This window comes from Microtus oregoni, unplaced genomic scaffold, assembly GCF_018167655.1.
Source record: "Microtus oregoni isolate MIOR12 unplaced genomic scaffold, Mior012 000043F_ref0000047, whole genome shotgun sequence".
Taxonomy (NCBI): domain Eukaryota; kingdom Metazoa; phylum Chordata; class Mammalia; order Rodentia; family Cricetidae; genus Microtus; species Microtus oregoni.
In genome coordinates this window covers 9,839,007-9,969,929 of record NW_024543210.1, presented here as the reverse complement: position 1 = coordinate 9,969,929, position 130,923 = coordinate 9,839,007, and the positions used below count along the sequence as shown (strand labels likewise).

General features: G+C 49.1%; 1 protein-coding gene across 3 annotated transcripts; it reads right to left on the bottom strand.

Moving 5' to 3' along the window:
* Positions 1–9,415: 9,415 nt before the first annotated feature.
* Prima1 (proline rich membrane anchor 1) lies at positions 9,416–69,633 on the bottom strand. 3 transcript variants are annotated; one of them, XR_005972425.1, is made up of 6 exons: positions 69,000–69,072; positions 68,267–68,390; positions 62,496–62,631; positions 20,340–20,469; positions 14,954–15,110; positions 12,162–12,279 (listed from the first exon to the last, which is right to left on the bottom strand). XR_005972425.1 is itself a non-coding variant. In XM_041633280.1 (5 exons), exons 2-5 carry the CDS (start codon positions 68,357–68,359, stop codon positions 12,177–12,179), a joined length of 462 nt encoding a protein of 153 aa, XP_041489214.1. In that variant the 5' UTR covers positions 68,360–68,390; positions 69,155–69,633; the 3' UTR covers positions 9,416–12,176. The 3 variants fall into 3 exon arrangements, 2 of the variants coding, with proteins under 2 accessions (XP_041489214.1, XP_041489213.1); XM_041633280.1 differs by lacking the exons at positions 14,954–15,110; positions 69,000–69,072 and adding an exon at positions 69,155–69,633 and having other exon boundaries at positions 9,416–12,279; XM_041633279.1 differs by lacking the exon at positions 14,954–15,110 and having other exon boundaries at positions 9,416–12,279.
* Between the last annotated feature and the right edge of the window lie 61,290 nt (positions 69,634–130,923).

Below are 130,923 nucleotides of genomic sequence, written 5' to 3'. Positions count from 1 at the left end.
CATGGAGGAAAAGCTGTCCGTGTAGGTCAAGGACCAGCAAACTAAAGTTACAGTCTAGATGCCATCTACAGGACATATGCTACCCACAGGCTAGATGTAAGTTGTAGTTCACAGACTAGCTACTGTCCACAGGAAGGTACTGTCCATAGGCCAGATGCTCTCCATGGCCGGTTTGAATGTGATTGGACAAAACATAGCTACACTCTCATGTGGACTGTGGCTACTCTTGTGTTAGCATTGCAGAGCTGGGTTGCAACGGGTACTGTAGGCCAGAAAGCTTCTTAGTGCAGCCACCATGTGGCCCTTCAGAATGTATGCTGACCCTTGTCCCTGGCAAAGGCCACCAAAGAGTACTGGGCTGGAAGCCCATTACCTCAGGAGGCTTGGGATTTCATTATTAGTGTTTCCTCATCTGTTAAATGGGGACAATGGCACATTCTACCTCACAGGGTTCTTAATACAAAAAAAAAAATGATAAAAGGATACAAATTTTAATGAAGCTTAGGGAACTCAGGAAATGATTAGCTTTATTCCTGCTAAAGCTTAGAGAGGCAAAGACGCTCACCCAAGGTCACATCTCCCACGGTAACTTAGGCTACAGGTATCCCACACCAAGTCCAGATGGCAGCCGTGAAAGCAAGGGCAAAATGCCACCTGACCCAGGTGTGGCAAGCACTAGCGGCTTGGAGAAGGATGACACTGGCTTCATTGTCATCAGGTCACCCTGAGATGCCCAAGAGTGTCATGGGCCCAATCCTTCCTGTACAAAGACTGTTCTCAATGATTTGTCACAGCACGTGTGCCTCTTACTAGTTGGTTGACCTTGGATGAATTATTGTGTCTGGACCTCTGTTTTCTCTCTCTGTAAAATGGGTCTTTCCATCAATCCTGGGGTGATGGACAATCCAGCGGGCAGAGGACTGTGATGCTACTGGGAGCACAGGAATCCAGGGACCCCTGGAGGATGGTTGCTACCCTCCAAAGACACAGAAGAGGACGGCTCACAGCTGCAGGCTTCTTTGGTTTTCCCTTGAACCAGTGCAGCTGAGTCAAGATCTGTAAGACCATTTGTCGGCAGTTCCCAGACTCCGCTGTTTGTCCTTCCCTTGTAAGCCATCGTTCTGCCACACACTGAGACTTCCAGCCATCTCTTCCTTAAGAGCTTCCTCTAAGGTCAAGTGGTTACAACAGCTTCATCTCCACTGTCAAGTGACAACAGGACAGAGAAGGCTGGATCGGTCAGAGAAGATGGGTTGTCCACCAGGACTCTGATGAGCTCTGACTGGAGGCCTCTGCACTCACGGGACAGTGTGGACACTGTACTATTTTTCTCTAATGGGAACAGTTTGCAAATATGTGTACTGGACATTGACCCGTTTTGACAGTAATGGTTCTTGTGCAGAATGGACTGGATGGAACTCATTGCATGGTATAAAACCAGGGTTTTGTGAAGGGTGACCCATGATCACAGCTGGGGTGTGAAAGAAAGGTTGGCCAGCTCCTTCCACAGCTAAGGAGCAAGCAGTGAACCTATAAGGAGGACCTTCAAGGGAAGTCATGGAAGCCACTGCCTGTTGAGTGTCTACAAGGTCCCAAGTTCCTTCTAGACTTTACCCTGACTCTCCTGCCTGCAGCCAGTGTTGAGATGCTTCCCATTTCTGCAGTTGGGATACCGGTGGCCCCTGAGTTAAGTGTGTGCCCTGGGCCACACAGCTGGCAGTGGCTCACCCTGAAGGCTGTAAGTCCCCACGGCAGAGCTCCACTAGAAATCGCTTGTTTGCTCCTTGGCTGAGCCGTGTCAGAGCATGGGCTAGAGAAGTCTGGGTACAACGCGTTCCTGAGCTATTTCCGTTTACTGTCTGTTTTCTGTTTTCTATTCCCCCAAAAGAGCAACCTCATCTGACAAAGGTGTTTTCCCTCTGTCTTTGGGAATCATTTCTGTTTAAAAAAAATTATAGATCACAACTTGATTCTCATTTAGTTTGCCAATTACTATATTTTATATTATATATATACATACATACAAACATATAATGAATTTGTCTACAAGGGAGATTGAGGCAGGAGATTCACAAGTTCAAAGCTAGCCTGAGTAACTTAGGTCCTGTCTCTAAATAAAAATCAAAAGGACTTGTGTAGGTTAATGGTAAAATGCCTGTCTAGTATATGCAAAGTCCTGGGTTCCATCCCTCATGCCACAAAATTACTAAGAAGAAAAAGAGTAAACTTGTACGACCTGAAGATTGCGGTGATGAGCTCTTCAGTTTGGAATCCTACTGAGTGGGATTCACTTCACTCTGAAAAGACCTGCCCCTAATTCATTGTAGCCACAGATAGTGTCAACAAAGGCTAACTACATGTCTTGTGCTTTTAATGTAATGATGTCATTTAACCTTAGCAACGGTTAAATTAGGATAGGCACTCCTAATCCCTTACCTATGAGCCTTCCATAAGAGATGAGGAGGAGGAGGCTTGGGATGTGTCTTCCTCCCGCAACCTCAGTTGCTACACTACAGAGACTAGCAGCTAAACACTAGGAAGGCGCTTTCCTACTCCTCTGACACACAAGACAATTAGAACTATTCAGATCCAAAGGCACCAGCGGGCAGCCTGCTGCTGACCTTGCTGTAGTGTCCCTTGTGTGATGAGTTTGCTGTTTTATTTCCTCTTTTGATTTGTGTACCTGTGATTGAAAACCATGTGTTCCCCAGCATGGTCTAGCTCCCACCACTGATCTGGCCTCACATGGTCTAGCTCCCACCACTAAACTGGCCTCACATGGTCTAGCTCCCACCACTAAATTGGCCTCACATGGTCTAGCTCCTACCACTGATCTGGCCTCCATGTCAGAACCAACACCACGACCTCTGAACAGAAATCCTGTGGTCTCTGAGCTGGTCCCTGCCTGGCAGCCTTCCCTTGTCTATCTGCTTACCCTGGAGGGTCTGGGTTTACTGCCCTCAGCTTAGACTGAGCTCTAGCTTATAGGTCCCAAGAGTCCCTTAGCCAGCAGGGCCAAAGGACAAAGCAAGGCTTGAGACCATGCTCTTTGTTCCCCATTGGCCCCCATGTTCCTCGTTGGCATCATTCCTCTGCTGCTGCTGGGGGCTGCCAAGAACCCTATCTCTCAGTGTGGCTGACAGCAACAGCCCAGCACCTTGCTGAATTCTTCCGTTGAGAAGCTGAGGTAAGGTAGGTATGCCAAGGTGAGCCCATGGTGCCAGCTGCCCTCTGCAAGGCGCACAGGTGACTTGAGGCTTTGGTTATTTCAGGAACAAATCACTTTTTAATTACACAGCCTAGACAGGTCCTTGTGGGCCAGTGGAGAAGGGTACCTCCTGGGGCTGTCTGGCTGTCACCTTGATTTCCACCCCTTCAAGAGGCCACTTAGAAAAGAGGGGAATCGTGGGTAATGAAGCTGAAGCACGGTTGCACTTTTCAGGTAAGGACAGTCACACTGCCCAGGGGAGGGGGCACTGCAGAGCTGGAGACAGATGGGGTGCGAGCACGAGGCAGGCAGCAGAGTATTGGGGGTCTTCAGTGTGTGTAGGTGGGCAGAAGCTGGACTCCATCCAGTGGGTATTGGAGGGGGTTGTGCAGACATGGGCCTTGCAGCTGGGTTGGGTTTAGGACCTGCATGTTCTCCTGCCGCATGGTGAGATGCCTAAGCTCAGGTTTCATTAGCTTCAGGATGGAGGGGACAGTTCCCCACCCTATACAAAGTGCACAGAGATGCTGTCCGTCTTCGGCACTGAGAGAGACTGCTAGCAAGACAGGGATGAGCTCTTCCGGGACCTGCCCCATCCCGGGTCTGTATATCACCACTTACTCTTCAGACTCTAATGCTGGTGACAGCTGCTGTTTTGCTGAAGAGAAATCACAGCTTGCAATGGGTGCTTGGCTCCAGCTCCTCCATGTGCTGTTCCCACGCTGCCGAGCTCCGTGCGCTGACTCAAGGCTCCCCACGATTCCAAGTCTGAATGAGCAACTGGGGAATCCTCCTCCACACGGCACGTTCTGCAGCATTTGGAGTCACATGGCGTGAGCACAGCACAGTGTTTGTAATGGGGATAATATTTTGAAAATAATAGCTGCATATGTTTTTTTTTTATTATTCCTCTCCAGGAAACAGCACGCCTCAGACTGTTCTGTGGATGGTGGGGGCAGGAGGAGGCCAGTATGTGGGGAAACTTCTGGTCGGACAGGGTGAGAGGGCAGAAAGCCCACCTCTTCTGGACTGTGGTGGATTGCCGGCCGAAGGAAGAGAACAAGAAATAGGGAGGACCGGGAGGCCAGGGTGTATGTCTGTATCTTTCCTCGAGAGGCTACCGAGTTGCTGAGCTGGGCATGTGCCTGGGAGTCCAGCTCTTCTTTGGCCCCTGTGTCTGATCGGATGCCAGAATCCCCAAGAGTCGGGAGCTAAGAAAATAAGACACACCAGGAGGATGCTTATAGCACAAGCACTGGGGCAGCTAGTGACCCCAAGGGCTAGAAGAGCCAGGCATAGCCTGGTCAGCCCAAGAAGCAGCCGAGCCAGCTCTTCTGCAGCGGAAAATGGAGACCACTGAGAAAAAACCTTGGGTCTACGGTCAGCTGCTGTGTATCCATGACCGCCATTGCCTGCTCAGTGGCAGGTTGGGGCCTTCAAGAGGGAAGTGGCCTTTGGAGTAATACCACAGTGTCTAGCCACAGGAAACTAAGATGTCTGAATGACACTAGCGAAGTGGACAAAATATCACCAAGTGTAAATACAGGTGTGACTACACCCAATTGTGTGCTGTGAGCCTTTATACAAAATAAAGTGCTCTCAAGGGGGTGGGGGCAGGGCGAGGCTCAAGGTCATGACAGAAAAACCCACAGACAGCTGACCTGAGCTTGTGGTAGCTCACAGACTTTGGACCGACAGCTAGGGAGCTTGGTCTTTGTGAGGCCTCTAGAAGTGGGACCAGGACCTGTCCCTGATGTACGAACTGGTTCTTTGAAACCCATTCCCTATGAGGGGGTCCTTGTGCAGCCTTGATGTGGTGGGAGGGAGCATGGTTCTGCGTCAACTTGATATGTCATGCTTTGTTGATTCCCAAGGGAGACCTTACCCCATCTGAATGGAGACAGAGGAGTGGATGGGGAAGGAGGTTGTGGGGAGGGAGTGGGAGGAGAGGAGGGAAAGAAAACTGTGATTGGTATGTAAAGTAAAATAAAGAAACAATGTTTTCTTCTTTATGTCCATGTATACTGTGTTAAATTTGTAAACCACTATGTACCAGTTAACTTAACAAATATTTCCAATGTCTTGCATGTTAGGATGTTTGGAGGGCTGGAGATTTGGTAATGAGTAAGACCTGAACCCAAAGAAGGTCCCTGTATGTCCTTCTTCTAATGGGGGCAGAGCAGGAAGCATGCACACAAACTAGCAATTTTTCTCATGTGGACAGTATTGCTAGTTTAAGGTGATAGGATGGAGAGAAGTAGTGGTGGCTAGAAGAAGTCATGAGTAATGAGAGAAAGCGTCTACCAGAGCATATTCTCCCCATTCAGGTGAGAAAACCATTGCTCTGATGGGGATGAGCCTGGCCCAAGTTCACCTGCATAGAGATCTTTGTTAGTTAGCTCCAGCTTCCAGAGGCTGGGATGGCTAAAAGATTTGCCGCTTTCCTAAGGTCTTAAGAAATGTGTGTGTGTGTGTGTGTGTGTGTGTGTGTGTGTGTGTGTGTGTGTGTGTAGCGGGCCCTATGAAATCTGTGTACTCATTTAACTTGGAAGAATTGAAACTTAGGATGATGCAGAGTTGGGTCTCAACTGCAGCTCTGCTCTCTTGCTGTTTGTCTGAGCCCTGGTAGCCCCTTAACATTCCTGAAGCTTAGTTTGCCCCTATAAAAGAGGGGTACCTCCTAGGCTTAAGGGGAGGTGTAGAAGTGCTGCAAAGCCCATCCTGGCTGTCCCTTGCCTCCATAGCCTCATCACCGGCTGTCTGCATGCAAATTACCAATCCACTGTCACCATCAGCTGGCTCCTAAGGGACAGGGGCCCTGCCTGTTCCTCTCTGTATCCCCAGGGCACAGCATGGGTATGGGTGGGTCAAGAGTCTTGAGAGGCTTACAGGGTCGCATGGCAGGGTATAGTGTGAGATGTCACACCCACAGGGGAGAACAGGGAGTTTGAGCTACACATAGGCTAGAGGGGCCTGTAACTGGCTCTGTGACAGAGAGAGAGGCAGCCTCTGGGAGGGAGAGGCAAGCCAGAACCAAGGATGACAAGGACCGGCCAAGGAGTGAGGGTAATATGCAGTCTACCCAGCTAGGGGTGGGAGAGAGTGGTGGAGGCAGGAGCAGGAGAGCAGGGCTCAGGGCAGCAAAACTGAAGACCAAGGCCAGGGAAGGAGTCACTGTAGCCAATGGATGGATTGGAGGGAAGCTAGGTCTGTGTTCGGCATGCTGCCTGAGTACCTTTCTCTGGGGAGAGAGGGAAGAGAGAGGGGAGAAGGATGACACCTATTCAGGGACCCCAGTGGTAAGGGGGGCAGGGCTTGGAAAGTGCCCCGCCCAACTATGGGAGAGAGGGGTGGGGCCTGACTGACTGTTGGGACAGACACAGCCTTGCAGGTGACCCATCAAGGGAGCTAGCTGCCAGAGGCCCTGTGACCTGAGGTTTGGGCTGTGGCATTAGTCAGGCATGGTGGCGTATAGTAAGGGGACTAGCTGGGCTGCAGCCATGGGGCAGGACAGATTTCCAGGTGTCCCACAGTGTGTTTAGGGAAGGAAGGAGGAAGAAAGAGTGGCTTTCTGCCTCTTCTCCAGCTGCCAGGCCAGGTACCCTGTGGGTGCCACTGTGTATCGTGCTCGCTGGTCGCAGGTGGGCGACTCTCACAGGACTGTTGCTGTCGGATTGGAGAGAGCAGTGTACTGTGCTGGTCGCTGGAGCTGAAATCAGCAAGGAAGACCCCAGAGAGGAGAGCTGGGCTGGAGATGTGACCCCTGGGATGAGTCTCCCAGTCTGGCCTTGGAACCCTATTCCTGGGACAAAAGGACAGAACCTTATATACAGGCTGGCTACTCTCTGCCTTGTCCTCTGCTGGTCCCAGCATTGTGGCTGTGGTGCGTAGGAATGTGCGTGAAGCTTGAGGTGTTTCTACTAAGTAGAGAGGCCAAGAAAAAAGCCTGGGTAGTCTGGGTATTTTTATTGACTATGATATTGATATTGACAGTAACTGTAACAATGGCCCTTGCACTCTGCACCTACTTGTAAATGGGAGTTCCCAATGAGATATATATGGAGAAAAATATCTCTAGCTCAGCAGGGATCTCCACAGCTCCTCTCATTTTCCTGGTGCCTAAAATGGGGATCCTTGTCCAAACTTATCCTAAGCTGACAACCTCCTAGGCTGGGAGCCATCTGGGAGCCACCCAACCCCGGTTCAGGACAAGGAGGCTCTTTTGTGCCCCCTTACTGAAGTGGCTTAAGATTGGGAACCTGATGGGACTAGAGAGATGCAGGTGTGACTCAGTGATGGGGAGACGGTCTATGTTAGGGGTCACTTCAGCCATTAGCAGAGGTCAGTGCTGAAGGCTTGGGTTCCAAACCCAGCCACATCCTTGTTGGCTGGTCTCCATGTAGGGTGCCATCAAGTCCCTTCTCACATCCATCTTTTGACCCTAAAGATGAGGATAGTGGCATTCTCTCTCCCAGCATCCCTCACGGCACATGTGCAAGGACTCCACTCATCCACGAAAAGATGAAAGCTTAGAGAAGTTTCCCTAGTGGGGTCTGGATTTATGTGCAGCTCTCAGTGTCTCCTGCTATACTGCCTCCAGGCTTAGGACAATCTGAGGTAGCCTTGCTCTTCCTGAAGTCCCTCTGCTGGAGCGGATGTCAGGCCAGGGAATTGGGTACTGGTGTTCAGGCAGGGATGGATGTGCTAGGACGCTGGCTACAGGTCCAACCCCACTCCTCCAGTGTGTCCAGAGTAGTCAGATCACACTCCTGGAGCCTTCCCAGTGTGAGTCTTGGAAGACCTCGTTCTGAACTGGTTCCACCCAGGCAAATTGGAAAGGTTCGTGGTGCTAGTCTCAGTTTAGATGGAGGTAGGGGGTGAGAGGATGAGGGACAGGACTGGTCTTAGAAATATAAGCCTTGCTTAGGATCTCGGGCCCTGGAGACCTGCTGCCTGTTCTTGCCAGTCTCCCATAACATCTGCTTCCAGATGTTCCCACACACTGACCCTGAATCAGCTTTGTGTCTCAAGGGAGCACCAGTCATATATCCCCACTTCTTCCTCTCTCCAACTTTTGTCATGCACATTTAAAAACCCATCCCCTGGACATGGTATGATCTGGTCAACCCAGAACTTTGCTGATGACGTTCTAGAAACAGTGAGTTAGTCCTCCATCTAGAACATTCACGTCCTCATGGAGGAAAGAAAATAGATGTTTGTGCCGGGTAGTTTCTTTGTCCACTTGATACAAGCTAGAGTTATCGGGGAAAGGGAATCTCAATTGGCTACCACCTCCATCAGATTTATGGCAAATTCTGTGGCAAATTTTTACTTTTAAAATATTGTATTTATTTTTTATTTTATGTGTGTGAGTGTTTTGCCTGCATTTATGTATGGACACCATGCATGTACAGTGTCTGTGGAGGCCAGAAGATCCTCTGGAATGAAGTTATAGACAGTTGTGAGCTGCTATGTAGGTGCTGAGAACCAAACCCAGGTCTCCACGAGAGCAGCCAGTGCTCTTAATTACTATGCTATCTCTCTAGCCCCATTTTTTCTGGTTATTGATTGATGTGGGAGGACCCAGCATACCATGGACAGTGATGCCCCTGGGAAGGTGTCCCTGGCTTTTATAAGAAAGCAGGCTGGGCAGGCCAGTAAGCAGCATTCCTCCCCAGTCTCTGTTCCATTCCATACCCTGGCTTCCTTTCATAATGGGCCACAAAAGCTGTAAGATGAAATAAACCCTTTCTCCCCATGCCTGCCTATTTATCTATCTCTATCTATCTATCTATCTATCTATCTATCTATCTATCTATCTAATGCCTTGGGGCTGGAGAGATGGCGCTGCTTTAAAAGCACTTGCTGCTCTTATAAAGGACGCAGGTTTGGTCTCAGCATCCACATCAAGTAGTTTACAACCATCTATAACCTCAGTTCCAGGGGATCTTCAGACCTCCAAAGGCACCAGTCACACACATGATACACACACACACACACACACACACACACACACACACACACACACACTTCTTCAAAAATGAATTAAATAAAAACATAATTCTGTGACTTTAGGATAACCAATAGAAATGAAGTACCTTCCAAGTGCCCAGGCTTCCGTGGGGTCACATCAATACGCCCACTCCTTCTCATGCATGTTCAGGGCCAAGCACCCACCACAGACCACAGTGACAACCATATTTATAAGTATATTTTTATTGACAATAAAAAAATCTCAATGCTTCCTTCCTTGCAAGGAAGGGGCTACTGAGTCTTGACGTGTGCGTCTGCCCACCAAGACAGAACACCAGCGGCACAGTCACCTCCCATACACACGCATTGCTAAGAAGGCAAAGTTCAGAGTTCAAGGTATTTACATTCATGCAATGCAGATCTCACACTACCTAGGCTGTTTAGGTCATATTTGTACAGATTGGAATACAGTATTTATATATATATATTTGTATAGATAGCTATCTCTTTAAATATATATATAACTATATATAATATTCCTATTTTTTACATCTATTATTCTTCCATCCACATGTCCTCGAGAAGGCTTTGTAGAAACACCTGGTAACTGGGAGAACCTAAATGCCGCTGAGTTCTGACACAACTTGACCACAGTGGAAAGCATCTGGGGAAACAGGTGGGCATGGACACTTCACCTGACTTCGGCATTCAGGCTGCTCGACGGACAGGGTCTTAGTGGAGTTGCCGTGGGCCCTGTGAAATGATGTTCTAAGTCCACGCTCTCAGTTGACAGGATCACGTTTCAGCCGTTTGGGTTTAAAAACTGGTGGCTTCTGTTGTGATGAGAAATGCACCCTCTAAACGGCCTGTCCTGGGCTTGGGGATGCTGTTCTCTAGGGATGCCCTTCTAAAACCTAGGCCCCTCCTTTGGCTTCCCCTAACTGTGGAGTGAGGTTATGCAAGCCCACTAGAGAGAATTTACATGCACACTAGCCAAGCACAGCGAAAACTCAGCCTTGGTCCCTGCTGGCTAATAGTACACACACTGTGGGCTTCCTAGGTTTCAGCCAAGGTCAGGACGTGGGTGCATGGAAATCTCAGGGTCTGCTCAGTCCTTCATGTCCCCTGGCAGAGAGCTCCCCTCCAGCTACAAATGTCCCTTCTTTACTCTTGGGAGCCCAAGGTGGGAGTGGGGTGTTATGCTCTCCCGTGAGGCTCCAGAGAGTGTGTGTTTACAACTAGACCAGTCCTCCTATCTGTCCAGTGTCAGCTGCAGGCACGGGAGCCAGGGTTCTGTGGCCCTATTCTCAGTTTAGATCAAGGTGGTGGTGGTGGTGTGTTTATGTGTATGAGATATAGATAGATAGATAGATAGATAGATAGATAGATAGATAGATAGAAAGGGTAAGAGACACGGTACTGGGATGGAGTCTGCCAGGCTTCTCACTCCTGTTTGCCTGTCCCTTACCCACCTCCTCTGGCTTCTTCGTTACTTGGAACTACATCCAAAGAGGACTGCCAGGTGTCTCCCTGGGTGGAGTGAGGGCAGTCCCACAGAAGGTTCTTGGCAACCCCACGCCAGAGCCAAGGTATGCTGTGAAGGGGAAATTCAAACCCAACCCCAAACCATGTCCTCAAGCAAAGGAGGGCAAATGCCATGTACAGGAGGAATGCCCCTACCTCCCCTTAGCCTGAGCCTGTTGATAGACTTAGGAGCAGGGCAGTGGCAGCCTCAGGACGCCTAGCCACATGGGACTGATTTTCTTGTCCCTCAGTTTTACCTGGCTTTGAAATTCTCATGTGGCACAAACATCCTCCAGAGAAGATCTCTGTGGGGTGAGGAGGAGGCTAATGAACTCAACTAAATCTCTACACTGTGGGGGCGTCGCCCTCTAGCAGGCCAGCTTCCTTCTAGGCAAGGGATGTTGACTTCACTGTGTGGGTGGCCTCCAGGGAAACCAGCCTGTGGGCAGAGGGTTACCAAGGCTAGATGGCTCTTCACCACTCTCCCTCGCTCCCACAGAAAGGAGCCCTGGCCCACAGAAAGTCACTTCCTGGAGGCACAGAAGAACACCACCTTCTCCTGGGAGCTTTCTGAGTACCAAATTTAGGTTTCAGGGACTGTTGTGGGTAAGGGAGGCACATGGTACCAGACCCACACTAGCCTGGCACAGAGTGCCCACATGGTTTTGGCACAAGCTGTAACCTCTGACCAGTGAGGCAGAGCCTGGCTCACACTGACGCTTCCTGAAGAGCCAGGTGTGGGGTGTCAGAGCAGGTACAAAGGGAACCCCTGACTTTCTTGGGACACTCTCAGTCTGGGCTTCTGGGAGACACCGAGTCCACTCCCAGGGGACTAGGCAGGCTGGGCCTACCAATTCCCAAAGCAGGCATGCAACCAAGAGCCACAGGCTAGGCTGTGAGTGGGCCAGGGAGGGTGGCGCAGGCTCTGGAGGCGGAAGACCATGGCAGGTACAGTTGTGGACAGATGTGTGGGAAGCACCTTTGGAAGGGGACATTTGTCTCATGGCTGTGTGATGGCTTTTGCTAGAATGTCCACAGAGAAGTAGGTGGGCTTCCTGGATGAGAGGAAGCTTCCGGAATGGGAGCAATCCCTGAATCACCTTTCTTCTGGCTAAAGAGGGGTGTCTTTCTGCCCCAGGAAGACAGACAGACCCTCGACGTTCACCGGAGTACGTGCTCTTAGTAGCAACTGGGTGAGAGTCGATGTGCCCAAGACAAGACAAAAAGGAAGGTATGGAGAGCCCTGGGTGGTGCTGATGCTCAGGGGCCACATGCAGGGGAGCCTGGCTCAAGCCTGGTGTCTGTGCTGCACCCCGGAAGTTGACCAGGGCTACCCTGGGAAGAGGATGCTTTCTCTCTCAGGAGGCCCGATGCCTGTAAAGCAGGAAGTCATGGACAGGCCCAGAGTCACCCCATGTCCACCAGTGCCACCAAGGTGCCCTTCCAGCCAGTGGGTCCAGGGCCTGCAGATTCACACCACCGCAGTGTTCACGTCCACCCCTTTGCCACTCTGGGACGAGCTCATGGGATATTCTGCAACACTGGTGCCGTTTTCATCTTTTCTCAGTGGTTTCCTAGAAAGGGAGGGAGGGAGGGGAACAAGGAGATTGTTAGGGGCAGCAACTGTGATAGTGCCACCTCCGAGTCAGAGTCCAGGTTAGCAGCCTGTGGGGTCAATCAGAAGCCACGTAGAATCTTAGCTAGGATGACCGTATAATTTAGTATGCACGGGCCTATTGACAAGGAAAGAGGAGACAGGGACAAGTTCGAATTGGAACTGTTATGGACAACCCAAAGTGTGTGGTCAGCCTAGTATGACCATGCTCTGATTGATCCCTTTGGGAGCAGGTGGTTCACAAGAAGCAGCATTAGTAGTTGGACTTCGCATCCTGCCTCTGTGTGTTCAAAGTAACGGTAAATGTGGTGAATGAATGAATGGTCAGGGCGGTGGGCGGCATTAGTCAGGCTGGCTGGTGACGGGAGTGACGGTACAGGTGATTCTGCTGGTGACGATAACGGGGGTAGAGGTGTTAGCAAAGTTGGTGGTGGCAGAAGGGATGGTGGTGGTGGTTGCAGATGGTAGAGGAGATGTTGCTGATGGCTGTTGTGACAACGATAGTGAAGGAGGTGGTGGGATTTTGGAGGTTATGGTAGTAGTGATAATGTGAAGAAGGTGGTGATGGCAGAGAAAATAGTGGTGATAGTTCCAGTGGTGATGATGGAGATGCTGGTAGTGATGATAGTGATGATGGTGGAGGAGAAGGTGGAGATGCTGGTGGTGAAGGGATGGTGGAGGAGGTGGTGGTGATGGTGATGATGGTGGAGGAGGAGGTGGTGATGGTGATGATGATGGAGGAGGTGGTGGTGATGGTGATGGTGGGGGAGGAGGTGGAGACGCTGGTGGTGATGATGATGGAGGAGGAGGTGGTGATGGTGATGGTAGAGAAGGAGGTGGAGACGCTGGTGGTGATGGTAGAGTGATGATAGAGGTAATAGTTGTGGTACTAATGACGGTGGGGGCAGATGGAAACAGTGATGGTGGGGTATAATAGCAGTGGTCACGGTTGTGTTGATAGTGGTGGTGACAATGATTGTGGCGATGGTTGTGGTGGTGGTAATGAAGTCCCAAGCTGAGCTAGTACATAGCAGGGGTTCTTTAGCGGTTTTCATTGAACTTCTGAAGCTCATTTCAGAGGCCACAGAACCCAGGATCCATTCCTGTTATGTGCACAGGGATCAGGAAGGCTAGGAGGAAGGTACTGGAAAGGGTCTAACCCACTTGCCAAGAGTGTAAAATCACAGTGCTATCTCCCCACCTGGCTGAAGTCCTCTTTCCTCTCTGAGTCATTCAGGGGGTGTCTCTGGCCTCCACCCTCTAGTCTACAACCTCTTGGGCTGGGCTGTTCAATCTGTGTTTCACACCACTATACTGCTGTCTCTTGGGTAAAGAAGACTCGAGCTGCACATAGCTCAGACACCTCCTATGTCCCCAGAGGTACCCGAACGAATGATCTAAACTAGACATTTATGGCCATATTCAAAATCTCAAGGATTGATTGCTTCTGCCTTCTCAAGCACCCCCAGAGCCTCTCCAAAGACAAGATGAACAGGCATGGTATTTTGTGACTGTCTCAAAGACCTTTGGATAGACTCTGAAAATCTCAGCAGTCAGGGGAGGCAGGGGATGGTCAGTGGAGTCATGAGACAGCCAGGACTTCTCACAAACTACACTAAGGTCAAGTCTCTGCATGGTCCCCTTTCTTGTAGCGGAAGTTGTTCACAGAGGAAATCACTCTAGGTGGCTGAGTCTAGGCACTGTGGCTTTTGGAAAAGCAAGATCAAATCCACACTTCCTCCCCTGGTGTGTCATCCTTTGTATAGAGTCTGCTCAGAAAATCTTGTCCCTCCTTAGGGCCTCCCGAAGAAGCTAGACTGAAGGTAAGACAGTTATTTCATGGGAGGGAAACTGAGGCTGAGAGTGTCATCTTTGACTGCATTGCAGTGGGGCCGGGACTATCGTCCTTGACTGGCCCCTTAGGTCAGCATCTCCCCAGGCATTCTCTTAAGAACGGGCTCTGTGGTCTAGCTGCTGGAAAGCCTCCTTACACTTCCTCCCAGAGATCTTTCAAAGTCATATTGGGCTTTCCAAGAAGTCTGTCTTGCCTAGCTTTAATCCAAGATGGCCCACTTCACGGGGCTTAAGAGCTCCCAGATGCCAGCTTGTGGTCATGGTGACATAAAAGGTCCTCATTATTAATAGACTTAGCCTGTCCACCTCCTGGCACTAGAGCCAAGCCCCTCTCTGCTCTGATCCCCATACTCTGTCCTAACTGTTCCCAAAGCCTTCTGGGCTTCACTGGAACCAGAGAAAGCTGAACTATCCCCAAAGCAGAAGCTGGCTCTGGGACTCCATTCTCTCACCAAACATGCCATTCATAGGTGACACTGGCCATGTTAAGGGGCCGAGGCCACATCTTCAAGAATCTTAGCTTTCTACCATGCATTACCTGTGTGAACTCAGGCAATCTAGGCAACTTCTCTGAGCCTCAGTTTCCACATCTCTAAAATGGGTACAGCAACGGCATCCCTCCATAGGTTTGTTGGAAGGGTTAAACACATTAGTGCAGATCAAGCATGTGAATGAGTCTAGCATTCAGTAAGTGCTCTGTGAGTGTCTGTTAGGACTCAGCACTGCCGGCAGAGAGGTGTCATGGGAGCTGCTTGGCTGGTCAGCGGTGGCCATCATACCGTGCTCTAGTCTGCCCAGACTTCCTACTTAGCATGCACCTTCTGAGGCCTCTGGAAGAGCTAGCAGACTCCTGATCCTCCAATCTGTGAGCCAATCTGGACTAGTTCCACTAAGCCAGGCAGAGGCCACAGAGAACGCCTTTAAATGGCCTGGTTCCTAAAACCAAAAGGAGGGGGCGTGAGCATCTCCATGTGCCCTGGTTTCTGGGCAGAGGGATGGGGGCGTGGCCTTCTCATTTGGAGATCTTCTGTCCCTACCTACTAGATGCTCCTGAACTCCACTGAGAATATCATGTGTTGGGCTCCAGCTGCAGAGCCCAGAAGGGCCTCTGCCTCCACCGGGGTCTCTGCCTGGGTTCTAGGGCTCTGCTGGCAATGAGATAACACTGTCATCCTCAGCCGACCCTGCACACACACACACACACACACACACACACACACACACACACACACACCCTACGACTGCCCAGCAGGAGCCTCCCCTATAGAGTACAGATGTTCCCAACCTTGAGTCTGAAGCCAGAAGAAGCTTTCCCCAACCACCAAGGTGTCACTAGGAGAAGCAGATGTGCATGGACACCTCTCTTTCCATACCCGGTGAAGACGAGGCCGAGATGTGGCCTATGAGCTTTCTCACATCATCCTTTGGCTATTTGGGTTGACTGTGGGAGGCTTAGCATGTGCTCAGAGAGGGGAGCAGAAGAGGACCTGGTGGACAGGGTAGGCGCCAGGGGAGGGTCCCTTCTCTCCCAGGCTGGGGCTCTCCTCCGTGGAGCACTGCTGCTCTGCAGGTGAGGATCTGGACTGCATGGAGCTCTTCCCAGCATGCATGCTGGAGGAAATTCTCCCAGGCCGCACACGGAGCTAGAGAGGGACCTTCCATGGTATCCAGGCTCCCTGGGTGCTCTGCAAACCCCTGGAAGCCACATGGTGATGAGGGTGGATATTGTTTGTGTGTGGGAGGGGCTGTGGGCAAAGGTGGTCCACATGGTGACGAGGGTGGATATTGTTTGTGGGGGGAGGGGCTGTGGGCAGAGGTGGCCCACATGGTAATGGGGGTGGATATTGTTTGTGTATGTGGGAGCTGAGGGCAAAGGTGGCCCCGCATGGCATCTGACCCACTGAGGGTTTTTGGCACCTGCTTTTCCAAGGCTCTCTCCAGCGGAATAGTCAGCCACAATACAAGAAATGTAAACATGTCCTCAGAAACAGCCCTATACCTTTCGCTCTGGCACTAGGCACACACAAGACCTCTCCTCTTTTTGAGAACTGGTTCCTGATGTCACCTTGGACAGCCCAGGAAGGCCTGTCTTGGATTTCCAGAATTCCTTCCTGGCCTGGAACCCCTGGGTACACAGGAGGCTGAGGCAGGAGGACCGAGAGGTTGAAGCCAGCCTGAGCTACATTATGAGAATCTGTTTCAAAAACATATGTATCTACTGAACTTATAATTTGGGGACGTAACCAGACTGTCAAGATGGTGAAGAGGGGAGAGGGGAGAGTTGAACATGTCAAGACCTAAGCCCTAAAGCTGCGTATGAGACAGAGGGGCCCCAACCTACTGGGACAGGAGGACAAGACAAGCTTAATCATATTGTCACCTCCAGAAAAAAACGTCACCTCCACGGCTCTGCCAAGGGCGGTATCTGTATTATCATCCCAAGGTACACAATGAAGGTGCACATACCAGGTTCTGAAAGCCCCGCAGGCTCAAGGCTCAACTACTGTCAATTAGAATTGGTATTCATCATTTTTTACCACTGAGTAGTACTCTAATGTGTAAATGTGCCACACTTTCTTTATCCATTCTTCAGTTGAGGGGCATCTAGGTTGTTTCCATGTTCTGGCTATTACAAATAATGCTGCTATGAACATAGTTGAACAAATGTCCTTGTAGTATGATTGAGCATATTTTGGGTATATGCCCAAGAGTGGAATTGCTGGGCCCTGAGGTAAATGGATTCCTAATTTCTGAGAAACCACCATACTGATTTATGATTATACAAGTTTGCATTCCCACCAGCAATGGAAGAGTGTTCCCCTTACTCTACATCCTCTCCATCTTAAGCTATCATTGGTGTTTTTGATCTTAGCCATCTGACTGCTGTAAGATGGTATCTCTGAGTTGTTTTGATTTGCATTTCCCTGATAGCTAAGGATGTTGAACATTTCCTTAAGTGTCTTTCAGCCATTTGAAATTCTTCTGTTGATAATTCTCTGTTTAGTTCTGTACCCATTTTTTAAATTGAGTTATTTGGAATTTTGATGTCTAATTTCTTGAGTTCTTTATATATTTTGGAGATCAGTCCTCTGTCTGATGTGGGGTTGGTGAAGATCTTCTCCCATTCTGTAGGATGCCTTTTTGTCTTATTGACTGCGTCCTTTGCTTTGCAGAAGCTTCTCAGTTTCAGGAGGTCCCATTTATTTATTATTGCTCTCAGGGTCTGTGCTACTAGTGTTATATTTGGGAAGTGGTCTCTTGTGCCCATGCATTGAAGACTACTTCCCACTTTCTCTTCTATCAGGCTCAGAGTGGTCAGATTTAGATTGAGGTCTTTAATCTATTTGGACTTCAGTTTTGTGCATAGGGATAGATATGGATCTATTTTCATTCTTCTACATGTTGAAATTTGCATGAAAATGGATGGAACTAGAAAAAAACCATCCTGAGTGAGGCAACTGAGGCCTAGAAAAATGAACATGGTATGTACTCACTCATAAATGGGTACTAGCTGTAAAGCAAAGGATATTGAGCCTATAGTTCATGATCCTAGAGAAGCTAAGTTAACAAGATGAACCCTAAGAAAAACATACATATATCCACCTGGAAAGGGGAGACAGACAAAACTGACAAAATTGGGAGCATGGGGCTGGTGGGAGTAGAGAGGGCAGGAAGGGGAGATGAGGGGAGAAGGGGGAGGGGGAGAAGAACTTGAGGGAATGGGATAGTCGAGATGGAGGAAGGACAGAGATGAGAGCAAGGAAAGAGATATTTTGATTGAGGGAGCCCTTATGGGGCTAGTAAGAAACCTGGCATGAGAGAAATTCTCAGGAATCCACAGGGATGACCCCAGCTAGGATCCTAAGCAATAGAGGAGAGGGTACCTGAAATGGCCTTGTCCTGTTGAATATCTGATGAATGACTGATGAATATCTTACATATCACCATGGAACCTTCATCCAGAAACTGATGGAAACAGAGGTGGAGACCTGCATTGGGCACTGAACTGAGCTCCCAAAGTATAGCTGAAGAGTGGGAGGAGTGAGAATATGAGCAAAGAGGTCAAGACCATGATGGGTACACCCACTGAAACAGTTTACCTGAGCTAATAGGAGCTCACCAACTCCTCCGGACAGGAAGGAAACAGCATAGGTCCAAACATAGACCCTCTGAATGTGGGTGACAGTTGCATGGCTGGGGCAGACTATGGGGCCACTGGCAGTGGCACCAGGATTTATCCCCTACTGCTTGTACTGGAACCTATTCTCTTTGGATGGCTACCTTGCTCAGCCTAGATATAGTAGGGAGGGCCTTGGACCTTCCCCAAAAGCAATGTGCCTCATCCTCTCCAAGGAGTGGATGAGGAAGGTGGAGTAAAGGGATAGGTAGAGGGAGTGGAAACTGGGATCAGTATGTAAAATGAAAAAAAGAAAGTGTTTTCTTTTTTAAAAAAAAGAAAGAAAAGAAAAGAAGAGAAGATGGAAGGAAGGAAGGAAGGAAGGAAGGAAGAAAGAAAGAAAGAAAGAAAGGAAGGAAAGATTGGCATTCATCATGGCCCCTCTGAGTACCCATAGCAGGCAGCTCTCGCCTGGCCTGGGGACCATCAGTCCTCTTGTCTGGGGTCAGGTGAACAGTTTATGGCAAAATAATCTTTACCATTTGTAAACACTACCCATCTCTGTTAATGGAGCCAGCACATAGCAGGTATTTGCAAAAACAGTTTAGCAGTGGGGATTCCACCCATTTTGGTGTCCAAGCAAGGTCTGTACCCAGAGTTACTGGGTCTCAGGACCTCTGAGCCCCTCTGTCTGTCCCTCTGACCCCTACAGAGCACAGACATCAAATTCAGGGGTCCCTCTTTTCAACTTCACAGAAAGGCAGGCAGGCGTTTGGAGTCTCATCATCAATACAAAACTTTAGTTGAGCACCCCAACATGGCGGGAGGTGAGCTTTGGCACCACACAATTCTGGATTCAAATTCTGATACCAAGGCAGCTTCCTAGCTCCCTGGAGACTCAGTTTCCTAAACTGAAGAGTACAGCACATTGGGAAGGATGGGAGAAGACGGACCAAGGACACAGAGGGGAGGTGAACCGAAGCCTAGTCCGGAAATTCCAACAGTCTAGTTCCTGAGCATTCGGTGTTTGTGGAGGCCAGCCTGTGGCCTGAGGGCTGGCAATAAAAAAAGCTCAGGTCTAGTAAGGTGAGCATCCAAACTGCCTAGGCTCCCCCAAAGCCAGTATGTGCAGTAGGATCAAAAACCCATTGCCATTGTTCTTGAGTCCTCAGTAGTCCTCATTGTCCGCTATGTTCAGCAAGTCCGGTTTTATCCCATGCTTTTTCAGACCCAGGCCAGCTTGGACTTCCCACACGTCAGGGAACCCTGATTGCTCTTCGAGCTGATGAGGGAGGGGAACTTGATCGGGGGAGGGGGAGGGAAATGGGAGGCGGTGGTGGGAGGAGGCAGAAATCTTTAATAAATAAATTTTTAAAAAAAAGAAAATTTAAAAAAAAAAAAAAAGCTCAGGCCCGGAGTGTGCAGCCCAGGTCTGTGCAGCTTGATTTCCTGTCCTCCCTCTCCTGTCCAGGTGTCCTGGTTTGAGGCCCGTGTGCCTGTCCACGCCCTCATTTTAAGTGTTTGTTTGTCATTCTTTTTGGTTTTGCATTATTAAAATGAAATTACACAGGCGATTGGATTCATCGGGAAAAATTAAGTAATTAAATGTTAACAATTATTCTAATAATAATAATTAGAAGTAACTTCTGGAGCACGGGAATTAGGGAAGAAAATCCCTTTCTCCAAAATATTATTAATGACTGCTACCCTCTCGGTGTTTGGCAATGCCCTTGCATGGTTTTTGTATCAGGCTGAAATAGACGGGTAACTTACAGAATCAAACTTCCTAACGCTGCGAAGGTATGCCTGAGATCACCTCTAAAATGCTAAAGCTAGAAGAACAAAGAGGGAAACCACTGTAGCCGTTACAACAAAATCATGACAAGCATTAAATGGGGTCGGGATGAAGGGGGTCCCCTCCTGTCCTTCCTGCTCCTGATTGGTGTGACCATCTGTCATTTACAACGGTGGTCAGGCAGTTGAAGATGTCCCAGCCGAGCTGGGCTCCCTGAGGGGCCTCCACCTGGGCGCTGTGGCTGGACACTCACCTCTTTATGGCTTTGTAGCAAATGATGACCAGCACAGTCAGAAACACCAGGGAGGCACACACGACAGCGATGATGATCACCAGCCCCGACCACCAGCTGTCCTCCGCGGGGCACGAGGTAGAGTTGGGAGCTGGAAGACACTGGAGTCTGAGTATCTCTGAGTGAGCGAGGTGGATCTGCGAGAGGTTGGCCAGGGAGCGGCACTCACAGCCATCCATCACCCTGAGGAAGGCCCTCTGACCTCTCCTGCTTTCCCTACCCCCACCTCAGCAGGTGACATCATGCTTGGCCCCCAGCCAGCCCCTCCCCCATTCGGTGCCTCCATCGAGCCTTGGCAAGCCCAGAGCCGGGGCCTGAGCGCCTGGCTAAGCAGGCCTCCATCCTCCCAGGCATGAGCTAACTGACAGCAGGGTCGGGTTTAATTTCCCATGAAAAATAACAGAACCTCTCATTCTCTCAGTCGAGGCATTAAATCCGGTGTGTCTGTGGTTGGGGGTGGGGCGGCGGGCTCGCAGGGGACTTAGGAGGAGAAAGGAGGGAGGCTGGCCACTGGATGTGCTTCTGAACTGAGTTTCTTGTAAGACGCTCACTCTTCTTGCCTGGATCGGGCCCAGGTGATGCTACCAATAACATTCTCACTGTGCATGGACGGGGCCAGAACATGGGAAGGTGTGTGACCATCGCAACTTCTGATTCCTCTGGTCCCCACCCTCTCCTGGAGCAGTCTTTAGGGTAAACCTGTTCCCTCGTAGGTCTGGGCAGTGTTGGTGCTCACCTACCAGAGTACAGGCCTCAAGAGACTGTTTGGTTCCCTGAGAGTAAAGCAAAGAGAGAACCCCAGCCCGATCCCAGAGTCCTGGGCAGAACCAGAAAGGACAGAGAAAAGAAAGCCCTGGGTATTACAAAAGGGCTAAGGGAGGGGAGGGGAGAGGGGCAGAGAGCAGAGGAAGGGTGAGGGAGGAGAGGAGTAGACAGACCACACAGACAGTGCTACTCAATCATCAGCATATGCGAAGATCTGCACAAGCGTCAAAACTGTGTCCCCAGCTCTGCCCCCTCAGTACTAGGTGCTCTGAAGGAGGCAGCAATCAGTTGAAGGACACCGGGATATGTAGGGCGGGGCAGGGGCGGATCCCCTTCTGTCAAAGGACCACCTGGCAGCTGTGACAGATGTCTACACCAGCAGACGCCACACCCGTTATTCCCAATAATTTAAAGTATCCTTGAGTGTCTTCCTCAGTAATCCCTAACCTGGGGCAACCATCCTAATGACTGCTAAAATAATAGATAAGATTGGCTTGTTCCTAGCATTCATATAAACCAAATCACATGATAAGCACATTCTTGTTTCCTTTTACATTTGCTTTATTTGTTTAGCAGTGTTGGGGATTTGCCCAGGTCGCTATGTAGTTTAGCAGTTCTCCCTTTTTTGTTGGCATGTGGTATCTGCCCCCCAGCGCCACACACACATGTTCCTGTGCTACAACTGTTTGGTCATTTACCTGCTAATGGGCTCCTAGGCTGTTGGCAGATTCTAGGTCTCTAGGAAAAGCTGCAACAAACATCTGTGAAGAAATCTTTTGTATAGACAGTTTCATATTCCTCTTGGGTAAAGTGTGTGTGTACGATTAATATCATAAGCAAACACCTAGACGTCTTTCCCAGATGTTTACGCACTGGTATGCTCCCAGGCAGAACCAAGAAGGAGAAGTGGAACTAGAAGGGAGTGAACACATCCTGGGATCCAGGAAAACATTCTCAGACTCCTAGGGTATCCAGACTGCCCATTAACAAACACATAGTGCCCCACATTCTCAGACTCCTAGGGTATCCGGACTACCCATTAACAAACACACAGTCCCCCACATTCTCTGACTCCCAGAGGATCTAGACTGCCCATTAACAAACACACAGTCCCCCTCATTCTCTGACTCCTGGGGGATCCAGACGCCCATTAGCAAACACACAGTTGATGTGGGGTATTACCCTCTGTATGCTGTGAATATGTTTTATTACCATTGATTAATAAAGAAGCTGTTTCAGCCTATAGCAGGGCAGAATATAGACAGCCTGGAAGAGATATAGAGAGTAGGTGGAATCAGAAAGATGTCATGTAGCTGCCGAAGGAGACAGTCACCAGAACCTTATCCAGTAAGCCACAGCCCCACGGCGATATATAGAATAATAGAAATGGGTTGTTTTAAGATCTAAGAGCTAGTTAATGAGAAGCCTGAGTGAATAGGCCAGTGTTGTAATTAATACAGTTTTGTGTGGTTTTTCTGGTCTGGGCAGCTGGGAAATGAAAGAGTGGTCTCCACCTACACAAGGTCCCAAGTGGACTTCAGTTCTCCACAGATCATCGGAAAACCAGAGATACTGGATGAGGACACTACCAGGCTCTGTCAGCTGGAAGGAGATGGTCTTAGGTATCAGTCACCACACAGACACTGAATAGTGCCGGAGAGCCAGCAGGATGCTTGGGTATCATGTTTCCACCCATGAGCTCATTCAATGACTGTTGATAACATCAAACTCCAAACTGTAGCTTGAATAATAGCAGACAGATATTGGGGTTCAAGCTGAAGATCAGAAAAGCAAAACAGCCAAACCATGGAGAAGACTTACCTCTACCAAGGCTGGGTGACCGCAGCCTGAGCCCTGAGCCTCTGTCTCTTCCGGTCTTATATTCTCCTTCAGTGCTGGGATTAAAGGGGTGTGACTCCCTAGTACTGGGATTAAAGGTGTGAGCCACCAATACCTGGATCTGTTTCGGCATTGATCTTTTATAGCCCAGGGTGGCCTTGAACTCATAAAGATCCATCTGCCTCTGTCTCCCAAATCTTGGGATTAAAGGTGTGTGACTCCACTGTACCCAATCTTCTCCTTTGGGAGCACTGCTGAGTCTTCCCAGGGTGACTTTAGCATTAGTACCCTGCCCATAGCTGCAGCCTCCAGGGCCCACAAAGGTTTGCCCCTCTTTTTTGTGGAGGAGAAAGCTATTTTTCCACTTCTGCGACTTTGCCCTAGGCCCTGACCTGTCTGGACACATCCCCAGGGCCATTCCACCCAGCCTGTTGCAGCTGCAGTCTTCCTGTGTGTGGTCTCAGTGAGAGGTTATACCTTGGAATGTCCCAGAGCATTTGGGTCGGGGGAAGTTGCTCTCTTTGGTCACCAGAGGGAATGATTCAGCTAGGGGTATTAGCAGAGGTACATCTAAGTTTGAGCCCTCCTTAGAAATCGCATCCACATGACAGGTTGCAGAGCTCAGTCTGGAATTTGGCAGGGTCTCTTTCCCTCACACTCTGCTAGCTGGGTGGAACTTTTCATTTTATGGTCTTTATTCTAAACACTGGTACAGGAAGCAGCTGGCTCTGGTTGTGTGCCCTTCTGACTGAAGCCCCGTGGGATGCAGTAGGTGACGATGAACACTGTATGTGTGGAAGGCAGCACCCCAAGGCAGAAACACTGCCTGTGAAGAGGAGGTATCAAGAGACCTGGTGGCATGAAGCATGGATTTTGGCCACAAAGCCAGCAATAGATTCGAAGATGGTATTCGTATTTACCCTTGCTCGAGTTGATTAGGGAATGCCTGAGCTGGAGCCTGGGCGCTATCGTTGCAGGAAAGAAAATAAACATTGGAGCAACTTATGAGAGGGCTGGAGTGGGGACCTCAAGATCTTGGAGCTGCCCACTAACCTGGTTACTGCCTCAGTTTCCCTCAATACCTCTCCAGAGATCATAGACACTCACTATGTGGGCAGGCTAGAGGCTCACATTGAGAGACAGCTTCCTGATAGTGTTCATTCATGCATGCGCTCCCCTGGATATGAATTGAGCATGCTCAGTGCCCAATGCTAGGAGCTGGGGGTACAGAGATGAATCAGACACAAGCTGTCCTCTGCCAGACCTGGTGCCAGCTGCCCAGGGTTGGTTATAAAGCTGACTAAGACCTGATCTTCTTGCATGAGGAGCCGGCAATCTCCCAAAGAAGCGACACACACACTGACTGCCAATAGGCAAGGGAAGGGCAACCTGCACACTGAGTTGGTAATCTTGGGTGACGGGCAGGTGGCCAGACGGGAGTGTCAAGCACCAGGAAAGAGCTGCCTCAGTCTCTGTCACTCCCTTTGAATATGACAGAAGGCAGGAACTGTCACGAAACCTCAGGGGTCATGTCACCATTTCCTGAGTCTCAGTGAAGCTGACATAGCAGTCAACTCTCCTGACCCTGGGCAGATGATGGGACAGGCAGCCAGAAGGGCACTGGAAAGGGGCCCAGGCTCAAGTCTGCTGTGTCAAGAGAGCCTCATTCTTTATAGTCAGCCCATGCTTAAAGGGCTGGGAATACCCAGTTTGGGCCAGGCGCTGGACATCATGGTTAAAGGCTTTAGGAATTCTGCTTCTAGGCAACAAGGGGTAAAGGAGTGGATTTGACTGACTCTCCTAACACATCCAGAACATTCTAAATATATGAAACAATGGGCAAAGGGAACAAGACGGTAGTCCTTAAATAATTTAAGATCTAGAGTTCTGAAGCCATTAGAGGAAGATGTTTCAAGACGTAGGCACAGACCAGGACTTTCCGAAAGGGACTCCGAGTCCAGGAAATAATCCCAAAAACTGACTGTTGAGATCGTTATGGCATTAAAAAATCTCTGCACAGCAAGGAGACAATCATCAGAGCAAAGAGATGTTGCTGAAAATCTTCACCGACTACCCATCAAATGGGATTATTATCCAGACTGCATAAAGAACAGAACAAAATAGATAGACAAATCACTCGATCAATAAATGGACCCATGAGCTAAATAGAGAGTTCTCCAAAGAAACACAAGTGGCCAATAAACACTTGAAAAGGTGCTCGACAGCCTGAGCCATCAAGGAAATGGAAATTAAAATGATTTTGAGATTCTTTCTCATACCCATCTGAATGGCTATCACCAAGAAAACAAATACCAGCAAATTCCAGCGAGGATTTAGGGAAAGAAGAACCACGATCCCGTTGCTGGGAGTGTGAGTGGGTGCAGCCACTACAGGAATCAGCATGGATGCTTCTCAGAAACCTGAGAATAGAAATCATATAACATAGCAGCATCCCTGGGTACTCCTGTCATGGACACGCTTATATATCCGTGTTCGTGGTTAGACTGCTCACATTAGCTAAGAAATGGAACCAACCTCGACATCCATCAACAGACGGATAAAGAATGGACAAAGAAAATGTGGCCCATACACACAATGGAACTTTTTTCATCTCTAAAGAGATATGAAATGTTTACATCAGGGGGAAAAAAGGATGAAATCAGAGATTAGTAATTGAAATAAACCAGATTCAGAAAGACAAATGGTGTTTTCTCTCAGATGCCCAATTAAGATTCAAGAGTACGTGTGTGTGAGAGTATGTGTGTGAGTTTGTGTGTGTCTGTGTGAGTTTGTGTGTGTCTGTCTGTGTGTGTGAGTGTGTGGAGTGTGTGTGAATGTGTGTGAGTGTCTGTCTGTGTGTGAGTGTGTGTGTGAATGTGTGTGAGTGTATATCTGTGTGTTAGTGTATGTCTGTGTGTGAGTTTGTGTGTGTCTGTGTGTGTCTGTGTGTGTGTGTGTGAGTGAGTATGTATGAGTGTGTGAGAGTGTGTCTATGAGAGTGAGTATGTGTGTGAGTGTATGTCTGTGTGTGTGTGTGGTGGACTCATGCATGAGTGTAGTCTGTGAAAGCAGGAAGAGGATGAGAGGAAGAGATGACTCATAAGGGAGGAGTGGGGGAAGGAGATGATGGTGAGATACATGTGGTGTCAAAGCAGAAGGCAAGACTATTGGGAGGCAGGAAGGAGATGGAAAGAGTGAGGGGAGGTGGGGAGAGGATGAATGAGAACAAAGTGTAATGGCAGAGATGTATGAAAAGCCACAACGAAGCCTGTTGCCTTGGATGCTAACTTACTATGATGACGAGGACTAGGACTAAGGTTACGATGGTGGTGGCAATGAGGATGATGATGATGATGATGGTGGACAGTAATCCCAGCTTTTGGTCTCAAGGAATTTCTTGAGCAGCATGGGAGGGAGGAATCCAGGCAGTGCCCAGGACAGAGGTGGCCCCTGCCCTCGGAAGTTCCGAGAAGAGTAGAAGTCAATGGAAAGCAGAGGTGCTTTAAGAACATCGGTTACACACGCGGCAAGTGGGCTCAGCAGACCCCACAGGAGCCTGAAAAAGAAGCAAGTAGGGGTGGTACTTCAGATGCACCCATTGAATGGGTATTAAGGAGACAGAGAAGACCAGAACCACCCCCTGGGGGGGCTCACAGACTTCAAGACACACAACCAGACACCAAAGTGCCTGGTTGATTTATTCCTGTTAGCAGTGTGGAAATTGAGACCGCAAAGCCAGGGACCTGGTGACAGCTCTTGCAGTCAATTCAATACTTACTAAGAGGTAGCCCGAGAGAGCCAGTTATTCCCAGACCTAATGGGAGGGAACCAGATGAAGCAGGAAGGAACTAAAGCGGCTGTCTTAGTTTTGTTTCCTGTTGCTATGACAAAGATACCCAAACAAAAGCAACTCAAAGGAGCAAGGTTTATTTCAGCTTACAGCTCAAGGTGCAGTCCATCATGGCGGGAAAGTCACAGTGGCTGGAATTTAAGAAAATGAGTCATCACGCCTTTAATCCCAGCACTCGGGAGCAGAGGCGGACGGATCTCTGTGAGTTCGAGGCCAGCCTGATCTACAAGAGCTAGTTCCGGGACAGGCTCCAAAGCTACAGAGAAACCCTGTCTCGAAAAACCAACCAAACAAACAAAAAAAGAAAGAAAGAAAGAAAGAAAGAAAGAAAAAGAAAATGAGTCACATACATCCACAGTCAAGAGCAGAGATCTAGCTCTCAGTTCACCCTTTCTCCACATTGCACAGCCCAGGTCCCCCTGCTCAGAATTAGAATGGGGCTGCCCATGTCAATCATCACAATCAAGACAACCCCTCACAGACATTCTCAGAGACTAATCTCAATCCAGGTTCGCATAGGTTTGCCCAGAGGCCTTCCTTCTAGTACACGGGATGCTATCACAGGGGCTTTGAGAGGTCTGGGAGCAATCCTGCCTTGAAGCGTTTAGAAGTCACTTCTCTGGGGCTAGGGTTGGTTGGTGAATCACTTGCTGCACCAGAATGGGGACTTGAGCTGGTTCCCCAGCACCCGCGTGAAAGCTACAATGGCAGGGCACATCTGTAACTCCAGAGTTGGGGGATGTGTAGTGACAGGACAGGCAGATTGAAGAAGCTTATTAAAGACGAGAACCAAAGTCGACCTCAGACCACCCCACCTCCCCCACAGCACACACATGGCGGGGGTGCACCCGTCATTTCCCATCTTCAGTCACAGCTGTGGCTGGTGCTCTGCCTCTCAACCCTGTGTGTGGCTCTCTTCAGAGGCTCCCTGCGCGTAGGCCCAGCCTGAATGCTGGGCACCACTGGGACACCACAGGCCTTGGAGATATCATTAGACATCTCTCCTCCGTTTCAAAGTCCTTGGTGACTCATGCACAGGCTGCCTCAGTGGTCTGCGGATAAGTCCCTGGGAACTGAAAGGGTTGTAGGCCTAACTGGCCTTCATCACTCTGGCTATGCTAAGGTGAGGAGGGTCTCCCTCCCTGACTTTCCGGTTTCCAGCTTCTGGAGCAGCTCAGGCTCATGGGTGGCTCACAAGCGATGATAAATCAGGCCAGTACTGGCTTATCTAGGTCCCGTGGAGGTCAGTCCCCTGCTCTCTCCAGGGATAAGGACCCTGAACATACTTCTGAGTGATACCTCAGGCAATGGTTAGGCTGGGCCCCAAATCATCGTCTTGGGTTTACATGACCTTGGCAGCACCACCAGTTAGAGGTGATGGAGTCCAGTTTAAAGGGACAGTTTTACAGCACAGTTGGTCTTTTGGATGATGCTCTCCCGTGCAGCACCACAGGGGTGGTGAGGAAGCTGTCCTGCTCCTCAAAGAAAGATTTAAGGACACAGGGACATAGCACATAACAACTTGTCCCTGCCCTGGTCCTGTGTGGTTTGAGTGAGGAGCTAGGGACTATGTTAAAGATCTGAGTGGTGGCAGGATCTGTCTTACAATCCCTTAGAGGAGACTGAAGCTTGGAGTGCTGGGGGACCTGCCCAGGGCTGCACAGTAACCTCACAGTCTGAGCCCCCCTTTCTGACCTGGCCCCAGTGCAAACAGCATGCTTGCTCAGAAGTTCCATCGCGAGTTCCCAGCTCTTCCCCTGCCTCGGTGCCCAAAGCCCTGGCACTGTTGGGCAGTTTGACACAGACCCAATGTCCACTAAGGAAGGAGGTGTGGGGGAGAAACACCACCTCTCTCTCATGGCCTGCCTCACATAGAGCTCCATTGTCTAGGGACACAAGGAACTCTCAGCAGCTGCTAGCCATTCACAGACACTGGGCATCCATGGGGAAGCCTGTGCCAGGGTGTCCACCACCCGTGGACGTCTCAGGGTCAGTGTGGGGGTGGAACTGTCCCTCACTTCTCACCAGGGCTAGACTTGAAACCACAGATAGGCCACAAGGCTTTGGTGCTTGTGCGCTCTGGAACCCAGGCCTCGTAGCTGGAATTGCTAGGGCTGTCCCTAGTGACAAGAACACTTTATTAGGATCCTAGGTGCCTGCCTATGTTGGGGGCAATATGTAGACAGGTAATGCCATGCCTACTCTATCTTGTGCCCACCAGCCCTCCTGCAGCCCTGATGGAAGCCCCCCTCTACATTCCTAGTCACCAAGGTGCTCCTGATTGCTGCAGACAACTGGACCAGGAGGGTGGCCACACTGTGTGTGATATGAATAAAGACTTGTTCAGGATCTGAAGGGGGTGGGTGTCAGTGTGCCACCAGGACTATATGGGGCTGGAAAACACAGGGGATGACAGGCTAGACCTTCGCTGGGATGCTCAGAACCCTGGCCCTACGCTCAGCGTAGCCCTAAAAGCCATGTCTCTGCCTCCAGTGTCTTCTCAGCGTCCCTGTGCATACAGCCTCTCCAGGATGAGCACCGCTGGCCTGCACCACTGGCCTGGCCCAGGCTGGAGACATCTAACAGTGAGGTGTCCTCCTCAGTCTCACCAGGAGTTGCTCTTATTCAGTTTCAACCCCACACCAGACATTCCCCCTTCTGGGCCCCTTTCTCTGAGTAGTTTCACAGCCATCAGCCACCTCCCGACCTCTGACCAGCTCAGGTAATCCCATCTTCCTCACATCCAGAGGCTCATGCTCCCCGAGTGCCCATTGCTCAGTTCAGGGCAGTGATTATCCACAGTAGCTTTGAATCGGGAGTTGGCCTTGAAATCTGGGCTCTGAGTTGGGCAAGCCATTGGGTATGTTAGACTTTATCTCTTCCACCCACTGTAACTTGGGAGAAGCCACAGAACCTCCTCCAAGAAGGTACCAGGATTAGAGAAGATCCACAGACAGCTAGCGCAGATGCTTGTCTCCTTCCTATCTTCCTAGGTCTCTTCCTGTAGACCATCCTTCATAGAGCCTAGCAGAGGTAGGTTTTCATGGTCTCAGTACTGGTCATCCTAGTCCTTAGCCTCTAGTTCAAGAGGCTTCTGGGTCCTGCAGGTCTTGCCAAATGACTTCACCTCAGATACCACTGTGTCCCCTTTGCTTTAAGTCAGAGTAGCATAATGGGTGGGGTGCAAACAGTGGGTCTCAATGTTAAGACACCCAAGCCATTCGTGAGGGTGGCACTTGAACAAAGACTGGGATTTGGCAACGGAGTTTGTCATGAAAGTGTCTAGGGAGAGGGCCAAGCAGAAGGTCTAGTGAGCTTCAGCTTGGAATGTTTGGAGACAGGGGTGGAGAGACTAGAGGAGACTGTGTGAGGTCTAGAGGCTGGGAGAAGGAATAAGAAGTGAGGTGGTACTGGAAAGTCTTGAGAAAGGATGGTGAGGTCTGGCACCATATGTGTGTGTGCCTGTGTGTGTGTGCACGTGCGCGCGTGCGCGCGTGCATAGGTTGGGGAGCTGCAAGGGAACCTGAGACCCAGCAGAGGTGTGATTGTGCCTCAGCCTGGAGGTTAGTGGCACAGCTGATGAGAAGAGGCCCCATTCAGAGAAGTGCATGAGACAGGAGAGTGGGTAGGAACCCTGAGCATGGGGAGAACGAATTCTGTCTGCGAGCAGGGAGAATGGAGCAGGGCATGGAGGTCAATCCCTATAACACTCCGAGGAAGCTGGCCAGCCAACAGCTGGGTCTGAGTTCAGACATGGGGCTCAGCAGCAGGTGTTTGCCAGCACCTGTCCCCAAGACTGGGGGAGCTGAGTAAGCAAGAAACTGCAGGCAGAACTGAGATGGGTGAGGCCTGAGCCCTAGATACCTCAACACTAGGAGACCAAAGGCAGAGGGCCGGGCAAGGAGAGAGAAGCCAGGAAGTGGGCCAAGCGAGAACCTCATGCAGCAAGATGACATTGGCCGTGCCCGGGGCAGCTGACCATTAAGTACAATGAAATGAGAACTGGCAGCTAAGGTGCCGAGGAGGCTTTGGAAGGTGGAAGAAGGAAGCCTGTGGGGGCTCTAGAAGAGGGGCTGTGTGGGAATGAGATGCCGACAGCAGGACACAGGGCTTATTGCCAAAGGAAAGGGTCCCATGGAGCCACAGACAGTGGGGGAGTGGTGACCAGAGGAAGATTTTCAGGTGTGTGGCAGGACATATGTGTGTGCACATGTGTGTGGTGGGGGAGAGAGAAGGGAGAACGAGAATTCATTGGATGTGTTCTAGGAGAGAGGGAGACGATTAAGGCCCCTGAGCCAGTCAGAGGAAGACCCTCCCCACATCTTAGATCAGGAGCCTCTGCCTCGGTCTCAGATGGAGCCCTACTGTTTCGGAAAGGTAGGCTGGATGCTTATACAGCAGGGGTGATGTCTCTAGAGCCCGGCTGGGTGCCCCTTTCTGAATGTGTCAATCATTTCAAGGAAGAGAGGTGAAGCCAGGGCACAGTATTGAGTGTGCCAGGGGCAAGTGGCAGGTTGTGCGCCGGTTGTCTAGAAGAGTGAATGACCGCTGATGTAGTAAAGGCAGGAGTGAGAAAAACTCCAAGAGACTTGAGGTCATGAACCCAAAGTTCAAGGTCATGCAACCTTTCACTGCATAGGTGGGGGATGCGGAGATGCTGTGCCGGCTCTGTCCACCGGGTTAGGATGCAGTGAGTGCCGAGTGTGGGTGCTTCTAGGGAACAAAGACAAGGTCTGACAACCGAGGAAACCATGGCACAGAACCTGGTGGCATTATCTCAGAATTGGAACCTAGGCAGATTTGAACCCATGACCCCAATACAAGAAAGCAAGCCGACAGGTATGGAGACTGCTGGGAGATGCTTTAGAGAAACTGAGACAGGAGGAGCCAGGACTGGGGGGAAAGGGAAGCTGCTGCCACTGTGAGAATCAGGGGCCCCCTCTCAGGAGATGTTGAACCTTAGACCTACCTGGAATGGCCAAGGAGGCAACCCTAAAGAAAGGTCCTATCTGGATGAACCTTGGATGGCAAAGGCAGGCTGGATGCCTCTCCCCCAACACACACACACACACCTTCAGGCGAAGGGCTCTCGACTCTTCCATCTGTGACTCCAGCCAGCAGCCCATGCTCCATGGACCACTCTCTCCTCTAATGTCTTTCTGCCCAGTGTCTGGGCTCAGAGCCCAGTGTGGTGGCGGTGTGGCTGTTTATCATCAAGAACACCATTTCTCAAGGCTCGGCTCCTGTGGGGCACTTAAAAACCCGGATACATTATTAATAATCGTCTCCTTCATCCCTGGGTCTAATTAGGAAAGGCAAATTATAAATCAAGTCGAGGCCTCTCTGGTGGGGGCAGCAACAGCTTCTCCTGGGTGAGGAAGAGATCCCAGGGAGGTCTGGGCAAGAGCCGGGAACAGTGGACCACAGGCTGGTATAATTAATTAATTTTGCTTCTGTGGGGACTGAGAAACACGACCTCCCTTGTTTCTCGCCCAAATAGCCCTCTTTGTTACATTCACAAAAATAAAGATTTGCTACTCTGGGAGCCCGGCCCAACCTTTTCCTGTCTGCTCTGGTCCTCTTCTCAAATCTGCCATGCCTGCTGGCCCCAAGGCTGCGACGCAGCATAGTACAGAGGGTCCACGTTTGTCAGCTCTGGGACAGCACAGCCCTGCCCAGAAGTGACAGTGAGGTCCCATATCTAGAACGCTCTGGGTGACCTACTGAGTGGATCTCCTTGCCCGTCCTCATTGATCCAGTGTGAGTCCGCTCTCCCACTCCTGCAGTGTGCAGTGCACTGAGATGGGCCCTGCTCTCCTAACACCAGGAACATCAAGAAAATGCAGGCTGGGACCTCAACCTCATCCAGACACCTCTCGGTGTCAGTGTCTAAGAGGCAGACACCATAAAACAAACAGGTAGTCCCGGCATGGCATGGGACCATTGGGAGTTGACTGAGCACAGGGAACTCATTTTAGCTTGAGAGAAGCTTGTGGCCCAAGGATGGGGACACGTTCTTTTATCTACAGTAAATGCCCAGCAGGGCCTCTGCACCCAGTATCAGTAGATGCTAGATGGCTTTGCCCTTCATCATGGTCCCATGATGGAGGCCTTGTGAATGCCCAGGTTAGTAGAAGCAGTTCTGTCTAAACAGTTAATAATTTAAAAGAAAGTTTCAGGCTCACCTTGGACCAGTGGCAATTAATCTGGTCTGAAGACTGACCCTGGCCCATGGCTTGTTTTATAAACAAGGTTTTGATGGAACACAGACGTACACATGAAGTGGGCTGAGTAGTTGTGTGAGGGACTACATGCTGGCAAAGACTGAAATATCTACTGTGTGGCCTTTGGCCAAAGTTTGCTTACCTCTAAGGGATACCATTTTGACCTCCAGTTCTTCAGCCATCTTAACAGAACCTGAGCCTGCACTGAAAGTTACATCTCATTTGCATTGTAAGTGTGAGCTTTCTGGTTCTTCGATTTTATTATTTTCCCAAATGTTACACCAATTTCCTAGTGTAATCTCTAGGTTTGTGGCATGGGGCTCTCTCTTTTCTAGAAAGCTTAAGAGTAACAACGTGAGAAGCAGTGAAGCACAGCAGAGAGACGGACGGACAGACAGTGGAGTCAAGTTTGCCTCTCGACTTGGGAAATCCTACCCGCTCAGTCACCCCTCAGGCAGAGCTCATTTCACAGCCCCCAAGTTCTCACCCACAGAAGCAGTGAGAAGCTTCCCTGGGAGGCTGGAGGAGAGTACCTTCCAGTATGGGCAAAGATGCAGAGACTCTGCTTTGGATGTCGCTGAGCCAGGGCTGCAGACTTTCTTTGTGGCACCAAGTCAGGCTGCTAGAGAGGCGGACCACAGAACAAGGAGCCTGGGGATTTCAGTCTCAAATGGCATCTTCAACCTGCCTGGCAGGTGACACCAGTTGTGGACATGCGGCCAGGCTTGGTGCTCTAACTCTCATGCCCTCCCACTTCCTGCATGGCTCCACAGTCTCCCCTGGAAACACCTGCTGTAAAATCCTCATGGGAGGTTCCAAGGACAAGTTACACGTCAAGACACTCAGACATGAGGTCACCAAGGGTTGACAGTCCCTGGCAGCCTTAGAAGATGAAACTCTATCCCAAGAAGGTGCACATGAACTCTGTGTTCTGGACGATTTGCTCCCAGAACCTCCTGCCCTTGACTAATTCTCTGACCAGAGCCTAAGTCTTGTTTAAAAGTCTCTGTTAGGTGACGCTCGAATCAGTTGAGGCCGCACAGCACAACATGCTGAGAAAGTTCCTGATGCTCATCAAGCCTTTGTTTAATGGAAGAAACTGACATGAATGTAGCTTTGTGACAAAACCATACTTAAAAGTACAAGTATTCATGCTGGCCGTCAAGGGGCACGCTGTCCAATACAGTAGCTATCATCCACATGTGACTACTGCAGCTTGATTTAAACGATCGGTATTGTAAGGGCTGTAGAGATGGCTCAGTCAATAAAGAGCCTGCGAGCAAGTGTGAAGACTCAGGTCTGATGCCCAGAGTCTGCACGACAAAGCTGGTGGCGCAAGCTCTGTAATCCTAGCCCTAAGGGGACAGAGACAGGTGGCTCTGTGGGGCTCCTAGCCAGCCTGTCTTGCTTACAGTTGAGTCCCTATCTAAACAAACAAATAACTACCACCCCCAAAAAACTCAGGTGGATAGTGCCTGAGGAATGCCATCCAAGACCAACCTCTGACCTTCAAATGCATGCACACACACAGGCACACACACACAGAGACAAATGCATGTACACATGCACATGCACAGACAGGTACACACACTCACACACATACATGCATGCACACACAGGCACACATGCATGCATGTGTACACACAGACAGGCATACACATACACAAACAGGCATACACAGGCACACATAGGTGATACACACACAGGGATACACATATACACACACACATGCATGCACGCGCGCACACACACACATGCATGCACGCGCGCACACACACACATGAAAAGGTAAAACCTGGCATTTAGTTCCCCAGTGACACTTGCCCTTTGTCAAGTACTCAACAGCCATGGGGGGAATGGCTACCCTGTGACACAAGCACCACCCTGACCGTTATGATGGAAGTTTGTTGGATGCTTGAATGGCACTGGGCCAGAGTTACAAGCACAGGAGTCCCCTTTCTAAATGGCTCAATAGCTACTTTACTTACCCTACCAAAAGCAAAAGGAAAGAATGAGATGGGTTCCCTATGCCACCAGTGGTGTGGTTAAAGTGTGTGTTTCTTACATTTTTCTTTTATTCTCAGATTCTTCCTCCATCAGAAGAGCATTGCAGAAGGCAATCAGCTCCGTTTTCCAGATAAAGAAAAGGAAGAATCCAAAGATTCAGAGAGGCAAAGTCACAGAGCCATGAGGAACGTGACAGTCAGACTTCTACGTGGAAAAGCTTCTGCTGCTACCACTGGGCACAGTGGGGGGGTCCATCCTCCCAGTACTTGGGCTCTGATGTGCCAGCTAGGAGCCATGGACTATCCAACCCCACATGTGGCACACACGTGACAGGGTGAGTGGGGTGCCTGGACCCATTATGCCTTTGAGACAATAGTGAAGCCTTTCATGATGGGCAGACAGACCACTGTAGTGACATTGGCCAGGCCCAAGGCCATGAAGATCCTGCTACTGCAACACGCACAGATGACTCCTCTGTCCCTGGCTTGTCCAAAGCATAGTGATGCTGAGACTGCATAAAAGGTCTCCCTGGCAACAAGCGTCTTCCTGGACCTTTCCCCTACCCAGACATGCAATTTCTTCTAAAGATCAAGGTCACCCCACCCCACCACCTGGGTTCTGGTACTGTCTTCGAAACTCTGAAGTTTTCTAAGTCACTGCATCTCCCTGGCTCCCCAAGGCCCAATGAGAGTGGCACCACGGAGTTAGGCCAACATCCCCAACTTTGTCACAACCTCAGGCTGCCTTGAGGTTTTTCAGTGTCTGGGGGTGTCTCTGGCCTCTGTTCCCTAGACGACAATGGCAGCTGTTCCCCAACTGTGAAGATCAACTGTCGGTTTCTGGGAACTCTTCCAGAGCTCTGTCCCAACTCAGGACTTCAGTGCAGAGGCTGGTTCATCCAACAGTCAGCATCCGATGAGAAGGCCAGATTCAGGCCCCTGGTGTGCAATGCACCACACCTAGCTAATCGAAGGCGGTCAATTTGATAGCCTTCCCACAGGACACTCTGAGATTCTGAGCCCATTGCCTTCGGAATGACCCCCAGCTACTGAGAGGCTAACAGGATTCGGAAAGAAGCCTGGGCATTCTTTCCACAATACCCATAATCCTCTCTGCTAAGGCAGGGGGTGCTGTGCCTCTGCTACCCCTGGTCTAATTCATTCTAAATCTGAGAACAAGAAACTCATTCATTCTGGGCCAGGAGGCCTAGGGGTCGGGGTAGGAAATAGTGGCCTCTGGCCTTTCTCATTGTTGGCAAGGGTCACAGGGAAACTCGGGAGCAGGGAACAGACACTAGTCACATGTGCCTTTTATTCTGGAAGAAGGTAGGGTGGGGGACATTAACCAAGGCGTGTTTTTCCTCGACCCACCCAAAATCTTGCCATCTTCCCCAGGCAGAAGGTCCAGGCTGCTGAGACCAGGCCTCGCCTAACAGAGTTAGGTTAACACTGGCTCATTCCAAAAGGTCCTCTCCCAGACAGCACAATTCTCAATCGTACCAACCAACCTCCGGGATAATTTAGCTCTATAATGTGAACCAGATTCTTTCCCATCATATGAGGAAGTCGTGATCGCAGCGTATACAAAGTCGCAGGCAACACTGCTTATGCTCGTGCTAAAGGCCAGGGAGTGCCACCATAGGGATGCACTGGGCTGTGTCTGTGCTGTCACAAGTATTTATTGGTTTCCTGTCATGCGCTGAGAAGCAAGCAAATTGTCAAGGTTTCAGAAAACGTTACAGAGGAACTCTGACAGGCTCCACTTGCCGAATAATGATATAGTGACAGGGAGCTGAGAAGCTGGCTCGTCCATGAAGTGCCTGCGTGGTAAGCAGGAGGTCAAGAGCGCCAGCCCCAGCACTGGCATGAAAAAGCCAGGAGGGGTGATGGGTGTTTAAAATCCCAGCACTGGGGAGGTAAAGACAGGAGAATCCCTGGGACTTACTGGCCAGCCAGCCTCATCTACTTGGCAAGTTCCAGGTCACTGAGAGACTCTCCTCTCCCGCCACCCCCCCCCTCTCTCTCACACACACACACATACACACACACACACACATACACACACACACACTATAGTAGCAGCTGTTGTGCCCTCGGCTGCTGTGTGTCACTCACCACTGAAGTAGCATCACCTGATTGAAGTCTCCTGATCCTACTGGAGAGATCCCTCTCATTTCCACTCACAGAGGTGAGAGCAAACTAATGAGGAAAGTCAACGGCAGAGCTAGGACTCTACGCCACCTGACCCCAAAGTCCCGGCTCTCTACCACACACTACGGAGAGCCAGACATGACCATGGGTACTGGACGTTAGTGAAGATGCCTTGCCTCGGCTTCATTAGTGGATTTGAGCACTGCCCCTGGTCTCGGGTTTCTGACTTCCATGAGGAGTGTCCCCGACATCTAATCTCTCACCTACTCCTTCCAAGAGCAGATGAGGGGTTGGAGAGATGGCTCAGCAGTTAAGAGCGCTAGCTGATTTCGCAGAGGACATGAGTTTGATTCCCAGCACTCAGTCAGGTGACTCACAATCGCCTGTGACTATAGCTTCGAATCTGAAGCTCTCTTCTGGCCTCTGTGGGCACCAATAGCAGTCGGCAGGACTCTGGGAAGGTCAAGTTTGCTTCATTCATACTGTGGCCCTCAAGAGTGACAGCAAAGAAAACTGAAATGCTTGGCAAGAGAGAAACAGAGAAGTGATTTTTTTTTTAAAGGATCTTGTGTAACCCAGGTTAGCCTCCAACTCATTATGTAGCTTAGGATGGCCCTGAACTGTTGATCCTCCTGCCCCTGCCTCCCAAGTGTTGGGATTACAGGCATGTGCCATCACACTCCACTCAAAAGATTTTTCTTCCGTTCTGGTAGTGGGGATTGAACCCATGGCCTTGGGTATACTCAGCAGTCTCCCAGTAATCTATGCAGCCAGCCCTGCTGGGAGTATACAAGAAGTTCTTCCTCTTTAATTCAGGGTCATCACGGACTCCCCTGAGCACCTCAGTCTAAAATCTAAATGACATTAAGTCCCTGACCAGCCCGGTCCTGCCATCTGCTCTTTACTTTTCCTGACAGCTGGCCTCATAGGTCACCATAATCAACTGCTCCATCATTTTCCTGTGACAGGGACATTAAAGGGGCTCAGAGGTGAAGATCGTCTCTCGTAGACGGGGTGATGCTTCAGAGGCAAGCCATGTTCACCGGCTGCAGAATCCAGCTTCTGCATTGCCTGTACCCCTACAAATCACTGCGCCCTACACCCATGCTCAAGCAAGGAACCCAGAGGGCCATCAAAACAGAAAGACACAAAAGCTGAGGGGTGTTAGGAAGGAGGGGGAGGCTCAGAGGGAGCGAGAGGAGGACAAGAAGGAAGCTGGAGCTGAGTGCATTTGAAATATATTATACATGTGGATGAAATTGCCAAAGAACACATTTTTTAACTTGAAGGAAAGGAAACCAGTTGCCAGGCATAAACAAGGCACTCTCCCATGACTACTAGCTTGTATCCAGTTCCCCATCATTGAGGCAGCCTCCACTGTAACCCAGCCCCTTCCTCACTGGCCGGCATCTGGATGTTTCTAGAACTTTCTAGTCCAGAAGGCTCGTCCCTTTCCTGTGAATCCTTCCAAATGTATGTGTTTACAGCCACACCGCACACACTGAGGACGCTGGTGCTCTTGTGTTACAATATCTGCTCTGCAGAATATACTTCTGAATCAGTGTGAGCAGAACCATTCTTTGTGGTCTTTTCCTAAGAGCTGGCATAGAGGGCCAGGGATACGCCACAGTTCATCTAAATCCTCCTGAAACTGTCTTCAGGTAGAGGGCACCTCAGCCTGTTACCTGCAACTTCCGAACCTAAAAGGGAGTTTGGTACCTGCAGTCAAGCAGAGTTGGGTTCTCTGTATTCTTAACTCCCCTCCCTGCCCGTGGAAAACCACAGATCTGTGGCAGGGATATTACTGGACGCCGGACAGCCTGGCATTGCCACTTCACCTATAGTATACACATCCATTGCTCTTTGTAAAACCCAAGCCTCTGGTTCCTGGTGAGCCGTCTCCCACCCTTCCATGCGTCTCTGCCCTCTTCGTCCCTACCCATCCTGACCCTGCATTGCCTCAAACACCTGTGTCTCCTTACCAGCTCTGCTCTGGGCCTCGGCTCACACTTCCAGGCAGCGTCATGAACTGCAATCTTTGTACAGAGAACAGAGGAGCCAGATTTTAATGTAAAATTTCCCTGACAATTCAAGACTCTTCTCTCTTTCGAAACACTGGGTGTGGCAGGTTAGGCATTGGGTGTTGTTTCTAATATGGCTTCCAAACAGTCCTTCTTAAGGGTAAGGACCCAGCCACAGACTCGGGGGCTGAACTTTAATGCATCTCTTGGGGACTAAAGGAAGGGCACTGCCATCCTGAAGGAGGAGCTGCTTTATCCTCGGTCCCGAGGCTGTGGTTTACTAGCCTTGGCTTCAGGGCTGGGGCTGTCCCTCTTCATTCTCCCTCAAACACCAACCCAGCCCCACTGTTTCAATTCCAGCTGGAGGCCAACTCCACAATTCTAGCTCCAGACCCAACTGATGTCTGGCTCCTGGCCTGCGTTCAACTGTGGCTTGGCATCTCTACTCACAGGGTGCAGGGAGGAGGCTCAGAGTTCACACAAGACAATGAACTCAGCAGCTGCTCCATCCCCAAAGAGGGGTCCTTCCTGTCACCTCCCTCCTTGTGAGCCAACAGTAAGCCATGTACTTCCTCCTAAAGTTTGTCTCTGCCACAACAGCCTCCCACCTGACCCGCTCTCTCCCCCCTCCCCTCCCAGTCTCCCACTCACACAGCAGCCTAAATTAGATGCATTACACCTCTGTTCTGCATATCTTCCAGAGGCTTCTTGCCAAAGATGGCCTCAACTCTAATCTTTTTATCATGGCTTTGTGAAACATTGCTTCCATTTAAGTCACTTCCCTTGTAGAGAAGTCTCTAGAAGCTTCCTCAACAGTAACAGAACTCCCAATGCTAGCACAGAGGGTGAGAACTCCCGAGGGGAAGATGGATGGGTTACGGGATGTGTGTTAGGAAGGAGAGGAAGGAAAGGGGGTTAGTTTTGTTACCCAAAGGCTCAGAAACAGCGCAGTTCATTCCCATCATCACACGCCCTCACTCCTACCCTTCCACAGAGAGGGGCAGTTTGGGTGGAAATGGCAGAGCTGGTTAATCCCACAGGGCTTACGGCTGCGGAAAGCATCTTAGCAGTGACTAGGAAGATAAACTGCTTTGCGGCTACACGGCCCAGAATGTTCTCAGAGATGAGAAGAAAATCCTTTGTGTATTTCTGACTGTAAAGGAATCCAGGTCCTGGCTTCGGGAGGGAGGCAGGGATGGGATTTCAGGCAGCCATTCGTCTGTGTTTAAGGCCCCGTGGGGGAGCTGTCATGCTTCTGCTCTGGGGACTCTGAGGGGAGGTTAGCACATAGGAGCAATGGGCTCCATCTTGGTGGAAGCAGGAGTTCAGCAGCATGGAGGGGAAAGGAACAAAAGGGAGAATAAGGGGGGCATTATTTAAGTCTCAAAAATAGTAAGAAGAATTTGGCAGATCTTGGTGCCATTGGATCTTGCCATGTCTGAGCCAAGAACTGGAAGAAGACAGTGTGTTCACTGGAGGGTCTTTAGTCAGAAGAATGTGGGGAACACAGTATGGGGCCCCAGTTCCCTGATCTGAGGCAGCCAGATTTCCTGTGTGTTCCCCTTCACATTTCCTGTGGGCTCACTTGGAGTGTCCTACTGAAACCACATCCTGGCTCCAAAGGTTCCATCTGTTCTGGTCCATTTCTCTTCATTACTGCTTCCTCCTGGGAGCATCCCCTTTTCCCTCACATACACCCGAACCATTCATCTCAGCTCTGCCTCTAGAATGAACCAGACAGGAAAAACAAAGTCACCCATGAAAGCACCATGGGCCACACGAGTCCAGCGTGAGACAGTGCCCACAGACACAGAGCAGAAAAAGAAGCTGATAAACACCTTCCTGTCCTCTAACCAAACTAAAGTCAATGCCGACAGCTGAGCTGGGTGGGTTGGGGACCCACACTTTGTGAAGAACGGCACTTCCTATATCTCTGCTCCTTCCCACTGTGCCCAGGGCATTCATTCGTCCTTCAACCCAAATACCGGAGCTCACTATGCCTGCATTGCCACGCACACCTAGATGGTGCTTTGCCACCTGAGGGAGACCCACTTGCAGAAAAGCCAGCTCAAGAGAGAGCGAGGAGAGGGAAGGAGGTGAGCACTGCTCCTGACACTGTGGGTTCAAGTGAACTTGGAATACAAAGAATGTGAGGAAGGAACTGAGAACAGGAGGGAGATAGAAGAGGGCCTGCCAGGAATAGCAAGGACTCCACTCCCCTGCCTCAGAGTTCAGGTAAGGTATTTCTAGTTGATCTTCTGTGCCCAGTGTCAGTTTCCCAACATGGGAGGTGCCCTGGCAGAGAGGCGTCCAGAAAGGACTGTGTTCACCACCCCTCTCTGTCCCTGACAGACTACAGTTTAGATACCGCATGCCAGAGCTTCCCAGACAGTCTGGCCCAAGACGTGAGCTCACACTGGGTTCCTTCTGGAAGGGACAGAGAGGGGCACAGATGCCACTGCCAAGGCACAACTGATTCTGGTAAACTCCAACAAGGCCTCAGGGGCTAGCAGATGACATCCCTGCGTGCGGCTTGGCCATATTTAGAGAGATGAACGGGAGGGCAGTATAAATCAAGTCCTAAGAAACCGAGCTGCAAACCAAGCCAGCATCTCAGCATAATCTTAGAAAGAGATGGTTGCCACAGTGAGGCCCCTGAAACAGACACACAAACGGTCAGGGGCTTGGCCTCCTTCCATCCCAGAGAGATGGATCACCCTCGTGCAATGCTTGGTCTCATGATTCTCTCCAGAATTCATCTGGGAACTGTCACTTTGCTCTGAGTCATCTGAGTCCAGCTCTAGTCTACCACCTGGATGAAGTAGTAGCGTCTTAACCAGTCTTATCCCTTCTCCTCCCCCACTCCCCACTCACTGCCAACGATCATCTAAAGAGGAAGGTTCCTTCAGGTCATCCTCGTGGCCCCAAGTCTCTTTAATGGCTCTCCACAGTACTTTGAAGAGGCCCCACTCTGTGCCATGTGAACCATGGTTTAAGGACCCAGACTGAATTGGTGCTGGCTCTCCCGTCTTACTCTCTGCCATCCTCTCCTGTGAGCCACCCTCCCCCATGGCTTACAGTGCCCAGTGGCATGACCTGTGAGTTTCCCAAAACCTGAGGCTGTTCCATTCCGGGATTTTGCCCATGTCCTCCTCTGCCTGGCACACTCTCCCTTGACTTCACAAGACAGTTTAGTCAAAGACCGGCTTACTTGGAGATGTTCCTTGCCTCTCACTTGGAGCTGAGCCCCTCCTCAGGGCCTCCTAGACCTCCACCTCCTACCCCAGCATCCGGCCCACAGTGGGTGGTCAGTGGATGCTGATTGGTGAGGGCAGAGCTGAGAGGGACCCTTGAACATCTGTGACAGCCTCCCACTGGACATCCAGACTTTACTTTTGTTTGAAACTTGACAAGGAAACTTACAAGAATTGGGGGTTATGCATTTTTCTTCTCTTTCCCTCTCCATCCTTCTTAGCAGAAAGCAGGTGCCTCATTGCCTTGGGTGCCCCAAGCCTGAGCGCCCTCACTGTCCTTCCTCCCGCCATGCTACTGTTTCCCTTGCATTCTTCACTGTTGGTTTTCTTCAGACTACACTCTGGCTATGATGCTCCCAGGCTGCTGTGGTTCATCTTCACTGCCAACTTGATCACTTAGATCACCATGGAAACCTACCTCCGGGTGTGTCTAGGAAGGTGTTTCTAGAAAAATTTAACTGACGAGGTTAGATCCACCCGAGATGGGGGCAGGCACAATTCCATGGGATGGGGTATGAACACATGAAAGATGAGCCCAATACCGACACTTACATTTCTCTGCTTCTTGACAGCTGCTTCATGGCCCAGACCCTGCATCTGATGGGCTGTGTCCCCTCAAAGTCTGGGTCCAAATAAGCTCGTTCTCTCTTTCCTTGTAGGGTGCTTGGGAAGAAAAGCAACTGATGCACAGGCATTCTTGAAATCTCTTTTTGTGTCCCCAGAAACTATTACCCTCTGGGGTGACATGGGACTCTGCCCTGGGCCAGGCTTGGACGGCAGCTCTACAGATGCTAGTCCCTGGGCTCAGAGATGCAACTGGATCCAACCCAGACTGTGGCACCCCATTTCTAGTGCTTAACAGTAGTGGCAGATTTCTTAGGCTCAGTTGGGGCCCCTGATGTCCCCACCTAGTGGATGTGGAAGCAACTTCTGCCTTTTGACTGTACCACCACCAGATGACACACTGGGTGCTTAGTTCAAGCTATGACAAAACTGACCTGTTTTAGCAGGAAGGTCTTACTTGGTTCCACCGTCTTGGACCACCCTAATATCTCCTCTTATTGCCTGCAGCCCTTCTCTTTGCTCCTTGTTCTGTCCCTGTCCTTCCCCAGGACAACATCCATCAGCACCTGGCTTGCTCAAAAGTGCACACAGCAGGCTACTGTCTAGACTCTGAACCCTGCTGGCACGGCCTGGTCCCAGGGCCATTCCCTCTCCCCTGGGTCACTGCAACCGACTGGCCTTCCTGGTTCTGTCCTTTCTCCTCAGAGCAGAGAAGCTAGAGGGACCCCACTGAGAGCAGGGAAGACAGTATCCCCCTTGGACTCCAGCCCAACCCCCTCGCAGTAGGTGCAAGGACCCCACTTTCTCTGCCCCTCTCCAACCCTCATTTCTTACCTTGCTCCCATCCTACAGGGCCTCAGGCTCAGTTGCTCTGATGAGTCTCCAAGCTCAGATTTCAGCCATGGCTGCTCTCCCTATCCATGGCACCCTCCCAGGCCCCTCCACACTTTCTCTCAGATACTGTCTCCTCTTCCTGTGACCTGGTCTGCCCCAGCCAGCTCCCCCTCACATCCCAGCCCTTGCTTTCTCTAGCACACCTGCCACAGTCTGGCTCCAAGGATTAGCACAGTGATTGCTTCTGGTCTTCATCCCCTGCCAGAATGTCAGCTCTGCATCCATTTTGTCCTAGAGCATATCTCAAGTTCTGAAGGCATGTTTAATAAAATGTCTGAATGAGTGAAAGTTGGCTTCCTCCCAAACGTCCTCCCTCAGGCTCCTTGGGGCCTGGCCTTAGAACCTCCATTAGCACATGCCTGTAGCAGTGCTGACCAGAACATCCGTGGGGGCCTTGAGCGGTCCTAACCACACCTCTGCTGGCATTTCCCTTTGGCTCAAGCTTTTCCCCCTCTAGGCCAGTCCATCTCCCTAGGATCCAAGTATCTTCCTAAGGCCTAGCCCATCTCTCCCCACCTTCCATACCACAGGAACTCTGCCTTCTCCCTGAAGCCCCTGGATTCTGCAAGCTCCCATCCCTGACTGCTTTCCCCAGCTGGACCCTGGACGGACACACCCACTTGTCTGGCTCCGAATGCCTTCATCCTCTGCACTCAGAGAGCTCGGGATCTCGGAATTCAGAAGACTGAGGGTCAATTGATAAAGGGCGGTGTACACTCGCCTTGCTGCTCCTCTAGCAAGCACTTCCATCCTCTTCTGACTCCTCTCCACACTCCTGGGTCATTCCTCAGACTCTGGTCCTCATGACCCTCAAGATCTATCCTCACCCCCTCTCCTCCCTGTCTTCACTCTCCCCAGTCATCTCTGCGACTCCAGGACCATTGTGAACGGCACCCACAGCCCCATCCTTAGTGCTAGCAGAAGCGTCTGTCTCAGCTTGAGACTCATGATAGCTTCAATGCTCTGTGACAAACCTGGAGCTGAGATTTCTGTTGTTACACTGCTCTTGTTTGAGAGGTGCCTGAGCACACCAATCACCATAACCATAACCTAGGAGTTCTTGTCCCCTTTCCACAGTGGCTGGCCTGGTGACCTTTCAGGCCCTTTCCCTACCCCTGCAGTTCTGAGCTCTGGCCCACCCACCTCTGCCTTCATCCACCGCTACTCAGCCTGGGTTTTCTGACCCCTTGCCCCTCCCCTGCTTGAGCACCCCTCCTTCTCCCAGGTCCAGTTTTTCACTTGAGACTTGTTTTCTTATCTCTGTCCCTCTGGTGGCTCCTCCAGGTGGGCCAGACAGGAGCTTTTTCTCCGGCTAACCCTGGAGACGGGCACGCTGAGTAAGTAGCCTGCAGTTTCTTCATGGTCCCCTCCCTCCCCTGTCACAGACTCCCTAGACTCCATCTGAGACAAAGCAGAATGCCATGGACCTTGCCGTGGGGTCCTCAGCTCCTCTCCACTACGTTACCCTCAGCCAGTGGCCACAGCAGAGTACTTGGCATGCTCAGAGCTCTAGAAATGCTGTTCCATAAATGTCTGTGAGAGACGTGTGTGTGATGTGTGAAGGTGTGCATGTATGTTCCTATGGGTACAATGCATATACATTTATGTGCATGTACCATCACACCCTGCTTTTTATTTTTTTCAATGTGGGCTCTAGAGCTAAAGCTCAGGTCCTGTGTGCATCGCTGATGGCACCATCTCTCCAGACCTCTCGTGCTTTCTCTGTGTAGGAGAGAGAGAGCGCGCTGTGGGCTCCTGATGGGACCCCAGAAGGTATAGGTGCAGTGAGTCTGACTGGGGACAAGGTTAGTCACCGTGGTCCCATGGAAGAAAGCAATTGCTTATGACAGATGCTTCCGGCACCCGTTGCCTTTCTGGCCTGGGAAGTAACACTCCAGATCACCAGCTGTGACAAGTTGATATGACACCTAACTCTCCCTGCCAGTGCCTCTTGGGTGCCAGCCTGTACTACGGCCCTGAGCTCCAGGGTCAGATATAGCAGTCACCATGGATGGCTGCCATCCTTTCCCTTCTCACTCTCACCTCCCTGTAGGTGTTTCCTGGGCTCACCTCCCAAGTGGCCTCTTGCACCGGACTCCTGGCATCTGTTTCTGGAGAAGCCTAAATCAGACAGGGTCCCAAGAACTGCTAGCAAGTGACAAGCAGAACCTGATAAAACCTTAGTCCCCTCTCTGCTCCTCTCTCCCGGACAGCATCCCCTGTCCTCATCATCCTGTTACCCAGGCACGCATTTATGCAAGCACTTGGCATGCACTTGTCACGTGTCAAGCCCGGTACCACCTGGGCTGGCCGGGGTGACAAAGATGTACAAACAGTCCCTGAACCAGGGGACAAGAGCAGACACTTAATAGGCTAAACTAGTGACTTTGTCCTGGACACGAGAGGGGCATCCTAGGTGAATTTTGCAATGATATCAAAGAGCTGACACACTGGCAGCTCCTCCCCCATGATGGGTGCCATCCTAGGCATTGTCTTGACTTTCCCACCTGCCCTAGGTATAAAAATGAGGTCCACGCAAGGTGAGAAGAGGGAGGGCTTTCAGCTGTCATGTGTCACCTGGTTCCAAATCACTGGTGCTGGGCAGCAGAGTTCGTTCAGGCCCTGGCTTGTAGGATCTACCGTGGGAATGGCTTGAAGGTAGTAAACAGATGTGTTTTTTCTTTAAGCACACCCCTTCACACATCTCCTCTCTCAGTTATCAGTCACTTTAAGGAAACCAAATCAGCACCCAAGTTCCCAACTCCAGCACCTTGCTTCCTAGCCCCCCAGGCTGCATCTTGGCTGCCTGCAAACGTTTCTTTCCGGCCAGCGCTCTCCCTAAGCAGTGGATTCTAATTGATTGGTTTCTAACCTGCCTTCATTCCTAACTTCAAATGAGGACAGGGACATAAAATGGAACACAGAACGAAGCAGATAAAACCAGATGCTAACCGTCATCTGCATCTGGGCCCACATGTTTTCTCCATGCTTCCTGGTAGTGTGTAAAGAGGGGACTGGGACATTTTCGCAGCCACGGTTGATACAGATTCTAAGAAAACAGTTTGCAGAGATCTGTCTCGGTACTACGCTGGGAAGGTGATGGGCCCTGGAGGGGGAGCGAAAACAAGCCACATACTCACAGCTCCTGACGTCTGCAGTGCTTGGGAAAGTTCCAGGCTTGAGAGGCCTGGGTTTTGGTCCTAGGCACCTCATTGATGGTAAATTTGGGAGGGTCCCTTGGGCCTTCAGAGAATATGTCCTCTTGGGGTCAGGTTTGCTGGGAAAGAGGGACCAGCAGATGTTTTGATGACATGACACTAGCTAGCCACTTGCTACTAGGATGCCAATGACAGATGATACCCAAGAATTGCCACTTCAGATCCAAGGCTACGTCTCCCTCCCTGCTCCAAAGGGGATGCCACAGCAAACACAGAGTGCTTCCAGCCTTGGCACAGGCTCGATGCCTCCAAGACACCGCAGAGTATGATGTGTGTATTATTGGCACATGGGGCTCAACAGATGTTTGGTGAACAAAGTGTAGGGTGGCCTTAGGTCTCAAGGAAAACAGGACTGGATTCATTTACCAGTGGGAACCCTGTGGAAATGTTCTCCCCTTTGAGAGTTGAACAGAAGAAATCAGGGAGCCAGTCTGCTGGCCTCTGTGAGGATGGTTCGTTATGCTCTGGGATCCACAAAGAAACAAAGGCTACACATGGGACAACTTGATTAAGGAGAGGGTTCATGATGGCCTCTGCTTGTCGCTGCCCAGTGCCTACACCTCATCAGATAAGTTCAAAGGAGAAACAAAGGAAGAAATGATGGATTCAGTGCTTGAGCCCAGGGATGCACAGCGTGGATGTGAGGCTGGCCCCCATCATCTTGTTACTGTAGGTCACGTCTGCAGCATTGGCAAGACCCTCCGAGCAGAGACAGTGGCAGGGAGCAGACCCAGCAAGCAAACCTACAGATTAGAAGAAACCAATGGCCGACACAGATTGGGAGACAGCTCAGTCGGTGCAGTGCTTGACACCCAAGGATGAGGACTTGAAATTGATCCCCAAGACCCACACTTGACAAAAGTCAGAGTATTTGGTGTTCACTTGTCCTGCCAGCTCTGAGGACACAGAGACAGGTGGATCCCTGGGGCTTGTTGGCTAGCCCACATAGTTTTAGCGGTGGGCTCCAGCCTAGAGAGACCCTGTCTCAAAAAGCAAAGTGTGTGGCCCCCAAGAAAGAACACCTGAGGTTGACCTCTGGGCTGCAGATGTATACACATGCATGTGCACTCTATACATGCATAGCTACTCACCGAGCACACATGTGTACAAACACACACACACACACACACACACACACACACACACACACACACACACGGGGGCAAACAGCTGCTGTAAGAATCACCACAGGCAGAGCCTGGCCCCTAACTCATCGCTGGCTCCCTCATCTTCACAGCGGTTTTCAGCGTTTAGCAGCAGATGTGCTCTCGGTTCACATCTGGAAGAGGAGATCAACAAAGTGAGGAGACCAGTTTAGGGTCACATAACTCCAGCGAGGGCAGCCTCCCTGAGGAGTCCCACTGGATGAAAAGTGAACCCAGAAAATGGGCTAGCAGACGGCCCGCAGGCCTGGGAAGTAGAACAGAGCTCCAGGCAGGAGCAACAACTCAGCCAAACTCAGGCAGACTCTACCAAGGTGACTCTCGGTGACTTCAACACAGCCAATATTGGATATCCTAGAACAGCGATGGCCCCGAGGCCAGAGACAGAGGGAAGCCAGTTCAGTCCCATCACACCCAAGTTTTCCCCTTGTGGGTGTAGATCCATCTGGCCTTGTGCCTCCTCCACCTTGACTCATAAATCACCTGGGCAGTTCCACAACAAGCTCATACAGGATGGGATTACGATGTTTGGAAGGTTGGTGTAGGGTACATGGGTAGCCGGGCTCAGGCAATTGGGGCTCAGGCAGTCCCCTAGAGGAAGGGGCTTGCACAGGCAGAGATGTAACCCTACAGCGTGCCAGAGAAGTGCAAGTCAAGGTTCAAAGATTAGTGACTTTTCCTGTGATCTCAGACACACACACACACACACACACACACACACACACACACACACAGAGAGAGAGAGAGAGAGAGAGAGAGAGAGAGAGAGAGAGAGAGAGAGACCTAACAAGAAGCAACTTAAAGAAGGAAGGGGGCTTCAGGTTTGATGATAGAGTATGTCATGGTGGAGAAGGAGCGGCATCAGAAGCTTGACATGGTTGATCACGTTATGACCACAGCCAGGATGCAGAGAGAGATGAACGTTGGTGCTCAGCTCAGGTTTCCCTTGTTATTTAGTCCAAGAGCCCAGCCCATTGAATGGTGTCACCCACACTCGTCAGTTAAACTTGTCTGGAAACGCCCACACAGACACACCTGGAGGTGTGTCTCCTGGGTGATTCTAAAGCCAGACAAGTCCAGACTAACCATCTCCTCAGTAAATCAATATACACAAAACTTGGTAATGTTTTCTTAGTTGCTAGATGCAAATTAAGGAATGGAAGACTAAAATAATTCCTTTATTGAATAGGGAAAAGAAAATTCAGTTTAAAAAAACCATTTAATAACCAGAAACCCTGGAGGCTATTAAAGATCTCAGATCCTTGTCTGGGTGCAGCACCATGCTGGGGATGCCCCGGGCTTGGTGTACAGTAGAATGAGAGAACTGGTCCATTTTACAGATGGAGGAATAGAGGCTGACTTAGGTAAGGAATTTGTTAAAGTAAGGTTCACACTGACAAAACCCCTACTTAATGGAGGTTGCCACTCACCAGGGGCAGTGCCAGGCCCTCATTCGTTGTTTTTTTTTTTTTTTAATCTCCCACAACTACCTCTGAGATGGAAAAAACAGGAACCCCGAGAGGCAGAGTGACCAGGATACAGCTGGAGCCCAGCTGGCCTCCATGTCTTACCTCCAAGACCAGGAATGTGGATCAGTGACCAGATGAAAACCATGCCCTCAGCAAAAGTCCCAGGAATCTAACTTTGCAGCCTTGGGGAAGGCCGACTCTGCATCAACACAGAAGTCCCACAGACCCAGGGGGTCTGACACCTGCAAGTCATCTGTGCTAACACCATGTCCGGCCAAGGGAAACATCAGGGCCTCCACCAGGAACCTGGCATCCCTCGGGGACGGCAAGGTGATGGGGAGTGACTTTACCTGCTGTGCCCACCAGCTTTGTGACCCCCAAAGCAAGCTACCATACCCCTTCACACTCATCATAACCCATGACAACTCTGGTTTGTGTGTGATGCGAAACTTTGCTTTTAGAGGTTCCGTGGCAATAAACCTGGATTAATGCCGAGGAATCCAGTGCTTAACGTGGATTAATGCTGAGGAATTCAGTGCTTAAGATGGAAGCAGGGGAGAAAAAAAAAATGGGTCACTACTCCTTGGTCCCACCTGATCGTCATCACCATGCTACGGTGAAATTGCAAGCAAGGAGAGGGTGTGGTGAGTGGTTCACTCAGTGACTCCTCAGGCCCAGAAGTCCTGCCTCCTCCCTTCTTCTCGGGCCCAGGATCCCTGCATCCCCTCTCCCCTTCAGGCCCAGCATCCCTGCATCCCCTCCCCCTCTCAGGCCCAGCATCTCAGCATCCTCTCTCCTCCTCAGGTCCAGCATCCCTGCATCCCCTTTCCTCCTCAGGTCCAGCATCCTCTCTCCTCCTCAGGTCCAGCATCCCTGCATCCTCTCTCCTCTTCAGACACAGCATCCCTGCATCCCCTCTCCTCCTCAGGTCCAGCATCTCAGCGTCCTCTCTCCTCATGAGACCCAGCAGACCTACATCCCCTCTCCTCCTCAGGCCCAGCATCCCTGCATCCTCTCTCCTCCTCAGGTTCAGCATCCCTGCATCCCCTCTCTTCCTCAGGCCCAGCATCTCTGCATCCTCTCTCCTCCTCAGGCCCAGCATCCCTGCATCCCCTCTCCTTCTCAGGCCCAGCATCCCTGCATCGGCTCTCTTCCTCAGACCCAGCAACCCTGCAACCCCTCTCCTCCTCAGGCCCAGCATCCCTGCATCCCTTCTCCTCCTCAGGCCCAGCAGCCGTGCATCGGCTCTCTTCCTCAGACCCAGCAACCCTGCATCCCCCCTCCTCCTCAGGCCCAGCATCCCTGCATCCCCTCTCCTCCTCAGGTCCAGCATCTCTGCATCCTCTCTCCTCTTCAGACCCAGCAGCCCTGCATCCTCTCTCCTCCTCAGGTCCAGCATCCCTGCATCCTCTCTCCTCTTCAGACACAGCATCCCTGCATCCCCTCTCCTCCTCAGGTCCAGCATCTCAGCGTCCTCTCTCCTCATGAGACCCAGCAGACCTACATCCCCTCTCCTCCTCAGGCCCAGCATCCCTGCATCCTCTCTCCTCCTCAGGTCCAGCATCCCTGCATCCCCTCTCCTCTCAGGTCCAGCATCCCTGCATCCCCTCTTCTCCTCAGGTCCAGCATCCCTGCATCCCCTCTCTTCCTCAGGCCCAGCATCCCTGCATCCCCTCTCCTCCTCAGGCCCAGCATCCCTGCATCCCCTCTCCTTCTCAGGCCCAGCATCCCTGCATCGGCTCTCTTCCTCAGACCCAGCAACCCTGCAACCCCTCTCCTCCTCAGGCCCAGCATCCCTGCATCCCTTCTCTTCCTCAGGCCCAGCAGCCGTGCATCGGCTCTCTTCCTCAGACCCAGCAACCCTGCATCCCCCCTCCTCCTCAGGCCCAGCATCCCTGCATCCCCTCTCCTCCTCAGGTCCAGCATCTCTGCATCCTCTCTCCTCTTCAGACCCAGCAGCCCTGCATCCTCTCTCCTCCTCAGGTCCAGCATCCCTGCATCCTCTCTCCTCTTCAGACACAGCATCCCTGCATCCCCTCTCCTCCTCAGGTCCAGCATCTCAGCGTCCTCTCTCCTCATGAGACCCAGCAGACCTACATCCCCTCTCCTCCTCAGGCCCAGCATCCCTGCATCCTCTCTCCTCCTCAGGTCCAGCATCCCTGCATCCCCTCTCCTCTCAGGTCCAGCATCCCTGCATCCCCTCTTCTCCTCAGGTCCAGCATCCCTGCATCCCCTCTCTTCCTCAGGCCCAGCATCCCTGCATCCCCTCTCCTTCTCAGGCCCAGCATCCCTGCATCGGCTCTCCTCCTCAGGTCCAGCATCTCTGCATCCCCTCTCCTCTCAGGTCCAGCATCTCTGTATCCCCTCTTCTCCTCAGGTCCAGTATCCCTGCATCCCCTCTCTTCCTCAGGCCCAGCATCTCTGCATCCTCTCTCCTCCTCAGGCCCAGCATCCCTGCATCCCCTCTCCTTCTCAGGCCCAGCATCCCTGCATCGGCTCTCTTCCTCAGACCCAGCAACCCTGCAACCCCTCTCCTCCTCAGGCCCAGCATCCCTGCATCCCTTCTCCTCCTCAGGCCCAGCAGCCGTGCATCGGCTCTCTTCCTCAGACCCAGCAACCCTGCATCCCCCCTCCTCCTCAGGCCCAGCATCACTGCATCCCCTCTCCTCCTCAAGTCCAGCATCTCTGCATCCTCTCTCCTCTTCAGACCCAGCAGCCCTGTATCCCCTCTCCTCCTCAGACCCAGCATCCCTGCATCCTCTCTCCTCTTCAGGTCCAGCAGACCTGCATCCCCTTTCCTCCTCAGGCCCAGCATCCCTGCATCCTCTCTTCTCCTCAGGTACAGCATCCCTGCATCCCCTCTCTTCCTCAGGCCCAGCATCCCTGCATTCCCTCTCTTCCTCAGGCCCAGCATCTCTGCATCCTCTCTCCTCCTCAGGTCCAGCATCCCTGCATCCTCTCTCCTCCTCAGGTCCAGCATCTCTGCATCCTCTCTCCTCTTCATACCCAGCAGCCCTGTATCCCCTCTCCTCCTCAGACCCAGCATCCCTGCATCCTCTCTCCTCTTCAGGTCCAGCAGACCTGCATCCCCTTCCCTCCTCAGGCCCAGCATCCCTGCATCCTCTCTATTCCTCAGGTCCAGCATCGCTGCATCCCCTTTCCTCCTCAGACCCAGCATCCCTGCATCCTCTCTCCTCTCAGGTCCAGCATCCCTGCATCCCCTCTCTTCCTCAGGCCCAGCATCCCTGCATTCCCTCTCTTCCTCAGGCCCAGCACTCTGCATCCTCTCTCCTCCTCAGGTCCAGCATCCCTGCATCCTCTCTCCTCCTCAGGTCCAGCATCTCTGCATCCTCTCTCCTCTTCAGATCCAGCAGCCCTGCATCCCCTCTCTTCCTTAGGTCCAGCATCCCTGCATCCCCTCTCCTCCTCAGGTCCAGCATCTCTGCATCCTCTCTCCGCTTCAGGTCCAGCAGACCTGCATCCCCTTTCCTCCTCAGGTCCAGCATCCCTGCATCCCCTCTCTTCCTCAGGTCCAGCATCCCTGCATCCTCTCTCCTCTTCAGGTCCAGCAGACCTGCAACTTCTAGAATGGTCTCAAATCAGACAAAGTTAGCTCACCACCACTCACCTGCCCCTAGACTAATACAGTCACCATCACTGCCATCTCTGGCAGTACCAGCCTCGTCACTGTGCCCTAACATCTATTCTTCCCTTCTCCCTTACTTGCTTCCACAGGACCAATCTCCGAAAAGCAAATCTGAGACCTTACCATCTAGAGGTTCCCTGCTGCACTTAGGTATAAATCCAAACTCCTTCCCTAGGCTCTGACCTGTGAAGCCCATGCAGCCTCCTGTACTGCTGCCCCCTAAGGCCCCTCCTGCTTCCACAATCTGCAGCCAGCAGCCACAGTGGCTTTTCTTGCCCATCATGTGGACCGTGCGCAGGCTGTTCCCTCCCACCCTCTCAGCTTCCTACTCTCCTTTAGTGGGCTCTTAGGTCCACTGGTGTCAGGGACCATCCTGGTACCCCTTCAGAGCACAGCGTAAACTATCTTCCATTTTCCTGCACTATACCTGTCTCCCACTCTCTGTCACAGCTACGCCCCCCTCCAGGCATACAAAGTCAACCATAGGTGCTATGACTGTGGGGACCCTTCCACCCTGGTCACTGCTGTCTCAGAACCCAGCCTATGCCTGGTGCACAGAAGATACCACAAGTATATCTGGGAAATAAACTACTGAGAGCCATGGGCTAAAGAGTTGGAGCTGTCACTAAGGACCCAGCAAGATACTCAGCAATTGTGCCTATCTAGGCAAGGATCCAAGCATTAGTCAATCACAGATTTAAAAGCTGAGATGATTGCAATAAAGGAAAATGAAAACCCGAAGAGCATGTGCCTGTATGTCCATGTTGCTACAGAACAGCGTGGCTGCCAAACATAACTGTGGTATAAGGCCAGCACTAAGACTAGGAAGGCTGAGGCGGGAAAAACATGGTCACGGCTAGCCTAGGCTACAGAGACTTCAAGACAGTCTGAGCCTGGCTAAAACAAAACAAAAAACAAAACAAGGGCTTGGGATGCAGCTGGGTGAGGTCATTTGCCTGGCATGTGCAAGGCTCCATCTCTAGCATTGCAAAAGTAAAAGGCACACACACACACACACACACACACACGCACACGCACGCGCACGCACGCGCGCACACGCACGCGCACACACACACACGCACACGCACACACGCACGCACACGCACACACACGCGCGCGCGCACATGCACACACACGCCCACGCCCACATGCACACACACGCACACACATACACGCACACACACGCGCGCGCACACACACAGGCACGCACGCACACACACACGCACACACACACACGCACACACACACGCACACACACGCACACACACGCACACACACACACACACACACACAAAGAAAAGGAAAAAGGGGAAGTAAGTAAGCTCTCTGACCCTCTTCATTAAGAGGTGAGGTCTAACCCCCACTCCTTGACGAGCCAGCTCTGGTCACTGGATGCTATGGAACGGGACACAACAGGCACAGTGTTCTTTGTCTTTCTCAGCCTCACTGGCAAAAGGAATGCAGCTTCTGCCTACCTTGCAACCTTGCAACTTGGCCTTCATGTTGTGAAGAAGCCTGGACCACATGGTGACACCATGTGCAGTGCTCTGGAGGGTGACTCAGCTGAGGACCCCACCAATAAGTGACAGAAGCCACTGTCAACTTCTAGACCTGAGAGAGGAAGGCTTTGGAACGGCCCAGCCCCAGGCAGTTAACTGCAACTTCATAAAAGGCACATGGGGTCATCCTGGAGGGATGAGTGGACCCTGTGACCTGGGGAGGGAAGTAACAACCCACCTGTGGGTCATCTACAGAGGTAGCTTGTTTTCTAGCCGTATGGAACCAGAACAGGGCTGGGGTGAGGTGAGTTCTGCATGCATCACTGTGAATCCCTCAGAGGCAGGCTGGCCCTTCCAGCTGCGCAGCCTGGAACAAGCAGCTCGCCCCTTCTGAAGAGCTGAACTTTTCAGAGAAAGTAAGGATAGCGCCACCGTTTACAAATGAGTGTTTGAGGGCCTGCAGAGCACCTGCCTGTGGGACTGGGGGACTAAATATCAGTTTCTCTCTACTGTTCAAAGTAGGGGGGCATTCTAGCTGAGCATGGTGGCACATACATGTAAATCCATTACCTGGAAGACTGGAGGGGGGAGGATCCACCACTCCAGGCCAACCTTGCCTACACTGTAAGATCCTGCCTCAAAAATAAAATATTCTAGAACTTTCACAGCTTAACTGGTATCTTTCTGTTAATACGTGGCCCTTGGCGCATAAGGGACCCACACAACCCTATTCCCAGCTTTACCATGTTGGGGAGTCACTTAACCTCTCTTCTGATTTTAGTAAGAATAAAATAAATGCAGAAATAAAATCTGTCCCCGTGTGTTTAAGTTTTGGGGCTCTGTGGGCGCACCGCCTCACGCCTCTGCTCTGCCATTCCTATTTCCGGCCTACCCACCTTGGAGCCAGGCTCCTAGAGGGAGTATGCACGCTTTTCCTTTAGGGCTGGTACACAGTTCTTCCTCCCGTGGCCTGGGTGATCTGAGTCACAGGCAGGGACAACAGGCCACAGCTGGCCTGTACAAAGCAAACTCAGGTTCTCCGTTCTGGTGGCTGCGATGGGCTTTGTCTGGGTATTGTCCCCCAACACCTTCTAGAAATTTCAACATGGAGGGTGGGGCCCCAACTTGACTCAGGGGATCGTAGGCTGGAAAGGACTATTCTAGAAGGCATGTGAATGCCGTCTCAGAGCTCTTTCTTCCTCTCTGTTGAAGACTTGGGAAATCTTAACAGTTGTGGAAGGTTACGTGCCCACTACATCTCAAGTTTATCCTCAGCCAGGTTCCAGATTCCTGTTTCGACCACCGTCAGTCTGATGGTTAGCAGCCTGGGATGACTACAACTGTCAGCCTTCATAAGTCCTTTTTGAGACAGGATCTCATGTAGCCCAATCTGGCCTTGAATCCCTCAATAGTCAAATGACCCTGAACTTCTGATGTTCCTGCTTGTGCCTTCCAGGAGCCGGAATTGCAGGTGTGAGCAATCAATCCCAGATTAACCTTCATAAAACTTTTATTACATTTGCGTGTGTGCGCACACATGCATGCATGCATCCACATGCGTGTGCATGTGACCATGGATATGCAGAGGTCAGAGGACATTTCGTAGGAGCCATTTTTTTTTCTTTCTGCCTTGTGGATCCCAGGGATCAAATTCAGCTTGTCAGACTTGGCAGCAAGAGTCTTTACACTGCACCAGCCCAGCCTTCGCACTTAGTAGCTGCCACTTACCGAGTGGTAACCAGGCTCCAGGCTCTCCATGGAGTTCACTTTAGAGACCATGTGACCACCCACACATGACATGGACGGCTACTTGTCCTGGTTCACAGCAGCTCAGGAGCCCAAGCAACTCACATGGTTAATGAGCAAAGGTCCACAGGGCAAGAAAGCCAGGCTCTGAGTCACAGATCTGTGATCCCCCCACTTGGGGTGGCATGGGGTTTGCCCAGGGTGACCTGCAGCTGGCCTGATGTCACAGCGCAGAGGAAAAGAGTCTGGTTGCCCCCAAAGCCCTTTGATTTGACTGTCATTCTATAGGGCTGTGCTTCTCACAGTGCCCCTGTGACTAGGGAAATGAGTGGTCAGCTTGGGTTGTTAGGCCCATGCTGACCTATTGAGCAAGGGATCTTCTTAAGACAGCTTCTCAGGGGCTTCCAAGGACCCTGCCTTGGGTCCCCAGTGACTACAGCTCACTAACATTCAGAAAGAGTGAGGCCCTAGGCAGCTGCCCTTTGTCCCGTGTGTGAGGGTTATGGGCAGAGCACAAAGAACAAGTTGGCAGCAAATAAACATGCTGTTCAAGAATCTTCTCTGGCATGCCAGGCATGGTGGTACATGTCTGTTAACCCCAGCACACAGAAGGTTGACGTGGAAGATCTCAAATTTGAGGCTAGCCTGAACTACACACTTACTGTCATACTGTCTCAACAAATGAACGCATCCACTCAGTCATCCACTTGCTCATGCACTTCCTCTCTCACACATGAACCTTCTGTGTCACAGGAGCTATTTCTAGACGCCTTCCTAGTGGCAGCAAAGGTGAGGGCTCTTTCAACAGTGGCACAGAGCTGGGCTCTACAGAATACACGGCAGGCCTGTCCCTAGAGCCACATGCAATCAATAACCCCCCAAAGAACATGACAGGAAACAATTTTAAAAATCACCTTGCCTTTGCCAGGGACTCACAGCCGAGCAGTTTCCCCATCGGGAGACTTTTTGGGGTCCAGGAAACTGGGGAAACTGGGATAAGCGGGTCTTCCTGAGCAACAAGGAAGTGGCTGAGTGCTCTTGGATGGGGCAGGGCTGCTCGGTCACACGGAGGCCACCCAAGGGTCCCCGCAAAAGCCTCCGATCCTTACTTCCACTGGGTCTGCACCAAGGGTTGTCTCTCTTCCTGTGCTATCTACCCCAGGCACATGTCCCCACCCCTTGTGCCCCTGTGACAGCTGCTCCTTGTCCTGTCAGCCTTCCTCAACCTCATGCCTTCCTCGCGTCCTCCTCAAGTCCTGTCTCCCTCCCTGCCTGTCTGGTAAAAGATGGAGACACCATCTCAGACATTCCACAGGATGAAGCTAGACCATCTCTAAGGCAAGATCCCCTTTAAAGATTTGTAAGCCAGAAGCTTTCTGTGCACCAGTCAGAGCTGAGGCCTGAAGGACTCTATCTTGACTTGAATGACCAGGGAATCCCCTTTCTGGACTATATGATCTTTCCGTGTGTGTGTGTGTGTGTGTGTGTGTGTGTGTGTGTGTGTGTGTGTTGGTGGGGACAAGGGTGATCCACAAGCCTATTTTCTAGATGAAGAACCTGTACTGTTGAGGGACTCCTGGAGCTTAGAGTCATAGGGATAGCAGAGGGATAGAGAGCGAGACCAAGACTGAAAGGCAGGAGAGAGAGAAGAGAATCCCAGACCAGCATCATTTGAATTCATGGATACCGCAGATCTAATATTGCAACATTCTGAGTCATGAGCTAAGTAAGGGCTATCATCTTTTTCTCTAACTTTTGTATTGCATAAGTCACTTCCAGAAGTATTGGAAGAGAGAGAGAAAAGGAAGAGAGAAGGCAGTGGGGACGAAGTAATAAGGACACATGTGTATGAAAGTGACACAGCCAAAGTATTACCTTGCCATGGAAGGATTGTCATCAAACTCTAACTTGCTGTGGACCCTGCATGCTACCCTACTGAACTGGCAAGGCAAGGTGTGCTCACTGGTGTAAGTGTGGCGTGTCTGTTATAGGGGTAACCAGCCACTCTCTGCTTGGAACTGAGGACTGCTCCACCAGAAGGAAATAGGGTTTGGTACTGTACACGTGGTCAGAAGCCCATGTTATAGACCATCATGAGGAAGCTACAAGCTACTGCTATCATTTTGCTGAATGGATTTATGTACACAAGTGCCTTCTAAGTATTTATATCAGTGCCCGGGGGAGAACCTTTCTGTTGCAATGAGAATAAGTGTTAAATCTTGGCCCTCAGTGAACCATTTCTGTCACCTACTTCCTCCAATGCTCAAGTGGGATAAAAGGAACATAAGTGGAGAAGGAAAGAGCAGAGTGATGTGGAATGCTGGCTTCTGGGCATGATGTGGCACCTATGACTATCGCACAAGACTGGGTTTGTCAATATTTTGCTAAGGATGGGGAAAGAGCTCACAAAGTCCCACTCTTCCCCTAGGATTGGTAGAATTTGTTGAGGGAGAAAGAGACATTTTCTTTGGTGGTGTAGCCACTGGCAGGTTGCTTATGCTCCTGGAAATAACTCTCATCGGCGCTTCTAGAGGCAACCATCATGAAACTCACTGGGGCACCAACAAAGGTGTGAAGGGAGGAAAGGGACTGTTGGTGTGGAAGAGGACAGGTGAGGGCTGTCACAATCAAAATCACAATCAGAATCCATCACAGACAGAAGAGCCATGCCTCTTGTAACGAAGCATCCGGCTATTGTTTCAACCATCTCTTCTCTTCTCATCCAAAGCATCTTCCTGCCCACAGCTCAGCTTTGTCCCCTCGACCACATGGCATCCCCTCTGCTCCCAACCCTCTTTTCTACAGCAACCAGCCTGGCTTCACATGCCAGAGACCTCTGAACATCAAATAATCTCAAGATATCCTTGCATTCTTGTCTGACATATCAACCCTAACACCCAGTCCAGGGTGCTGAAACTGTTGATGTCTCTGGGCAGAGGGAGCAAAGATCCACCATTTATCTGCCTAACATCTCTGTTGGCTCATTCCTGCCCAGGCCACGTCACAAAAGATGGGCCTGTGTCCCTGCAGTACTGTAGATGTTAGACAGCATGCAGTGCTCACACACACTCAAGCTCTTAGAGTTGGGATCCTGAATGCCCTCTGAGGGCCACGTGTTGAAGGCTTGATGCCCAGACTGTAGTACAACTGGGAAGAGATGGGACATTTAGAAGGTGGAGCCAAGTAGGAAGAAGTCAAGTCATTAGGGCTGTGACCTTGAAGGGGATACTGTGACCCCAGACCTTTCCTCACTCCCTTTCCTTCTTAGCTGCCAGAATATGGGCATGCCTCCTCCGCCATCCACTTCCGCCATGATAGACTGCTGCCGACACACATATCCGAAGCCCGGGGTCGAACAACCCTACCCTGAACCCTCTGCGTCAGAACAATTCTTTCCAGTTAGTGAGGTGATTCTCTCAGGCACTGTGCTACAGTGACAGGAAGCTACCACACAATCTGAAGTGACGATACCACTACCAACTTAACGTGTTCCTTCTGATTCTCTCAGAAGCCTTCCAATTGCCATGACAAAGCCCCAGCTTGTCTGATCTAAGCAAGTGGCTTATGACTTCATAAAAGCATCTGGAAACAGGGCTGAATATACACAGAAAAATGCAGACAAATAAGAGGTGATACTTGGATTTGGCGAAACTGGTGGGATATGGCTTGCTCCCCCAGGCTTTGGAGGTCCACAGGCCACCACTTTTAAATCCCGCTGTGATTTAGATGTCATATGCCCCAGGAAAACTCATGTTAAGATTTGGTTGGCTGCCAACACAGTGACATGTGGAGGTGGCGCCTTAAAGAGGGATTAATGTCTTCCTCGTGACACTAGATGGGTCCTCTTGGGAACAGACAGGTCTCAAGAGCAGTTTGCTCTGGCTAGCTTTTTTCTTCTCACATCTGCACATGCCCGCCTGCCCTTTGGTCTACCGTGGCAGGAACCAGCAGGAGGCTCTTACCAGATGTTGCTCCCGGGCTTAGGTTCCAGCCGACCCAGAGCTCTTCCCTTTATAAACTACCCAGTCTTGGGTATTGTCTTACGGCAGCCAGAAGCGTTTTAAGACAACCCCACTGAAGACTGTGATACTCAAGATGGGTCTCACGCAGCCCGAGACTGGTCTCACACAGCACGAGAAGGGTCTCAGACAGCACGAGATGGGTCTCAGACAGCACGAGATGGGTCTCACGCAGTCCTACCTGCCAGATTGCCCAGCCTTTGTTCATGCCGTACTTCTGTTGTCTGTTGGATCTAATCTCCACACAACCTCAATACCAACCCACGACAGTCCCATTTATTTTATAGACCAGGTTCTGCATGCATGGAGGGTCACATAGCAATAATTCATCCACTTCCCCAGCCACTACTTGCAAGAAACACAGTCCCCACCCCAGGTTGAAGACAGCTGGAAGGCTAATTTGAATTTTAGAGGTGTAACCTTACCTAATGACTCAGGATTGTCCAGTGTCCCTGGCAAACGATTCCCATACTTTCATAGGCCACCCTGGTGGCCGATACGATCTGTAAAGCTGGGCTATCCCAAAAGGACAAGGCAATCCTCCCCTGTGTCCAGGGCAGATGTGTAATATCACAAGAACTTGAAGGAACTCTGGCTGAACATGTGGAGCTATTAGATCCCAGAACTCGGGCCTGGGGGCCAGAGACTGGGCAGAGAGGATGTCTCAGGAAAGGAAGGTGACATCTCCAGGGACAGGTGCCAAAGGCTGCCCTTATCACATGCAAACGGGATCTCTCAGGATAAACAAGTCAGAGAGCGCCCAGGGATAAAAAGAGGCCAGAGCAGAGGACCTGATGAGATTTGGTTCTTACTCAAACCTGCAGCTGAGTAACCTAACAGGATGCTAAGCCCCACCCCAAAGGCTCTGACTCATAGATGTAAAGAGAGAGGCAAATAGGTTATTTGGGGTTACACTCCTAGAAGCACAGGGTTGCAGCGTACCCATAAAAAGGAAAGAATTCATACAAACTGCAAAGGTGGCCCTGAACATTGTATTGCCAACTAGGCACCAAGAGGCTGGACACCCAGCCTGGCAGGGATGGAGCCTCCTCACGGTTATTCAAAACACACCATTCAGTGTTATTCATTCAGTGGAGAGATGATCATAGGCACGCTACAGGATAAACCTGAAGGGACCCATCTACAGCTCAGAATCTCCTCTAGAGACCCCAGGAACCACCACCTGAAGCAGGAAACTTAGCTGTGCAGAAGTCTGGGCCGAGGCCATTTCTAGCTAAAGAAATGCTCTTTTGTTTGCGTGACCAGGCAATTGAATTGTGCAGAGATGCAGCCACCCAGGGAGGAGGCGAGCCCAAGAGGCTTCCGCAGGTTGGGTACAAATGGCCAAAAGACAGAAGTGGATCTTGGCTCCCAGATCTTTGCCTTTGGTGCTAGCCTAACCGCCTCCTTAAGCAGGCATCGGAATTGAAAATGAAAACTGTGTGGGTGAGGTATTTAAGATCGTACCCAGAAGCTGCCCCCTTTAAAGATCTGGCCTTCAGAACATTCCAGGCTGGGTCACTTATCAAATGGAGATTGACTTTTATCCGATTAACCCATGGAGAGGCATCCTTCTCCATCTCGCAGGAGCATTCTGGGGGAATAGCATTCTGCAGACTGCAGGGGAAAGTTGGGCCTTGGCTTCCCTCCCGCTTGGCCAGTGGAAAATTACAAAGAAGACAGAGCTGTCCTCCGTCTCATCTTGTTCATCAGCCCTTCCCCGGGCACAGGAAAACATATAGAGTAACCCCTCCCCCCAAATAAAACCAATGAAGGATCCTTCACTTACCTGGGGCGGATAGTAGTCTGGGAGGTGGTGGAGGTGGAGGCGGAGGGGGTAGAGGAGGTGGGGGCCGGCACTGGCAGATGTGTTGGCAGCTGTCGGTGACCTTAGAACAAGACTTCTGGGGCTCAGCATGCGTCACCTGCAGATACGAACATAGCCAGGAGACATAGGAGGCCAAGAGATAGCTAGAAGCTGAACCGAGCCTGCCCCAAGTCCCTTCCGGGCCACAGCTTGGGATTCTTCATTAAGACCAAAGTAGGCAGAATAGACAGGAGTCAAAGGGGGCTATACCCAGAGAGTGGCCGCCTTCTCCATCGTCTAAGTCCCATACCCGCTTCTTACTCCTTGAGACAGCACAGGTCAAACCCTCACCTTTCCAGTAATAGCTCGTTCAGTCTTTCTGTGTCTGTGAGGGACAGTGTCCCCCATATTGGAAAGGGAACCTACCTGGCTGGGCCTTGGTCTGTTTCACATATGATCAAGGGGCAGGATAACCTCCTGATGTTCTCTAGATAGCATCTGAGTAGTTTGTGGGGAACACATCGACCAAATCATCCGGTCCCTCCCAGCGGCCCCCAAGTGCTTCCTCACTATCCAGAGGACCTCATGGCCCACAAGTCACAGAACAAGCAGCCCCTGGCAAACCTCCATGCATCCGTCTTTCCCTGCCCCACCCTCCTGCCATCCCTGGCCACTGTATATACTGTCCTGGTGGCTGGAATGTCTCCCACCTGACCCACTTTGCTGTCACCTCCTTGGCCAGGCTGTACGAGGTTTCCTGGTATCAGGTCTAATGTCCGCTACTTAGTTCCAGCCTGTCTTCACTGTTGGACTGTAAACTATGTCAGTACAGGGCTATGCCTTGGCTTCTCTCTCACTGTTAAAACCAACACCCAAGGGAAGGGCCCAACGTTCCCAGAGAGCTGGCCATTGAATGGATAAACATCAAAGACTAGACCAGAACCTCTGCCTCGTAGGTACTGGGCCTGGGGTTTTCCCAGGATGCATCTCTGCTTCTTGATGTCAGCTACAGAAGTCTGTCATCACCAGTGGTTCCTCAGTCTAGCTGTGCCCGGAACCCAGCCGGCAGCTTCGGCACATTCCTGCCTTAGCCTTACCTATAACCAGTGAACTGAGACTTTTTCAGGGGAGCTGCGCCTGGGGGGGTTGTTTCAGTCTCCCAGTCAAACACAAAGAGAGCCATCCTAAGAACCATGGGTTAGACAGTTGCCGGTGTCCCTCCATATGCAGAAGATTGTAAATCCAGGAATCCAAAACAGACTTCAAGATAGGAAAAGACTTGGGAGCAGTCCCTTGCCTCAGTGGAAGGCACAGTTAATTATTCTGGCTTCACATGGGCAAAGAGAAACACAGAATACCAATGTCCCTGCAACTTCCACTCTGTCATTGCAGGTGACTCTCCTAGGGTCCCTCAGTTGTGTGAGAGAGGGCACAGGACTTGGTGCCACCTGTGTACTTGGAGGCACAGCAGCTGCAAACAGTGGATGTCAGGATGGCAGAGAGAGGCTGGACCAACTTACAGCCCCAGCTTACCACCTAAGAAGTCAATGGACTCCTACAGACTACCTCTTGGTATTTTCCAAGGCCACTGGCTATGTTTCTGACCCTGGAAGGCAGCCCTGTCTCCCGAGGGAAGGGTGTATCCTTAGTGTATGCACTCCCTTCGTTCCTGCACCAACATGATTCAATTGTCAGAGTTGGAGGTAAAAAGACCAGACTCTACTGTAGGTCTGAGGCTCTCCCACAATCAGGCCTGACCCCTGCCCTGCTCCAGACCATCATTGTCTGAGACTCGGAGCTCGAGCGTGCAAACTTCACACCACGCCCAGCCAAAGCAATTACTTTTCCAGTTTTCTGAGACACACTCAATGCAGGAGAGTTCAGGAAGAGTGCATTGGTTTGACCTGGCCTGACACAATAACCTACTTTTTCTGTGAGGGGATATTAGGGTACAGGTCCACGAGGTGTTTAATGTGATCAAATGACAGGCAAGACAATTGAGATCAGTTTTCAAGACTGAAGGAAGAAGAAATGAAGGAGCTTGCTCATTGCATTTTAAAAATCAATGGCTCCTGGTCTCTCATGTGAAGGCTCCGCTGAGACCCAAGGGAACAACTGCCTGACCTTATGGAAGGGCCAAGTCTGAGCTGGCTGTCCTTCTTGCCAAGGGGCGGGCTCTAGCTGGGACCCCTCTGGAGTTTCATATAGGCAGTTCTGCATGAGCCCAAGACTGATAATTCTCTGTCCATTGAATCCTTTATCTACCAACAGGCTTCTCTTCCCCTTTCAAACCCCTTTCTTACCCAATGGCCTGGAACAAGCTGCTCCTGCAGCCTGCCTTTGGCCTCCCTGATCCCTGCTTTTCCTTGGCCGTGCAAATATCTCCTCTTTGGGGCAAGTCCCCTGCTGTTTTATACTGTCTGTCTGCTCACACAAAACCACAGGTGTCTCAGGCAGACACGTAGGTGGCCTGTGTCATGTTCATCCTGAGCACGTGACACGCCAAGCCCTGTTAGTGACATGCTGTCTTCCCTTCATGAGGACAGATATGAGAAGCTTATTAGCTACACAGTACGTGAGACGGTCAGACTAAATAACGGACTCGGTGTCCAATGCAACACTGTCAGAGCCCAGGGACCACCTGAAGCTTGCCTTCGATACTTTCCTCCTTTACTGTGAAGGCTTCAGTTTGATTCACAGCTCCAGGGACATCCATCACGGCGGGACATGCCCAGCAGCAGTAGCCTGATGTGGCCAGTCACATTGTGTCCACTGTCAGGACGCAGAGGGACGTAGGTGCAGACAGAGGCAAACAGGCACTTTATTGGGAACAGGGCTAGAGCTCATTCGTGGGATATTCTGGCTGAGAATTGGGCTGTATTTTGCCCATGTCCTGAGAATGCGACTTAAATTCAAGACCAATTTGTGTGACTCTCACATTCAGTGTGGATGTTGCTTCCTTAACAAGTCCAAAACTTCCCTGCCTGTCTCCATGTTCTCTGTTGCTTGAATCCATGCCTATTGAGTAGTACCTGCCTCTTACCTACTATTGCTAGGGAAACTTCCTTGTGAAATCTGAATGGTGGATAAACACGGAACAACACTGCTGCTGACAATATCCCCAGTATCGTATGGAATATACTTATGCTAACAGCCAAAATGGGCTTTGCATCTGCTCAATATGATAAACCTGCCCTCACCATAGACCTCTTTGCCCCTTGTCTTGTGCCGTGGAATAGGAATCCATCCTCCTAGACAACCTAGGCTGAGATGTCTAAAGTGACAATCTGAGACATTGTCATGTCTGACTTTGAACTCTCCATTGTCCCCAGGAGTCCTAGATTCAAATCTCCACTACAAGACAGTCAGGGCCTTGCCTCTTCCTCTTCTCCCAGGTTTTTCCATGCTTCGTCCTTGCCCTTGGCTTCAGCCTGTTCTCTCTGTCAAGATCCTGACCTCTCTCACGTCTCAGTGGTGACACCTCAGTAGGAGGTTTCTTGGACTCTCCTTCCAGGTCTAAAGCCATTTGTTCCTCCTGAGAGCTTTTGCCTACAATAACTTGTCTAATGACCTCGCCAACACAGCCTGCCAGTGCCACAAGGACAGGGACCACAAGCTACTTGCACTTGACGCACAACCTGTCATCCAGGAGGTGCCCGGTAAATGTTGCTGCTGGAAAAGGCATGCTGGGGAGCTAAGTGTAAGAATCAGCTTCTGACAGGTCTGGGAGAGCTCGGCTTTTGTGCCTGCACACAGGGACGCAGAAGGCCGGATCCAAGCCTGCCTCTCTGGCAGATGCTTTAGACGAGTGCCCACAAGGTTGACGGCTTCTGGCATCTCTTAAGGAGAGAGGCCAGCACCACAGTGACCTGAGGAGACACACTCCTGTCACACCTAATAAATCTGCCAACCCGTCGTCCTCTTCCCTTACAAGAAAAAAAAATCGACTGAAGTGAACTTAGAAGAAACCCAAATCACAAAACCTCCATTCCAGACACATTAAAACGGGTGGTAGTTAAGGAACGTCCCTACCAACCTTTGGCAATTAAAATGCCATTGGACTTCAGGAACTCAGTGTCTTATCTTGCCATAGCCAGAAGTTGCTGCCAATTTCAAGAGAGGAACCTGCCGCATGAGGGACCTAGGTTTCTTGCCTCATCAACTGGTCCATTAATCACAAGACACTTATACGGAGCCTATCTTTTAACCCTCTAAAGGATTCTTAGGAAGGATGCTCATGGAAGCAGTGATGGTTCCGAGCTCTTTCTCTATGTTGGGGAAACTCCTATGATCTGACAGAGGAACACAGCCTTAAGAGCTCACAAGCTTCTTCCTCCCTCCTGTGTTCCTTCCAGAATCCAGCTCTCCTGCTTAAAAACAAGACCCACTCATTCCCAAGCCCCCTTCCTTTCCTCTGCTCCCTCTGTCCCTATCATTTGCAGATTAATTTTCCAGAGCTTCAAGCCAAGATCTTGCCCGTTCTATTTAACTGGAGGATTCTTTTCTAATTGATTTTCATGAGAATTGATTTGTATTGAGTTTGAGAATCTGAAACACACTCGCGCAATTGCTCCTGTAAAAAGCTGCCTGGCTGTGGGACACTCGGAGCTGGGGTTTTTGTTTTGTTTTGCTTTGCTTTATTCATCCTTTGGAGGGTAGGCAGGTGGCAGTGACTCTTCACTTTAGATCCCTCTAAAGTGTGGGGCAGCCAGCACTCTAGTCCCAAGGCAATGTTATCAGTGCTCTCTTGGTCCTCATGGAAAGATCTTTGGGGAGGCAGAGAACGAAGCATGTGCACGCACAGACAGGTGAACTCCGAGATGGAGCCCAGCTAGAAGCTGAACCGAGATTCCTCGTTTCAATGGCCCAAGTATTGAGAAGTGTCAAGGACACAGAGCAATTTTAAACAAAGCAATCATAAGCCAGGGGCAGGCCAGAGCAGAGGAAGTCGAAACACTGGACTGTGCTGGGGATGGGGTGTCTCTAGAGGGTGATGGAGATGCAGGGGTCTGCCCAGGGATGGCAGGGCAGATAGCACCTTACATCCCAGTAACAGCAGGGACAGCCTCTAACCACGTTGCCTGGGATCCAGGTGAAGTACCAAGTCAACAAGTACTGACTCCATAGCAGGAAGAAAGGAGAAAGTCGGGTTCAGAGAGCTGCAGGATGTTGTCAAGGTGCTTAGCTGGTAAAGGACAGAACTGGGTATGGGAATTCTGGGCAGGACCAGAGAATGTCCCATCCAACCTCTCTCTGCAGCTGGTAGGTGCTTGCTTAGTCCCTGCTCTGCAAACTGGGGGACCAAAGTTTTTCTCCTCTGGCGGTCTCGACAGGTGCTCTGCATGAATGGTGGGTCACGTGGCAATAATCCCTCCACCTCCCCAGCCATTATTTACAAGAAACACAGTCCCCACCCCAGGTTGGAGACCGTAGGAAAGCTAATTCAAAGTTTGGGGGTGGAATCTGGTAGGAAAAACAAAGAACCATAATGGGATTCTTTTTCTTTTTAAGTTCGTTTCTTTTCCCAAATGCTGCAGTAGAGATTACAATGAGGTCTCAGTACCTTTCTGTGCCAAGTTCGGTCCTGCCGGTCTTAGGCCACAACTGAGGCTCCTTATGAAGCTTATCTTTTGGGGGGTTAGAGCACGCTTTTCTTTCTTCCCAACTGTATCCAGGATCAATCAGTGAGTGACTAGAGAAAACGCTCCGAATTGACCCCACCCCCTTCTCAGGAGGCCTCTATGGTCTCTCACCTGAACGAAGCCCCAGAGAGGGTGAAGCGCACAGTGCAGCAGTAGTGAGGGCCAGCAGCAGCCACTGCGCAGCACCAGGTCCCGGAGTAGCATCTCGATCCGCGGCGCCCACTGGTGGGCTGAACTGTCAAGGGAGCAAGGCTTGAAACAGATGGACACTGTGCAGGCACAGTAGCATCAATTCACGTCCCAACGCGGCGAGAACTCACTTGTCCCGCACTTTGGGGCACCTGCGCGAAGCAAGCCTTCATTTTTGTTCCATTGTGTACACTTTCTGACTCTCAGTGCATCCCTGAACTCACACCAAACCCTGGCGCACACCCCCTCCCCCTCAGAATATTGCGTGCACACCTTGATCCCATACACGCCTCCAGAAAGACTCAAACACACTAACTGAACCTCATTCCGCCTCAGAAACTGCCTTGCACAACTCTCACGAAGAGTAAGCTTCAAACCCGGCAAAAACCACTCTGCGCGCGCACGCACTGTGACCCCCGTGCACTGCCACCGACTCCCGCCCGCACACTCTTTGACTCTGCATGCACAGTACCACCAAATCACTCGCTGCCTGCAATCTCTCTGCCCCAAGGACTTCACTGCGCACACTGGTACTTAGGGCACCTCGGTGCGTGCCCCCATTGGCCGCCCAAGCCCCAGCTCCTGCTCCCGGGCAGGCGTAGGTTTTCCCGAACGCCCCCATGCCCGCCCGCACCCCTCCGATGCCTCATGCCACCTAGTCTGGCGGCGAGCCCCACCGATCCGAGACACGGGGAAGGGAGGTCAGGTTTCCCCCCACAGCAGCTCTGTTTCTCAACCGCAGGACGGCCCCCATTTAAAGCCAGCCGCCTCCCCAGTCCCCCGCCCTCTAGGCGGGGCCTCCAAGCTCACCCTGGCGGCTGCGCGGGCGCTCGGGGGCTTCACACGCAGCGGAAGAGCGCGGGGTGCTGGAGCAAAAGTTTGCGCGCCGCTTGGGCCTTTAGGGCAGCTGATCTGGGGACCCGGCGCGGCGCGCTTGCACTGAGCTCCGGGCTGCGCTTGGCCGAGCGCGGGCCGGGAAAGGCGGCCAGCCCCAAGCCCAGGGCCCAGGTTGGACTGCCCAGGCAGAGGGCGGGGAAAGTGTCCTCGGATCCTTGGGGAGCTGGCCGCGCGAGCCCTCCTCCAACCCTGCCGCGGGTCCCTGCGCCGCCCGGGTCCCCGCCCTTCCCGGTGGCGCCGCGCGGCTGTCCGGGGCGCGTGGTGCCGGGGGCCCTCGGGAGGTAGCAGGCGAGAGACGCCGGCCCGGAGCGCCCGCTCCGGCAGCAGGGCCGCGGGCGGAGGCGAAATAAATAATGCACGAAAAAGGAAAACAGACGTGAGCGGAGCCAGAGCCTCGCCCGCCTCCCTCCCGGGCTGCGCTCCCGCCCGCGCTCCCTGCTGCCGCGGCCGCCAGCGCCGCTGCAGTGATTCCTCGTCTCCATCTAGCGAGGCTATTGTGTATTGGGCGCTTAATAATTTATTTATTCACCCCAGAGGCCAAGGACTCCCAGTGACAGTGGCATCCTGCTCCTGGTTTGCCCTTCCCTCAAGTTCATCCCCAGGCTGCTGGAAGGTGGTAGTGAGATGTGACTAGTGGGATCCCAGTCTGAGCGCCATCCTCCCGGACGTCCCCTTTCCCTGCAGGCTCTGCGGGTGCCGGACTGGGAGGGTACAGGCTAGCTCTCCAGTGAAATGTAACTGACCTCCCTCCCCTCGACTGTCAAGACCTCAGGACTCTCCTCCTTTACAACACTGAGTCTTGGAGAGAAAGGGGAGTCGCGGCGTCCCAGGGAGAGCCTTCCCCCCCGGGGGGGGGGCTTTTCCTCGGCCACCCGCAAACTCCTGTTTAAAGGCAAGATTATCAACAAGTCGGTTCTTCAGGAAGAAGCTGGTTGCATCTTGTTCAAATGAGCTCGCTGCTTCTACCTCCCAGGAATCTTCGCGGGCGCCATGGAGGCGCCCTGCTCATCTGTCCATAGCGCTTTATAAGCGCTCTGATTGATGGTTTCTGGAGGTGGGGGTGTGACAATCCCAGGCGAAGTCCCCAAGAGTTGGGCAATCCTGTTTTGGGCTTGGGTAAGAGAACCAGTGGCTTAAAGTGGTGGGTAGATACCACAGCTCACCTCAAAATGACTTTGTTCTTGTCTGTTCCCAAGGGCACCTTCCAGTCACTCCACGTAAACCCACACCTAAGTATAAACCGCTCCTCAAACCAGGTTTTAGACCAATTTTCCAGTAGCTTCCTTCATCAGAGCACATAGCAAGGCCTTCCCTTCTTACTGCATGCCTGGCTGATGTACATGTGTGCCCCGCTGATACCCAGTTCTATACAGCAGATGTGAGGGAAGGCTTGCCCCTTCCAAGAACGGGGAGCAGGGTGTGGGGGTGGCAGGTAAGGGAAACCATAACAGCATTCCACTGTTACTGAGACAGGGGCCTGCACTTATGAAGAGAGTCGAGGAATAGAAGCTAGGGAAAGACTGCCAGGATAAAGGGACCTAGGGAACGTGTCAATAATTTTGTTAATCCCTTCGGCAAAAACCATGGAGACATGTGTCCCTTCATTAATTCAGTCATTCATTCCTTGCAGTATCCATAGGCACCTAGTACAACAGTAACAAATGTCTGTAACCAGTCACATGCTATTAGGTCAGGGAGATGTGATGGGAGGAACCACTGATGAGAAAGGAGCTTCCCCAAACAGTGTGGAAAAAGGGAATGGAGCCTAGACCTGAGGCCTGTCCGTCAACAGAAATAAAATGATGTGGGATGCTTTCATGTCTTTGAAAACGTAGCTTAAGCCAGTATAGGACTCCAGTCTTTAACTGAGCCCTTGGCTACTTGAAAAATATTACTCATGCCACATTTTTTTTTTTTTTTTTTTTTTTTTTTTAGTTTTTCGAGACAGGGTTTCTCTGTAGCTTTGGAGCCTGTCCTGGAACTAGCTCTTGTAGACCAGGCTGGCCTTGAACTCACAGAGATCTGCCTGCCTCTGCCTCCCTAGTGCTGGGATTAAAGGCATGCACCACCGCCCGGCCTCATGCCACATTTTAAGCTCAGTTCTCATCGTCCTAGGAGGCTAAGTTATTGTTCTGAGTAAAAAGTCCTGTGTAGTTGGTTCTTTGTTCTTTGTTTTTGTTTTTTCTTTGGGGGCCCGCCACCCAGCTTCCAAATAAATACACAGAAACGTATTCTTACTTATGAATGCCCAGCCTTAGCTTGGCTTGTTTCTAGCCAACTTTTTTAACTTAAGCTATGCCATTTCTCTTTAACTATGTTTTGCCTCTGGGCTTTTTCCCTTTCTTTATTTGATATATTGTTCTTTCCTGCTTACTCTATGGCTGGCTATGTGGCTGTGAAACTGGCCCCTGGTGTCTTCCTCTCCTTCTTTTCTTGTTCCTTGCTCCTTGCTTTTCTGTTCCCAATATTTCTCCTCCTGTTTATTCTCTCTGCCTGTCGGCCCAGCCTATCCTTTCTTCTCCCAAGCTATTTGCTGTTCAGCTCTTCATTAGGCCAATCAGGTGTTTCAGGCAGGCACAGTAACACAGCTTCACAGAGTTAAACAAATGCAACATAAACGAATGCAACACATCTTTGCATCATTAAACAAAACTCCACAGTATAACGAATGTAATCTTAAACTAATATCCCACAACAGTCCAGAGATGTTTCCTAGGCAGAAGCACACAACTCTTGCCCTAAGAGTCACAGATACTAACTTTTGATTACAGGGTTAAGGCATTTTTGACTGGGGTGTAGCTCAGTTGTTGGAGTGCTTACTGTACACAAAGCCCTGGATCCTAGGTACAGCATAAACAGGCATGGTAGTGCACTCAGGAGGTAGAAGCAGAGCCAGGAAGATGAGAATTTCAAGGTCATCCTTAGCTACATAGCAAGTTGAAGACAAGCCTGGGTGGGTTTGTATGTTGGTGTTCAGTTTTTCAAATCCGGATTTAACCGATGTACCTCTGGAGAATCACCTGGTCCCCAAAATCTTAGCCCATCTAACAGAGGGGAATGTTACAATCCCGCTTAGAATAAAGACTTCCTCCTCTATAATAGGTTTTATATGACTGTGAAGGACCTAGGGAGGTCCTAGCTTCCATCAGCCTTTCCGGACTCCTGTGCCTTCTGGTATCTAATTCCAAGAGTAACCATGCAACTTTGCCAGGAGACAGTCCATCCCACCTTGGAAACACATGGGCCAGTGAAAGATGAAAGATTAAGGATGAAGGGAGACCTTGCTGTGGAGTCTAGTGGTTCCATTTGTCCTATAAGGAGCTGACCAATAGGTGTGACAGAGTACCTAGTGCCATCTTCTGAAGCTGTGGCCGGTTCAATAATAGCCAGTCTTGTGCTTGCTTCCCTCTTTCCCCTTTCACCTTATTCTTATTGCTCCTGGGTTTTGGCCCTCACTGAAGTGTCTCTGTCAGGGTTCTCCAAAGGAACGGAACAAACAGAATGGACCAATAAGAGCTGATTTATGAGATGAGTGTACACAACCAGAGGCTGCGTAGTCCCACCGTGTCTATCTGCAGGCTTAAGAAACAGAAAATAAATTACGAAGTGCAAGAAACTGGGAACCTCAGAACAAGTGAGGACAGCAGCAGCCCCAGCTGAAGGCGGCAGGCTTGGAAGCTTGGAGCATCACTTAGGCAAATCCACAGCCCAAGAGTAAAGAATCCAGGATGTGATGTGTGCAGGTGATGGTAACAGCCCCCTAAAATAACACTCAAGAGGAGAGACCTGTGCCCTCTCGTCTGAGCAACCCCCTTGGCCTTTTCTCTGGAACCAGTTCACAGCCCATCTGATGGTGCGTCTCACATTCGGGTCTGTCTTCCCGGCTCAGTTCTCTGATATGTCAATGTCTGAAGGAATTCTCACAAAACCTCCAGGGTGTGCTTTACCCATCTCCTATGCATCTCCATCTGGTCTACCTCATAGACCCACCAGACTTGACTTCACTTACTGAAACAAATTGATGGGACAGCCAAGTCCGACATAACATCTAGAAAGTCTAGGTGCTCTACTGGACCCCGCCCTGCCTGCCACATTCTTCCTTTTGTCCCCGGATCATTGGGCTACCAGCCGTCCCTGGACCGGTGAGTGTGTGCGATCCAGGGGCGGATTGTCCCGGAAGAGAGCACAAACCCCCCTCCCCCAGCTCCTTCTGCAGGGCTGTCTTTCTTACACACGACCCCCCCCCCCCAAGCCTGCGTGATCTGCAAGGTCCTTTGCTCAGGAACAGTTTTCTGCTCCTACACTAAGGAGACCCACCCAGAGAGGTGAGTGCCTGCCTACAGGGCAGGCCTCAAGGACCCCCAAAGGGAGCACGGGCACCTTCAGCTTGCCCTGCAGCACTCGACCCCGCCCTGCCCTCCAAGTTCACCCGTTTGTCCACGGGTCATTGGATTACCAGGTGTCCATGTTTCGGTGCTGAGGAGTTTCATCTGGACAGGAACGGTTCCTGCTTCTACACTGAGGAGATACACCCAGAGAGTCAGTCACAGCAAAGTCTGGACCAAGACACCAGGCCTCTCCTGGCTCCATTTGAAGGAAGAGATGGGAAGGCGCCAATGCAAGAATTCCTCCAACAAATTGAAAGGCAACATGACATCACCAGAATCCAGGGATCCCGAAACAAGAAGAATTGTACACCCTACTCCAGAAGAATTAGAAGAAATCGACTCAAAAGTGAATGATATGAAATTAATAGAGGACCTTAAACAGGAGGTGAAAAACTGCCATAAACAATTAGAGATTACAAACAAAAAGGTAGAGGAAATGAATGAATCGCTCAAAGATACCCAAGAAAACCAAGAGAAACAAGAAAAAGCAATCAAACAGGTAAGGGATGTGGTTCAAGACTTGAAGAATGAAACGGAAGTAATGAAGAAAACACAAACCGAGGGAAGGATGGAGATGGAAAATCTGGGTAAACGAACAGGAACTGCAGAGACAAGTACTACTAACAGATTACAAGAGATGGAAGAAAGAATGTCAGACACTGAAGATACCATAGAGAAAATAAACACACTGATCAAAGAAAACAGCAAAACCAACAAATTCTCATCACAAAACATTCAGGAAATCTGGGACACAATAAAAAGACCAAACCTAAGAATAATTAGGATAGAAGAAGGAGAAGTACAGCTCAACGGTCCAGAAAATATATTTAATAAAATTATAGAGGAAAACTTTCCCAACCTAAAGAAAGATATTCCTTTGAAGGTTCAAGAAGCATACAGAACACTGAATAGACTGGACCGAAAAAAAAAATCTCCTCGCCATATAATAATCAAAACACAAAACATACAGAATAAAGAAAGAATACTAAGAGCTGCAAAGGAAAAAGGCCAAGTTACATATAAAGGTAAACCTATCAGACTTACACCTGACTTCTCTATGGAAACCATGAAAGCCAGAAGGTCCTGGATAGATGTACTGCAGAAACTAAGAGACCATAGAAGCAAGCCCAGACTACTATATCCAGCCAAGCTTTCGTTCACTATAAATGGAGAAAACAAAATTTTCCAGGATAAAAACAAATTTCAACAATACGTGCCACAAATCCAGCCTTACAGAAAGTAATAGAAGGAAAATCACAACCCAAGGAGTCCAACAATGCCCACAATAACTCAGATATCTAATGACCCTTCACCAGAACAACTCAAAGAAGGGAAACACACAAACTCTATTACCAAAAAAAAGAAAAAAAAGAAAAAAAAAGAAAAAATGACTGGAGTTAACAACCACTGGTCATTAATATCACTTAATATCAATGGACTCAACTCACCTATAAAGAGGCACAGGCTAAGAGATTGGATACGAAAACAGGATCCAACATTCTGCTGTTTACAAGAAACACACCTCAACCACAAAGACAGACACCAACTCAGAGTAAAGGGCTGGGAAAAGGCTTATCAAGCAAATGGACCTAAGAAACAAGCAGGTGTGGCCATACTAATCTCTAACAAAGTTGACTTCAAACTAAAATCAATCAGAAGAGATGGAGAGGGACATTTTTTACTCATAACAGGAACAATTCATCAGGACAAAATCTCAATCCTGAATATCTATGCCCCTAATATAAAAGCACCCACTTACGAAAAAGAAACATTACTACAACTCAAGGCAGTCATCAAACCACACGCACTAATAGTAGGAGATTTCAACATTCCTCTCTCACCAATGGATAGGTCAATCAGACAGAAACCTAACAGAAAAATAAGAGGATTAAGGGAGGTAATGAATCAAATGGACTTAACAGACATCTATAGATCATTCCACCCAAATAGGAAAGCATATACCTTCTTCTCTGCAGCTCATGGAACCTTCTCGAAAATTGACCACATACTCGGTAACAAAGCTAACTTACAAAAAAGTATTAGTAACCACCTGTGTCTTATCGGATCACCATGGATTAAAGTTAGAATTCAACAACAATGCTACTCCTAGAAAGCCTACAAACTCATGGAAAATGGACAGTCAATTACTGAACCACACCTGGATCAAGGAAGAAATAAAGAAAGAAATTAAAGTCTTTCTTGAATTCAATGAAAATAAAGACTCAACATACTCAAACATATGGGACACTATGAAAGCAGTGCTAAGAGGAAAGTTCATAGCACTAAGTGCCCACTTAAAGAAAACGGAGAAAGCACACATTGGAGACTTAACTGCCCACCTGAAAGCTCTAGAAAAAAAGAAGCAGACTCACCTAGAAGGAGGAGAAGACTGGAAATAATCAAACTAAGGCCTGAAATCAACAAAATAGAAACACAGAAAACAATCCAAAGAATCAATGAAACAAAAAGCTGATTCTTGGAGAAAATCAACAAGATTAATAAACCCCTATCCAAACTAATCAAACGGCAGAGAGAGAATGCACAAATTAACAAGATCAGAAATGAAAAGGGAGACATAACCACAGACACAGAAGAAATTCAGAAAATCATTAGATCTTACTACAAAAGCCTATATGCCACAAAATTGGAAAATGTTAAAGAAATGGACACCTTTTTTGATAAGTACCATATACCAAAGTTAGACCAGGACCAGGTGAACAATCTAAATAGACCTGTTAGTTGCGAAGAATTAGAAGTTGTTATAAAAAAAACTCCCTACCAAAAAAAAGGCCAGGTACAGATGGTTTCAATGCAGAATTCTACCAGGACTTCCAAGAAGACCTAATACCTATACTCCTTAATGTATTTCACAATATAGAAACAGAAAAGTCATTGCCAAATTCCTTTTATGAAGCTACAGTTACCCTGATACCAAAACCACACAAAGACTCAACCAAGAAAGAGAATTACAGGCCAATCTCACTCATGAACATCGATGCAAAAATCCTCAATAAAATACTGGCAAACCAAATCCAAGAACACATTAGAAAAATTATCCATTATGATCAAGTAGGCTTCATCCCAGAGATGCAGGGCTGGTTCAACATACGAAAATCTATCAATGTAATCCATCATATAAATAAACTGAAAGAAAAAAAACATATGATCATTTCATTAGATGCTGAAAAAGCATTTTACAAAATTCAACATCCCTTTATGATAAAGGTCTTAGAGAGAGTAGGGATACAAGGGTCATACCTAACTATAATAAAAGCCATTTATAGCAAGCCGACAGCTAACATCAAATTCAATGGAGAGAAACTCAAAGCCATCCCACTAAGTCAGGAACACGACAAGGCTGTCCACTCTCTCCATACCTTTTCAATATAGTGCTTGAAGTTCTAGCAATAGCAATAAGACAACATAAGGGGATCAAAGGGATTCGAATTGGAAAGGAAGAAGTTAAACTTTCATTATTTGCAGATGATATGATAGTGTACATGAGCGACCCCAAAAACTCCAGCAAAGAACTCCTACAGCTGATAAACACCTTTAGTAGCGTGGCAGGATACAAGATCAATTCCAAAAAAATCAGTTGCCCTCCTATACACAAAGGATAAGGAATCAGAGAGGTAAATCAGAGAAGCATCACCTTTCATGACAGCCACAAATAGCATAAAATATCTTGGGGTAACTCTAACCAAGGATGTAAAGGATCTATTTGACAAGAACTTTGAGTCCTTGAAGAAAGAAATTGAGGAGGGTACCAGAAAATGGAAGGATCTCCCTTGCTCTTGGATTGGGAGGATCAACATAGTAAAAATGGCAATTCTATCAAGGGCAATTTATAGATTCAATGCAATCCCCATTAAAATCTCATCGAAATTCTTCACAGATCTTGAGAGGACATTAATCAACTTTATATGGAAAAACAAAAAACCCAGATAGCCAAAACAATCTTATACAATAAAGGAACTTCTGGAGGTATTACCATCCCTGACTTCAAACTCTATTACAGAGCTTCAGTATTGAAAACAGCTTGGTATTGGCATAAAAACAGAGAAGTCGATCAATGGAATAGAGTATAAGACCCAGATTTTATCCCACAAACCGATGAACACCTGATTTTTGATAAAGGAGCTAAAAGTATTCAATGGAAGAAAGATAGCATCTTCAACAAATGGTGCTGGCAGAACTGGTTGTCAACCTGTAGAAGAATGAAAATAGATCCATATCTATCGCCATGCACAAAATTCAAGTCCAAATGGATTAAAGACCTCAATATCAGGCTGAACACACTGAACCTGATAGAAGAAAAAGTGGGAAGTACTCTACAACACATGGTCACAGGAGACCACTTCTTATGTATAACCCCAGCAGCACAGACATTAAGGGCCTCATTGAATAAATGGGACCTCCTGAGACTGAGAAGCTTCTGTAAAGCAAAGGACACTGTCACTAAGACACAAAGGCAACCCACTGACTGGGAGAAGATCTTCACCAACCCCGCAACAGACAAAGGTCTGATCTCCAAAATATATAAAGAACTCAAGAAACTAGATTTTAAAATGCTAATTAACCCAATTAAAAAATGGGGCACTGAACTGAACAGAGAATTCTCAACAGAAGAAATTCAAATGGCCAAAAGACACTTAAGGTCATGCTCATCCTCCTTGGTGATCAGGGAAATGCAAATTAAAGCAACTTTGAGATACCATCTTACACCTGTCAGAATGACTAAAATCAAAAATACCAAAGAAATCCTTTGCTGGAGAGGTTGTGGAGTAAGGGGCACACTCATCCATTGCTGGTGGGAATGCAAACTTGTGCAACCACTTTGGAAATCAGTGTGGCAATTTCTCAGGAAATTCAGGATCAACCTACCCCAAGATCCAGCAATACCACTCTTGGGAATATACCAAGAGATGCCCTATCATATGACAAAAGCATTTGTTCAACTATGTTCATAGCAGCATTATTTGTAATAGTCAGAACCTGGAAACAACCTAGATGCCCTTCAATGGAAGAATGGATGAAGAAAGTGTGGAATATTTACATATTAGAGTACTACTCAGCGGTAAAAAACAATGACTTCGCGAATTTTGCATGCAAATGAATGGAAATAGAAAACACTATCCTGAGTGAGGTATCCCAGTCCCAAAAAGATGAACATGGGATGTACTCACTCATAATTGGTTTCTAGCCATAAATAAAGGACATTGAGCATATAAGTTGTGATCCTAGAAAAGCTAAATAAGAAGGTGAACCCAAAGAAAAACATATAGTCATCCGCCTGGATATGGGAAGTAGACAAGATTGCAGGGCAAAACCTGGGAACCTGGGGATGAGGTGGCATGGAGCTAAGGGGAAGCGGGGTGAGAAACGTAGAAGGTGAGAATGGGGGAAGCTTGGGGGAATGGGATGGCTGGGATAAAGGAAGGGTGGACACGGGAGCAGAGAAATACATAGCCTAATTAAGGGAGCCTTCTTAGGGTTGGCAAGAGACTGGACTCTAGAGGGGCTCGCAGCTGTCCAGGGAGATGTTCCCAGCTAGTACCTTGAGCAACTGAGGAGAGGGAACCTGAAATGACCCTATCCTATAGCCATACTGATGAATATCTTGCATATCACCTTAGAACCTTCATCTGGTGATGGATCGAGATAGAGACAGAGACAGAGACCGAGACCCAAATTGGAGCACCGGACTGAGCTCTTAAGATCCAAATGAGGAGCAGAAGGAGGGAGAACATGAGCAAGGAAGTCAGGACCATGAGGGGTGCACCCACCCACTGTGACAGTGGAACTGATCTATTGGGAGCTCACCAAGGCCAGCGGGACTGGGACTGAATAAGCATGGGATGAAACCGGACTTTCTGAACGTGGCAGACAATGAAGGCTGATGAGAAGCCAAGGACAATGGCACTAGGTTTCGATCCTAATACATGAACTGGCTTTGTGGGAGCCTAGCCTGTTTGGATGCTCACCTTCCTGGTCCTGGATAGAAGTGGGAGGACTTTGGACTTCCCACAGGGCAGGGAATCTGGACTGCTCTTCATTCTCGAGAGGGAGGGGGAATGGAGTGTGGGGGAGGGGGAGACGGGGAGGGGAGTGGAGGGGAGGGGGAGAGAAATGGGAAATTTTTTTTTGGAACAAAAAAAAATAAAATAAACAACAAAAAAAGAAATTCTATTTGACAGCTCTACTTGTAGTATATGTAAGTTGTCTTTGCTCCTTGGGAGACAGCAGGAAGCAATGCTTGCCTACGGTGACAGCTGATCTTGGTTGTCAACCCAGGTAGATTGATCCTTCTTTTTTTAATATTTAATTATATATATTTTGGGGGTGGGGTGGCGCACAGGGACTTTCAGTCTGGCATGGCTATGAGGTTGAGTCATGAGATCCATATCAATGACCAATAGATCACCATGTAATGTCGGAGTGAGATAGAAAGTGTTGATTGATGTATAAACATTTGCGTATGTGTGTGTTCATGTATGTGAGGGGGTGGGGAGTGTACATGAAGGTGTGCTGTGTTGATGTGTGCACATGTTTGTGAGTTCAGTGGTCAACCTTGGGTGTTCCAAGTTTGGGTGTTCCAATCCAGCTTTGATTTTTGAAACAGTCTCTCTCTCTCTCTCTCTCTCTCTCTCTCTCTCTCGTTCTTCTTCTTCTTCTTCTTCTTCTTCTTCTTCTTCTTCTTCTCCTCCTCCTCCTCCTCTTTCTCCTTCTCCTCCTCCTCCTTCTTCTTTTTCTTCTTCTTCTTCCCTTCCTTCCTCCCCATTGTGTCCACCCCTCTCCTCTCTTGGACCTGGACTCACTGATTCAGCTAGGCTGGCTGGAGAGGAGATCATCCTGTCTCTGCCTCTGTAGTGCTAGGTTTATAAGTGTGCACCGCCACACCTGGATTGTACACGAGTGGTGAAGATTGAGCTTATGTAAGAGACATATTTGTCATGGTGCTATCTCCCCAGATCCATATGATCTTTCTTCAAAAAAGCTCCACCTACCTTATGTATTCTGAGTGAACTTAGAGTTTCCCTCAGAGTAGCTCATGCCATCTTTCTGCTTTTACACACACACACACACACACACACACACACACGCACCAGGAGCTGGGGACATCGTTCAGGTAGTAAAGAGCTTGCCTTTCAGGAATGAGAACCTGAGTTAGATCCCCATGTGTGTGCACATATGTGCATGTACACCCACACACAAGATGCTCATTCACACATACATGAACACATACCTACACATACATTAAAAGGAAAGGGAAGACCATGCAGTTGAGCATCCTGATGACCAACAATAGCAGCAGCCCAACAATGGATGACTTAATGTCAACCTCAAGTGGCTCCAGAAACAACAGTTCAGCTGCTCAACAATCAGCCCAAATTCTCATCCCAGGAGTATCTGTGGGAGTTCTTCCTCAATTTGTGTTTCAGGCCTCAAGCAAGAGCTTCATCTGAAAGTCCAGTAGCAGGAAAAAACGAACCAGGACTTCAACCACATACAGACTGATTCGACATACTAGTGCTAGCTGGGAATAGACTATTGTTGCCTGCCATCTCTGTTCATGAGTGGGGATGAAATGCAAGAGAGGCAGCCTGGGGTGTAGACTTGAGCTGCTTCCTAGAAGGGAGGTAATTGACTGGGACAATAGCTTAAGAATGTAGAAATAACACAACTAAAAATCAAGTGGTGTAGGGAGCCTGTAGACACTGAATGGATAGATACACGGAGAGAGCATGAAGGCAGGGGTGTCTCTCACTTGAGGGCATCTGTCAGCAGTGTGGCTGTCAGAGATCAGTTGGGCAGGATGGCACTGATTACCCTATGCTTGCATGGACAATGGAATGATTCATGGAAAAAGAAACTGTCATCAAAGAAACTGTCATCCCTCTTAGAAATGAGCTTTCCTGGACTAGAGAGCTGTTCCCTAGGATGTAGAAAGAGTCAGAAGGTATGCTTCCAATAACTAAAACATGCAAGTCTAAGAATCAAGCAAAGGTAGCAGCTTGGCCTATAAGTCCAGATTCCAAGGAGAAAACTGCAGAAGCTATGCCTCTTGTCCTGGCAATCTTGGACTTCAAAGAGCTAATGATCCTGGATTCCAAAGTGTGAAACATCCATCAAGGCAGGGGTTCCACTAAACTAGACACTGAGGGCCTTCTGGAGGGGATGGGAGCTAGGGTTACTATCACACAGTGGGGACAGGAAAGAACATGCCGGGTGCTATGAGAGGAATTTGGTCTCTTGAGGCTCTAAGTCTCAGTGTGGTTGTATTTGGAGACAGCCTATTCAGGAGGAATTAAGTCTAACTAAGGCTGTATAGTTAGGGGTGGGGGCAATCTTACCTTATTTTTAAAGAGTAAGAAAAGTCAGAGCTAGCTGGTACTGTCCCTTACCCGAGAGGAAAGATTACGATTGCAACAAAGTGGTAGAAACTGTCGACCTCATCAGAGACTGACCCCGCTAAATTTTGGTCTGGAACTTCCAGCCTTCAGAACTGTAAGAAAATCAGCCTCCTTTCTGCAAGTTACCCAACCTGTGGTGGTTTTTTGTTATGGCACCTGGCAGCCTGAAATCTTCATTACAGGCAACTTCAAAACCCAGACACCCTTAGGTTAAGAATCTCAGATGGAAGCCAAGAATGGGAGAGGGGGTAAGGGGAAGATAGTGGGTGTCAATCATGGTCCCTGGACAGCTGCAGGAGGACTCCAGCCTAGCTTACTAATCATTTCCATCATTTTGAGGAATTTGGAATTGACCACCCTGAAGATTAGACTTTCTTTCACTTTCAGACTGATGGTAATTTTGTCCTTAAATGAGATGTAAATATCATAGGACAGGAGAAGCATCTGTCTCAGTCCATTTCCTGCCACAGACCCCTTACGTCTAAGGAATTCATAATGGAAAAAGCTGATCTTGGCTCCTGGCTCTGGAAGCCCAAGAACATGGTACCAGAACCATCTCAACTTCTACGCAAAGCCACATGTCAGGAAATACAGCTAGAGAAAGCTAACTGGCTTTCGTAGGAAGACACTCATGGGAACTCAGGAACCCCTCTGTGGGTGGAGACTTCCTGATTAGCTTAAAAAGTCTAAGCATCTTGACTCTTCCACACTGAGGCAGTGTCAAGCATTGAGTTTCACCGTGAGTTTTGGTGGGGACAAACCATGCCAACTCAGAAGAGAATGTGAACTAGACCAGATCAGACTGTTTGGGCAAAGCCAGGTCTACTTTCTCTTCCTGCAGCTAAGTGGAGAGAGCAGAAGTTGCCACCATTGTTCCCTCTCCAGGTGCCTCCAGTTGTCCCACTCTCCCTCAGATGGACAGCTGACCTTGAGCATGGCTGCCATGGTGCCCACCATGGGCGAGGCAAATGGCAACAGAGGGGTCTATCCCAGGTGGGCTGGAATCCCAGAACCTTTGTCTGACCAACCTCATGCCATCAGGAGCAGCAGCTGCTTTCCCCTCCAGGTGTCAAATATGGAGTTGCGGGACACACTTACAGGTGTTGCAGAGCTAACTCTCTAGGGATGGACTTTGATCAATGAGAGGGTCCAGGAAGATCTGTGGATGATTTATCTCCCTTTCGTCTTCTGCTCCATATGGCTTAGTCCAATATGTCTTGTGCAACTGGGCAGTTGGCTGTGCTCCCTGGCAAGACTGCGGCTGGCTCAGCATCATCTCTAAGTTGTCCTTCTTCCTGTCCCACCTCCCTTGCTCTTTCTCCTACTTTCTACCCTGGATTGCACGCCCATGATGGGTTGTTACAAGAAGCTTCTCCTTCAGTCCCCTTGGGGCACTTCATTTGATGCATATGACACTACTTCTGGGATCCATCAGATCCCTTAGTTTATGGCCCCCAGAGGTTGTGGCCACATACACCAAATGAAGTGGGACACCATGGTAACCAGGATACTGTATATCTGGACCATCTGTGTGACTGTATGGAATCAAATGAAATGACACCTTAAGTATGCAAATTGTTTTCTTTAGGATCTTACCTAAAGATCCTAAAGGCATTGTCATATATATGAAGGATCATGAGTTTGAGGCTAGCCTGGGCTACACAGCAAGACTGTCTCAAAGACAGACAGATAAACAAATAGACCTGGGTTCTTAAGTTAGACCTGGATTCTCACTACCCAATCTTTGAAGGATTTCCTAAAACTTGGTACCTGGCTCCTCTCCCCACTATGGATTATAATAGTATTTAGGTACAATTAAGTCACAGAGTTCTTGGAAGAATTAATACAGATGATTCTCGAAGCTTAACAAATAGCAGCTGGTTGAAGGGGAAACCCCTATCTGCAATGATTTTGAGGGGTAAAGGGAAAATGTGTTGCAAGAGTATGAGTTGGCACCAGGGAAAGTCTTGAGCAAAATACAAAGAAAACAATGGAAACCCACTTGGCAGAGAGATGCTCATCACTGAGCTTGGCAATGAGGCAAGCCCATTTCACTTTGAAATACTGCAAATAAACGTGTTATTTGCGAAGACACTGACATTATCCCAATTGTTCACTACCTCCGGTTTAATTAACTATGTGACTGCCGATGGCGCATTTCACAAGATAGCTATGCCTCTGTAGAGAGGATGTTTCATGGGGAGCCTCACGTTTATCCCAGGCTTTGTCAGAGACAGCACCATCCCTCCTGAGGCTTGTCCCATCCTCTGTCAGGGACCTAAAGGCTAAGCAGCAATCTGTCCTTAGTGGTGTGCAATGGACAGGTTAGGTCCATCTCAAAATGCAGTTTTGTTCTTTTCCCAGTACCACTGTTAGTCTAAATCTTTGAGGTTAGCTGTCTACACATGGAAGTGGGCATAAAGGAACCAGAAATAATTCCAGACTTTAGCCTTGATTTAAATTATCTGTATCTTCCCTGTACACACACACACACACACACACACACACACAGAGAGAGAGAGAGAGAGAGAGAGAGAGAGAGAGAGAGAGAGAGATAAAGACAAAGAGACAGAAATACATGTATACACACAGACAGACACAGAGATACATATATATTCACAGAGACAGACACACACACATACAGAGACACACAGACAGACAGACACACACACACAGAGAAACAGACAGATCCAGGCAGACAGACAGACACACACACTTTTGTGGCAGGGTTGGACTCAAGTCCAGGTCATCAAGAGTGCTAGGCAAACACTTCTCCATGAGCCGCATCCCCAGCCTTCTTGTTGCCCTTTCTTAACCCTGAGAAGGAGCCAAGAATTGGAAAAGTTTTCATGTCTGGATATGGTTGGTTGTCACTGTGGCCCAGTGCCGTATTTCTACATCAAAAGAGACTCCAAACAAGGGATCCAGAGAACATTTGGTTGTGGCCATTTGGCTGACCACTCCTTTGGCCAGGTCAGTTGAGTCCAAATGCCAGTCCCACAGGCCGAGCCAGCTCTGTCGCCTGGATTGAACTGAGCACCAGTGTGTGCTGGAGCCGCTGGACGACATCAGAGAGGAAGAGAGTGCTGTCTTCTGAGCGCTCTCATTCTCACAGGGGAAGAAAAACATGCGCAATACGAAACTGCAAATGGGACCATGTCCCCTTCCTGCTTAGAATGGCTCAGAAGAGACCCTAACATCGCCTTTGATAACCCTCCACCGTAGGTCCCCTCCTCTTCTGGCTCTCTGCACCTTTACACGGCAAGTTTCTTCTGCTCCCAGCACATGCCTGCTGGCTTACACTTCCTGTCTTTGCTCCTGTGGCTTCCTCTGCCCAGAATCCTCTTTCTTCCTGGAAACTCAGCTAATTCCCATAACATCCTCCTATTCCTCGTCTCTCCCTCTTGGACACAGCACAGTTCACCCCACAATGGAGTCTAATCATGTGGAAGTGAGATGGGTTTGCTGTGGGCTCATGGGTTGGGGTTTACTTCTCAGTGTGGCGATGCTAAGAGATGGTGGCACCTTTAAGGGGTGGGGCCTAGCTGGAGGCCTTTAGGTCTTTGTGAGCACTGTCCTTGAAAGGGATTCTGGGATTTCTTATGTGAAAATGAGTTATCATGCAAAATGAAAACTGCCCCCACTGCTCTGACTTCCTGAGTTTCAAACACTAGTCGTACAAGATGATGCCTACCATTTGGCCAACAATCTTAATTTTTAAAATTCCAACCTCAGGCTGGAGAAATGAATGGTTCAGCATGAAAAGCAATGCTGCTCTTGCAAGGGCCTGAGTGGTAGTCCTAGAACCCCTGTGTGGAGACTCACAACTGCCTGTAACTCGTTGGCCCTCTCAGGCACAGATGTGTCTGTGGGTATACAACCACACCTGTCGCATAATGAAAAATTAACCCTTAAAATGCACTTAAAAAGAAAGTCTCCAACATCTAAAACAGTAACCTAAATAAACATCATGTCTTCGCAAAGTGCTCAGCCCCAGGCATTTTCTTACAGCAACAGAGAACAGACCAGGACAGGGTGTAGCGAGCTCTCAGAAAGTCTGCGGGAACAAGTGTGATCTTGGTGTCATTTGGCTTCAGGACAAATCGGCAAAGTTTTCTTAAATTTTCTGAGCCTCAGCATTGCTGACTGTAAAAATAAAGAAGGGGATAACACCCTGCTTGCCTGTAGTGAGGAATATTAGAAATAATACCAGGCAAGCCTCTACAGAGTGAAATGCTGGCCCATTCGTAACGCTAAGTCTGCCCCTCCCCGAGCTGGGAGTCTACTATCCATCTTTGCGTTCAGGAGCGTAGTGAATACATCTAAGAGGACTGGCAAGGCATCATGACATAAACAAAGTCAATGTAGGGAGTCTACGGACCAGGTTCCCCTCAGCTCTCCTCCACAGACCTTCTGTGTCCCCTGTTGTAGGAGGCACAGCGGTCTCTGTGCTCACAGGTAAGAACTAGGGGAATCCAGGATGTTAAGCACACAGGGTTCCTCCTTAGAGGGAAGGACTGCTGTATCTGTTAACTACCCAGAAGGCTGTGTGCAGGTGTGCTTTCTAGCCCGGCGACCTTGACTCTAACAGTGTGGCTGTAGACTTTTCCTGCACCAGACCCTTACCGTGAGCTGATTTTTCTCAGCCAAGCTATAGAATCCATCTTTACGGACTTTACAAAGAGTTTTGGTGCAGCCACGCTGAATTTGTAGTTGGCTTGCTTTGTTCCTCGTGGAGATTTATGTGTGTTTTGTTGAGCGTGTGGGATTGTGTTCATTATCTCCGGAAAGTTTCAAGCTGTACTTAAATATGCTTGAAATAAACTGCTCAGGATCCGACTCCAGACACTGGGTACTGCGTCCCGCTGAGCCGAAAAAAGTCTTGTCGCCCATGGCATGTCTCTCTGCAGCCTGTTGAGGTCACACACATACACATCCCAAACCTTATGACTCCACCTCAGCCATCTTGTTATTCCTCAAACCCTCTGGCCTGAGTTTGCCTCAGCCTGGCCATTCCTGGTGTCTAGACAGCTCTTCCCCAGGGTCACCTACTCCCTCACTCAGGTGCCCTTGTCAACAATACACACTGCTGTGGTTTGAAAACTCAGTGTCAATCAAATTCATGTTGGGACCTTGGTTCCAATGCAGAAGCTGGGGCCTCCTGGGAGGGTTTTAGGATATGAGGGTTCTACCTCTGCCTGGATGAGCACTCCAGGGGAAAAGACTTGATGCTGTGGGTTCACACCCTCTGTTCGGCAGACACCTAAGCAACGCTATTCCTGGGGGATGCGGCCTCCATGGCACCATCCTGGAGACAGAGACAGGGCTCTTGTCAGATACCAAACTTGTCAGCACCTCAGTCTTAGACTTCCAAACCTCCAAAACTGTGGCAAATGAGTTTCTACTCTCTGTAAATCAAGCCCCCTCAGCTGTTCTCTGATGGCAACACCAAACAGCCTGAGACACCTACCCAGATGGCCCTGCCTTTACCACCCCAGCCACGGGCTCTTGCACTTCACATATGGAGGTCAAAGTGCAATAGGTAGGAATTGGTTCTTTCCTCCCACCATGTGGATCCCAAGGCTCAAATTCATGTCCCCAGGCTTGGTGACAATCCTGTTAGCCTGCTCTCACTCCTGTCCATAGCTGTTTCTAATATATACCTTATGTTATACATCTGCTTTGTTTATGGCTTGTCTCCCTCACTAGACACTGGGTCCTTTGTGGGTAGGAGTCCAGTTTCATTCTTTGCTGCCTGGAGCCAAGACTACATATATAGTATACCCTCAGCCACTGATGGGTTCAGTGGAGCGGATGAGCAGCTCCACCATCTCTCGTACCCTAAGTTCCTGATGCAGCACATCACTGCTTCCTGAAAGGCCAGGAAGCCCAAACGCTGCAGGGGTGATGGCTCCTAGACTGTCGTACCCCTTAAACATACAAGTCAGGTTGCCTGGAGCGTGCCCAGACTCTGCCTTGCACAGCTGGTTCAAAGATCTCTGCACTTTTTTAAGCGTCCTGGTGGAGGGATGTCCTGTCTCCACCATAGTACCTGACCCCTTAACACCAGCACATCTGGCTTCTCCTTCTGCCCCGCCCAATCCACTCACCCCACCTCCCTTGCTTCTGGGCTCACTTCCCACGGTAAAACACAGGCACTCTGACTAGTCCTCCACTCTCTGCCTTCAACTGGGAGGCCAGCAGCTGTGTTCCCAATCGGAAGAGGAGCTTCAGATTCAGGGTGCTCACCACTACAGCCCAACCTGTATTTGCGGAGCGAATTAACGGGAAGAGACAATTTGCAAAGTTCTGTATCCCACATCTTGGTTTATGATTAAAGGTTTGGGTGACTTTGCCTCCAAGGGGGAACTCGATGAATTCTGCAGTTTCTTGTTTACAGTGGGATTTTCTGGGAATGACTTCTGCCTGGAAACCTGTCTGGCTCTGGGCTTTGTAGATCTTTCAGGGAGGGAGGGCTTTGCCATTTACTTTAGTTAGAAATGTCAGAAGCACCAGGGAGCTCAGAGACCTGCGGCTCATGCTGGCGCCGGCCCGCCGGGCACACAGCTGTTCCTGATGACTTTCTGAAGTGTACCATTTTCTCCGGGTCTGGTGGAGACAGATCAGTTTGTGCTCACAGCTCCTTAAATACTGTTACCAGCTCCTTCACTTGCTTAGGCCTTCCTCAAAGCATGCCTGGTTTGCAGGCTCTGCATCAGGCCTTGAACCCTGGGAATCAGAATGGCTGGACAAAGGGCCCCTGCCTTCCCTCCAAGAGCTTCATTTGGGAGAGAAAGAATGGGAGGGAAAGTGACAGTCATAGCGTGGTGTGGGTGCGATGACCACAGGCTGCAAATCACTGGGAGAGCCTGGCGCTCTCAGTATCTGGGTGCGGATATGCTTTCTCCCTGGCACAGCCCGCGAAGGCTTCCTGTGCACATCCTATTCCAATTTCTGCCTCACACACATCCTGCACTTCAACCCTCCTAGCAGGGTCCTCAGCATCCTTTGACTTTAGTTCTTCGCCTTCTGCCCAGTCCCACACTGATCCCCACCCTCCGTAGGGTGTTTGAGCCGGGTCGAGGGACTTGCAGCTGCCCTTTACCCTCTATGAGACTGGCGAAGGATGAAGAATAAGAAGGCTGGTGTCATGGGGAAAAAAGAGTCATTGACTTTGTTATCCAACATCTGGATAGAGTCCTGGAGTTGCTGTTTCCTGGTGTTGTGGTTTGAGTGTGGGATGTTGCCTACAGGCTTATATGTTGGAATACTTGGTCCCTTACTTGTGTTGCTTGGAAAGTCATGGAACCATTTGGATATGGGACCTAGGTGATAGATTGGGGCCATAGGGGTAGGGATAGAGGGTTATGACCCCTGTTACACCCCAATTTACCAGCTTCTGGTCTACCTCCAAGATGTGAGAAAGTGACTTCATATACACACTGCTGTGGACACAGGCACCTCTCGGGGTTAGCTGTGCAGCCATGAATCAAACAAACCCTTTGTAACCTCAGTTGGTTCTACTAAGAATTTTGTCATGGAGGTGAGAGAAAAAAGCAGCTAGCATATCTGGCTACGCTCTCTTGGGTCTGAGCAGACAAATCAAGAAGTGGGGCCAATGGAGGGGAAGATGACTGGGGAGGACAGCAGCCTGGTGGGACTGGCTAGACTCCAGCAATGTCTTCCAGAGCTAAGGCTGTTTTGTTTTGTTTTTAAAGAATGTGTCAATAGCCTCGAATATTGATGACACTGACAGTGTCATCACTGAGGAGGCAAAGATGCTGTCCACGCTGTCCCCTCAACAGCTTCAAGAGTTCCCCCAATCTCTTGGGAACTTTGAGTCAGATCAGCCCAGGAATCATGACTTTGACATTGGAAAGGATTTCAGCACCAGTTATCAGAGCTGGGATTTTATTAACGATGCTTTGAAATTTGTATTTCATCTTATTCTATTTTGAGACAGAGTCTCATTACATAACCCTGGTTGAACTGTGTCTTAGTTACTCTTTTATTGCCATGACAAGACACTGCAGCCAAAGCAGGCTATAAAAGAAAACATTTAATCTAGAGCTCAGGGTTCCAGAAGGTTAGAGTCCCTGGCCACCATGGAGGGAAACACGGCAGCAGGCAGGCAGGCGCTGAGAGCTTACATCTGATCCACATGATTGAGGCAGAGAGAGCTAACTGGGAATGGCATGGGATTTGAGATCTCAAAGCCCCCCCCCTCCAGTGATACACCTCCTCCAAGAAGACCACCCCTTCTAATCCTTCCTAAACAATTCCACCAACTGTGGGCCAAGCATTTGAATAAATGAGCCTATGGGGCCATTCTCATTCAAACCACCATAGCCTGAAACTCATTGTGTCAAAGAGAGGGGTGATTGTGTACCATATCCAATCACAGGAATGGATTCCTCAAGGAAAAATTACAATGAAGTGTCTTAGCACTAATCATACATACCATTTGGTGGCTCTCTAGTTTCTAAGAAACTCTCAGTTTTTGGACAAGAGGAATTACAGAGCGGCTCTGGAGATGCCACGGATGGAGTTTTAATCTGACAAGGTGATGCAGGAGCTGTTAGGTTTACACAGGGCTTTAGCATACATCCTTTCCCTGCAAATGGGGTTTCCTGTGTGATTCCAAGAAAACTACAGGTTTACAGTTGGGAAGGGAGATAGCCGTAAGCAGGTGTTCATTGTCATGGATTCTTGCTTCTCAGTTTCAGCCAGATGTCTGTATGAGGGGTCCTTCCCCCTGTCCCCAGACTCGCCCTGATTTTCCCTTCTGCCCCAGCAGCACACAGGGGGATGAGAAAGGATGGAAGAGACACTGAGCCGAGTGCACCCTGTGTTGGTGGACAGCTTGGCCCAAGAGCCACATAGTTCAGGTTTTTGCCTAACACATTGATCTTGGGCAGCTGATAACCCTCCTGTCTCTATTTCTTCATATAAAATGAGAACATAAATAACATTTGTTTTACCTGGGAATATCATAAAGGAAATGAAAAAAGGTTTTGTAAATTTAAAAGTACAATGTAAATAACCGATATGATCAGCAATGTTCAGAGAAGCCTGAACACAGTTGCATTTCATTTTCTCTCTGGAAAAAAAATATGACAAGTTTGCATATGTGTATGTGTTGGGAGAGTATTAGTACAGTTTCTCAAGGAACAAGATCCACGTTCTTCTTAACTCAAAGAGCTGCCATCTTTAGCATGTAGAAGTCTTCTTACCTTGTGGTTTAAGATGGCTGCTCAAATTCCAGTCATCACACCCCCTATCCTGTCAGGAGGAAAAAGGAAGAGAAAAAGAACAATAGTCTTCTTTCTAAAAGCCACTTTTGATAGCCTCACATGACACTTCTGCTTGCAATCTATCAGCCTGGACATAATCACATGACTATGTCTAGCTGCAAGGGAGGCTGTAAAACGTACTTCTTAATCAGGACAGGCATGCATTCAGGGAGTCAGTACTAATGAGCAGTAAAGAAGTGGGTATTGAGGGACCAGCAAGTGGCTAAATTTTGCCACTTATTCTAGTCATTTGTACTGTGGAATTTTGTAGGTCTGTTTTCATAAAGTATAGGGACTCTGTAAGAGGTAAGACTTACTGGGAAGTCTTTTGAATTTATGCTTTTAAAGCAACACTGAGCCTACAGCCTCTTCCTCTTCCTCCCTTACGTCCCACCATCAGCTGAATGACTTTGCCACACATTCCTACCTTGATGTGCTTCTGAGCCACAGGAACTGTCAGTCACCTTGGAAACTCTGAACCCAAGAGAACCCTCCCTCTTTATAAGATGGCTATATTTGGTAGTTAGTGAGGTGACGGAGAGCTCTAGACTAAACCTTTCTTTGTGAACCTTTTGGTGCCCTCTAGGCAATGAAAGAGAAGATACTGGTACCCAGGGCCAACACACAAGGCAACAGTGGCCAGCACTTGCTGTTAATGAGGTGTGGAGCATGATATAGGTAGTGACTGTTACTACACATATCCAATAGAATAGGTGTGGCTGAATCAGTGGCCCTGCATGTGTCCTGATGGGTCTGATGTTGCTTGTCCCCCAGGTGCCATACCTCTCTCCCTTTCTCCTCCACCATGCAGTGCAGGCAAAGTGATCCTTCCCAGATGCAGGCACTGTGTTCCCTGGACTTTCCATCCACTAGTTCTGTGCATCTCTCTTTGCATTTCCAGTCTCCTATTGTCTCATAGAAACACAGAATGGACTGATGCAGCTCCTTCGCTGTACCCTCCTGCTGTGTCGTGTGACCCAGGACCACCCTCACTCCAACTTGCAGTCTCTGCCCTTGCTTTGAACCAGATAGTGCTGGGTGTTGTGTGGCTGACCTTGTTAGCTCATGATTCTCTGCCTGTGGCCAGATGAAGAACCTGTCCAGGCTACCCTGTCTGCAGTGAAAAAGCCATGGAACCCAGGCCACCTTAGATTGTCCAGTTCCAGCTGAACCTTGAACTGTAAGTGAACCTAGGCAACAGCCTCAAAGCCTCTTGGATGATCTGCAGCCACTGTTGGTCATGAGCAAGCCTGCCTGAATGTGCAGAGCTTGGCTAAAATCAAGGTAATCTTGTGGACTGATGGTCAAAGTGAGCATTTCTTCTTGTCAGCTACTGGGGCTCTATAGCATGGTTGTGACCTTAGAAAGTTCACCAAAGAGAACATGGGATGGGGCTGGCTGGTGAGATGGCTGAGCAGGTAGAGGCACTTTCAGATAAGCCTGAAAAAAAAGATCTGAGTTTGGTCCCTGATTCCCACAAGATAGAAGGAGAGAACTGTATCCCTAAGTTGTACATAGACACACACAAAACATACACTATGATATTTATGCCCTTCACAAAAGTAATTTTTTCAAATGTTGAAAAAAGACCCCCGTTCCTCCAGCTAACCATTTAAATACAGCTAAACAGCTGTATTTTGAGACTGGTAGAATAGCCACCCATCCCATACTGCAAGAGCTAATTCATGCTTGTTGAATTATGGCCCATGGCCAAGTGTAACCACCACCTATCTGTAGGCAGAAGTTTCTGCCTGCCCAATCCTGCAGCCATTCAGTCCTAAATAAACACGCAGAAGCTTACATTAATTATAAACTGTTTGACCTATTGCTCAGGCTCATTACTAACTAGCTCTTATGACATAAATCCACCCATAATTCTTGTCTATGTTTAGCAGCGTGGCTTGGTACCTTTTCTCAGTAAGGCATTCTCATCTTGCTTCCTCTGTGTCTGGCTGGTGACTGACTCTCTGCCTTTCCTCTTTCCAGAATTCTCCTAGTCAGGTTGCCTCACTTATACTTCCTGCCTGGCTACTGGCCAATCAACATTTTATGAAACCAATATAAGGGACAAATCTCTACAATGTACAAAAGCATTATCCCACAGCATCTACGTGCTCGTGTATGAATGGGTAAAACGGATGAAATTATTTTCTCATTTTGATTAGGAGAAAGCTATCTTTGAACCTAAGGTAAGAGAATATGGTATCTCAAGGAAGATTTATATTCTTTCGGTGGGCATTGTGGCACACACCTTTAGACGCAACACTTGGGAGGCAGAGGCAGGCAGATCTATATCAATTTGAGGCTATCCTGGACTATAGAGTGAGTTCCAGGATAGCCAGGGCTACACAGAAAAACCCCGTCTTGAAAAACAAACAACAATAACAACAAAAGGTTATTGATGTATATTCTTCTCAGACTACCCAATTCTGAACTTGCTATTATATATTAAGTTTCCTTAAGAAGAATGCGTGGAGATTCGCTCTTCCTCGTGATGAACTAGGGCAGTCACTCTGCACCACACAGTTCTTAGGATTATGTAATAAGCGTAGCATCTCTCGTTTCCACCTCTTGGTGTGCACAGCATGTGCACAGTGCTAGGTGCATCCTCTCTGTGCCCTCACAGAGCAAGCTGTCCAACTGAAACATCTGATCTTTGGATTTCGTTTTCTGGCCAGGAAATGGAAGGACCCGGACAAAGGTCCTCTGGTGTCTGCCATCTCAGACACAGAATTAGAACCCAGGCCTTTGGTCTCCTAACCTGGAACATTTCTACTCTGCAAGCATCTGGTGATAAATTCCTTCAGAGGCCCCCAGATCTCCGACTGGAATGTTCTCGAAGCTCAAGTTGTCTTCAGGTCTCCCCTGTGTCATCCTCCCTGAGCGTGGTCTCTCGCAGGAGCACCGTTGACTCACCGAGTCTTTCTCCAGCTCTCTGCCTCAGGCTGTCTAACACGAATTGGTGATGTGTGCCTCTGTGATAATTAACACACTCTGACCGTTTAAGACATTCGTGCTGGAGACAGGGGCAGGTTGGTGTTCGCTCTTGAAGAGTCTGGCAATCTGGCCTCGTAAGGAAGAAGAAACGGAATGGGAGAATTCACAAGAAAGCCCATTTCTTCCCAAGTGTGCTAATGAGCTGGGCCACAGGAGGCCGTGTAAGTCGGACTGCAAGGAGCTGTAAATTACATGTGTCATGTGCCAAGGGATTCTAATAAACATTACTTAAAAATAGCAACAGACAGTCATTTGTATTATATCATGTGACCTGGTTATGGAGACGTTTTTGTGACTCTGCTATTAATCAGACTTACTTTGAAGGACAGTTGATAAATTCTTGTAGAGTTACTGGCACCTTCCACTTAATTAAGATTGTTCTGGACAAGAGTGGAAGAGTCAAAGCTGGCCATAATGTATACCACTGTGCCCTGGAGACCCTCTGTGCTCTTTAGATGACACTTATTAGGCTTTCCAAGAGAGAGAGACTTAAGAGAAAATGTCTCTTTCTTTAATGAAACCTCGGTCCCTGGAAGGTTAGCAACAGAGGGCAGTTTCTTCAACAGGAGTGCTGAGCCAGGCAAGGATTTGGTAGCGGGTTCCCTGCTGCCACTCCCATGCCAGCCTTAAGGGGGCGCTGCTTGCTTTCTGCCCCACTGGCCATACAGCCAACAAGGACTTTTCCTCTCCCACTGTGGGTACAGAAGGAGCTGGTGTGGTAATGGTCAGGATTATGTTTGGAAAATCTGAGCTAATAGTCACCTTATTTAGACTCTAGTCATTTGCTGCTGTTAGTGTCTGAGCCCTGGGGAGTCTTCCATCCCCAACACCCACCCCTCCTACAGAAGGGAATGAACTCCTTCCTAAAGCTCAGCCCTTAGGGTGTAGAATCAAGATGACCCATAGCTGAACAGGAGTTCTGCCGTTTTTGCCAGTTGGGGAACCACTCCTCCACATCCTCACCTGTAAAATGGGAACAGTGCTGTTTTAGCTTCCTCTGACAAACTCCATGACCAATGCAACTGAGTGGAGGAAAGGGGTCAGCTCGCTTCCTCATACAACCCACTCCCACCTAAGTAGGGCTAGTACTACCCACTGTGGGCTGGGCACTCCTGCATCAATTGGCAGTCAAGAGCATCCCTCACCAGACATACCCACAGGCCAATCCCCCATTGAGGCTCCCTGACTTCAACTCCCTAGAATCCACATTAAAAAACTGAGTGTAGTGGTTTGTGTCTATGATCCCAGCAATGATGAGAAGGAAGACAGAGAGACCCCTGGAATCTTGGGGCCCCACTAGTGTGGTCAGCAGGACAAAGTTGCAAGTCAGTGACAGAAGTCTCAAAAATCAACAGGTAGAAAGAAGGCACCCAAGGACTAGCATCTGAAGTTTCCCTCTGAGATCTACAAGTGTGCATGGCGTGTGCAGCCCCAGGAAGATGCACACATAGAAAAAAGAGTGGGAGAAGGAGAGAGCTGATTCTACATTGCCTTGACCCAAGCCAACCTCAGCCCTTGGTCTCTTGGGTGACTTCTATCCCTGGTGTTATGGCTGAAGCAGCAGCATCTAAGATGTTCTAGAGTCCTGTCTGGTTTCAAGAACCTTGCTCTGGCCTCCAGTCACAGCACACACCGGGACACGGGGTCCTGGTGGCTCCTGCCTTTGTCTGGTCTGGTCACACAGGCCGCTGAAGGTCTTTGAGAGCTGAGGTCATGTCTGACCTCCTTTGCTTCCCGGTGTCAGCTGCAAGCACTCCTAGAGTGTCTGTGGAATAAAAAGAAGCCTCAGAGAAGATGAATCTAGACAACAGGGCTGAAAGTGGATGTGGGGGGTGGGAAGCTTGCTGTTTTAGATGGGTTTCCCTGAAAGCAGAGGGGGGCATCTCTCATCCAAACCACCACAGTGCAATAAGACATTTGGAGCACAGTAAATGGGTAGTAAACATAGAATTCCTTGCTTTTTAAAGAACGAGTTAATTCAATAGAATTGAAAACAAGGACTCAGATACTTAGACACCATCACCTTATTTACTGCAGCCCAAAATGGAAACAGTCCAAGAGCCTATCAACAGATGCGTAAGCAAACTAAAAGATGCTAGGGGCTGGAGGAATGGCTCAGCAGCTGAGAGCACTTGCTGAGTTCTGCTCCCTGCACACACATGGTGGTTCAACAATCTGCAGCTCCAGCTCCAAGAATCTTCTGGCCTCTGTGGGTACTGCACAGCATGGTTGCAATACACACACACGTAAAAGACACTCATACACATTAGATTCATTATTAATTAAATAAATAGTTCAAGAACATCCTCAGCTATATAATGAGTCCAAGGCTAGCCTGGAATTGCTTGTGAACATGGCCTCCACACTCGGCTAACAGCCAGGGGTGTGCTTGGACAAATGCAAACACACAGAGGTATATACATATACATGCACAGGCATGCTCTCTCTCACACACACAGCATTTTGACACACAGACACATGCATAGGCCATATAGATACACATACACAGGCATGCATACACACACACACAAGCCATATAGACACACACACCCTCATTCACACATTCGTGGAAAACAGCTGGAATAGTAGTCCATCTTCAGGAAGACCCTGGGTTCACCAGGGTTTTAGTCAATGAGTTCATGTTGATACCATTTGTAGCAGGAAAGTCATGAATTAGTTATCAAATTGTTCAATAATTCATAGGTGCTACCACCAAGCTCCATGGAGATACAATTGTGTGTTGTTCCTCACCGCCATTTGCCTGTGCATGTGTGTGTCTGAGTGCATGCATGTAAGCATGGGGCAACAGCTCGTTCCTACATTGTCAGCTTTAACATAAGTAGCATAATAAAAACCATTAACGTATAACACGCAATATACTGTATACAACACTAACTCAATGTTCTGGCTTTTTTGCTGTTGCTGTTATTGTTTGAAGATAAAATTTCATGTATCCCAGGCTAGCCTGGAACTCACTATGTAGCCAAGGATGATCCTGAATCTCTGATCCTCCTGCCTCTGCCTCCCAAGTGCTGGGATTACAAGCATGTGCCTTTAGCTCCAGTTTATACCGGCTGGGGATGGAACCCACGGCTCCATGCGTGCTAGGTAAGAGCTCTACTAACTGGGTCACATCTCCAGCCCCTATTGGTTTTTTGCTTCTTTGTGTCATTCCAGCTGTTGGGCACACTGACTCCCACATTTGTTCCCCAAGGGCCCTGCACCCATTATTTCATTAGACGTATCTCTAAGGAGCTGTACACACACCACAAAAGTCAGTTAACATGAAAAGACAACTCATTAATATGATTATGGAAAAATGTCACTCCAATAATGACATTAGTATCAAATTAGGAGTGAGTGCAAAAAAAACAGTAACATGGTGGCATTCTGATGTCCAAGCCCAGAGACAAGAGGCCTCTCCTCTGACTTAGATTGCCAGGTGGCTCAAATGGGAGCCATCATCCCAGGGAAGTGACTGGACGATGTGTGGCTGATGCCTGCCTCTAGTCCTTGGCACGCTCAGATGCCCAGCTCCACATTCACGCTGAGGACGGACTCAGTGTGGAGAAAGCAGTGCTCCCTGTGTGGGGAGATGTCCACCACAGTCCAGTCATACCCCAGCTGCACGGTGTCTTGCTCCCCAAGCGGACAACTTCACACACTGTCTTCTGTCCTCCCAGAGAGAAGCGAACTGGGCGGGGCCAGGACCTGTTCGAGACAACACAGCAGAGAAAAAGGCAGATTCCAATCTGCTGCCTGGGGAGAAAACCCAGCAATCTTGAAAGCAGTTCTGCCCCAGGGCGGCCAGGCTCGTGACATTTGGGGTCCCCAGGACACCCACAGAATAGTTCACACAGCAGTTTGCCTTTATGACAGTCTGGGAGTAGATGGAGCACCCTATTAAACACACACTTTAGCCAGAACCATGCTGCCGCACCTCAGAGGTCCCTGTTGGAAGACACCTACCAAGAAGGGCTGGAATAGTCCTGCAGAGGAGCAAACCTGGGGTAATTGATAATTGGCAGACCTGGGTACTTGTCTCCCCAGACAATGAGTCTGGGGTCTGCAGGACCTTTTCAGTTACATGCCTGCTGCTTCCTGAGTCCACAATTCCGAAATCCTGCAAGGTCAGCAACTATCTCCTATAACTGGAGGTTTCTCTCCCACTGGCCAGTCCCCAAATAACCACTCTAAGGCTTAATATTAATTACAAACTATTTGGTGGATGGTTCAGGCTTATTACTAACTAACTTTTGCATCTTAAATGAACCTATTTCTATTCATCTATGTATTGCCATGTAGCTGTAGCGTTACCGCACATCTTGTTTCCCAGCAACGGCTGGGATCTTTCTGACTCCGCCTTCTCTCTCCCTATATTCTATGTGACTTTCCTGCCTAGCATATTATGCCCTGCCATAGCCAAAGCAGCTTCTTTATAAACCAATGGTAATAAAATATTTTCACAGCGTACAGAGGGGCATCCCACGTCACCTCCCTCATCTGTGTCCCACTGACTGAAGTGCTACTTGGGAATGTGAACCCATGCTGGTTCTCATCTTCCCTGGGCAGCCTACATCTCCGCAGCTTGGTTCCTTATCTGTCCAAGACCCACATCTTTGTCTGTAAAGGAGTACCTAGATGATCCCTGTGGCCAAGGGAAGTCACAGCTTCTTCCCTGGCCTGAGGTGTACGGCCTTCCACTAACCAGACCCTGACTTTTTCACTGAAAGGCATGGCGGCTCTTTCTATCACCCCAGCTGTGAGATTTAGGCCCTGCCCTGGTCAACAGCTACTGCCCTCCGGTTGTTACCCAGCCCATACCTTGTATGTACATGTCTTTTCATTGAGCGGCCTGACACAGGCAGATGGCTGAGCCCTGTGCTGAAGGGTCATGACCCCGCACAACCTTCTATACATGCTGTCAGCAATGCCCAACTGAAGTCCAACGTGTAGGGTGCAGGCGGGAGGTGTGCAGTTAGATCATTAGCAGCCTGGGAGCTGGTCTTCAAGAGCCAGGGTGGAAAGGGAGCCCAGACTTTATGTCACTCGCTCTTGGACTTGGGTCTTGTCCCTGCCATCTGCAGGGTGAGGCATCTTGGACGAGTGATTTTAATTCTCTGAACCTTGGTTTCCTCATGCATTAAAGCAAGACTTCACCATCCTCCTACAGGGCTGCGGGAGGATTGACAGAGGGGATGGGGTACCGCCCGCTTTAGAAGGGCTGAGGGAGCCTTTCCCTCCTGCAGAATCTCCAGTGTGAGTCCCAGGAGACAGTGCCTCCACACCGGGGTGGGATGTGACCCTTCATGGGGCGGGCAGGCCAGGCAATCTCTCCTCCAGAGCTCCTGGGGCTGTTGGCTGCTGTGGGTGAGGTTGCTCCTCCAGGGACAGTGACAGTGAAGGGCTAAGCAGATCCTGACTCAGCCTGGTATGTGAGAACCCCCTGTGAAGGGGACCCAGGGGAATCTGAGGGGGCAGGACTCCTACTTCCGGAGCATCACTGAGCTGGGTGATGCCTTGGTCTCCTTGTCAGCATTTGGGTACATGAAGGAGACCCCAATCTTTGGAGTCTGAAGTGTTGTAGAAATGGGAACCAACAGTGGGCTGGCTAGTTTTTGCTTTGTTGTTGTTGTTGTTGCTGTTGTTGCTATCAACCTAACACAGCTAGTCATCTGAGAGGAGGGAGCCTCAACTGGGGAAATGCTGCCGGAAGACTGATCTATAGGCAAGCCTGAGGGGCACTTTCTTGATTGACAATTGTTGTGGGAGGGACCAGCCCATTCTGGGCGGTGCCATCCCTAGATAGAAGATGAATCATATAGGAAAACAAACTGAGGAAGTCAGGAAGAGTAAGCCAGTGAGCAGCACTCCTTTATGGCCCCTCCATTAGCTCCTGCCTGTTTGAGTGCCTGCCTTGCCTTCCCTCAGTGATGGACTGTAAGCTGTATGATGAAATAAACCCTCACTCCCCAAGTTACCTTTGGGCACGATATTTTATTACTGCAGTTGAAACCTTAACTAAGACCAAGGGACCCTGAGCTACCCTGGAAGCCTTGGCTCGAGCTTCTTGGATACCTCCAGGAGCAGGGATCCCACGCATCTCAAGTGGGACCAGAGGCCTCCCCTAAGTTCAGTTCAAGGCTGTGTGACCTGATGTTAACCTCAGTGGTGAGATGAAGCTGGGCAGAGTCCCTGTCTTCAGAACTCTGTCTTGTCATCGCAAAAATTTGGCAAGGACTCCCTTGGTTCTCTATAAGGAGTTAGACAAGGAAAAGTTCTTAGCTCGGGGACTGGCACATGGTAGGTGCCCAATAAATGGTAACTTATCTCAAATTCAAAGCTAGACCACCTCACATCAGAGCTTCCATCAGGGTTACCTTCCTGGACTGTCTTCAGGGCTACTCTGGTAAAGAAACAAGAGGAAAATTCTAGAAACAAGCCAAGAAGCAGGGCCTGGAAGACTGCCCAGAAGTCACCCACCAACACTCAGTGGGGTACTGTCAAAGCTGGGGTTACCTACTTTATTGTAGTCTACACACTTCTGCCATTCATGCGGCCAGACATTGACCTGAGAGGTAAGTATTGACACCGCCCACTTTACAGATTGAGAAATGGAGAGTCCTCCTTGTGCCACAGCAGGGCCATTGGAACTTGTATCTTTCACACTGAGCACTTGAAGTAGTGTGTATGTGTGTGTGTGTGTCTGCAGGTGTGTGTGATGTTCCTGTGGGTGCAGTATGTATGAGCATCTCAGTCACGATTCACCCTCCTGTAAGCGATAGGTCTCTAGGCATGTCCCCGCCCACTTGCCCAAGCCGCCTCCTTCTCCTCCTGCAATTTGCTTCACTTAGTCATTAGAGGCTTGGGGTTGTAAAAACAAATTCCATTATAAAGTGACTGTGGCGGCCTGCTAGAAGGAAGGCTTTTTTCTTTGAACTGATGATTAAGGCTGTAACTAAGGGAGACTCAGACTCTGAGTGAGGAGAGACGGTCTCAGCACAGAGACTTACCTCTTACCCTACCCAAACTTGGGTCCTGCTTGCTCCCTGCATCTCACTCTGGGTGTAAAAGGACATCTTCATTTTGGATGTTACTTCTGTTCTGACCCTGAGTCATAGCTCCCCATCTTAGAGTAGGGGTCGGTGGACCAGGGTCTGCAGTCTGTCTCCCCGTGTCTGTTATGAATGTTGTTGTCTTGTGGTCAAGCTGCTCGCTCTCCAAGGCCCAGGCTGTCTTTCCTGGAAAGGAGAACTGGGAATTAAATGGTGCTCCATTCAGAAGAGCCCAAGAGTGAAGACCCATACCTGCCCAGGACAGTTAGGACAGGCTGTCACAGCCTTACACTGGTGTGATGGATCTCCTGAGACTCTCCCAGGAGGACTTGCCACTGTGTGTAGGCTCTATTGCCCTCGCCCGCAGACAGCTGAGAGAGTAGGTACCTCCTTTCGCAGCACGGTGACTAGCTACAGCAGAAGAGACACCAACACCAACAACTTCTCCATCAGACATCCCAGTATGTCCTTCTTTTTTTAATTACTTATTTTCAAAATTTTTATTAACTTTTTATTTTTTGATTTTTTTCACGCAGTGCATTTTTATTGCTTTTATTGAGCTATACATTTTCTCTGCTCTCCTCCCTTCCTCCCCTCCTCCCTTCTACCCTCTCCCCTGAACCCTATGCTCCCAATTTACTCAGGAGATTTTGTCTTTTTCTCTTTCCTATTTAGATCCACGTATGTATCTCTTACGGTCCTCTTTGTTGTCTAGGGTCTCTGGGGTTGTGAACTGTAGACTGGTTTTTCTTTGTTTTATCTCTAAAAGCCGCTTACAAGTGAATACACATTATATTTGTCTTTTTGGGTACGGGTTACCTCACTCAATATGTTTTTTTCTAGATCTACCCATTTGCCTGCAAATTTCAAGATGTCATTGTTTTTTTCCACTGAGTAATACTCCATTGTGAAAATGTACCACATTTTCTTTATCCATTCTTTGGTTGAGGGGAATCTAGGTTATTTCCAGGTTCTGGCTATTATAAACAATGTTGCTATGAACATAACTGAGCACATGTCCTTGTGATATGAATGAGCATCCTTTGGCTATATACCCAAAAGTGGTATTCCTGGGTCTTGAGGTAGATAGTTTTCTTATTTTCTGAGAAATCACTATACTGATTTCCAATGTGGCTTTCTCCTCTTCCTGCTGCTGCTGCTCCTTCTTGCAGTGGGGATGGAGGTGGACATTTGATGAAAATGATTTCGGGGAGCTGGGAATATGAAACATGTTGTGACTTCAAACTATTCTACTGTCTTTCCCCAAACCTAGCCAATGGTTTTCCAGGAAACTCTCTGCAAAGAGAGGTCTTCTCCCGCAGGAGAATGGCTCAGCTTTCTTGTCTGCTCCAAAAAAATACCTGTGGGGTGCTCAGGAGATGCTATGAGTGTGGGGGAGGTGGGAAGATGAATGGGTGGTAGATAGATGCAAGGAAGGATGGGTGATTGATGGATGGAAAGAGGATGATGGATGGAGAAGGGAAAATGGATGATGGTTGAGGGGAGTGATGGATGGTTCCACAGTAAACATCTGTATTTAGTCCTGCGTTGTCTTTGTTTGTGCTGTGTTTCATGAAGACATTGATGCTGGCAGATTTCTATAGGGAATAAATTGTTTTCTTTGGCCACAGTGTCTCCCGGGTTACCCCCTAAGCACACTGGCCTAGGATCTGAGAAAGTGGCTAAACTTTCCACCCTAATGGCTGGTTGCCTGGGCTTTCCATGTAAGGGTTGAGTTTTCTCATTTGAAAATGACCCTGTAGGCACCAAACCTCAGGAATTCCCTCACTCCTACATACCTGTCGTGAGCACACTAGACAGCATTTCCTTAGGGGGAGCCCTCCAGGGTCACCTCCTTTATACCCACCTACTATTGCCTCCTGGTGCAGGGCCTCTACCCTACCCTCAGCTTGGCACTATCTCCCCCATACCCTTGTGGTGCCAGGGCTGTCTTCCTTAGCTCTGTGAGTCAGGTCAGGCCTCAGTCCTGGAAGCCAACAAGGCCTTAGGAAGGCTTTGATCAGAAGAACAAATAACCGAAGGATTGAGTAAACTAAACAGTGACTTCCTTGGTCTCTGTTTAGAAATCTGTTCTAAGCCTTTTTCCGGACTAAGGTCCTTATGTGCAGATTTGACTGGACTGTCTTAGATCTGTATAAACTATAAATTCACAGACCTGGATTCCCAGCGTGTCACACCAACCCTCACACACACTGGCATGATGTTACCCCAACCTTACATTCATATATGGATCACCCATCCTCTTGGTTCTTGCACTCTGTAACTGAGCTATGTGTTTTTCAGGTGGCAGTGTGTGTAGACTCTAGGACCCCCACCCACATTTCATGGAAGGCACCCCTTCCCTTCCTCACGACTTCACTGTGGGTGCATGTCTCAGAACCCTGGTGGCTTGGGAAAGGTGGCAGCGAAGGAGAATCCTGGGAAAAATGAGAAACCCCCCACTCATGGCTGGCTTTCCTTAAGAACAGTACCCATGTCTTCCCAACAGCACCTGAACCTGTCATGAAGGCCTAGTTTCAAATCCTAAAGGCCTTGTATGAGTCACTTCTCTCCCCAAGTCTCACTGAATGCCTTCCAACCCAAGCTTGGCCTTGCTCCCTGCTATGCCCAGCAGGAGTATAGAGCCCCCTGGCATCACCATGCTGAAACACAGATGCCCTGGCATCACCATGTTGGAGAATAGAGCCCCCTGGCATCATCATGTTGGAGAACAGAGCCACATGGCATCACCATGCTGGAGAACAGAGGCCCCTGGCATCACCATATAGGAGAATAGAGCCCATGGCATCACCATGCTGGAGAAAAGAGCCCCTGGCATCACCATGCTGGAGAAAAGAGCCCCTGGCATCACCATGCTGGAGCCTTCCATGTCATTGCAGGGCTGAGGCTTGAAGTACTGAAGAACTCCTGGCATCCTGCCTGTAGAGGGCTGCTGCCTTGTGGGACAGTGACCTCTCTGGCCATTTCCTTTATTCCTCTGCTCCAGTCACCAATGTCCAACTTCAGATCTCTTTTGGGGGAGGCATTAAAACATCAATTATCCAACAAAGTTAAGAACTGAGTGGCCAGTTTGCTGCTGCAGAACCTCCCATAGCTCCCATTGTCCTGATCAGAAAGTGTGACGTCCTCACCTTGGTCTCTGGAGCACCACACCTACAGAAAGGCCAGGTTCCCACAACTGCCCTGTGAACCTGCCACAGGAAAGCACCGATGTCCCTTCATCTGTAACACCCTATGACATTTCATGACTAAGTCTCCCACCTCCCCACAGGAACAGCAGTGCTGCAGAGAACACAAAAGCCTTGCTCTCTGAGCCCTGTCTCTCAATGAATGCTCCAAGGCACACACAACCCGGACAGAAGAGGCCATCAGACATTGTAGGAGCCTACCCACACTGTGAATCAGCTGCCTGTCCAGACTTGAACTCATGATCTGCCTTTTCCTGCCACCTCTCCTTCAGTTTTGCTGATATTTCATCTTCCAACCACCTCAGGGCTTGGAATGCAGATTCAATGCTTCCCACAGCCCTACTTTATAGATAAGGAAACTGAAGCTCCCACTGACCATTTGACTGCTCCAAAGTGATCAGACAAAATTCTTACAGCAGGAAACACAGGATTCTCATATTACCTTGGGTTTACTAGGCATGGAAACAAATAGCTGCGGCCCTCATTCTGCTGAAACTAGAGTCCTGGCAGCTGAATCTGGGAGACAAGCGGCCATGTGCCTCCTTGAGCCCCACTAGGATGTCCTCCTATGATGTATAGAGATTCTTGCTTGCTTTCTGTGCTCCAGGCACTCTGTCTATCATGTTTTCTGGCTCCCAGGAGACCAGCAGTGCAGGCTGGAGTTTGGTGGAGTCATCCCTCCCTTCGGTCTTTAAGATGAGAGCCAAAGGGCCGTTGATCACTCTGAAGAGCGCGGCAGATGATGGTGGCCTGATGGGGCTATAATTTCCCAGGCACTTGTCTTCTCTTGGCTCCTGCAGATTGATGGGCCAGAGCTGGGGCCCTTGGGGACTATACACTCAGGCTGAGGACTCCTGTGGCTCCCTGGTAATTTCCTCACCAGATGCTCAGGTAGGAGTCTGGGTGTGTAGGATGCAATTAAGAGATGTCCAGGCTGGGGTGGAGTACAGAGGTGGCCAGCCTGGTGCCACAGCTAAGGCCACAGCTTCCTCTACATGGGAGGGAGAGGCAGCGTGGAACATGTGGTCAGCAATCTGCACCTCACTTTTGCCAAAGGTGGGCGTCTTAATTAGGGGTTCTATTGCTGTGATCACACAACTCTTATAAAGAAAAACATTTTATTGAGGACACCTTACAGTTCAGAGGTTTAGTCCATTATTGCTGTGGCAGAGAGCATGGCAGCATGCAGGCAGACATGGTGCTGGAGAAGGAGCTGAGAGTTCTACATCTTGATCCTCAGGCAGCAGGAAGAAAACTGTTTTCCACACTGAGCGTAGCTTAAGCAAAGGAGATCTCAAAGCCCACCCTACAGACACTTCCAACAAGTCCTATGGTGGTTTGAAAGAAAATGGTCCCCAAAGGGAGTGGCACTATTAGGAGGTGTGGCCTTTGTTGAAGTAGGTGTGGCCTTGTTGGAGGAAGTGTGTCACTGTGGGGGTGGGCTTTGAGGTCTCCTATGCTCAAGCTACACCTAGTTCAGATCACTTTCTGTGAATAAAGATGTAGAACTCTCAGTTCCTTCTCCAACACATGTCTGCTTGCACACCACCATGTTGCATTATGATGATAATGGACTAAGAAAATATAAGCCACTCCAATTAAATATTTTTCCTTTATAACAGCTGTGATGGTCACAGTGTCTCTTCACTGCAATAGAAACCCCAAGACAAGGCCACATCTACTTCAACAAAGTCATGCCTCTTAATAGCGTCTCTACCTTTGAGAACCATTTTCTTTCAAACCACCACAGTGGACAATTAAGAATAACACCCAGCTTCACTAGCCAATCAACAGGCAAGCTGCCTGCAGGTAGGATGCTCCACCGCTCCCACCAACCAGACCCTGTAACCTACAAGTCCCACTTTGCGCCCAAACCCATCCACCCCTCCCCATGACTTCAGAGGATCTCTGACACACACACTGCGACTACACAGAGCAGACCTAGAGGCAGGAGTTAACAATCACTGATCATTAATATCTTTTAATATCAATGGACTCAAAACACCTATAAAAAGACACAGGTTAACGGAATGGTTACAAAAACAGGATCCATCCTTCTGCTGCATACAAGAAACACACCTCAAAGAAACCCCAAAGACAGACATTACCTCAGAGTAAAGGGTTAGGAAAAGATTTACTAATCAAGTGGACATAAGAAACAAGCGAGGGTGGCAATCCTAATATCTAACAAAATAGACTTAAAACTAAAATCAATAAAAAGAGATGGAGAAGGACACTTCATACTCTCTACAGGAAAAATCCATCAAGATGAAGTCTCAATCATGAATATCTATGCCCTAAACAGAAGAGCACACACATATGTGAAGGCACAAGTCATAAACAATCCCACACTGGTTCAGAATTATGATTAATAGATTGGTTATTTATTTAAGGGGGAAAAAACTTACAGATCACTGTCCCAGACAACAGTACCATCATATGTTCATATGGTCTTGATTTAATTTTGGTTGTGGTACCTATCCAAAAATTGTCTATTTCTTTAAAATTTCCAATTTTGTGGAGTACAGGTTTTCATGATTCTCTGGATTTCCTCAGTGTCTGTTGTAATGTTCCCCTTTTCATTTCCTGACTTTGTTAATTTGGATGTTCTCTCTCTCTCTCTCTCTCTCTCTCTCTCTCTCTCTCTCATTCTTTGTATTGTGTTCTTTGTCTCTATTGTACCATCAGGAAAGGAGCCTAGTAGCTGGAAGCAGAGCCGGAAACAAGAGAGCTAGCAAAGGGCAGTCGCTGCTTTTTTAAAGAGAGAGAGACCACACCCCAATGGGCTAGTATCTCAATGTCTATTGGCTGAAGGAGCAGAAGAAGCTCCCACAACACCTATGTACAATAAACAAAGCATAAATTGCACATTAAACCCCACACATTATTAGTAGGAGACTTCAACAGCCCATTCTCACCAATGGACAGGTCAGCCAGACAAAAACTTAACAGAGAAATAAGGGAACTAACAGATGTCATGACTCAAATGGACTAAACAGACACCTATAGAACATTCCACCCACACACAAAAAAAATACACCTTTTCAACACATGGAACCTTCTCTAAATCAACCACAGACTCAGTAACAAAGCAAACCTCAACAGATACAAAAAATTGAAATAATTCTCTGTATCTTACTAGATCATTATAACCTAAAGTTAGAATTCAACAACAACACTAATTGCAGAAAGCCTGCAAACTCATGAGAACTGAACAATGATCAAATGAATCACCCTTGGGTCAAGGAAGAAATTAATTAATTAATTAATTAATTAAAGACTTTCCAAAACTCAATAAAAATGAATTCACAAAACATACTCAAAACTATGGGACACTGTGAAAGTAGAGTTAAGGGTGACGTTCATAGCACTCAGTGCCCACATGAAGAATCTGGAGAAATCTCACACTAGTGACTTAACAGCACACCTGAAAGCTCTAGAACAAAAAGAAACAGACTCACCTGGAAGGGTTAGACGACAGGAAATAATCAAATTGAAGGCTGAAATCAATACAATAGAGACAAAGAACACAATACAAAGAATCAGAGAGAAAGAGAGAGAGAGAGAGAGAGAGAGAGAGAACATCCAAATTAACAAAGTCAGGAAATGAAAAGGGGAACATTACAACAGACACTGAGGAAATCCAGAGAATCATGAAAACCTGTACTCCACAAAATTGGAAATTTTAAAGAAATAGACAATTTTTGGATAGGTACCACAACCAAAATTAAATCAAGACCATATGAACAATTTAAATAGACCTATAACCCCTAAGGAAATAGAACAGTCATCAAAATTCTTCTCCCAACCAAAAAAAGCCCAGGGTTTATGGCTTCAGCACAGAATTCTACCAGAGCTTCAAAGAAGAACTAATACCTATACTCCTCAAATTTTTCCACAAAGAATAAACAGAAGGAACATTGCCAAACTCTTTTTATGAGGTTAGAGTTACCCTGATACCCAATCACACAAAAACTTGGCTAACAAAGAGAATTGCTGCGATAATATGAGCTAAGGGGTCAAGGCCATGATGGGGATACCCACTGAAAAAGCTTACCTGAGCTACTGGGAGCTCACTGACTCTGAACCGACAGCAGGGGGTGGGGGTGACCAGTATAGGACCAAACTAGCCCCTCTGAATGTGAGTGACAGTTGTACGGCTGGGTCAGTTTGTGGGGCTACTGGCAATGGGGCCAGGATTTATCCCTACTGCTTGAACTGGCCATTTGGAGCCCATTCTCTTTGGAGGGATACCTTGCTCAGCCTAGACCCTGTGGGAAGAGCATTGGTCTGCCTCAAAGCAGTATGCTAGACTTCATTGACTCCCAGTGGGAATACTTACCCTCTCTGAGGAGTAGCTGGGGTTGGAGGGAAGGTGGAGGGAGTGAAGCGGGAGAAGTGGAGGGAGTGGGAACTGGGATTGGTATGTAAAATTTCAATTAAAAAAAATGTGAACCACCACACTGGGAGCAAACCATATATTTGACAAGTGATTCACACTGTAAATGTAAAAATAGTTCTGAAGATGCAACATTAATACACCAATATTAATTTAAAAAAAAGAATAACACCCACAGTGGGTTTGTTATGAAGCACAGACCATGCTAGACCCTTCACAGATGGCATCTTATCCACCTCCACAGCTGCATGAGGAAGACATTCCTGACTCCACTTTATACACAAGGAAACTGGGACTCCCAGGGGCCAAGGGACTTGTCAAAAGTCACACAGTCAGCAAGCAGTGGATCAGGAATGCGGACCCTGGGCTTTCCACTGTGCTGCTGAGCCATCATGTAGCTTGGGGTCTGACTCACATGTTTCCAAGTAACAGGAGACTTGTGTGTGTGTGTGTGTGTGTGTGTGTGTGTGCGCGCGCGTTGAACTCAGGTCCCTCTGCCTTTGAAGCAAGCATTTTATCAGCAGAGACATCTCTGTACCCCTGTTTTGCTTGGTTTTTGTTGTCTGGTGGGGATGGGGGTTGTGATAGTGGGGCTGGGGCTGGCGGAGGGGGTGTGTGTAGTTGGTTCATTTTTGTTTGTTAGTCCTCTGATGTTACTCAGACATGTGGGGAGGTTCCATATTCTCGGGGCTCCTGCTTCTCCTCTAACTTTGACTGCAACGGCGCCTGAATAGCCAACTGCTGCAGTTTGCATGTTGTTTGAATGTACTTCCCTTCCCCAGAACTCATGTGCTGTGTGGGGATGTAGTGGGGACTTTAAGAGATGGGACTCAATAGGAAGTAACTGGGTAATTGAAGGTGTTGCCCGTGGTGGGCCCATGGTTGGCTCTATAGAGCCAGTTGTTACAAAAACCTGCCAGGCCCCTCCAAGTCTCCCCCTCTCTCTGGCTTCCTGTCTAGACATGTGATCTCATACTTGTGCACAGGCCTACCGTGAGACCATCTGCCATGAGGCAGGATAGCCTGTGGAGCTCTTACCAGAGCTGGTGTCCTGCTCTTTGGACAGTTAGTCCTGAAACTTGAGGTCTAAATAAACCTCTTCTCTTAATAAAGCCCCTAGCTTCAGACGTTCATCACAGTAGCGGTTGAGCTACTACAGTTGCTGTTAGATGGTTTCGCTACAAAAATGCATCATGAGGCAGTAATAGGAAAAACATGAACAACCCAAATTTATATCCAGCTGAGAAATGAATAAATCAGCGGTGATACATATGCTCAGTAAAATATGTCTCAAGAATAAGAAGCAAGAACACACAGCATCACCACTTCGTGCATGAGCCTCTGAAGCAGTATAGGAAGCCAAAGCCAGTCTCAGAAGTCTGCACACCGGAAGGGGCTGTGCACGTGACCCTCTGGAGAAGGAAAACTAGAGAGACAAAACGCTGATCGAGACCTAGTGCAGGTAGGAGCGGGATACCTAAAGGCCTGCCAGGTTCAATGGAGAGTTTAGAAAGAAAGGAAGGGAGCCGGGCGGTGCTGGCGCACGCCTTTAATCCCAGCACTTGGGAGGCAGAGGCAGGCGGATCTCTGTGAGTTCGAGACCAGCCTGGTCTACAAGAGCTAGTTCCAGGACAGGCTCCAAAACCACAGAGAAACTCTGTCTCGAAAAACAAAAACAAAAAGAAAGGAAGGGACAGGGAATATCTCATTTGTTGAAAGTGGTCACCATGTAAGCCTGGGGCCCTGCGTTTGAGCCTCAGAATTCACACAAAAAGCCAGGCTTTGTGTACAAAGTTGTAATCCCAGCTCTGGGAAAGTGGAGACAGAAGGATTCCGGGGCTCACAGACAGTCTAGCCTAATAGGTGAATCCCAAGTCAGGGAGAAAACCTGTCTCAAGAAGCAAAGTGGCCAACTCCCGAGGCATGACATGTCTGATCTCCACATGCGCAAATATGCAAGTCCATGCGTGCATACGCATGCGTATCTGCATGTGCACAAATGCACAGGCACAGAAGCACACGCAATCTTTCAATGTTGTGGTGTGGTGAGCCTTGGGATTGTGCTCAAAGAGACGGTGATCTCCAGCACCTGAGGATCCAAGCCCTCAAGGTACTAAACTCTCTGAGGTACTTGCTTCTTCTGAGGAAAACAGAGCATTCCTGTATGACTTACCCATATACTGCTTACATACTTTAAACTATATGTGTTGCCATACCTGGCGCTATGCATTGGATACATCAGTACTTAAACTGTGCCATTGAGAGAAAGATGAGGGAAAGTCTACGAAGTTCAGTACAGATACAGTTTTGGTTTTTCGCCAATATTTTCAACTCCTCAAGGGCAACCACACAACATAACCAATTTACACTTTCCCTAGGTACTTAGAGGAGCAGAATTTGTCATTATTGGAAGCCAAATGGCGTTTTACAGGGTCTGGAGGAAGGGAGTGGGGGAGCTTGCATCCAATCTGCAAGATGAAAAGTCTTGTCCTTCTGTGTTTGGACCCAACACTACTGCACTGAACACTATATATATATGTGTGTGTGTGTGTGTGTGTGTGTGTGTGTGTGTGTGTATACATATATATATATGTATGTATGTATGTATGTATATACAGTGTTCTGCCTGCATGTGTGCCCGCAGGCCAGAAGAGAGAATCAGACCTCATTACAGATGGTTATGAGCCACAGTGGTTGCTGGGAATTGAACTCAAGACCTCTCTCTTTAAGAGCAGTCAGTACTCTTAACCTCTAAGCCATCTCTCCAACCCTATACTAAAAATACTTTAAAATGGAGAAGAGGAGCTAGGGATGAGGCCAAACAGAAAAAACACCTGGCCCACACAGAAGTCTGGGCTCAATCCCCAGCCTGAATATAGGCTGGTGGCCTAGGCCTATTGAGTGTTTGGGAGGCAGAGGTCAGCCTCAGCTGCATATCAAATTTCAGGCCAGTCTTGGCAACGTTAAATTCTGTTTCAAAAAAAGAAAAAATATAGTGAAGATAAATTTTATAGTTTTTTTTTTGTTGTTTTTAACTGTAGTTTAAAATTAAAGCAGTTAAGTAGAGGACGCTTTCCTGAGGCAAAGAAACTGTTGTATATGGTGTGAATTGTGTGGGTGATTCCCCCATGGTGTGAATCTGTTGAGTCCATCACACTGAACTCTAAAAGCAGGGAGAACTGGCTGCATGTAAATCACAAACCACAATCAACCAACTTAGAAAAACTCAAACCCAAACATATTCCAGTTCAGAAAACGTCCACTCAGTCACTCAGTGGGTACTCCTTTCCTTTCTTTCTTTTGCCTGCAGGGCTGTGGATGAAACCTATGGCCCTGTGCATGCCAGGCAGGTGCTCCACCATTGAGTTATATCCTCAGCCTCTGGTGCCAGGCAGGTGCTCCACCACTCATCTACAGCCTCAGCCTCTGGCGCCAGGCAGGTGCTCCACCATTGAGTTATATCCTCAGCCTCTGGCACCAGGCAGGTGCTCCACCATTGAGTTATATCCTCAGCCTCTGGCACCAGGCAGGTGCTCCACCATTGAGTTATATCCTCAGCCTCTGGCGCCAGGCAAGTGCTCCACCACTCATCTACAGCCTCAGCCTCTGGCGCCAGGCAGGTGCTCCACCACTCATCTACAGCCTCAGCCTCTGGTGCCAGGTAAGTGCTCCACCACTGCGCTATATTCTCAGCCTTCCCTTTATTATTCCCTTTTTATTTTGAGACAATGTCTCACAAGTTTGCCCAGACTGACCTTGAACTCACTTGTAGACAATGCTGCCTTTGAATTTACAATCCTGCTGCTCAGTTTCCTGGGGTGACAGGCCTGTGCCACTAGGCCCAGCTCAATACATATTTGTCAATTAATTATGTTGTACCACACCCTAATCTAAGTCGTGATGGCCCTGGGAAATTTATATTTTTAAGAAGATATGATAAATCTAAGTATCAGACAGGCTAATGGAATAAAAGAGACAGTCTAGATCTCCATCTGTCTGTCTGTCTGGTGCATCATCTATCTTGTCTACCTATTAACTACCATCTGAATTTAATAAAGGTTAAAGTGGGGCCCCATAAATTACAAAGTAAAATCAAATTATCCCATAATTTCTAACTTTATATTATATCTCCAAATAAATTCCTTATTTTAATGCAAAAATTACTTCAGGGAATATAAAATGAAAGAATAAATAAAATATGAATGTTTGTATGCTTTTGGCCTGGGGAAGAAGCTTTCTAAGTATGAAATCAAAAGCAAATACACAAAAGAAAAGATTAATAGATTTGACCACTTATAAACTGAACAGCCTGACACCAAAAACACTATAAATAAAACCAAATGTCAAGGCACAATGAGAAGATATTACTTGCAGCCTGTGTTGTTCTGCAAGGATTAATATCCTTAATGCATAAAGCAGCGGTGTGAATTGATATGAAAAAGGTAAACGTTGTGAGAAAAATGGGCAAAGGACATAAAATCTGACGTTTTCATTACTTCAGAGCTGCGTTCAACAACTCACAAAACGAGCCGTAGCTTAGAGGCCAAAAGCCATACATTTGTTAACTGTAGCTGAAGATCAGCATGGGGCAGAGGAAGTAAGGTGCAGCTTTTCTTGTCAAACTAAGAATGAGGTTGTCAGTAGGCTCTTGGAGGTTTGGGGACTAAGTGTGGCCAGACCTACAGGAAGCAGCATCAGCTGATTGTAGCTCTGTAAGACACAGGGGGAATGTGTGTTAAGCACCATCAGATGAATGAGGGTGTCAGGTACCCTGGAACTGGAGTTACAGACAGTTGTGAGATGCCATGTGGGTGCTGGGAATTGAACCCGGGTCCTCTGGAAGAGCAGTCGGTGCTTTGAACTGCTGAGCCAGCTCTCCAGCCCACTTTAAAAAATAAAGACACCCTTCTGTTTTCTAGCCAACCAGTGGGAAGTTGGCCAGAGCAGAGAATGAAGGGGTGCAAAGCAGAGAAAAAGACTCCCTGCCACTTCCATGCAGGGTCGGCCTCCTGCCCACAACAGTACAGGGCAGTATCCTTCATCCTGCCTTGGAGACCAGTGTGGACCCCCTTGCTCAGAAGCCCGGCACTTGCGGCAGGTGCCCTCCGAGATGTCAAATGCTGGTCTTGAAATATCACCCGTGGGTCCAAGAAACAGCTCCTGGTATGGAAGGTCACAGGTGAACATCTATCTCCAAGTCCTTGAGATGGAAATTTGATCACTAATGCCACACAGCTAATGACAGTTCCTGATGGCCTCTAAGTGGGGCCTTTCAGATGCCATGCGGATGAGATGAGGTCACAAAGGTGAGTGTCCTATTTACTCACCTTCTTGCTACATCAACTCCCTGACCAGAGCAACTTAAAGGGGGCAGCGCGTGTTTAGGAACAGTCCCAGGAGCTATGCAGATATGGCTGCCGGAACCTGGTTAGTCACGTGACATCCACAGTCAGGAAGCAAAGAGAGGCAATTGCTGGCACTCAGTTCACTTTCTTTCACTCGGTGTGAGCCCCCAGCCCATGGAATGGCGCTACCCTCATTTAGGATAGGTCTTCCCACCTCAGTTAATCTAAACTAATCCCTTGCGGACATGTCCAGAGATTTGTTTCCATGGTGGCTTTCAATCCCATAAAGGTGACAAGATTAACAATCATAGTGAGCCTCCCTTGATTGGCCTTCATGTTTTAGAAGAAGAGGAAGAGAGACTGGGCCAGCATCTTATGCTGCCTCATGGTGTGAAACCCTCCACCCCTTTCCTAAGGTTAAATGCTTTATGGTCTAATGCCATAGAGATTTGTTATTGTGACCAGGACAATAAAGGAGGGACAGAGAGCTCTAACTCCTAAGGTTGTCCATAGACCCAGGTTATCTTCCAACTCTGCCATCTTACCCAAGGCAGCAGGGCCAACCACTAAGAAGGGAAGTTAAGGAAGTGCAGGGCTGTGCAGTTAGGGAGATGACCTGGAAGATGCACACAGCATATTTGACAGAACTGAACTTGGTCATGCCTGGCTGCAAGGAAAGATGAGAGATACAGTCTCACTAGAGACTAAAGTGTGTTTCTCCAGATCTGTATGTTGAAATCCTAATGCCTGGTGCCTCAAAATGTGGCTGCATTTGGAGCCTGGGCACTTTAAGAGGTAATTAAGGCAAAGGAGGGCATTAGGTTGGGTGCTGATGCAAGGATAGTGTCCTTTTAAGATGAGACTAGAACACAGACATGGATGGAGGGAGAGCTACTGGAACCCTCAGGAAGAAGATGCCATCTCTAAGTCATGAGAAGTGCCTCTGAGAAACATCCTCCTCTGTGTCCTTGTTTAACTCTTAGCCTTCAGAACTAAGGAAATAAATCCCTGTTGTTTAATCTGCCCAGTCTGGGATTCTTTGTTATATCATTAGGAGCTGGCTTATACAGATAACAAAATCATTTCATGGGGCCATGTGTCTCAACAAACAAAAAAAGGAAGGGGAATAGTTTTGTTACTAATCAAAAAAGAGATGGAAGAAAGGATACTGGAGACAGTTGACAGCAACCACAAAGTCTCACTTTGACCTTCCAGGCCCCATATGTCTAGTCCCTGGTGATATGGAGCTTCAACATGTATCTTGGCCCAATGGCTTGTTGAGTCTTCCCTGGGTCACAGACAGGTTATGTTGTGTGCTACCTTTAATAAGTGCCAGGACCCAGTTTCGACACCATTAGCAATCCCTTCTCCACTGTCTTGCAGCAGGAGTGGGCAGAAATAGAGGCTGACTCTGCTGCAGAAGAAGTAGGGCACCTGAAAGCATAGCTCAGTGGTAAAGCATGGCCTAGTGTCCATGAGGTCCTGATTGATACCCAGTGCCACAAAAAACAAAACTAACCCATGCAGCTGAGGAGTGCCAGGGTCCTGTGAGGAACCCATGCATCCCTCCAAGGCATCTACTATGCCATCTTAGCCACAGGTTTGAGGAACTGCGATAAGCCATCTCTTTGCTCCTTTCTAGTCTGTGGGTCCTTGATCAAAAGCTCCAAGGGACATGGAAGTACCTGGCAATTGTCCTTCTCCCCTTCCTTCATGGAAGAAATCTGTCTTTTGGAAGTCAGTTCCTCGGAGTTTGTGAGGAGAGAAACTAGGTGCCCTGCTGTGTAGAGCAGGTGAGGGAGCTGAGGAGGAAAGGGCAAGGCCCCGGAGTTCAGGCTAGCTCACAGGCTCTGTGGGACAGATCTGTGTCTTTCTCTAAACCCTGCCACCAGGGCCCTGGGCTTCTGTACTGCCTCAGAGGACTGTGGGCAAACACCATCTACCAGCAGGGAAGCCCAAGACAGATGCTGGCCCTGGCCTTGCTGAGGATCTGGCAGCTCACCGTACCCGGCTTGGCCTGTTCCTCGTGCACCTCCAAATGTTCCTAGGTCAGTTTCCCTGTATGAAGCTGTTCCCATTGGTCCTGTCCTCTGCAGTTCACTTCCACTTAAAGGTGTGCTGATCCATTACTGTGCTAGGCCCCTCCCTCCTCTCCTCTCCCCCGTCACCATACAGTGAAAGATAGGAACCTCTTGACAAAGCAGCACCAGTAACTAAAATAAATACAGGGATGTTGAAAGAAACTCTGATGCCGTGTGATACAGTGTTGCACACGCAGCTTTTGCAGTTCATTGGTAATGACAAACAGCAATCTGTGTAAATGGGAACTAATAACCATGAAAGCAAAGTAATGCAAACATACATGAAGATTAGAGACATCAGGGACAACCATAATACGATGTGAAAATACTTTGTGGCAACCACAGTCCCTGTTTTGTCAATGATTAGCTAGAAGAAGCTGACATCGTAGATCTGTGCATCTCCCAGCGGTGAAGTCTACTCATATTCCAGTCTATAAGTATATCAAACATCACCCATCCATCTTTTTACCCATTCGTCCATCAACCCACCCATCCACCCACCTATCTGCCTATCCATCTATTCACCACTTACCCACCGACTCGTCCACCTAACCCTCTCTCTCTCTCTCTCTCTCTCTCTCTCTCTCTCTCTCTCACACACACACACACACACACACACCATTAAATTGATCTATCCATCCACCCTTCCATTCTTGTATTCATTCAACAAATATTTGAGAATGACTCTGAGTTGGGCTCTGGGCTAACAACTCAAACAGGTTCCAGATTGTTGAAAGAGAAGCCCACACTTATGTTTGGGTATAATACTATGAATACTAACACAGAGGCAGGAACCCAGTGAGTCAAAAGCACAGTTGTGGGCAGAGGGAACTGCTCATGCAAGGGTCCAGAGGTGGGAAAGGGCCTCATCTGGCAGAGGAGGAGTAGACTATAAAGAATCTAGTTCAGCCACAAAGGGTAGGTACTATGGATCAATTGACAGCATAGAGTTCACGGTGTGGCTGCTTTCAGAGGCAAGGGTATGGATTGGAAAGGGGTGGACAGCCGCAGACATGAGCTTTGGAAACATGCCAAGCAGGAGGTAGGGAGCCCTTACGTGAGGAAGAAAGAAGGTGACAGACATGAAAGCCATGTCTAAACCAAAAGGGACTGGCGACCTCAGGTATAGGGAGTAGGGACAGGGAGACCAGGAAGACTCTTAGCTCTCTGAACTGGAGGTGGCAGCCTATTGGGACAAATCTGGGGACAGGGGACAGAGTTGGGGAGAGAAGGAGACCATGAGTTTGATTTTGAGTGTGTGAAGTTCAGCCAGTCCCTATAGAATGCAGAGTTGAGGGGAGGTATTCTAGGAAGGCTTCTGAGGATTTGGGGATCATCTTGGTGCTTGGTCCCATTTCCCAAAGTCCGGGAGGAGCAGTAGAAGGCAAGCAGCTTCCCAGAGGAGCTTCCCTATACTGAAGGCCGTGTGAGCAGGCTGCAGTTGGTTACATCAAGGGGCTGGTGGGCAAAATGGAGTGTAAACAGGCCATGAGGAAATGTTCAGAGCAGGGACAAGCCAGCTGTGACTGACAAAGCCAAGCTGTCCAAGCGGTCATGCCAGTGCGGGGGGGGGGGGGGGAAGAGCCATCATTTTCTGGGAACGGGGAGACCCCGGCTTGGTGACTATGTCTGAGAGCGTAGCTGGAGCAACACAGAGCTCTGCCTGAGTCTCTCCCCCAGGCCTGAAGGGCTTGCAGGGTGGGTAGGATGGCAAGGCGATCCGGAGCCACAGAAGGCAGCTAAGCAGCCAAGTCCTCACATCCCTGTGCTTTGGAAAGATCTCCATGGATCGTGACGTCTAGGTGAGTCAGCCAGTCTGGAACTAAGCATACAACAGATGTTTGACCACCATGATTCTTCTAGCATATTTCTCCAGGAGCAGAAATGCAGACAGCTTGGGCCACAAAGAACAACAACAACAAAAAAAAAAATACAAATAGATCTGTCAGAGAGGAGACTCGAGCATTTCTGAAGAAGTCCCCTAGGACTGTGCGCATCGTCAAGGCTCTGGTCCAAGGGATTTGAAGCCGGTGTCAGGCTGTGGGCTTGCGTCAGCATTAACTCTGGTGAAATACAGCCTCGGGGGCCCCCCAGCCGACCTTTCAGCTGGAAAGCTCTTGCTAAGCTGTAGAATTAATAGCAAACCATTTAAAAACAGTTCAGTGGCTCCAAGAACTTAATTCTAGCCTTGCCCCCAGAAGGCGAGCAATGGCTGGGGAGGCGATCCTTGATGCGTGTCTCAAGTACTCCAGAAGCGGATGGGAGCTCAGACACTTGACTCCTTTAGGGGTGGGAGGGGGGGCTTGGGTATGTGGCTTGGTGACAGATTTCCAGTCTTCCTCTGAGGGTTGCTTAATTTGTTTGTACTGCAGATTGAGTGTGTCTCCCCAGGGACTTTGTCCTCTGGCTTTGGCAGGCGCCTGTGCCTGCTGAGACAGGAGGTGCGTCTGTGCCAAGCGCTGGTCCTGCATTCCACCACAGGCCTGGGCCAGCATCATGGGCGCTGACTCAGGACTCACTGCCCCAAAACTTTCTTCTTCGGGGTCTCAGCACCTAGGCCGCTCCACCTCTCACTGTCTGCCTCTGCCTCCGGACTGGTCCTTGCCCTTCCTGCCTTGTTCTTTTCACAGAGGATTCTCTCTCTCCTCATCTCATCTCTCTGTCTAGGTCTCTCTAGGTCTCCTGACTCTTTGGCAATCTTTCTGTCTCTCATCTCACCTCTGATTTCCTGTCAGTAGATCTCTCTTGTCTCTCTACTCCCGTTTCCTTCCGGTGTCTCTGTTTCTCTCTGTCTCCCAGTTCTTTCATTCCTCCCTCCCTTCCCTCTCTTTCTCCAGTCCATCTGTCTCTCTTTGTTCCTGTCCTTGCCCCATTCACCACTAAGCTTCTGGGTCTCTGGTTTCTCCATCTTCTTGCTTCCCTCAGGGTCCCAGTGTGGGTTCACCCTTTAGACTTCTGAAGGCTCACCTCACCCATGCTGGCCTGTCCCTGTGGGAATGAAGCCAAGTTCCTGTTTGACCCACGAATTTCTATCCTCCTCTTTTGATCACCCAGGTATCTTCCCTTACCCCCAGCCTTTGCCTCTCTTCTTGTACAATGGCCTGCAGAGGAATGCCATGCTGGGAATTCTGCTCCGGCCATGACTCTGCCTTTCTCTCTGTCTTCCTAGCTTCCCCCTGTATCTCTGGGCCTCCCAAGTCTGTCCCTGCATCCGCCCTCTTTTGTTTCTCTGCTCCCCTCTTTGCCATTGTCTCCCTGCTCCTCACGACAATGCCAGTGGGGGCTGTGGATTGATGGGGTCCTTGGGCATCTGAGGGCTGGGTGCTGTGCAGGGAAAAGTTAGCTAGCCAGAGGAAGATGATGTTGTAGCTTCTGGGTGTTCTTCCAAGTCTCGGTAGGAGATGCAGTCAGAGGGACAGGGCCATCCTGACACAGAATGGAGGTTGTGCGGAACCCTGCTGACATCCCCAGACACTGCCAAGGACCAGCCTGGGCCACATCTGTTCCCTCACCTTGACTTTTGAAGGATGATGGTCACTTGGTTTTTCCCTCTGCAAGGATCCTGCTAGCAAGGCCTGACATTGTCCTGCCTCTCTCAGCTGCAATGTTCTGGCAGAGAGCAGTCTTGTTCCCAAGACCCAGGGAGAAATAGACTGCCCAACATTCCACAGTAAATAAGCAGAAGCCAGCTGATGCCAGGGATACCTCTTGACCACCTCACGGAGCCATGAAATCCTCAGTGGCATAGCTGCTACCCTAGCTCAAGTCACCGATGTTATGACTCTGGCCAGGGAAGCTCCTTGGTGGACATCAGAGCCCTTGACATCTTGAGCCACCTAGCGAATTCTTCCCAGAGCCCCACACTGCATCGTCACCATGGCGAGCACCTGTGTGCCTTAGCCCTGGCAAATCCTTTGCTGACCTGTCTTCTTTTCCTCTCCCTTCTTCTCCACAGTGCCAAGAGGCTGGAGGGAGGGAGGAGGCCCCGAGGCCTTCTGGATCCTGGAACAGACTGTCAGCAACTTTGGTGGCAGAAGGATTTCCAGTCCCATCTTACATAAGGACCCACTGAGTTCGTATTTCAAAACACACTGGAAGACCATTTCTCGACTGTCATCAGAAAGGGCAGAATGAGGGCAGAGGATGGGCTAAGCATGCAAGGGGCTGGCCAGTGGTGAGGATTCTAGTGGCCTCTGGTGGCGTGGCTCCTGGGCGGAGCTGGCCCTGTTCTAGGCAGGCTGTAACTAGTGGTCAGGGTCAAGTGTTTCCGGGTTCCTGGCCTCATGGTTTGTTTGTTTGTTTATTTGTTTGTTTGCTTGCTTGCTTGTGGTTACAGATAGTTGTGAGTCACCAAATGAGGATGCTGTAAACCAAACTTGGACCCTCTGTAGGAGCAACAGATGCTCTCAGCTGCTGAACCATCCCTCCGGCCCCATGTTCTTAGCTCTTATTCAAAGAGTTGAAATAAAAGCTTACACAGGTTTGCAAGAGTAGCAGGGAAACTTTGTTTACAGCAATGTGCTAGGAAAGATCAGAATGCACGGTGGGGGGGGGGGCAGCGGCCACGGGTGTAAATGCATGCAAGGGCCCCACCCTTGGTAAGGCTCCTTCCTCTAGAAGACTGAGGGAGTTTGTTACTGAAGGGCATACTGAGGAAGGTGCTCTGGTGTGGTTGGTGAGTTAGACCATGCAATTGTCTTCTAGCCGTGTATATCCTTTCCCAGATGCATCTGGTTTTAATCACGTGCATGCCCAATTACGCTAAGGCATAAGATGGTAAACAGGGGAGTCTCCCTAAAACTTCATCTGAGGACAGTGTTGTTGCACTGTACGCTTCCAAAACCAGTTCAGGATCAGTCCTTCTGTTGGGAATATGTTTCAGCAAAAACTGTCCAGGTTTGATGGTCACCAGGAGGAGGAGAAACAAATCCCCACTGCTCAAAGAGGCATGTGCATGGACAGATGCTGTCAGGGGTCTAAGGTTACCAGGTACGCTGTTGGGAGAGGGCATGTGTACACACATGTACATACTCAGGCTGCCAAGTATGTTATTAGAAGAAAGAACTGTTCATAATCCAGTTCGAATGGAGCTCCAGACTGCTAAGATATTCCTGATGCTTGTTTGCCTCAAGGGGATATGTCATCCCCTCAGGACTATGGAGTGTGTCAATCTGTGGAGAACACTTCTGAAAGCGGGACTCTAAGCTCCTAAGGTGCCACGCCAGGAGGGTCTGAATGCACACACACACACACAAACACACACACACATACACACACACACAAACACACACACACACACATACACACACACACACACACACATACACACACATACACTTTGCTCACAAGGCCGCTGTGCAGTAACCAGGCACTGTTGAGCTGCGGGAAAGTGAGTGGCCATACTTCCTGGGGAGCTCAGGGACTCATCAGTAAGGCACAGACGGGGTGGATTTAGTGTCTTTGTTCTTAAGAACCTGAAGGCACAAAAGCACTCTTAACTCAGAAACCAGTGTGTCCAAAGCTCAGGTGTCTGCTGGGCACATGGGCTGTGGAGGGTGAGGAAAGGGTAGAAACCTCTTGGAGCCCAGCAAGAATCATAAAAACTGAATTCTAGAATAGAGTTTTGCCACATCCCTTGCCAGAGAAGAATGGGATCCTCCCCCCAGCCAAGATGAGTCTCAGAAGAGCAATAGCTGTACAGCCTTCAGGGTCTAAGGACCTCTTAGAGGAGAAGGAGCCTGGGCTGCCCTGCTATATCGTGAACAACGAGCTGCAACAAGGGGCTCATTTACGGGTAAAGAGCGCTTGAGATGCCACGCCTTCCACTTCCTCGGTAGCTAGAAACCAGGATGGGCACACAGCTAACCATCCAGAGAAGACACACAAGCTGGCCATGTGGCTCCCTCCAGAGGAAGAGCAGGGAAGACGAGGGACAGCAGGGCATCAGGCAGGGTTAAGGTGGAGGAGTTTGACTTGATCAGAGCCCAAAAGTGACCACGTGTTTCATGATTAGGCAATTAGGCAAATCAATAAGAATGCAAATGGGCTTTGTGAATAATAAACATGCGTGGCATCGTCATCTGATTGGTTGACTGAGCCCACACAGATTAAAGAGTTTGTACATCTGTGAGACAAGCTGTGTGCTAGGGCTTGGAGCATCAGAGATGAAAGATGGAGATTGGTGTTCCCAAGACCCTTAAGATCCAAACAGAAAGATGAGCAGCAAACACAGAATAACAGTCTAGAGATGCGACTGCCCAGGGAATCATGTATACCTAGATTGTCGGCAAATCATCTGCGACTTTTGCCTAAAAGGTCACTTAGGTCGGGCATAGCCTGAAGAGGAGACAGGGAGAACGTTCCTGGCAGAGGACACGACACAAGCAGATGTCAAACAGCAGCAGAGCCCAGAGCCAATCTCCACTGGGCTATGTCCATGTCTCCCCAGCCCGCCTCCCCCTCCTCCAAGGGTCCTGAGTAAAGACACAGACTCTAATCTGTGTCCCACACACCACATAATGTCTTCAGCTCCGCTGCCTGTCCAGAAGAGGGGGATGGGGAGTCACCCCTACATGGTCAAGCTTCCAGAATCACTCTGAAGGTCAGGTGGGAGCCTGAAGCTTGGAAATGTGTTTCCTGGACCAGGAAGCCGAGAAGAAAGATTTCCATTCCAGTCTTGTCATTCGAAACTTAGCCAGATGCCTCAACCAAAGAGATACATTTAAAAGATCTCTGAGTTCAACCTAGTACACCCTGAGGTCTCCATCAAATCTCTTCGCCCACCCCCTAGGGAGGACAGGGCTGTCGGGGAGCGGTAGGAGAGAGGGGGTAAGGGCTTCTGTAGGGCTGTGGGTTTTGAGATAACTGTGTGTCAGGCAGGAGTTGGGGGAAGGGGCAGGCCGATCTCAGCTCCAGATATGAAGTCTGAAGTCAGCAAACAAGATTTATTTTTTTCTTTCAGACTAAATCTTTTTTCTTTTCCCATGCTTTGCCAAGGAACCTAGCTCCTAGGAGATTCTGCAGCCTTTCTACCCTGCAGAGGATAACGCTAGTCCTGTCCTGAGGGTATATGTAGGGTTTGGACTAACATGCCATGCTACCCCTGACCCTATACCTAGCCTGATAGATAAACAGGAATGCTACACAGAGCTCCCATGGGTTAGGGGAGGTAGCAAGGGCTCCAAGGCTTTGAGCCTCTGAGGCAGTGAGTCTGAGTTTCTGGAGGCAGAGAACCAGACACTAGGATCACAGTGTTGCATCAGACCAAGTTTCTCTGGTCCTGAGCCAGGTGGGCAGAGTCTGGCAGCCCCTTTCTCCCTCCTGCTGGCAGAGCACGTGTTAACACGCCAGCTCCTCCAGTGCTAAGACATCAATTTTGCTTTAACAAGATCCAATTAGTGTCGTCTCTGTGCAGCCCTGAGCCCTTCCAGAAGAGAGATGTGAACAAGGAGCCGCCTCTTCCTGGAACTCAGATGCACCTCCCCTGCTCCTGCTTCCCTTCCAAGAATGGGGTTGCCAACAGCTATCTTCTCAAATCTTTTATCTGATGCACATCTGTTTCCAACAGTCTGGTGTGAGGATCCCTCACCTGTCACTCTGAAGTGTAGCATGGAACGGGTCTTTCTCTTCTGTACATCTTCCCAGTCTTCTCCTGTCTACCCACATGAATACCCACACACACTTCCATGTATATAGTGACCACAAAGACACAGCCACTCAAACATCCATCTACCCCTCCAGCCCATGTACCCACCATCTCTCCATACCTTCATTCCATCCAATCACCCATCTGTGAGTCCATCCACCGCTTCATTACACTACCTGTCTCCTCCAATCACCCATCCGTTCTTCCACCTACCCCGTCTTCCATCCATCTGTCCATCCCATTCAGCCGTCCATGAAATAAATTTAATAAACATTTCCTTAAGGACTTAACCTTCTGTAACGTCCTTTTCCAGACACCAGAAACACAGTCAGGAGCAATGCCGAGTCCCTCCTCTAGAGCCACGTCCAGTATAACAACTTCATTCTTCAGCAGTATGGGACCAGGGACAAGCTGCTGCTTCTCACGTTCATCATTACAAGGGCTACTACTTCATGGTTAGCTGTTGTGACAGTTCAGTGAGATAATTTCTGTAAAGTGCTTGCCTGAATCCTGATATATGTTAAACACTCCACAAGTGATCAATAACATTGTTACTTACAGTATTGGTGCCATTATCATTTCTTTAGATACTAATTAAGAGACTTGGTTGCTTAAGAACTTAGTAATTTATGTATGCATTAATGAATCTTTATTAGGTATGTACTGCATCCCCGGGCCTGCGCCCTTCAGGAGTTGAGAATCTTATGGTGCAGAAGAGATAGATGTTTGCAATGGCACAGGAGCTTCAAACACCACCATCATGGCTGTAATGATGGCAAATTTTTTATATTGTTTTTATTGAGCTATATATTTTTCTTCTTGCCCCTCCCTTCCTCCCCTATCTCCTTCTACTCTCTCCCATGATCCCCAATGTGGGTGCTTTTGTGCCAGGTGTTGGTTGTGCAAACATCTGTCTACACTAATAACAAATCTAGGCAACTACCGGTGTTTTCCCGTTTTATGGATGAGAAAACCAGGCAAGGATGGGATGAGTCTTACCCGTCACAGAGCTGGCACATGGAGCAACTGGGATTTGGGATTTGCAATATGGAAAAAGTCCAGAGGGTGGGCTCAGGAGAGGATGGAGAGTGGAGAAATGACTTCTCTGTGAAGAGGAGTAGCCAATTGAGCTACCCCCAGATATGGGTTATAAAGATGCTTCAGCAGATCCATGCATCCTCACCCACTGCATCAAAGCTGCTGAAGACTGAATAACCTCCATGGCCCAATCTGTTACCACTCATCACAACTTGAAGGCCTGCTCTTTGTTGAAAGCAAATAGCCATCTTTAACCTCACCTCCTCCTCCATGTGGGGTTTGAGACACGTCACTATCCCATGTGGGGTTCAATTTCCCTCTAGAAAGTGGGAATGGTGCTAGGTTCCTCTTGGTACAATAGGATGAATGACACCGGTGTACTTTGTCTTTGGCTGGATGGTGGCCTGTCCTCAGTTCAGGGGAAACCTATGTCTTCAGAGTCTAAGGATGTCTGTACACATTGTGCATCTAGGAATTGACCCTTCCATGTTCTTTTGTAACGTGTTTTTCCTGAGGATACACAACATGCATGTCTACTCATTCCAGATAGAGAACCCACAAGAGACCAAAGTACTGATACCACCAAAGTCCAACCTGGTGAACCAATGAGTTTTTATTGCAGTGACTTATAGTAATCTGAGCAATAGAACACAAAGAGGAGTAGAGATGACTCGGACAACTGTCTCACCAAAGCAGCCCCAGTTCATAAGCTGGGAACCTAGAGCACACTGTACAGACTGCAGGCAGCTCAGTGGGTTGGAGATGTCCTTCCCAGGTGTCTCAGTTGGTCTAAACCTCTTCCAGGCAGCTTGGTTGGTTTCTGCTTCTTCCAAGTAGCTGGTCTGGTCTCAGGGTCTTTGTAACTGAGCTTCCATTGTCTAAGAGGGGTGCTCAGCTTTGCTTAGTTTGCTTCCTTGGGCAGGGAGGGACCTAGTGCATTCGGTCAGTTTTAGGAACTTCCTGAAGTGATTTTTGAGTTGTTTGCCTGTCTAAGGAGTTTCCTACAGGATGAAATGGTTCTTTGGCATGTCTTAGAATCTAAATGGGAAGCTGAACTGCTCAGTCTTCCTCAACCAGGAGACTACCCCAATGGCTTCCTTGGGAGCCTTCTTCCAGAACAAGGCATTGGGGAAACATCAGAGTGCTCTTGGCATTTGATGAGCGCACCAGCCACACATGCTGTGCTCAAGCTGAAGCGGCATTTTCATCTGATCGCTGAGGAAGCCAGTCTGCCACATACATCCATGAAAAGCCCTTGTTCCCCCTGACTTTGTAAACAGCAGATCAGGCCACCATGTCACGATGCAGCCTCTGCTCCTGCACTTGAGAGAGTGCTCTCCCAGGTGGGTAGACACAAGGGCCACCATAATGACAGAGAGAGCAAAGTCTATCCACCCACATGCCCGTCATTGTGACTGTCACTGTGAGGGAACCACTTCACAGATCTGCCAGCCGTCCCAGCTGGCAGCGACGGCCTTTGAAACTGAGAGTGGGTAGGGGCAAGGCTTGGAAGGTGTCTGGCCCCACGAGGACTTCTGGCATGCCATTTGGAGTGGATTCGTCGGGGTTGAGGAGACAGGGCTGCCTTCAGTGTTGAAGGACACTGGAGGAAGTGAGGTGGACAGGGTGGAGAGCAGTGGACTGAAGGATGAAGCAGCTGGCCGAGGTCTGGAGTTCAGGGCAACTGCAAAAGCCAAGCCACAGGCACCCTAAACAGAAGGACACTAGCTTAGGAGCCCCACGGCAGGATATCATGAAGGGCTGGCAAGAAGGAAGCTATCTTCTAACCTTGCGGGAGTTTCTCAAGCCGACAGTAGCTAAACTACAGCTGTCCCAGCAAAGCACTCCAGACTTGGTGGTCTGCATACACATGGCAGGATGGGGGGTGGTTCTTGAATGCTCTACCCCTCCAAAAGTCACGTGGAAACCTTATCCCCAAGGGGCTGGGAGTCAAGGTCCCCCAGAGACTCTCCTGTCATGAGGGTAGAACAGGATGATGTGTCCTTACCAAAGAGCCTGGAGGAGGACATTAATCCCTCTTGCCCTCTGTCCTTGGCCCACAACACCCTTCCTCTCCATGTGATACAGCTCCAAGATGCCGCCTTAGGAGTAGAGAGGGGCATTCGTTAGACCACAGGCCATTTGTGGAACCTTTGTATTGAATTGCCTGCCTCTCTCCAGAGCTGTGAGAAATAAATTCCAGTTTTTTTTATGAATTACCTTGTCCTGAATATTTTGTTACAGCAGCAGAATCCAGACTAAGACTTCACCTCATACTTCCAGAGGCCAGTGGTCCACCAGAGAACTAACTTCTGCTATCTGTCCACATCTTTGGCTATCTTTGATCTCTGCCTGTACAGGCACATGTGTGTCTGTATAGAAATTCCCCCTTCATACAAGGTGTGGTGGTTTGAAAAAAAATGGCTCACATAGGGAGTGGCACCATTAGGAGGTACAGCCTTGATGGAGTAGGTATGGCCTTGCTGGAGGAAGTGTGCCACTGTAGAGGTGGGCTTTGAGGTCTCCTATGCTCAAGCTATGCCCAGTGTCACAGTTCACTTCCTGTTGCCTATGGATCAAGATGTAGACCTCTTAGCTCCTTCTCCAGCACCATCTCTGCCAGGGGTGCACAGAATGGGACTGCTCTGGTGTAAGGCACAGACCTGCACTGGTGACCCTGAAGAAGAGCCTTGCAGGATAAGTATGCTCTAGGTGGAGCTGTTGCTGACCCTTGAGAGCTGCTATCAGTCCCTCAAGCCAGCTCTTGCGGGTGGACAGAGCAGAAGGCACTGGAAGAGTACCCCACACCTAGAGCATCCCTGGAAGAAGATGAGGTAGGAAATGGAGACAGGGTATTCCACACCTCCATTTGGTACTGCCCTCCTGGTCTCATTTTAACAGGAGGGAAGTGGCCTAAGGAGGAGGCTGACCAGTGAGAACGGTCTCAATGACTGATTCATGTTCCCGGGGCTGGGGCTCAACCATGAGCCATCACTGAGTTCTTTCATATTATGGATACATTTAGAGCTGGGCCTCTCTTCTCAGACTGAACTCAACCCAGAGGTTTTATTCAGCCTCCCTAGGTCTCCAACACCTGGCCCAGCAAAGTATGGGAGTTGGGAAAGGTTAAAAAGCAAGAACCACAAAAACCATGGCGTCCCCAGAAGCTTTCACCTTACTGCCCTGGCAAGGAGCTCCTGGGCATCTGCGCACATCCAGCCTCAGCCTTGAATCCTAGTCCTCGCGTCTGTTCACCTTAAATCAGTTTAAAGCCTTTATCTTATCTCAGAGTCAGGGTGCAGGTGGGGCAGGGAGCAGGTGGCTCCCTCTGTGCTGCCAATAATTGCCTGTGTCTAGACAGGAAGAGGTCCTGTCTAAGGGTATCCTGCAGAACCCAGGGGCGGGGGCACACAACAGGCAAGGCAGAGTTGTACAGTGCACAGGGGAGCAGGCTGTGTGTGCACCGGGCTAGAGGGTGTGAGGTGTGGCTTGAAAACTGAATCCTTACCAGGCTGGTGGAATCTTTGGGTTCAAAACTGTACCCCCATCTTCTAGACCAACTGAGGAAAAAATTAGTTTCCCCACCCAAGGCTCGATCACACCCCAATAAAAGCCTGAGTGGACAAAAACAAACAAACAAACACACACACACACACACACACACACACACCTATAGCTCGTTCTTTGTTTTTCTCTATGGGGCCACTTCAACTCTCCAGGTGTACCGACTTTTATCCCTATTCTTTCCTCTTATCTCCCCGTAAGTTCTTGTGTCCAATGACCTGTGCTTTCTCCCAACCTGCACAAGCCCCTTGACGTATCCCAATCCTCAAGGATGTTTTGGGGGTGTCCCATCTTCTCAGAATGCTAGCTCTTGACTGGACCTGATGCCCTTCCCACTAGCTCTCCTCTCCTGAACACTGAGTGGTGAGCAGATAGCCTCAGTCAGGGACAGAGGAGGGCAGAACAGCAATTTGTTTTCCTTATTTCACAGTTGAGGGAACTGAGGCTCAGACCTGAGGGGCGACTTGTTTGAGATACATGGTTGAAAATAGGATTGGACCCTTTCAATTAGCTTTGGGTCACATGGTGCTCTCATGTTTGGGATGGAGTAAGGAGGTGGAGAGATGGTGACCTGCCATTCTGTGTCCTGTGTTCTGACCCTTGGGGACCCTGCCTCTGTGGAGATCATTGTCCTTACCCTGCAGAGCTGTTGAGAGGCTGCACACAGATCTGGGTGTTGACTCAGAAAGGCATCTCTCACTTCAAAAAGACAAGTGATGGCTTACTCTGCAGCCAAATGTGAGTGATTACTGCTTGGGAACACAGGTTTAAGTTGTTCCAAATTCCATGTTCCTCCAAGGTAATATGAGCTTTTATGGAACAAAGAAAAGTATAAATCAAGAAAAAAAATTAAATGTGTTGCTGAAAACACTGGGTATGCAGTTTCTAGAAAAGCTGAGAAATGTCAGCTCTTGTGAGCCTGAAAGATTAGCAATATATCTGGCAAGTTAATGGGAGACCAAAACAGAAAAAAATTTATCTTGCAGGTTAAGATTTCTGTTTGCAGTCAAGACGGTTAAGAATAAGTTCCTGCATTCCTGCATTGCTGCTGGGAATGCAAGCTGGTACAGCCCCTTTGGATATCAGTATGGTGATGTCTCAGAAAATTAGGAAACAACCTTCCTCAAGACCCAGCAATACCACCTTTGGGTATATATCCAAAGGATGCTCAATCATGCCACAAGGACATGTGCTCAACTATGTTCATAGCAGCTTTGTTTGTCATAGCCAGAACCTGGAAACAACCTAAATGCCCCTCAATCGAAGAATGGATAAGGAAAATGTGGTACATTTATACAATGGAGTACTACACAGCAGAAAAAAATAATGATATCTTGAAATTTTCAGGCAAATAAATGGAGCTAGAAAACATCATATTGAGTGAGGTAACCCAGACCCAGAAAGACAATTATCATATGGACTCACTCATAAGTGGTTTTAAAACATAAAGCAAAGAAAAACCAGCCTAGAAATCACAATCCCAGAGAACCTAGATGACAATGAAGACTCTAAGAGAGACAGACATGGATCTAATCTACATGGGAAGTAGGAAAAGACAAGATCTCCTGAGTAAATTGGGAGCATGGGGATCACGGGAGAGGGTTGAAGGGGAGGGAGAAACAGGGAGGGGAGCAGAGAAAAATGTAGAGCTCAATAAAATGAAATAAAAAAAGAATAAGTTCCTGTTTGTCCTGTGTAAATTCTTGCAAGTGAAGGGTTCTCTTCGTAATTGGTAATAAGTTCCTGCTCCTTAGATCTGACATAAACCGCAAAACAAGTATTTCAACCTATACTAACCTGCGACCCCACTCACATGATATAAGCCCTTCCCCTTGGCCCTTTCCTCTCATTGGAGTTGGCTTTTTTGTTTTGTTTTGTTTTATTGTGGTTTTCTAACAATGTATAACAGCCAACTGTCTTGCCACTGTGAATGCCCTGTTCTACTATAAAAGGGACCTTGGGAGGCTGGCAGGGGCTGGCTGCTCTCTCAGATCCCCACTTAGGGTGAGATAGACAGCTAGCCAGTCCCGGATGCACCCCAAGACACAGCTGGCTTTAATTGGGCAATAGTGGATTTGGTCTCTTCTTCTCGTGACTTTCAGGTTTCACACTCCAGGCCTCAGAGGCTCTCTTAGCCCTTGTTAGTGGAATCCAGGTTTCAAGCATTAGTCATAGGACTTAGGTTAAATACAGAGCTGGCAGGAATGGCTCTCAAGGCCGCTGAAGATAGTCCAGGGTGAAGTGAAATTAGGAT

What these genes read in the sequence shown, in the direction of transcription:
- Prima1 (XM_041633280.1), bottom strand. Translation starts at nt 68,359, where the DNA reads ATGCTACTCCGGGACCTGGTGCTGCGCAGTGGCTGCTGCTGGCCCTCA. An exon ending in CTCTCTGGGGCTTCGTTCAG is followed by an intron (nt 62,632 to 68,266) that starts GTGAGAGACCAT and finishes TCGTATCTGCAG; the next exon opens with GTGACGCATGCTGAGCCCCA. An exon ending in TGCTACAAAGCCATAAAGAG is followed by an intron (nt 12,280 to 20,339) that starts GTGAGTGTCCAG and finishes CTCCCTTTCTAG; the next exon opens with GAAACCACTGAGAAAAGATG.